This window comes from Centroberyx gerrardi, chromosome 2 (genome assembly GCF_048128805.1).
Source record: "Centroberyx gerrardi isolate f3 chromosome 2, fCenGer3.hap1.cur.20231027, whole genome shotgun sequence".
Classification (NCBI taxonomy): Eukaryota; Metazoa; Chordata; class Actinopteri; order Beryciformes; family Berycidae; genus Centroberyx; species Centroberyx gerrardi.
In genome coordinates, this window is record NC_135998.1 from 37,553,912 (window position 1) to 37,665,258 (window position 111,347).

Consider the following 111,347-nt stretch of genomic DNA (forward strand, 5'->3'; position numbering starts at 1 on the left):
TGCAAGTAACCTAAAGTTTTACTGACATCAAATGACCGCAACAACCTGTAAGGAACACAATGGACCTCTTTCACAAAACTTTCCTTAAGTTCTTCTTACTTTTGGTGTTGAGAAAAGTGCCTACGACAAACCAACATGGGATTTTTTGGTTTATCAGATGATGAATGCCAAATGTTTGTTGTCACAGTTTACAGAGCTGTAGGAAATAAGATCTGGAAATGATGAGGATATACACAAAAATCATTTGCATCGAAGAAGTCTTCCAATACTCAAAAGTAAAAAAAAAAAAAGTAAAAGTAATTCAATGATGTGGATTGTTTGTTTTTACCTGAAAATCAAGACTTATAGCTAGTAGGCTACACTACATGATAATTAGTTAGCTGTCATATACTTCCAACTTAAAACTACTTTCATATCTTTAATGACACACATTGCAACTACTGATGTTATATCTGATGGCATGGCTTCATCGATGTGAAATGTTAGTTAATGTTAGATAAATTAAGTAGTTAGCTAATTATGCAGCTAACGTTAGCTACGATTGTTGTAACCATGTTAAGGCATTCCTCCTCCCCTACCCCCCTTTTTTTCTTGTTACCTCCGCCAAGGAGGTTATGTTTTCGGGGCCATTTGTTCGTTTGTCTGTCTGTCTGTTAGCAGGATTACGACAAAACTACTGGCCCGATTTTCATGAAACTTTGTGGAAGGGTGTACCATGGGCCAAGGAAGAACCCATTAAATTTTGGAGCGGATCCGGATCCGACTCACGAACAAGCAATAATAGCACAAACCTTGGCGGAGGTCTGCGCTCTCCGAGTGCCCTTCTAGTTGTTTATGATATACATGTGGCATAGAATATTTTACTTGACACCAGAACAGCGTAGAGCTAAAAATGTTATGTATTAGCTTGCTAGCTCACATGGAATCCAATTTAGCTGGTAAGCTCACAGTGATACAGGACCATAAAACATTTGTTCATGAAAATCACATTATTGTTCTGTAACAGTCAAAAAGCCACAGATCAGTGCCCCCCCAACTGGTGTTAACTGGACATATAAAGGGCGGAGCGGCTGGTGGCCAGCCACTTAGGCACCTTAAAGGTCCCATATCATGGAAAACAGGATTTCCCTTGCCTCTTTGATTATAAAGGAGTTGGATGGTCTATCTAAACATGGTGAAAGTATCAAAACTAAATCCACACAATCCATATTAGAAAAGCGAGCCTCTAAACGAGCCGTTTGGACTTCCGTAACTTTGTGGCGTCACAAAGGTTCGCTCATTATCATTTTTGTAAGAAATAATAGACTAACAAAGTGTTTTTTTCAAAGCGGTTGAGCGGTTGTCATCGTTTATTACCGGAGAGTTTTCCCTACCTGTAGCCGCCGGGCCGCGGCGTCTCACGTTTCACTCTTGAAACGCTTAGCCAATCGGAACAGAGGGTCGTTAATATTAATTAATCAATAGCCTATTTAGGCCTATAATTTTATAACATGTTGTTAATATGTAACTACTTAAATTGATTTTGCATGAAGAATGAAGTATTCTAAGTAGAAACCTCTTCGGTATATACGCCTTCAGATGTAGATTTTTCAGATGTAGATTTTGATTGCACAGAAGAAGAAATTCAACTATGAAAAAAACATGAATGCCGAAATGTTTGTGGAAACATTCCTAGGCACGCATGTTTCATGAATGAGGCCCTGCTCCTGCCAGAATATGAACATGTCGTAAATAATATTAAAGATAATTAGTCCCATGTCATCCATAGTATTGAGAGACTCTTCATATTTTGGTGACTATATATTTTGAATTCTATATTTTAAAATACTGTAGAACCTCAGAGATATATGCATTTCAGGACCAGGGGCGTTTCATAACACTGAAAGTAATGTAATTTTGAAAGCAATGTCAAAATCGAAAATCTAAAGAAATGCAATCTGTTATTGATTAAAGTTGTTACTTACATAACTGTCGCCTTATTTTTTAGTTGACTACTCTCTTTTTCTAGCAAGCAACAATCAAAACAGCAGCAGGAGTTCCTGTTATAAGTTAACATAAAGTCATTGCAATGTATACTTTTTATCTTTCAGGAAAACACAGGTTGCACATGAAAATCTCCACTTAGCTGCTGAAGAATTCTTCAAAAATGGGGAACAAAGTACCATCAGAAAGCAACATGGGCGACAGCCTAAGCTGCTGAAGTGTGATAAAGTCCTGCCTCCATGCAAATCCTTCGACGATTTATACCAAAGTACTGTTCATGGCCGGTATGTACATGTGTTCAATGGAGGTGAATACTACAGACCAGTTGGCCACAATAATTTGTACGAGTGTGACTATTGCTTTAATAAACCAATAAGGGATCAAGAGAATATGAGGAGAGAGGAGGAGAGGAGAAAAGAAGAGGAGAGACGGAAGAGAGAGGAGGAGAGGAGAAGAGAAGAGGAGAGACAGAGGAGAGAGGAGGAGAGAAGAAGAGAAGAGGAAAGACAGAGGAGAGAGGAGGAGAGGAGAAGAGAAGAGAAGCAAAAGATGAAAGAACAGCAAAGGGCAAGAGAGGCTGAAGAGAAGAAGAGACAAGAAGAACTGAATCAAAGACTACAAGAGTCACTCCAACAAGCCAAAGAGCAGAAAGAGAAACAACTGAGCAGCGACATTTCAGAGGAATGTGAGTCCAAGCGAGACGTTCTAATAAGCCATCTGGATGAGTTTGAGGCAAACTATGAATCAGACAGTGACAGCGATGAGCTTCTAGAAATCCTCTCATCAAAATGCAGCATCCCAGTTCCAAAGCTCAGTCTCACTCAGCTGACAGCTGATCAGCTGGGGAACATCCTGTCGGCCCTGGACAAACTTCTGTTTGATGAATGGATTGGTGCTCTTCCATCCCTCAGCACTCTGCAGCACACTCAAGTGTTCATCACAGAGCTGTGTGCTCTGTCTCTGGAGATATCTGAGGGAGTTTCCCTGCAAAGCATCTCCAATCATGTGCAGTCCCTGGTGGGGTCCATCAGCCAATCAGCATGTAATGTTTGTGAGAGTTTCCTGCTGACTCAAGCCCTTTATCTGAACCTTATGAAGTTTTTCAATGACTATGGAAGCTCTGACACTGATGCTGCCGTCATAGCCAAAAACTGGGCTGAGGATGAGCTTTCCACTGAGGATCTCTTTCTGATAGAATTCCTCGGCAACCTCATACCATCACTGCAGAATACAGTTGAGAGAGCCTCTGTGTTCATTTTAAAGATGGAAATACAGTGCTTGAAGCTTCTCTTATCCACACTCACACATCTAAATAGCAAGGAAACCCACTCAGAATCCACTGAAATGCTCCTCAGACTTGTGCAAACAAACCAATGGACTCCAACAGAGGCAGTGGCTCTGCTCAAAGCGCTGTCACAGAAATACACAGAGGATGCTCCAATAACTGAAGTGCTTACGTTGGTACAAGTGTATGACATGTCACCAGAGTGGACGGATGACTCCGGACGCTCTCTCATCCAGGCTCTTGACTTTGCTGGCCCTGACAGATTCCAACAGGATTTCCAAACGTCTCTCAGAAAGCAAGATGAGAGCAGTCTAGTTGCAGCTCTAGCTGAATTAAAAATGTTCAGGAAATTGGATGATTCTGTGATTGATATGATAAAAAACATTACCACTGGCGTCCTGCAATATTCAGAAAATGCCCCAAAAGATGCACCATTTATGAAAGATTCCTTTAAATGTGTAAACTTGGATGCAGATGACATCCAGAAGTCTCTGTCTCAGCTCTGCATAGCGTTTTTTGACACAAAAGGCTGGTGGCCCACAGTGAAGCAGATGCTGCGGTGGTGTGCGTTGGTGCTGACTGAGAAGAGTGGAGCGCTAGAACTGGTTGGTGTGGAAGAGGACCCATGTGTCACAGCCATGTTTGCAGCCACACAAGTCTGCATGGGAAACCGACTGGACATTGTGCTAAGCTCTGACGTTCACTCAGAGGAGCAAACTAAGGAGTGGTCTGACTTCTACAAGCACCTTGGAATTTCTGTCATCACAAACATGAAGAAGACTAATGCATTACACAGGGATGTCTATAAAGCTGACATTGTGTATGGTACCATGGATGACTTTGTCTCTGATTACTTTCAATACGGCTTAGAGGTGATGGAAACAGGAAACCCTCAGCCGAGTCGTGGATTTATCATTGAAGAAAGAAGTCTCAGTGCTTCCCATAATCTGGAACTTTCAAGGCTCAAGGACAATGATGGCCTGGTGTTTGCAGCAGAGATCCTGCAAAGCCTCATGGGTAAATTTCACAGTGAGCATATGGAACTGAGACAGGGGTTTATTAAGGCTCTTTTTCAGGTGCTCCACACCAACATGAACAATGACAAAATCAGCATCCCAGGATTCCTGAGAAATCTGATAGAGACGAAAGGGTCAATGTGGGTCCAGAATGCATTTCTGGCAATGAGACTGAAGCAAGGACGGGAATATGTTGTAGAAAATGACAGTGTCTGTCCGGTGGACTTCAGATCCACTGGAATTGTAGAACTGAACAAGAAATGGGGTGATGGTCTGCAGCAGTTTGTTGAGATTAAACACCAAATCAAACTGAGCACAATTTCAACAGTGACAAACTACGTTTCCAACATCTCCTTTTTTGAAAAGTACCATGGGAAAATATATGGAACAACGGGGACACTTGGGAGCAAAACAGACATTCTGTTTTTGCAGGACCTATATCCAAATCTCTCTGCCTGCAAAATGCCAACATTCAACAGGAGGAAGTTATTTGAGGTCAAAGGCACTCTGAAGACTTCAGTTGAAGAGTGGAAATCTGAAATCAAACGTGTGGTTATGGCTCAAATTTCCCCAAATTCATACAGAAATGGAAGAGCAGCCCTGGTGATCTGTGAAACTATCAACGAAGCCAAAGATATCTACGAAGAGCTGAAAAGCAGCATCCCAGGTGAAATCATTCTCTACTGCCGCAGTGACAAAGACAGTTTAAGCAAAATAGAAAAGGAACTGCTTCCTGGTGATGTCATTGTTGCCACAAACCTTGCCGGGCGTGGCACAGACATAAAAGTTTCCAAAGAGGTGAACAACAATGGAGGATTATTTGTGATCCTCTCCTTCCTTTCTGAGAACACAAGAGTGGAACTCCAGGCTTTTGGCCGAACCGCACGCAAAGGTAAACCTGGATCTGCTCAGGTAATCATGTCCACCGATCATCTGCAGCAGTCCTTCAGGACCGTGTCTTCTCTGGGGGAAGCTAAGAACAGAAGGGATAGACTTGCAGCAGAAAAGATAAATCACATGACGAACGACATCGCTGAGTTGAAACTGCGGGAGGCCGACACTCTCCACAGACACCCGGGCCAATGGGAGCCTTTCATCAAGCGCAAAGAGTGGACTGAAGCTATCAGAGGAGGAGACTGGTATATGGCAGAGGGAGCTGCACCAAAAAAGATCATAAAAGAAAACAAAACGGTGCTTAAGAAAGAGGTTGGAAAAATAAAACGCTACGCAGATTGGATAAAATATAGAGTTAAAAATCCAGGAATTGGACAATTCATCAATGCAGATCACCAACCACCAGTGAGTAGTATATTGGAAGCTAGAAAATTGAACCAGAATGGCAAATTAGCTGCAGCCATGCTTGAAGTGGCAACAAACTCATCTCCTCTGGATACCAACGTGATTCCTAATGTGCACAAATATGGCCGTGAACTTCCAACTGTTTATGTGCCACAAGAGGTACATCGAGAGTTTCCCAGTACAAAATCAAAAGCGTTCCGATCAAGCTTGGCTACTGCCATAAGCAAGGATGATGTTGTGGGCACATTCAAACTGACAATCCTTGGAGCAATGGTCAGATTCAAGTTGGATAGCACCAAGAACTTCAAGGACTTTCAGAACAACCAGAAGAGTAAAACCAGGCTTACCATTTTTGAAAAAAGTTTTCAGCAACACTGTACAAAGATGGTACAGCAATGGTCCAACCTGCTTCAAGGCAAGGGTGTCATGACAACGACAGATGTTAACACCATTAATACATGGATCACAAACCAGGGCTACAAGAATCAAAATGATCCATTTAGGAACCAAGTCTCCAACATCCTATAATGAAAAGGTAACATCACATTTAAATTGATACTAAAATAAAGCACATATACAGCATTCATATATGAGTGTTTATAGTATAAAAATATTTAATAAAGGGTAGGTGGTACTTGGAATAGAGACACACGTTCATAGTGCAGCTCTATGGCAGAAGGCCCAAATTGGTGAAGCAACAACTGGCTCAGCCTCACCAGGGAGAAACAGAGGATGAGCTGATTGAAGTCATCAGTCTCATAACGCTCTGGCAGCCTCTCTTGGTTGACCGGCACCTGCAGGTTTATGAACTGAACATATGTTGACTTCTCTTTCCTCTAACAGAATAGGCAATATGTGATTGCTGCCTTATCTGCACTGTCCAAAATAGGAAAGACTTGTTATGTGAATGGGAGGAGTTCTCCTCTCCTGAGTCTGTAGGAGAGGTTTGTGATTTAGGGGGTTAATGACATAGTTCAATGAAGTAGGAAGAGGTCAAAATTATAGAATATTTATATTCACTAAAAAGGTACACATCCAATTAAGAGAACGCTCTTACATTGTATGCTTTGCATTATGATTAGCAGTTTATCCGACTGAAAACTTGTCTATTTGTGTTTTATTTACAGTGGAGTGTTGCCACCTGAGACCTGTGAAGAAGTACAATGAAGACTACAGAGATCTTCCACCTCCCTGGTCATCTAGACGCCTGTCTGGATGTGTATGAGGAGGATTGTTTTTATCTTTTGGTTTAATTCAGAATAACTTAATTTTACTATTCAGATCCAAGATCGGTGTGATGGTGATTTTCTGCTCATTGCCGATCCTCTGGTTGATGAGTGTTTTCATAACTGTCAGCTGAAATGAGAAGTGAAGTCCCTTATGACATCACACAGTGTCGATCCTACAACTTCCCCTTTGACTTCTGGTTGTCTGGTACTGACAGTCTGCAAGTCATCCACCCTCTTATCATTCTGTGGATCTAGATGAGATGATTAATGGGTTTGAACTTTAATCTAATTTAATAAGGTTAATATACAAACTTTTGGCTTCACTGATCAGATAAGGTACTGAAGTTGTTCTCTTCCCTCTGGGTGTTTTGGTCACAAGCTCCAGGTCACAACAGATGACCTGAGAGAGTATTGTTAGTCCTTTACGGGACTAAAGGGGGAAATACTGAAGGTAGTCATTGATTAATATGAAGGTAGCCACTGATTGATGTGAAGGTAGTTATTAATTATATCTCATTGATTGATATGAAGGTAGTTATTGATTAAATCCTTGTCTTAGTTTGGATATAAAGGTAATTATTGATTAAATGCTAGGTTTAAGTTTCATCTTGTTTAAGTTTTATCTTTTTGATTGTAATCATGGGGTTTGATTAAGTTTAAAATCTAAAATCACTAAATTTAAAGATCCATTTAGTCATACTGAATTACTGAGTTTGTAGTGAAGGGATCATTTCTCTATTTCTTTGATTCTCTCTTTACATGTAATAATGTTTTGTGTTGCAAAAGGACGATTACTGAGTGTTTATTGAATTTGATTGCTTGTGGATTGTATTGCCTCATTTAGGATTTTTCCCTCTTTCAGTCATTTTGAGGGTTTTTAGCCCTGCGACAGCAGGGGCTCTATGGATCACACTCTTGGTCAGTCAATCGCTCGCTCTGTTCACCACTTTATGGGTCATGTGGGTGAAAGTGCACGCAGGGAGTTAGACCGCACGCTCTCCGAGACCGAAGTTCGATTCCCAGCAGGAATGAAAATTGTTAGACTCTTAGTCTTGTTGTCCTAAATGTTCCCCACTGTGTCTTTCACTCTTCCCTTGTCAGCGGTGGGAGGAGATGTTTGGCCGGTGTGGAACTTTATGTCCTGCGACCTCCGTCTGACCTCCATCTGAGTAGGCGGGTGTTTCTTTAGCTTGATACTATCAGTCCCACTCACAGGACATGCTGGACAGGTTAGTCACATGGTATCTCCTTGTACTGCATGTTATGGGTATATTCATGATGATTATGATTATTGTTTATGATTATGGTATTGATTGATTGTTATTTTATGTATACATCTATTTACCACCTTGGTCACTTTTGTATAAATCTGATTGAATTAACATTTAATAAGAGGGGATTGTGGAATTGTATACGACTGACCAAGTTGACCAAGTTGAACTAAGTCTCACTATGTGCCTGATGTGTCTTGTCACTTGAAGGTCATATTATCTGTCATTAGGTAACTGACCACTATATAGATCACAAGTCTCTCTCAGTGCAGAGAGACTAGCCTCACTGACTCTGTTCATGTTGTTTCTTTCCAATGATGCATCATTAAACGTCTACTAATTGATCAGATCGACTCCTGTCTGTTCCTGTGCTGCGATATCAATATCACCAAACAACAACGTTAACGCTGCATAAGAGATCAATTCTGTTTTCTGGGACATTAGTTTAAACAGTTGATGGAACAACTTCAGCAATGACAACGTCAACTGAAATAAAGAAATGTTTCAAATAAAAATACCTGTGTAAACACAGACAAACATATATTTTTTGAGGAAAAATGCAAGAAAAGATGTGATTATGAAGGCATGTGCAACTTTAAAACTTAACACTTTGAGGACTAAACTGTAAAGTCTCTCTGACAAACCCATTCTGTTTGGATTTGTAAATTTGTCCTGAAGAAGTATTTCATGTCAGCAATATCTTATCATATGCCAGAACTTAAGAAGATGTCAAAATGTAAGTGGTGTGTCCTATAGCCTAAGGATAACAGGGTACGACTTTAACATACGATGCTGAAAGAACAGGGCGCTGCCGGATGTTGTAAGACGAATGCGAGTACGTCAACAGGCAGCCTATCATACATACTGCTACACATATTCATTCACACTTTATTGCATTCCCATACGAACACTATGCATCATTCCAATCTGTTAGCCAGTAACAGCAGTGAAATGAGATATAAATGGGGGCCAGGTTTTCCTGAACTCAGCCCTTTTTCCATTTAGGGTAAATTTGATCTTCTCCAGTTTTAGATGAAACATGACGTTTTCATCCATCTGGCAGAGATAAGACGGGGGGTTTAGGATCTTTCCAGTTAGACAGGATAAGATGACAAACAAGTAAAGGCTACACTACATAATAGATATTTGTTGACCAAGCAGAATTGAAGTACAGCCTGTGCTGAGACAGAGCGAGAGACACACACACACACACAGAGAGAGAGAGAGAGAGAGAGAGAGAGAGAGATGGGTAACAAATCCAGTCCTACTTGCTACAGTGTTGCTTGTTACTTGTGACTTGCTGCTCTCAGCTGCAAACAGTTGCTGTATTTCTTGTTATTACACTGGAGCAATGGTGACTTCTTTACAATATGGCCAGGTATTAATGTTCATTATGCCTTTCAACATTGGACAACACAACTTTAACATACCAAAGTTATAAAAACAGATATTAAAACTGACACAGCCAGCCTGTGTTGCTCCACAACCATTTCCTCATGCAAATCCTTTTAGCCTTCCGCTTTATTTTGTCACCGCAAACAGCTCAGCCTCCATGTCTGAACATCTGATCGTGTGAGCTGTTGGTACAGCAGCTCCCTGGGGCAAGATCATCTTAATAATATCTTAGTGAGGGATGCAATGTTATTCTCTAGAGAGAAGAAATCGGTTAAGTTTCTCCTTATGTGTGCTGTGATGAAACCCGATCTCAAAATCGGTTAGGATTTGAAAACTCCTGGAATCTGAGCTCAGCTTTAGTCACCAGCCGGGATCAGCAGGCCATCATCTGACCCGGGCACATTGGGGGTCAGAACATCAATGGGTAAGACAATTTTTGGGTCCATATTGCATGTGATTGACTAAGCACCTTTGTGAGACCGGTTAGACCGGATTGCCATGGTTTGGTTGTGTGTCCAGCTAGTTGACCCAGACCCCAGGCCTCCCGCCCCAGGTGGCGTTGTAATTAACACTGCAAATTTGGATGTTGTTTGTAAGACAGGGCACCTTTTTCAAGGCAGACCATGGAAGCAGGATTTCACCCCGCCTCGTTGATGACGTCGTGTCCCCTCCTCCTCCTGTTATTTAAAGGTCCTTCCCACTCCCAAAAGATCACTCCTTTACCAACATGTCCCTGGACTGGGTGTCCGTGGTTCTGTTTGCAGGCTGCAGCGCAGCGCTGCTGGGAAGAAGCCCGGCCTTGAATGTGTCTGAGAGATGTCTGCAGGATACCGAGGCCTTCCTCTGGGAGATCCACCAGGACAGGCCGGAGAAATATGCTGCTCTGAGTAAGTGATGACGCTTTCCTTATGCTCCTTATAGTTATATAGATCGCACTGGGAATTTAGGTTTTGGGGGGTTTAAGTTTGATATATGTTATTTTTGAATGCTTAAACAAAATGATAGGAAGTCTGTGGAGGCTCACCAAAAATGACTGTAATTCTTGAGTCATAGAATGAGATAATACACACTTATTGCGCAATCATAGTTATCCTTCCTCATTTTACACGCATTATTTTAGGCAATTCTGATTTGTGTGTGTGTGTGTGTGTTCTCAGTGTATGATGCATTTGGGAAGATAGGCAGCGATGTTGAAGACGGTAATGTCAACAGGCCCGGCTCGCTGCAGGAGTGTCAGTCAGCCCGAAGTCCCGCCTTCTCTGGACAGTACTGCCAGGTGTTCATCAAGCAGGTGAAGAAACTATTCATAAGACAAGAGATAGATAAGATGAGATTTAATGCTCCCTGTGGCGAAATTGGGCAGTAAGAGGATACAATAAGAATAGAGCAAGGGCAACATATACACAAACAACAATTTCACCAGTAGAACATATTAAGTAGAAATATATGGAGGAAAGTATGAAAAAAGTATTGATTACAGGATGGAGGGTGTGAAATAGCATTAGTAGCGTTACGACTATGAGACTAAAAAGAATGTGAAATATCCCTTACAAAAAGGCACATGTAAAAACACATGTGAAGGCAAAGCACATGTGCTTTTTGGACACGTTGGTTTTCATATGTGAACATGTGACATTTCCCATTGACATTTTCACCTGCAAATTGTCTCCTTGCAAGTGAAATGAAGTTTTCACATGTGGAACAAATATTGACATATGGCAGGTGTAAATGTGAAAAAAAATTCACATGTGGAAAAAACCCCACTTCATCTAGAAAATTAAAATTACTACTTCTATTAGAAGAAGGAAACACAGCAGACCTAGCGGCAGTTTGTAGAAACTTGCCACAACCTGAGGAACAGTGAGTGACCAATACACTTTTTATTTTATTCATTTATTTATTTTAGACAGAGACAGAGAGAAAGAGACAGAGACAGAGAGAGAGAGAGACAGACAGAGACAGAGAGAGAGAGACAGAGAGAGAGACAGAGACAGAGAAAGAGAGAGAGAGAGATACCTGCTACAGTGTTGCTTGTTCCTCTGCTCTCAGCTGCATCAACAGCCAGCAACATATTTGCAAACAGTTTCTGTATTTCTTGTTATTACACTAATCAAAAACTCCAGTCGGAGGTACCATTTTTACAGAAAAAGTGACAACATGCAAGGGCATGTGCTTGATGTTTGTTATCAATATTTCTATCATAATCAGAACATATTTGTTGATGGTGGTTGCATATTTACAGAAAAACTGTCCAGAGATACTGACTCAAATACAGATTATGTATCGTCACACGTTCCCTTTGTTAGGTTCACCTGAGCTGAATCGCCTCCCAGGTGACGCGGCTCAACATATAAAGCATGCAGACAGGTTCAGTGACACTTTGTTGAACATCTACTTTTTGTCACCTGATAGTTAGTCGAGGATCAACACCGGACCCTGGTGTCACCCTTCTTGCTCCTCCCCTCCCTCTTTGGCTGGCTTGGATTTTTTTGCGCTAAATATTACACCTTGTATGTTTTTTTTAATAACATCTCTATTTAATTTTTTCAAAGGTAGTGACACACATAATGCAATTCACCATGTACTACACAAAAAATAACTACCCTACCCTCTAGTCCCACCACCCCCAGTCCCATCCCTGTTTGGTCAAAGGTCAAAATAATCGATTAACATAATAACAGCAATGACAATAAAAGCACTTACATAAACAAAGCTGCACATAAACACAGGTATCATACATACTGCTACACATATTCATTCACACTTTCTTGCATTCCCATACGAGCACTATGCATCATTCCAATCTGTTATCCAGTAGCAGCAGTGAAATGAGATATAAATGGGGGCCAGGTTTTCCTGAACTCAGCCCTTTTTCCAATTAGGGTAAATTTGATCTTCTCCAGTTTTAGGTGAATGACATCTTTCATCCATCTGGCAGGAGATAAGACGGGGGTTTAGGTTCTTTCCAGTTTAACAGGATAAGACAGCGAGCTAGTAAACAAGTAAAGGCCACTACATTATAGATGTTTGTTGACCAAGCAGAATTGAAGTACTGCCTGTGCCCCAGCACTCGATTCACACCCTTAATTTACATATATAAACAATCTGTCACGGTACTAAATCACTTTAGGGTGCGACCACACCTAGAGTTTGTTTTCTTTGCTCCGAATCATGCCAGAAAAAGATACATTGAAAATCAAAACAAAGTTAATTCTGGTGCGCTGAAATCAGCAAATACATTGTAGATATTATACTTATTATACTGTATACTATATATACTATATATTATACTACCCTACGTGCTCATGCCCCAGTAAATGAGGTCTAACGATGCCCCTCAAGCTGACAGTGTGCTAATAACACAAACTCAAACCTTCAAGCAGATGAGCCTCCAGTGGCTTGGGCCCAGATCTCAATCCAAATGAGGATCTTTGGGATGAGGTGGAACGGGATGAGGTGGAACGGGATGAGGTGGAACGGGATGAGGTGGAACGGGATGAGGTGGAACAGGATGAGGTGGAACGGGATGAGGTGGAACGGGATGAGGTGGAACGGGATGTTCTAAAGAATTTAGGTTGTTTTGTTGGCAAAAACAGGTCCAACCCGGTTGTGAGTGTAGGAACCAAAGACACAGGGAATCACAGGTATGTTTTTAGGCGTTTTTATTTACCCAAAATATTTACAAATTAAGAGGGTAACAAAAACCAATGATAACATTCAGGAAAAAAAAAAATATATATATATATGTATATATATACAGTGATGTAAATAGGTGCACGTCCTGCGTCTCTGACGCATTAAAATCGAAAGGACGCAGTAAACTCACTATCGACGCGTCCAGGGGATGCACCCTATTTTTTCCTAAAATAGTCTCAGTCATCGTGGGAGAGACTTACTGCCCTCACTGGACCTGCATCCAACGCTACTTTCGCCGCACAGATTTCATTTCAACAAGGCTACAAACTTGGTAACTGGTAAATAAACTCACGTGGACGCTGTATTCACTCATGTCGATGATGACCCCATGATGCTTTACCGTCCAGGGGACACGCCGTGTTGAAAAAAAAAAAAATCCACCGGCCGCAATTTTCTCACCGTCTGCGCATATATCTCGCGCATATCTCCCGTTTTGTTCAGTCTCAATGAGTGACAGGAAAACGTTTTAAAATGCCACCAAAGAAAAAGATCAAACATATTGCTGGCCAACAAACTGCAGGTAGGGATGTACCCGAATCCGAATACGGTATTCGGGAAAGCACAGATAAGCTAATGCGATGGAAACAGATATTTCTTCTACCTGAAGTTGCTCGTTATTATTCGGGAAAAAACGCCATGACTGACATGTCTGTGCGTCAGCCCCTATGTTTCTTCAAATCGATTCATAACATTGTGGATGGCCACAAGATAAAAATGCCATTCTGTTTGCAACATAGGACTTTGATTTCACTAACTAGTCGTTTCATTTACTACACATTAGAGGTCTGCGACCCGACCCGAACCCGACGGGACCCGAGACCGTAACGCGCTCGGTCGTGTCTTAGCTTACATTAGCTTTGTGCTTGTTAGCTTTAGGGAAGTAGGCTAACATTACTCCTGGATAGCAGAGCGAGACGACGTCAGTACTGGGTAGACTGGCAGTAGTTGGTAGTAACCTACTCAACCTGTTGCTGTAACTCAGTCTCAGTAAAAAAACAAGGAGCGCCACCCAGTGACTTAATCTGTTACTGCAACCAAACAATGTTCCAAAAGCATAGCAGGCAGATTTGCGACTGTTACAACTGTATGTCGGGTCGGGTCGGGCTCGGTTGCTTTTTTTTTTCCATGCGTGGAAAAAAGCACAATGTTTTATGCTCCTCACTTTCTCCTGAAGCTCTGTGACACACAGGCTGCTGGGCACACACAGCCCCCCTGCGTCTCTTATATTATTTATAATTATAATAATTAATAATAAATAAATAAATAATTTATAATAATTTATAATTATAACCATATAACATCAAACACGAGTTTAACACTACAATTTGTCAAAAAACACAAATTTTATTGGGGACCCACTCAAATTACCACCTGTGGGTCCTGGAGACTCACTACACTGAAAACCTATTTACATCACTGTATATATATATGTATATACACACATATACATATACACACACACACACACACACACACACACACACACATATATATATATTATATATATATATATCAAAAAATCTAAATCTGGCCAAAACAACTGAGGTCAACTTAATTAGACCTTAATTACAGCTTAACCTTAACCAGCTTGACCTGCTATAAATGAGACATGAGGGAACATATATAGTGGCTAGCCAAACTAAAATGATACATGAGAGGAGAAAAACTAACAGACAACAAATTAGGCATTTACACATTCAACTACCTACATTAACAAACTAATATTGGTTAAACAAACAACAACCAACATCGAATAAATAAAAAAACTCTATACAATCTTACCAGGAACATAGTTACAAAATTAACAACAACTATGCCGCTTTCCTCACCCTTTAATCTATAGGGCAGCGCCCTGGGTTCTTTCACTAAATCTTAATTAAGTGATATGATACCTCTATGTTTTAAAGACTTCAATGAATTAGGCTAATTTACCCTAACCTGCCATTCTCTCTTTTCTTCATACAAAAACAACTTATAAATTACCAGGAACACAACACAAATAAGTATATTTCTTAAAAATAAAACTCTGATTTATTAATGATCAGTGTAAATAAAAGGTCAAACTGAAATAATATCTCCAGGTACAATAAATGAGCTTTACCCAAGTGTTAGATAACTAAATTAAGTGCCAGTGTATTTTGGTTCACAGGTTAACATTTACTCTTCAAGGTAAGTTGGATGATTAATGCATGTTACAATTAAGTACTCATATGCTATGGCAACTGTACAAAATAAACAATAAAATAAAATCTCTCAAATTACTGGCAATACAGGTAAGTGGGTTTCCAAAATGATGGGCAAGTATACCAACTTAACTTAGTTGCTAGGTAAGTATCAACAGGTAAGCATTAACATGTATCTCCTTTTCTAGTCTTTAACCATGTAACTCAAATCTAACCTTCCCGTTGGTGGTTTTCCTTTAAGAAACACTTTCCTTTAAGAATAAATGTAAACTCAACCTTTCACAGTAAAATGCTAATCAAGACACTTGCTTTTCAACCTTAACACATACAGTGGGCCCACACACGCACACACACACACACACGCACGCACACACACGCACAAGCTGGCAGTAATTAAATCTGAATGAATAAAAATGAATAATAAAAATGAATAATACAAAATGAATAATAAACCCCGTTGCAGGCCTGGTCGGAGCTTGGGTGCGTTACGGCCAAACTTACCCCTTCACTCTATACAGAGCCAAAAACAATGTTAATTCCGTACTCACAGTCTAGATGTAACGTTAGTTCGTAGTCCCGTTACTCACGGTCCTGAAGATCCAATGGCGGGTAACTGTCCCAATGCTGGCTGGAAATCCCACAGGAAAAACCCGGGCAGGGCAGAGAAGGATATCTGGCGTCCTCTCTTCCTTCACGGTTGAGAAGAAGAAACTACAGTCTCTTTACAAACTGCTCACTAACGAAAATCACTTAGCTTCAGCGCCGGTGTTAGCAAGTTAGCTGTTTAGCTTCGGCGCCGGTGTTAGCTAGGAGGCTACTTAGCTTCGGTGCTGGTGCTAACAAGTATTCACGCAGTAATAAGCGGCAACAAAACGGGCTCTCTGTGAGCATATCACGTTACCAACTCACTTAGACAAAATACTATTAAACACTGACAGTTTAGACTCTGCGTCTGATTGGCTCTAGCGGCTTCTGACTCTATTGTCTCAGCTCAACTCTCAGCCTCTACTCGCTCAGCCTCTCTCTCTCTCTCTCTCTCTCGGCCTCTCCTCAAACTCTAACCTGCTCTCTCTGTAAGTCCCGCCTCCACCAATAGTATTACAGGAAAAAGGTATGTGACTGTCATCTAACGAATAAAAGGCTGCATACACGAGAACACGGTAGGTTGCACACATTTTTACACGGGCAAGGCATGTGTGTCATGATGTATGTTACTACCAAACTATAACACTCTTTGGAACTTTATCAAACTAGAATAAGGGGCAATAAACAAACTTCAACAGGGCTACATATTGTTACATACCGTATTTCCTCTAATAGTCAATTAAAAGCCGGGTCTCCGATAATGGCCGGGGCCGTGGTCGACACGAACAAATAAAGGCCGGCCTCAAATACAGGCCGGGGAAAAAAACAAAGGAAACAAGACTAGGTCAAAACCTAGTATATGGCTCGGGGACACCCGGTGACGCATCGGCGTGGAGACCCCGCCGCAATCTCGGCCGGATCACCGGGAACAAATCGGCGCCCAGCTATCGGCACTGGCCGGAACCGCGCCCCCGGGAAACTCGAAGCGTCGGCAGTAAGCCCTCGGTGCACCGAAACCTCCATCCCGCCGACAGAACAGAGGGCTGTCAGGTGGACTGAGCTTGCGCATCGAAATAAACGGCGATATGATATAACTGTATAGATTCTATTCTTAGCTTCAGTTAGCTTCAGCGTACATGCAAACAACGGTGGATACCGGTAAACTCCTGGTGCCTGTTTGTAATTGTAGTTTGTAGTAACGTACAAGTGCCACAGGCCGGCGGAAGTCTCTGGAGCGTGCCGTCGTCGATTACCGTAATTATCGTAATGCATTGCAATAACAAAAAAACGGCTACCTAGCATACCCCAACAGAAGCAGATCAGAAAATCAAACTTCATACTAAAATATGAGCAAATATACTTATCAAACAGAGGGAATTAGAAATAAAGGCCTGTCTCTAATATAAGCCTGCTTACCCTCTGCAGTTGAGGTAAATAAAGGCCCGGGCCAATATTAGAGGAAATACGGTACATATATACCAAAACATATAAAATATATATGCTCCCTAAGGGCCGTTTGGGCAGAAAGAGAGAGACCTGAGCCTCCTCATTAGGAAAAGTCTACTCTGCCTTCCCTTGTACAGTGCCTCCATGTTGTCATACCAGTCCAGTTTGTTGTTGATATGCAACCCAAGGTACTTGTAATGTAAGAAAGCCCGTCAGCGACACCTAGCGTCATGAAAGAATATTACTCCCCTATGTCGGACTTTGCTGCATCAGCCGGTTACTGTGCACGCGAGGAGTGGCCATCATTCATGACAGTTCTTCCTCTTCACTTTCTATTGCTGATTGTGCGTTCATGTAATTCTTGTAATTTGTTGCAAACTGGAAATCCACTACCATCTCCTTTGTCGTACTGAGGTTGAGCTGCAGATGGCTCTCCTTTCACTGCTTGACAAAGCTCTCTGCCAGACTCCTCATTGCTTTCACGGATGCATCCCACAATAGAGGAGTCATCAGTACTTCTGGAGGTGGCATAAACCAGTTGAATCAGAAATCCAAGGTGTAGAGGGTGAACGATAAAGGGGACAGAGAAATGCCCTGTTACTCCACAGCATGTCTGACATATTGCTCTGGATATGGATGAACTGCGGCCTAAGGACGTTTCCAGCATCTAGTTGAATCCGTGCCTCAAAGAATTTAGGCTGCTCTGGTACTATCTAAGTGTATTGAATAAAGGTGGTACTGAGTGTTTCTACAGTGTAACGTGTATACTGTTACTCTTCCCTCTCTGTCATGCCAACTGCTCAATTGGTAGATTCTTCGGATTTGATAGCTGCCAACCTCATAGTGATGAGCTATTCCCAAGTGTAAGATAGCATAATTTCTTTTCCAAGTCTGTTTGTAAGGTCAGAGAAGTGATAAAAGTACCAAAAAAGTAAACAAAAAAGAGGACAATAATACATTTAAAGAGTAATTGAACCCTAGACCACTTTTGTAGATTTGCTGCCATCTAATGGTTAAAAGTGTGCTATTGCAATTGCCATCTGCTATTGGCTGATCTTTGGTGCCAGGTGATGTCACCAGCTGGTGTGCTCAGTAGAGTAGAATTGCCTGAGCTGGAACATTTCATCAGGGAAAGTACAACAATAATGCGCGTGGCATGCTCTATTCTGTATCTGCACTGTCAGTTTTCATATTTTAACCATTTATGTTCAAACAATGAAGGTATCTTTTGAAATAATGATGTTTTTACCAGGCCATGGTCACGTACTTTGTGGGCATTTGTGTGCCAGACTCCTGTGGGGAAGAGGAGGTGCAAATGCTGGTGGTGCACGGTCAGTGGATTTCAAGATCTTCTTTCATTGGATCTAACTGATCCATTACAGTATCATCTGATTAGACCAATATTTTTCCTTATACCTTTGACTTGTCTCATTGTTTCCCAGAGAGATTCCAGCTGGGTCAGACATCCCTCATTCCTTCTTTTCCTCCCAGCCTGGTCCCTCAGTCCACTCAAAGGATTCTCATGGTCCGCTGTTTGTCCAACACCACCACCGCAGACGCCGCAGCCATCATCTGCCTGTGAGTATATGATTAGATTTCAATAGTCTCGCCTTACTTCTTCACCTCCTCCTGTCCTATGTCCATGTGTAGCTGTTACTGTAGACTGGACTGGAGAAGTGACTCTTTTCAAGTGCAGGTCTTCATGTCAGAACTATTTTTCTTTAAAAATCGCTGGCCAATCCTCACCTACCCAAGACGCCTCTTTTCCCTCAGGTTTGTGTGTTGTGTAATCGTGGCGATTCCTCTCGTGGCGACCCTGTTTACAGCCATAATAAGGTGGAAGCGCCAAAGAGAGGTCAGTCCAAGAGCAGAGTCTTCTTCTTTGAACACCGGTCTGAATCTTAATGAGACCTGGATGCCCAATGGCTCCTCTAGTGGAGGGAATAAGAGCTACACTGCCCAACAGCAGAGTGAGATGGGCAAAAGCAACTCAGAAGAAGACAGTGGTAAGTACCGTTTGTGCACTGTGTGCAGTTGCAGGTATTTGATAGTCAGTCATATAGAATCAACATAACAGTACAGAATTGTATCGTCAGCCTAGAAATGTACACTGACTGGACAAAACGTTAGGGTGACCTGCTGTTTGTATGAAATAGGCTGAGCAGGTGAATCCAGGTGAAAGCTGTGGATCCTTGTTGATTTCACTGATTAAATCCACTTCAGTCATGAAGGGGAGATGGAGGTGAGGAAACGGATTACAGAGCGTTTTTAGTCCTCTTGGCAATCAAGACATTGATTGTACACAATGGGATGCAACTCAACAGCAGAAAAGAGTTCCTAATATTTTGTATACATGAACAGTATTTATGGATAATAGAATGTTATTAGTGAATATAGTGAACAACACAGGACCTAATATTGAGCCTTGGGCAACTCCTTTAGTTATGTTCAAAAACTGTGATCGTAGATCACCCAACACTACACATTGAGATGTAGTTTTGAAACCATCCACAGGTAATAGGATAAAAGCCAATTAATGAAAGACTCTAAGGGAATTGAACTTTATTGACCTTTATTTAACCCAAACAACAGAAGCATACAAAAATAAATGCATTCATGCAAAAGCACACAAAACATACGAATGCTTGCACAAACGTGTACAAATGCAACTGTAGTATTTAATATTGAGGAATTATTGTTAATGGATTAAGCACAATTAAAAGCAAGAGCAAGTTGTTTTAAGATGAGCAAGTAGAGATGTCCTAAAAATGCGAAGAGAAGTAATGGATCTAAGAGATTTAGGCAGGCTATTCCAATCAGATGGGGCTTTGAATTTAAAGGCCCAATGCCCAATTTCTTGAGAAATTTTGGTCATTTTGATCAACTGTATCAAAAGTTTCAAAGACAGATACAAAAAAAGCAGCTCAATGTTGATTACTATCCAAAGCAGTCATAATGTTGTTAACACCCACTGAAGTAGCAGAGATGTTCAGTCCTAAATCCAGATTGATGAATGCTTAAAGGAGAGCGCCAAGCACGGAAGGCCTTAAAGCAATATTCCACTTAGTTTTAACATGGGAGTTACGCGGCTCTTGACTGCCATGAAAACCAGAATATAATCTACTCACCAAGATCGGATGCAGCGGGGACGAGTTTGTAATGTTTGGATTTTTACTTCCCATTCATTTGAATGAGGCCACGAAAATATCCTGAAAACTTACATTTAACACGCTTGTGAACTAGGGCTGTCAACGAATATTCTAAATTCGATTATATAATCGAATTGTAAAAAAAAAACAGACATTCGATTGTGAAAATTAATATTCGATTGTGAAAAAAAAAAAAAAAAGCAGCACTACCGCGGCTGTCTGCCTGGGCCTGGGCCGCTGCACTGAAGGCACTGCATGACGGACAGAAGTCACACAACGTCACTTTCATTGATTGAAAATGAAATGTAGGTCAAGCTGAAACGAGCGAATAATTCAACAACAACCGTGTGGTGATGATGGCAGAGAGTTCACAACCCCTCCGAGCGATCTGAAAAGCTGTTTGGAAATACTTCGGATTTCGGTCAGACGGCAAAATTGTGGAACCTCGAGATAAAGTTGTATCAAATTGTTTATTTAAACCTTATTACCTAACCTTTATAAAAATTAGGGTTAGGGTTAGAATAACATATCAATTACGAATCATTCATTTGATCTTGCTCCGAGAGACAGCGCGTCCTCAGTTCTCACTCTAGCACCAACCAGAGAGAGAGAGAGAGAGAGAAAGAGGTCTACGGTCTTTAAATTAAGTTTTACGGTATAGGACATTATTTTATTTGTTTATTTTGTAATGTGTAGGTATGTAGATCTTTTAAAAAGACATGTTTATGTTGAAATAAATATACCTATACGAGTAGTTATGTCTCTCGTTGTATTGGTTTGCCCTCTTATGGACATAATGCGCAAAAATAGATATTCGAATGGTTCGAACCTATGTGTTTTTTTTGAAGGAATAATCGAACGTCATTTTTGGCCAATTTTGACAGCCCTATTGTGAACAGATTCAACAAGTTGTTGAATATTGTCTCATTGTCTCAACTGTTACAGAGAGCGCCAGACGCACCCCGCTGTGTTTTCTTCGAAGCTGTGGTTCCCAGTGCCTCCAGGCGTTCGCTCTTCAGACGACCAGCCAGGGCGTCCTTAGCACCTCCTCGGGAGGCAGCTTCTCTTCCCTGAACGGCATCCGCGCCCTCAGCCTGCTCTGGATCATCTGTGGTCACAGCTCAATTCTGACCGCATTGTCCATACTGGGTGTGACCGAACTACACTTGTCTTACAACTCACCAGCACAATCACCTTACTCATTCAGTCTGTCAGTCAGTTATTCATTCACTCATTTATTTTTCCCTCATACTACAATGTCTCTATTGTAGATAATTCCAATACGTGGAAGAAGACAATTGAAGGCAACCCTCTGCATGTGTTTACCAATAGTGGACCTGTTTTTGTGTCTGTAGACACCTTCCTGCTCCTAGGGTGAGACTGCAAAGACACTGAGTTTTAAACTTTGTTTGATTCATTTACAAAAAAGTCACATGTGAAACCCACATGTGAATTCAAAGAACATGTTTTCTGGACACACATTGGTTTCCATATGTACATAATTATAATTGAAGGTGAAATTTTTTTTCTTCACATCTGAGCCAATGTGTCCAGCAAACACATACACTTTCAATTCATATGTGCGTTTTCATATGAGACTTTTTGTAAGGGAATGCGAAGTAAAAACTGAGTTTTAAGTGGTCAATATTTTTTAATTCTTAAGCAGTTTGTTGAACCTGTTGTGTGTTGTAGGGGTCTCCTTAGCGCCAGGTCTCTGCTGAACTCCATCCGCAGGGCTGAGGACAAAATGAGCCCCGGTTTGGTGGCCGGCTTCTTCTTCAAGAGGTTGAAAAGGTACAGTGACATCAGTTCATCAAGTCAAACTATCAATCAATGCATCATTGAAACTCTGTCCTCAAGGTTTGGTCTAATTTAAACACCAATCCCTATACAGTACATTTCTGGACTTATTACATACAGTCAAATATAATTTCATTGGTCAGTGATGACCCTATATGAAGTGTGTTTCATGTAAATGTAAATGCTCTCTTTATCTCTTTATCTCTTTGTCTATCTTTCTTTCACCGTAGGATCCAGCCACTGCATCTGTTCATCATGTGTCTAGACATCGGCGTCTTCTCTGTGTCTCGGCAGGGACCCTACGGGCTCCTATTTGAGGACGAGGTGGGGCGTTGTAAGAAGTATTGGTGGACCAACATACTGTTGATTAACAATCTCTACAGTGTCCACGCAATGGTGAGTTGAGCCAATAATTCTACTCTACACAGGTCCTGTTCTATTTTGCCACATGAATGGCTTTGACCTCCCTTCTCTTCTCCTTTGTTCTCCTCTCTCCTACAAAAAAGTCACATGTGAAAACCCACATGTGAATTCAAAGCACATGTGCTTTTTGGACATGTTGGTTTTCATATGTGAAAATGTGAAATTTCCTGTCTCTTTGCATGTGAAATTAAGTTTTCACATGTAAAACAAATAAGGTTCAAGTTCAAGGTTCTTTATTGTCATAAGCACAAGTTCAAGTTCGTTTATTTATATAGCCCTTTATCACAAGCATGTCTAGGAGGACTTTACAGAGGATGTGTCTAGCTAGATCTAACTAAACACAATCAATGGTGAACAAAATTATATAGGACAAGCATAGAGAAAAACACAAGGTAGGCAAGAGCAGATTTTAGCAAGACAAACAATCTACCTGTTCTACAGCCTAACCTACCCGGCACCCCAGCCTTAGACCCTAATGCACACAAGGAAAAACTCCCAAGAGAAACCTTAGTAGGAAAACTTGGAAGAAACCTTGGGCGGGCGGAGTATCGTCCGCGTAACAGTGAAATTTAATACCATAACTGCGGAAAATTTCACCAAGAGGTAGCATGTAAATAGAGAATAGCAGAGGCCCCAGCACAGAGCCCTGCGGTATGCCAAAGTTAACTTTAGAGTAGTCAGATATAGTATTTTTATGTGAGACACAATGCGTTCTATCGGATAGGTTGGAAAGCGCAGAGTCACGGATGCCAACGTAGCTCACTACGCGGGTTAAGAGAATATTATCGAATGCCGCACTCAAATCAAGTAGGATAAGAACAGAAGAAGAATCGGAATCTGAGGCGAGGAGTAGGTCATTTACCACTTTTGTGAGAGCAGTCTCAGTGCTATGGAGAGACCTAAAGCCAGATTGAGAGGGTTCGAAAAGACTATTACACGAGAGGTAGTCGGTTAGTTGGGTAGAAACTATTCTTTCCAAGACTTTAGAGAGGAAGGGGAGATTGGTCTAAAGTTATTAAGAACATCAGAATCGAGGTTAGATTTTTTGAGTAGAGGTTTAATTACGGCTGATTTGAAGGACGAGGGCACAACGCCAGAGGAGAGAGAGGTGTTAATGATATTGAGTAGGGCGGGGCCTAATATTGGGAGAAGTTCCTTAACCAATTTAGCAGGAAGAGGGTCAGATAAGCTGGTTGTGGATTTAGAGGAAAGTACTAATTTAGAGAAGGTGTCTAAGGAGACAGTATACCTTTGTGTTTATACAGAAGTTTTTATCTATTCTAAATTATCTCATATTTCTGACCCTCTCTGGAGGGTCAAACTGTGGCCCGGGAGCCAGTTTGGGCCCCACAGTCTTAGAGTCTGTTGTTGATGATTGACAGGTTGAAATATCTTTCTTTAGCAACATTTGGTATTTTATTGTCTCAAATTGTGAGAGTACGGCGGTGGTCTCTATTGCACCTAATGCACGATTAGGAGAGGGATCAACGCCCTCGGTGGGTAAAGAATTGCTAATCTCATCTCTAATACAGTCAATTTTGTGATTAGAGAAATTAAGACAATACACAACAAAACAGCGAGATGCAGATAATGCTAGCTATGAAAATTCTTGAGCATAGAGCTAGCCACAACAATGTAAACAAAGTAAACAAATGCAGTATACAAACAATGCAGTAATAAAATAGCAGTGCAAAATGTTAGTGACCATCAGTAAGATGTAATAAAAATATAAAGTGACAGAGTATATTATCAGTATAAAATAAAATATATAAATAAAATATTTCCCATGTAACAACACAGGTAGCAGGTCGGGGTCGTCCGCGATGTTTGTTGTTGTCGATCTCGATGAAAAAATAGTTTCCACCATAGATCTGATGTCCAGTAAAGTCTGTCTATCATACTGAATGATAGACGTGGTTGCCCTTGGTGACACGGTTGTCCGACATAAACACTAATAATAACAAAAAATGTACAAATTGCGGAGGAGCTCTCTGTGTGGCAGCCATGTTCGACGGCGCAGGAAGTACAATAATTAATAAAAAATATTGACATATCTAATAAGTAAATGTCATGTGACGTCAGAATGCAACATGAGAAAAATTGTTCACAAGTGAAAACCAACATGTGCTTTGAATTCATGTGGGTTTTCACATGACTTTTTTGATTTGTTTCCTTTCCTCTGATGTCCTCTTTATGTCTCTCCTCTTCTCTAGGTAAAATATCAACAACAAATCAACTGTGCCTAACTCCCTTTACTGACCTATTTCTTCATATTTATTTGCCTATTTCTCCACAGTGTGTTTCTTGGACATGGTACCTGGCTCTAGACTTCCAGTGTTATGTCACCACTCCTCTGCTGGTCTGTCTTTTCAGACGGTGAGGGATCATTCAAAAGTCTAAACCAATGAGTTAGGGAGAGAAAGCAATTTTATTTGATGGAAGGGGTGCGGAGGGGCAGATTGTTCAAAAATCGGATGGTTTTATTGGTTAGAAATGTATATTTACACGTACTAGTGCAGCATGAGGTCAGTATGAAAGATACTCTGTTTTCCTGGAAGTAAAAGTAATAGGAGTTAATTTCATGGGGACTTTAAGTACATCAAACTTTCACCTTGGCCAAATGACTATGAATCATGAGTGTCATTACACACTACGTCTGCTCAAACATTATCTTGTGTAATGTCTGATCCCTGCAATCTTCTGTTTCTATCAGGAACAGAGTGCTGTCGGCAGCAGTGGCAGCAACCCTACTGCTAATAACCAGCGTGGCCAGTGCTGTTGTAACTGCCCTCCTCCAGATTCCTGTCCATCAGCCAACTATGCTGTAAGACTCAGTGTTGGTGATCTTGTACCAATGATCTTGTACCCAAAGACAGACCATGACCTCCTCAGACCCTGGGCAACAGCATCCTTTATACCCCCCTACACACACGTACGCACAGTGGTTGCATATTATTAGGGATGGGACGATCTGCTTATCTCATGATACGATTCAATACATGATACCGGGTTCACAATTCGATACAACCACAATATAATTTGTTGAAGGGGAATACATCATCCACTCTCTGGACACGATCCGTCCATTTGGCAGGCGGCAGTGAAGCGAGTCATTTGTTAGATCTGCTGTCCCTCGTTCAAGCCTTATATTATTTGGATTGTCTGTTCTGAAAAGTCGCCGCCCCTCTGTCAATTCGTACAGTTTTTACCCCGTCACTGTGAACGTCTCGCCACAGAGCCGGATCCGTGACTGTCTCTGGCCAGTCATCCTCCTCCCCAGGGTTTTTGTGGTGGACTGCCTGCTGGTTCCACAGCCGAAGGAGGTGCTACTGTTGCGCCGGCAGTGATGTTGCAGGACGAACCTCCCCGCCAGCTGTGTGTACAACTGCTGCTGCTGCTAGCCTTCTGTCGGTCAGGTCGGGAGCGGTCCTGTGGCTAACCGTAGCCTCTTCCATGCTGGTAGCATCCCATGGCTGTGCTTTAAAAAAAGCTTGAAATTGAAGGCACATTTTGAAGGATGGCTGCCTCCCTCTCGCCCTTTCCTTTCTTTAACTTGCGTTTAGTTGCTCCACTTGGAGTATGTCGATCCATAGCTAAACTATGCAAGCAAGCTAAGGCTAATAGCGGTAATTCGATCCTAGCGATCACTTGCACTCACTTGCTAGTTCATTGATTGGCAAAACCATCCTCTCCTCTCACCACAGACCAATACAAATTCTTTATTCAATGGCAAATAATCATTGTGTACTATCATTGGCTTATATCTATTCATTTTAATTTTCTTTGACTTTTTTCTGTTTTTGCTGTTTTGTCGGGCATTAATTAATATGTGTTTGTTTGTTTTGCAGAACCTCTGATGATTATTTAGTATATTACTATGATAAAATCTACACAAGATATGGGCCTTACTTGATAGGGATCATGATGGGAATATATATGACAACAAAGAAAGATCAGCTTCTAAAGCATCGGGTGAGAACTTCTGATTTCTATCACAGACATTTCTTCCAGTATTACTACACTAATTACTACTACACACTTTTATTAGAACCTTTAGTACATTATACGCACGGCGGGGGCCCACAAGAAAATCCATAAAACCTGCTGTTGGTCTATTGTAGAGGTGACCAAGTCAACTTTGCTTTGACCAAGTCAGTCTCACGTCAAGTCCCAAGTCTAAATGTAGATTACCAAGTCAAGTCCAAGTCATTAATGTCAAGTCTCAAGTCTAAATGTAGAGCAGCAAGTCAAGTCAGAACAAATCAAGAGTCCAGTATCAATTTAATATCTTAAAGAAAACTAAATATCTAGGACTTTTCAATGCAATATGGTTTTAATAGGATAAAAACTTGGTAAGAGCATCATGAGTTTGATTTCTATAATCAGTTTCAACTTCAATAAATTCAATCATTCCATACAAATTCAGAAAACAGAATTTAAATTCAGTCGTCTGCTGGAACAAATCTCATCACTTTCAATCTAAGTCATTTACACAAACACAAGATCTCAAGTCAAGACTTTAGAAACCTTTTCAAGTCATCAAAGTACAAGTCAGAGTCACCAGAACCCAAGTCAAGTCAAGTCTCAAGTCTTCTCTTCATGCATCAAGTCAGGTCTTAAGCAATTAAAATGATGACTTGAGTCCAAGTCATGTAACTCAAGTCTAAGTCATGTGACTCGAGTCCCCACCTCTGGTCTATTGTGATATTGTTAGCTCAGGACCAAACCTACTCAACATCTGGACAACCGCTAAACTGCCGTCCGTCTTGTCTGCCTCTCCTGCTCGACTGTTGCTCCAGTGGCAAGCAGCACTGGGTTGGTTCTCCTGCATGTTAGGCTTGGCTTTGGTGGTTGGATTGGCCTACGTCCTACGGGAGGTCCCGCCCCATCCGTCTGTCCCCCATGCCCTCTATCAGGGACTGCACCGATCCCTCTGGGCCCTGGCTGTAGCCTGGATCATACTGGCCTGTGAGGAGGGCTATGGAGGTGAGTCTAGAGTGAGGATGTTCCCCAATCTGAATACCATGTTTTCAGCAAAGCATGAATATTGCATTTAAACGAATATTTGTTCCTTCCAATTTTTTTTCTGTTCAGTACAGCTGGGATGTTTTGTTTCCCCATCGCTCCAGACTACTGGTCTTCACAAAATCAGACTTAGTGAAGTTTGAGTAGAGGCACAGCAGCCAAACATAAAGGCTTTTTCTCCCAGGGAAGCTTTTGATTTTATTTTTCGTCATTTTCATCACCCTTACAAAAAAGTCACGTGAAAATCCGTGTGAATTCAAAGCACATCTGCTTTTTGGACACACAAATTTCAATTCATAGGTGTAAAGTGTTTTTTTTTTTCACGTGAAACAAATAGTTTTTTTCACCTACAAAGAGACAATTCACAGGTGAAAATGTCGTTTTCACGTGGGTTTTCACGTTTGACTTTTTTGCAATGAATAATCAAATTAAACAACAAGCAGAGGTAAAATGAAATTGAGGATTTAAAAACTCGATGCAAAGATATACTATAAACTAGTCTCAGCACCTGTGTCCTGGCTCGAGGGACCGTGGGCCTTCTCGATTGCAGTCACACAATGTTCAATTGCTACAGACACCGCCCGTAAATCTTCACAGGCGTTTGTTTGGGCTTCGAGAGTTCTCCTCAAACAGCCAATGTCCTTATTTACTTGTTCCATTCTACCCAGCAACACCGAGACATCAATGTGATCAAACGAGACTAGTGGAAGTTCATCTAAATAGTGTGAGACGAACCTTGGTATATTCTCCCCGCACTCATTTAGTACCTTCAAGCACCGACCTCAAATAGAAGCTCCTTGGAAGTTTCCATCCACTCTGAGCTGAAGTTATTCGTGGCCAGCAAAGCAATTTCATCTTGACTAAATGTTCTCATCTTGACAACAAGGAAATTCATCTTCTATAATCACCTTGCCATCAATTGTTCTGTATATCTCCGGTTTGGTTAGTGAACAAACATTGCCAGCTCTACGCCATGTAGCTTCCGACACTTCCGACGCCATCTTGGCAGCCATGTAAGATTCAATTTCAATAAGTTTAAAATTGAATGAACGGAGTAAACTTCCCCAATCTCCAGCTGGTTTATCCTGCCATCCAAACATTATTTTCTGCGCACACTGCAGCATTAAGTATTAGGCTACCTTAGTTACACGAGTCTTTGGAAAATGGCCTCCTGAATCTTTTTTTTTTTTTCGGGTTGCGGATCGGTTTCGGGTCGTTGTTTTACGAGTATGAAAATGGGTCAGGCGGGTTCCGACGTGTGTCGGATCGGGCGGTCGCAGGTTGAAAAAACCTGACCCGCGCATCACTACTATAAACACTAAAAACTGGGTTCATGCAGTTCATACTCGCATGCAAGCCATGATTTTGTTTTTCTGTTTACAGTTGTTTATGGCTGTGGTTGTTTGTGGGTGTGTTTATAAAAGCCTATGCTTATGGTGACATAACATCTAGGTTGTTGTTTGTTAAAGCCCCTACATGTAAAATGTGTATGTGATTCTATCATCCTCCAATTCATTTTGATACCGACACATTTTGATACCGACACATTTTGATACCGATACACCGACACTGAGCTGGCTTTTTTTCTCCTAGGAATATAAGTGAAATACCAGTAAGGGTATCAAAATGTGTACTGAAGTTTTTAACAATTTTTTTAGGACCAGTATGGTTTATATCTGCGGTTATGTGTACTGGCATAGTTTATTTTTGTAGTCAGCTACCTGTACAGCTACTAAGCTATATAACCTAACCTATAGTATATTAGCTTCACTTGTCTGTACATAGCCGGCTGCCGACAGAGAGCGGGGCACAGTTGTGTTTGCCTTTGCATTTGGGGAAGGGAAAGAAACCATCATAGCAACTTATATCAGCGAGCAGACACCGCCGTTCCTCCTGTCCAGTGTGTGTGCGTTGTAATTGCATTGTTTATAGTCTGCATTTGCCGTCTGGTTGCCACGGTTACGTCGGTTCTGCCTTCTGCCACCTTGATCAGCCGTAATCACTACAATTAATACAACTCCACGCTCGGATTATGTTACTTGATTTGTGTTTAGTCTAGTTTGTTAGCGGTAGCATTTTGCATTAGCTGCAGCTTATAGCATCAGAATAGTAAATGTTGGATAGGCTGTTCACAACGACAGCGATCCCCCAAACATCTGTTAACCCGAATTCTCACAATAACAAACTACTGTGATTAGGAGTAATGTAGGAACTAATGCTTGAGTTACAGTTATCTGCAGCAGTACTTTGTTTACATATTCCAGTTGTATGGAGGACGGTTGCAAATGCCGCTGCGACTGTGTCTTTTTTTGGCACTACCGGTAGGAGTCGCCCAAAATCAACAATTTTCTTTAAACCTGCAATAAGCGATTTCAGACCCTGTAACCAATCCTGAAGCTAACGTGTGCTACGTGGAGATTTCCGTGAGACGTGATGATGTAAACAAACAGCAGCAGCTGTGTTGTTGTTTTCTCCTCTTTCCTAAAGCTTGTTGTCCAAGTCGGCCCGAGAAAAGGCCAATTGATAAAGCGAGCGAGTAAACGTTTTCAACTAGTAAACCTGCTACCCGTCTCTTCACTTGTCATTGTGGGTCATGTGACCTTCAGCGAGAGAAAAATCTGGCAAAGCGAGGCTGGTAGCCGGCGATATTTCTTTAGGTACGTTTATTTTAGCCGTTAGCCTTTATGAACGGTTTGTCCTCAAGGGCTTCCGTCGCCTAGTAGCTTTGCTGTGTGTTTACAAAATGTGTTGCGGTTTCTGTCGCCCTCTAGTGGTCAGAAAAAATCGCTTAGTGTAGCTTTAAATGTACTTCATTGATATGTCATTGTAAAACCACACGTTTAATGCTTTAATATCTCAACAATAGCAATGGCAATGTTTATAAGGGAAAGAAAAAAAGCGAAGAATTTGAAATTTTAACTTTTCAGTCTAAGCCACACCCACGTTTTATTGAAGCCCCGCCCACTTCCAGTTAAATATCCAGTACACTTCATTTTGTTCTACATTTCTCTCTCTCTCTCTCTCTCTCTCTCTCTCTCTCTCTCACCAGGCTTTATCAAGCGTCTGTTGTCTCTGGGTCTCTGGGTTCCTCTCTCCAACGTTAGCTATGCCTGCTATGTGGTTCACCCTGTGATACTGATCGTCTACAACGGCACACAGGAGACTCAGATCCACTACACCGACCTCAACTTTGTGAGCGCATTTCATTTGTTTCCATTTTTACCATGAATTTTGATGTGTTTTCCATGTGCGTCTGTCAGCATGACAGATGCCTCCTCTCTCCATCTCTAGATGTACCTGTTCAGCGGCCTGTTGGCTCTCACGCTGGTGGCAGGCTACGTTCTCACGGTGCTGGTGGAGAAACCCTTCCTCCTCCTAAACGGGAGCCGTGGATAGAGACAAGCCAGCACACAGTCAAGAACCTGACCGGTTACTAATACATTTCTCCCAATCTGGGCTGAAAAACCACATGTGAATTCGAAGCACATGTTGGTTTTCATATGTGAACATGTGAAATTTCCCATTGACATTTTCACCTGCAAATTGTCTCTTTGCACGTGAAATGAAAGTTGTCACATGTGAAGCAAAACACAAGCAGGTTGAAAATGTGGAGAAAAGGTTCACATGTGGAAAAGAAAACACTTATTCTAGAAATTGAAATTTTTACATCTGAAGTAAAAACTGTCAGGTGTCATCAGAATACAACGTGAGAAAAAGTGTTTCATGTGAAAACCGACATGCGTCCAGAAGGCACGTGTGCTTTGAATTCACATGTGGGTTTTCACATGTGACTAAGCACTGAACCTCCTTGTCTTTAATGAATAAAGTGGGGCCGTAGCCTGTAGTTTGGGGGCCGGTGTCATATCACCCAGTTGTCCAAGTCCAGTTGCCTGTTTGCTCTGGAAAATGAATGTCTAATCATTTCTAATAAAGCATATTTTCCTACGGGACTGTTGTCTCTTGGATGCCGTCTATGACTCCGGACCATACCTGTTTAAAGGTGGTGGCAGCAAAATGCTACTCTGCTTTATACAGTTAGCCTGAACTCTTTAGGTTTATTACAATATAATAATAATACACTTTATTTGCACAGCACCTGTCTTAAGTGTTACAAAGTGCTTCACAAAACAAATACAAAATACAGCAGTAAAACACAATAAAAACACAAAAAAGGATTAGAAAACAGAATTTAAAAAGGTAAAACATAAGGAAAAGATATAAAAGAGGATTGTACAAAAGGGTGATTAGGTCACGGACATTTTAATGACTTTCCTAATGTTCTATAATTAGTTGTAATGTTAACTGCCATTTAATCAACTCCTGTGTTTATTGGCTGAGAAATGAGTCAATCATTCCAATGACCAATAGGAATGCCCCATTTCCTACTCCACCCTATTCAGCATGTAGTCAAATTCAGCCAGTTCTTCACAAGATGCCAGCGAGTGGATCGTTCCTACCTGCTCTCCTTATCGTTAGTAGAACAAGTTCAGGGTGTTCCTTAGTTCCCCCCCCCCACACACACACACACACACACACGCACACACGTGTTCTAGTGAAGTAAAGACAGATAACAAAGCACATGGCTTTTTTTCACTAACCATTGAGCAACAACAGAGGAGTCATTTTACTGTTCTGAGCTTATCATGCAAGAACCTTCATTCTGCTAGAAACTGGTTTACTTTCTGCAGTGTTTCAGCAGGTTTCAGGCTTCCTGTATTATCAGCATATCTGCTTTTACACTCAGAATCCACTCAGAACAACCCAGCAGAGCAGAGTAATGCTTTTAATCAAATATCAACATTCAGATTTCATACGACATTTAATCCCAGATCGAGATAAGAAACTGTTCACGTGCAGAGAGGAAGAAAAGTGTGAATTTTTTTTTTTTTTTGATTATCAGATAATAAAACACAAATTTCGATACAGAGGTGATTCTTGCCAAACCTGTTGGAGCTCCTTCCCCCACATTTCACCTACAAGATACACCTTAGATTTTAAAACAAACGGATATCAAAGTTGACAGTCAGGATTACACAATACTATGAGTCTCCACAGTGCCAGCACAGGGGAAATGTCTACTATTCTGGGTATTTCTTCAAATCACAATCATCCAGGTTCGGGCTGAGATCAAGCAGCGGTGACGGGAGATTCTCCGTGAGAATTGCTCACTGGGGTTTTGTTACCATTAGGTAATTAAGACTACAGTACAGCAGTAGTAAAAAGTAGTGTGTACCTCACATTTTGCTGAATGACACCAAAAGAAATGGCTTCATTTCAGCGGGGCGTCGCAGATCAGAGATAGCCCAGATGTTGACTGATACTGACACCAAAGAGATGTTGTGCTCCTCACTCTGTTGTTTTGGGGGGTTAACGGGGTTTGTGAAAACAACCTAGATGACAAATACAAAATTATGTTTAAGTCTGAAATTCAGTCAGAAAGTCAAATTGAATCAGACACAGAGAGACTAAAAAATATTTAAGAGGTTATCATGGTCTGTTGATTTCAAAGTAGAGTATCATACCAACTGTCATCTTTAACACATTTCTATTTGCAAGTGATGCAGAGGCTGTCATTTTTAGGTGCAAAGCAACTCATGGAGCTGTAAGGTAGCTCAGTCACTCACATCCACACAGTTAGCCTGTCTGCCCCCTAGTGGCCGTTAGGAGGCAAGGCACTGAGCAGGATCCTTCACTAGGCTGCTGAGCATCTGTAACACTGTGTTAGGTGCTGAGTTAGGGGATATGATAAGTACAGTAATGATCAAAAGCCTCAAAAGACATTTTCAAAATCTGGTGCTTCATTCAACATTCAAGTTAAGCAACATCACTATAATCAACTCAACAAACAAAACAAAATGACATTGTTCAGTACAAGAATATCTTTAACAACCAAGAAGACTGTTGCAATTTGAGGATACCACTGCTCCTCTTCTCTCTCCAACTGTCATGTTTGTTTTATACGCTGGTTATTATGGGTGCTAACGCTCCGTCCTGACCGCTTTCCATCCAGGACGTTGAGGAATTTCTTTATACAGAGGCGGGGGTGGTTTGGTGCTGGTGCAGGGAAAGACACTGATGCCGATGGAAGGGAGGCGGAGACAGACGGACTCAGGTTTTTTTAATAGAACCAACCTGCAGTCTACACCAGAGTCTGGTTTTCCCTATCATTTCTATTGAAGGACTAACACCACCACAATAAAAACTGAACTCTAAAAAGAGCTGGCTGAGGAACCAGAGGAACCAGCAGCCAAAAGAACCGCAAGAACCACCAGCCACCAATAGATGACAGATTAGACAAAAAAAAAACAGTATAAAGTATAAAAAAGTATAAAAACAACAGAATAGAGAGGGAAAAAACTATTAAAAATGACAGAATAGAGGGAAAAACAACAAAAAATGACAAAAAAACAAAAACAGAGAAAATAGAACAAAAAAAACTATAAAAAGCATTTAATAGAGGAAAGAAATCCACAAGAAACAACAGAATAGAACAAAAAAAAAACTAAAAAATGACAGAAATAGTAAAAGTTTATAGAAAGGTTCTTGCTGATTGCAGGCCAGGTAGACACGAAGGAGCTGATAGGCTGTGATGGTCAGCGGACTGATTGTGGGGAGGCAGGTTTTGACCGGAGACGCTAACAGATGCTAACGCTAACAGATGCTAACGCTAACGTTAGCGCGCCACGCTGTCCTCCACCTCTGCCGGCTCCAGGTAAACGTACGGCGGCGTCAGGCCGACGTTCCGCGCTCGGATCTCGCAGCTGAGCAGCTTCAGGTCGCCGCGGAAACGAGCCGTCGCTTCGGCCGGAACGCTCTCGGTGAAGAGCCGCTCGGCCGAGCCGCCCAGCGGGACCTGATGGGTCAAAGGTCAAAGGTCAGGAGGGCAGAAGTTATCCAGGGCAACTGCCGATAAATGACACATTCTATTATATTATTTTCATATTCTACTGTATTGCAGTTATGTTGTGTTACAGTGTTACATTATATTATTTAAAATATTTTTTAGTATTTACAGTGTGAATTTAGCTTATTTTAAAAATTATTTGAAACAATTTCTGTTTTGTTTTGTACAATTGAGAATTATAGTTGTTAACATTGCATGTTCTATAAAATAATAAATATATTCTATATGCTCCATTCTAGTGTATTAATTTATATCCTATACATTACACTATAATATATTACATTATTTATATTCAAATAAAATTATTTTAAATTATTTATTACAGTATCTTTTATTAAATTGTTATTGAAAAAATATATTACATAATATTACATAATGTTATGTTTTATATACTCTATACTAGCCTATATTATCTTATATTGCATTATTTTTACTTAATATGTTTAATTGTTTTACTGAATTAGTTTGTTTTGTGGTTAATCATGTTACTGTATTAATAATTGCACTTTTGAGAATTGTAGGAAATAAAATTGTGTTCTCAAAAATAAAATAACTTTGCATCTTACACACTTTTATATTTTATATCCTCCATTATACGGTATTGAATTCTATACATACATTTTAAATTGTATGTAGAATTAACAGACGAATTATAGTAAAATACATTTACAGTCTACATACTACATGGTATTGTATTACCTTATAGATTATATTATAACATTAGCATATTGAAAGTAGTATTATTTAATTATGTTAAATTTGATTATATGAAATTATGTATTTGGCTATATTTCACTTTATAGTTGAGTAAATTAAGTCCTATTTTACAGAAGAAAACGTTTATATTCTACATGCTCCATGATACTCTATTATCTTATATTCCATACATTACATAATTGACCACCGTGGGTCGTATTGACTCGTTTGTCTGTGTGATGTAACTTGGCAGTAGGTGTCCTCCATGGATTGGCTGAGACCGTAGGGGCGGGGGGGGAGCTCCCTGCCTATTGGTCCCTGATGATCACCCTGACCATAATTCTTCTAAAGGCAACACTAAGAAAATAAATAAACTCTTTTTACCTACATGAGCCTGCTGGCCTTTGGTTTGGGGGCCGGGAGGGAAGGAGACCTATTTTTATGTTGCGCTCCTATTCCCCTAGACCGGAGCGAAGCAATAATAATATTTTAAATTATTTGTAACTATGGTAAATTGTATTACATTCAATTATGTATTATATTTCACTACTGAGAATTGTAAATTAAATAGGATGTTACCAAAACTAAAATAATTGTATATTCTCTATTACCTTACATTCCACACATCACATTTAAAAAATCAACATTTGTTTCATATTACATTACATAATTCTATCCTCTTATAATAACATTTTATGTTTTATATTCGTACATAATCGGCAGGTTTCTTGCTCAGCAGGTAGACGGTGGCGAGGCCGTGCACGGCGGCATTCACGTCGGGGAAACTGGCCAATAGGCTGCTCTCGCTGCAACGCCCCTTGGTGGCCGGGGGGGGCAACTGCATGCCGACGGGGGCGTTGGGCATCCAGCCAAAATAATCCAACTGCAGACGAAAAAGGAAAAATATATTTTTTTAAATGTGATTATGAATGTTGTGCGCTTTTATTTTGAAATGCAAACAGGAAGATGCTGTTGTTTTTCCCACGCCGCAGCCGAGGTCATCACAAGGCAAAGTCAGTCAGGCAGTCAGTCAGTCAGGCAGGCAGTCAGTCAGTCAGTCAGGTAACACTTAGTGAGATGATGCTTCGTCAGTTGGCCTCTAGAGGGCGTCTCTGACTGTGAGCTGCAGTGTTTCCATACAGAGGCACAAGATCAGAAGTTGGTCGCTATATAAATGGATCTAAATCGATCTCTGATGCGCCTGATGTGCGCATAACACTCCACAGTCAGGAACAGATCTGCAGTCAGTAACTCTTCTTCTGCCCTGCAGACTTTAACGGTAGGTGACGTCATCTTGTGGTGTTTCAGTAACGTTAGTGGAGTTAGGTCACTGAACGTGTCGCAGTGCTGCAGGCAGAGACCTGAACACGCGGGTCTGAACAGGATCTCTGCTCGTTTCACCTGTGCGTTGTTTACGGCAGCGTGCTGCGCTGTTGCTGTGAAGATCACCATGGTAACGAAGTACGCCAGCTCTGACACTGAAATGAAGGATTTTGGGAAACCTGAGAGAGAGACAATTGGATTTTTTCTTTATTTGCTTCATGTGATTTTACGTGCAAGTTTTGCAAGTATGAAAACATATTTATTTATTTATTTATTCATTTTCAAAAAACTTTTACATTTTATTTTTTCTTCATACAATTACAATTTTACTTCATTCCACTTTTATTTTGAAATCATAAAATTAAAGTATTGAAATAAGCAAAAGTACTGCAGTTGAAATACTGAAGTAAGAGTACTGTAGTTAAAGTATAGTAAAAGTTCTGCAGTAAAAGTACTGCAGTAAAAGTACTACAGTAAAACTACGGCAGCTGAAGTACTGCAGTTAAAGTACTGTAGTAAAAGTACTGCAGTTAAAGCACTGCCATTAAAGTACTGTAGTTAATGTATTGTAGTTACTGCACTGCAGTACTACGAGTTTAAAGTACTCTGACCTTTCTTTTCACCACCTAGGCGACCAAAGACAACGATCTCGTTGATCCAGCTCTGCAGCTCCGGGTCCCTGATGACATCGTCGTCGCCACGGTAATAGTAGCTGACCACGGTCTCTACATACCTGTGGGCCAATCAGAACGCAGCTCAGAAGTTTTACTTTTTTTTGTAACTTGGCACAATTGTATTTTGGTTCAATTCGTCTTTTGTCATTTTTAATAATGAACACATCATAAACTTTCGTTCCCATTTCTAGGTTTTCTGAAGCTTGTTGTCATGTTCGGTCGAAGCTCCTCCCGACCCATTCAGCAGCTTCTCCTTTTTTTAAAACTAGCTCGTCTCCTCCCTCGCTGTTTGAAAGCGGCGCTCTCCCCCTCCCATCCCTGAAAAACATTCTCGTAACGGAATCAATGAAGCGAGCGAGTAAACTTGTTAAACCAGTAAACTTGTTAAACCAGTAAACTTGTTAAACCAGTAAACTTGTTAAACCAGTAAACTTGCTACCTGCCTCTTCACTCGTCATTGTGGGACATGTGACCTTCAGCAGGAGAAAAACCTGGCAAAGCGAGACTGGTAACCGACAACATTTCTCCGCAGGAACGTTTATTCTAGCCATTAGCCTTTATGCACGGTTTGTCCAAAGGGGCTTCTGTAGCCCAGCAGTGTTGCTGTGTGTTTACAAATGTGCTGCGGTTTCTGTCGCCCTCTAGTGGTCAGAAAATCACTTAGTGCGGCTTTAAACTTCAAAATTTGAATTTTTTTTCTCAGAATTCTGACATTAAACTCAGAACTCAGAATTAAATTTTTCACGTGGCCCTAATCCTCCATACAAAGCCCAGGTTGAAAACAACCAGAATTATCAGGCATCACTGTCTACTGTATGCATATAAAAAAATGTAGGCTGCTAACATTCCCTCTTGGTTTTTATCTTCAGCTGTGTGCTGCGTTTGTGTTTGCCATTCAGTTTGGTCAGACATAGTTTTTTTTTTCACATTAAAAAATCCCTAATTTGCTCTTCTCTTCGCTCCCCATGGCGTGTTTCTTGGAGCACAGGAGAATAGTTTTGGGGGAAAAAATGCACTGGCCTGATGGTCCCACCTCTAACATGGCCATCATCCAATCATAACTCAGGATTTGGGGGTGGCACCTGGGGTGGCCAATCAGATTTCAGGGGCCACTCCCTTAGACATGCCCCTGCACGAGATAGATCTTGCTCCCAAGTTAAACTAAAAAATAAAACACATCATTTCACCTCCGGAGCGCTGTACACGCTCCTCTGAAAATTTGATAAATTTGAAAGATGCTATATTAATAAGATTTACAACAGGATTTGTCAAAATTTTGTCTATCTATCAAACTGATCAGATGACAAAAGATGTAAATCTTCTGTCTTTCTAATTTTGCTAAGGAACACCATGGCAAATCAGGCAGGAATACCTACAAGGAAAAAAAAAAGGTTTACATGAAATGAGTTCATCATTTAGAGAAAATAGTAGCTCAAGTTTTTGACTTTGTTAAAGGATAAGTTCGGCAATTTTGGACCAATATATAATTTGTCTCTTACATACCTGTAGTACTTGGACACACAGACAATATTGACTCTGGAGTCAGCTGTCTGAGCTCGGTCACTAGCTTCTTGCTGCTAATATGAGTCCAAATGGGCTCCAAATGTCAAAATATCTCCACTACAGTGCAATGCAGTCCGATGCGGCGAAAATAAGTTTGATAATGTAACGTGATTTTTGCATGCGTAAGCCATGTCTTAATTGATAGATTTTTGTTTACTATTTTATCGATATACAAAAAAAAACACAACAAAAAAAATAACACTACGGTACTACAAGGCTCCATGTTGTGACCCCAGATTTTTTGTTTTTGTTTTTGTTTTTGTGTTTTGTTCTCCTCTATGCTTTCCATTCATTACACAATTATTATTGTTATTATAATTATTATTATACATTTTCTGAATTTGTTACCACTCTTTTTGTTTTCTCCCCTTTTAATTATTTGGATATTTTTCTCTTTTTTTCTTTATTTTCTCTAGATTGATTCCCTTAGATTGCGAAAAAGAAAAGGAGTGTTTGTCACTTTAAATGTCGAGCATTTGTCATGTTGGTTACCTGCATACTTTTATTCCTGAGGCCGAAGTGTTCCTAAAATTATTTTCTGACTGCATTATTTGTCTATTAAAAATATCTGCCAAGCCACATGTTGATTTGAACTTCTTCAGGTAGCAATTAGAATGTTGTGACTAAATTATGATTTTCATTGTCCAATCGTATTGACCGGTGGATGATGCTCCACAGCCGCAGGCCGTCGTCACGGTAATAGTATCCAGGGATGGAGTCCATGCCCCGCCCCGTGATGTCATCAGGTAAGCAGAGGTCACGGTAGGTCAGCGAGGCCGACGCCCTCCGCAGGAACTCCAGCGTTCCGGGACCGCCCACCGCTGTGTACTGAATAATTAATGAGATGAATATTCGAAATAAATTAGTGTTAATTAAAAAAACAAAGTAAAAGTAAAAACTAAAAAGAATAATTGATAAAAATTTGATATTTAATGAGATGAAATGATCAGAATTAAGTTTAAATGAAAAGCTAAAAGGTAAAAATTAGAAATTATAAAATAAATGACAACATAAAAATGAAACTTAGAAAAAAGTAAAAATTAGAGTTATACTAGTTATGGAAGTTACTAAAAAATATATAGATGATATATCAGTTAACACTTTGGAACATATGCAAATTTTCAACATTTTCAATGATAATAACAAAAACAAAAGTATTTTTCTAAGATTTAAATATTTAGATGAAGCCATACTTTGGTCAACATATAAAATAAAAAATATAATATTAGCAAACATTAAACAAAATCAAACTAAAAAGTAAAATAAAAAAAATGTAAATAAATGATACAATAAAAATTACAAATTAAAGTTTGAGGTGAAAATATCATGCAAGTTATTAAAAATTGCATAAATTATATATACGTTCAAATCAACAAAAGACGATTAAAATTAGGTTAGCATAAATGAAAGTTTTATTAAAGTAAAACGTTAGTCATAGCAGGTCATAGAGGAAAACTAAAAAGAAAAGTAGGCCTATTACAAATTTCTTAAATAACAAAAATTTTCAATATTAATATTTTCTAAAATATATGTATTCATTATGCCATTAATTATTAATGAGGGATGGGCGGAGCCTCACCTTGGCAAGCGTCCCGCTGTCAGAGATCAGCAGGTTTCGAGCCAAAGTGTCGATTTCCAGAGTGAAGCGGAAATGCGGAATCAGCAGCTGGAATACACAGAAAATACTATGAAAAGTACTGTGATTACACCAAAAGTACAAATACACAAACACTCCAAAAATCAGCTATGAATGAATTACACACACAACACTATCAAGAGTACTAGAATTAAATAAAAAACACTACAAATAGTACTAGATTTAGATTTTTAAAAATATACTATTAATGCTAGAATTACACACAAAAAATGCACAACATGTACACAAAAAATACACAAAAACCCCCAAAAATACACCCATTGGCTCAACTGGTGCTATTAAGGCTAATCGCAGTGGCACAGATTCAAACCCGTTCTCCATGCTGCATGTCATCCCGTCTGTCTGCCCTGTCTCTCTACTGTAACTGTCCAATAAAGCAGAAATAATATAAAAAAAATAAATACAGCAAAATACACCAAAACCCACTCTCAGTAACATGAGTGTTACCTTGTACAGCGGGTGCACCATGGGAAAGTTCCTGAGCGTTGCCATGGCGAACAGCTCTGACATCACATGCGTGCGCAGGAAGTGAGCGTGCAGCTCATGCTCGGAGAAGTCTGCGGCACGCACAAAGGTTTTGGCCATCAGCCAATCAAATTCCAGATCCTGAGGCACAAAGACGGGGTTTCCTTCACCAGGAGTCTGCTGCAGCTAGGAGAGGAGACAAAGACGAAGGAAAGAAAGAAAGCAAGGAAGCATGTAAGTGAGAGGGTGGTGCTTCAGCTAGGAGAGGAGGCAAGAAAAGGATGGAATGAAGGAAAGAAGGAAGGAAGAAAGGGAAGAGGGAATGGAAGAAGCAAGAAAAGACAGAAGCAAAGAAGTGACATAGGAGGGGAGGAAGGAAAGAAAAGGGTAAAAAAGAAGGAAGAAGGGAAGAGCGAATGGAAGAAGGAAGAAAAGACAGAAGGAAGGAAGGAAGCAAGGAAATAAAGAAGGAAAAACCAGATGGGAAGAAGGAAGGAAGGAAAGGAAGGCAGGAAAGGAGGAAGGGAAGGGAAGGAAAGCTGTAAAGAATTGAGGAAAGGATGGCGATGGGAATTGAGGAAAGGAAGCAAGGAAAGGAAGCAAGTAAAGGAAAAGTCAGAGGTCACCTGGATGGCGATGGGAAGCGAGGAAAGGAAACTAGGAAAGGAAAGGTCAGAGGTCACCTGGATGGCGATGGGCAGCAGCAGGTTGTCGTTGTTCAGATGAAGCAGGACGAGTGGCGCTGTGATGTAATTCTGCTTCCTGTTGACTGTATTTGGCGTGAGGCCGTCCAACCGCCAATAATCCACCAGGAAGACGTTTCCCCACTGAATTATGCAAATGAGCTAATTAGTGGAATCATTCTTTTTATGTTAACAAGGTTTGAGGAATGTAATGTCATTTGAAATACAAAAAAATTAAGATTGCTTTCTAGATGAACAGCAACTGATTTGAAATATTACATGTTTAAATTGTGTGTTTAAAAAAAAATGAATTTTTCATAATCAAATATGGAATTTTCTTGCACCTGATTTGTAGTTTAAATATAAAACAATTTAACATCATTTCACTTGGTTTTATTAGTTTAATTGATATTGTTACATTTTAAATGTTGCATGTTGAAATTTGATGCAAACAATACAATTGAAATTAAAAAAATGTTTAAAAAATAATGGTTTTATTTAATAAGAATTTAAATTCAGATTTTTACCTTGGCTTGATTGTAATATGTTACAATATTTATTTTAATTGTAAATTTAAATAATTTAAATATTTATATTTACATATATATTTTAATTATTTAATTTTATTTTATTTTTATTATTTAAGTCTAACATAGCTTCATTTAATTTCATTAATTTGAAAAGGAAATTTTTTTAATGATGTAATTTGACAAATCGCGTCATGTTTGAAATACAAAAAAGTTATTTGTTGGATCTGATTTGAAATTACTCCTTTAAAAATATAATTGGAGAAAATATACAGTATATATTTTTAATTAATAGAAGAAAGATTATTATTATTATTTGAACAGTTTTGTTATAAAACTAATGAACATACATATATATATATTTCACTTGTATTATAAAATAGAATTGAAATAAAAAAGCTAAAATGAAAGTTTTTTAATTAGTAAAGATTTAAATTGTTTCATTTTATTAATTTAAATTATTTTATCTAATCTAATCTAATTTTCGAAATATTTTTTATTTTTATTTTTATTATAATTTCACTTCATTTCATTTTTAGTATTGTTTGTTACTCCTGTTATTTCCTCCTAAATTCACTTCAATGACCTCCATTTCCTGTTGCAGGCTGGCTCCGCCCCCCAGCGACGCCCGCACTGTCTCCTCGGTGATGGCCAGGTTGGGCGGGACTTCTGTGCAGCGGCGAATCAGAGTCGGGTTGGCGCCGTTCAGGAACTGCTGGCCGAAAAAACAGTCTTCCTTCCAGAGTCTCTCCACCAATCCTGAGAGAGGAGGAAGTGAGAATTATTGAAAATCTGCCACAAAATTTTGAATATTTGTTTTTTAGATAAAAAGTAAGAAAAAAAAAAACAATAGACCCTTTTCACATTTCCGGGTTCTACGCAGCAGAAGTCATCACAGATGGGAAGCACCGCAGCAGTAGCAGCGTTTATCAATGAGAATAGATTAGAGCGTGTATAGAGTGTTTTCGTCTTTACTGCAATATCTACCAGATTTTTCAACCAAAGACTTTCTTCTATTGGTGGACCAGTTTTATATCACAGAGAGAACGAAGCTTGACAAAGATACAAGCTCTTTTTTGAGAATTACATCCATACAAAGGTAAACGATCTCTTGTCTAGTTAGCTAACGTTTGTTAATAACGTTACCGGGATACGCAGGTCGAAGGTAACGTAGCTAGTAAAGTATTCTTCATTCTCTTTCAGTCATATATGTTAGCGTTATGTCATTTAACTTTAATAACATTTCTGTGCGTCTAACGTTAATACTGTTATGTACGGTGTCCAGTGTTGTAGTCTGTGTTGCAGAGCTCGGTGCTACAGATCAATGAGGAAGAAAGAAGAGCCAATCCAAAGAATTATTCGCTCCTAATGAACCTTGAGCTTATGTGGTTTTCTTCCTTATCGATCTGTAGCACCGAGCTCTGACTGCAACCTGGCTGTTTACAACACTGTACCACAGTATTAACACGCAAACATGTTATTAAAGTTAAATGGCATAACGCTAACATATATGACTGAAAGAGAATGAAGAATACTTTACTAGCTACGTTACCTTTGAACGTTAGGTAACTAGACAAGAGATCGTTTACCTTGGTATGGATGTAGGCTAATTCTCAAAAAAGAGCTTGTATCTTTGTCAAGCTTCGGCCTCTCTGTGATATAAAACTGGTCCACCAATAGAACAAAGTCTTTGGTTGAAAAATCTGGTAGATATTGCAATAAAGACGAAAAAACTCGGGGTGTGTCTATTATTCTCATTGATAAACGCCGCTACTGCTGCGTTTTTCTGACAGGAAAAATACAAAATAAAGCTTTATTATTATGGCAGCTTATTTTCTAATAAATCTGTTTATTATTAAAGAAATGTAATATTTTTACATTACATTTAATTGAATTCAACTTGGACGACGTTACTACTACTTAGTTTTTTTGTTTAAAATGTTCTTTTTTTTTCTTTTTTTATTTCATGTGTTTTTTCATATTAACAACAAGCACAGATCCTGTACAGAACCACGGTGCATGTGTTCACTTCTCTGCACTGAAGCACTGCGACACGGTTAAATTACCTAATTCCACTAACGTTACTTAAATACCACAAGATGACATCACCTACCATTAAAGTCTGCAGGGCAGCGAAGACGAGTTACTGTCTGTAGTTTCACTTTTGTTTTCACACCGGGAGACTCTGTGGATTGAGTTCAATGCTGCTGGTCTGCTGTCTGTACATCTCCAACTTGCAGACATGAGGTGATGCGCACATCAGACGCATTAGAGATCGATTTAGATCCATTTATATACACTGACCAACTTTTGATTTTGTGCCTCTGTATGGGAAACACTGTATCTCAGTCAAAAACGCCCTCTAGAGGCCATCTGATGAAACACATCATCTCACTAAGCATTACCTGACTGACTGACTGCCTGACTGCCTGACCTGAATTTGCCTCGTGATGCCCTCGGCTGTGCCGTGAGAATAAAGTTTCCTTACTGCAGGTCTGGCTCCTCCTGGACTGGAAAACCTGCCGGATTTGCTGGAAACTGGACCAGTGGTGCTCTGCAAACAGGAGGCCGTCCAGACCCAGTTCAACTAGTCTGAAGCACAGGAGAAAAAACAGTTCAACCAGCGATTAAAAAACATCAGAATAGAGTGAAAAATGACAAAAACAACTCAAAATGACCACAAAATGACATAAAAAGAGGGCAAAATGACCAAACAAGTACAAAATTACAAAGTGTCCAGAAACCAACATAGAATGACAACAATAAACAACTGAAAAAATGACAGAAAACAACAATAAAATGACAGAAGAGCCAAAAATGTCAACCAACAAAAAAATGCCAATAAACAACCAAATAATTCTAGAATACATTGATAAACTACCAAGTTCTATTGTGTTCTACTATGTGTCTATTTGGTTCTATTGTGTTTCTACAGAGTTCTACTATGTTTTTATTGAGTTGTACTGTGTTTTTACTGAGTTCTACGATGTTTTTATTGGGTTCTATTGTGTATCTACTGAGGTCTACGATGTTTTTATTGAGTTGTACTGTGTTTTTACTGAGTTCTACGATATTTCCATTGGGTTCTATTGTGTATCTACTGAGTTCTACTATGTTTACTATATCTACTATATTTAATATAATGTGTTATAATATAATGCAATTTTATGTAATGTAATGTAATATAATATAATGTAATGTATCCAATATAATGTATGAACGAATAATTTTTTTTTCTGTAACTTACGCCTCGCTGACGGTCAGGATCATGTCGGTTGCCTTGGCGACAGAGAAGCGAACCTCGGCAGGAAGTGATGTCACATCATCGGCCTTCATCGACTCCGGGAGACCGTCGTCATAGCAACTCCACCTAAAAAAGATGTTTTATGATATTCATGACTTTTAATTTGAAAGAGAAATAAAATGTAATATTCATAACTTTTATTTTTAAAGGGAATAATAAAATAAAAAAAATCATGTCAATACAAAAAATGACATTAAAAAAAATTACATTTTAAAAAGAGAAAAAACGAAAAAATAAGATTTAAAAATTCAAAGAAAAATTGAAAATTCCACAAAAGAGTAGAAAAAATAGTAAGAAAAAAGAGAAAATTAAAGAAAAGCACTAAGATAAAAAATATTAAGAAAAAATACAAAAAAATACTAAGAAAAAGTATTTTAATAAAAAGAATAATATAAAGACTAATTGTATAGTAGTATATAATAACAGTATATAATAGTACAATAATATTTAATAGTAATAAAAAATTATTAATATTAATTAATTGAAAAGACAATCTAGAAACTTATTGATATAATACCAAAAATAATAAAAACATGAATTCTTCATTTTTATTTTTTGTAAATTACCTGTATGTTTGGCGGCGGCAGGTCAGCTCGTTTATCCTTTGCTCCAATTCGATTGGTCGAACGTCGTTGAACACAAATTTAGCTTCAAACAAGAAAAAAAAACATGAAATAAATGACTGGAGAGAGGTGAGATATTTGCTGTAGGAAGAGACAGAGAGAGAGAGAGAGAGAGAGAGAGACTCTTTTTTGAATTGAATTGTGTGGGCGCAAAAGGTCAAAGGAGGGACAGGTTGCAGGCAGCAGCCCGGAAGAGAGAGTGACCTCCTGGTTCTCCTAGGCACACACCTGGCAGTGGATGGAGCTGAGGAGGACATACCTGCAGTCCTTATAAATCTCAATATTGATGATGGTCCCTTTACAGTCAGGGAGTTCGCCAGAGTGAAATCCGCTCTGAAGCAGGGAAAAAGTGCCGGGCCGGACGGCATTCCCCCAGAGGTCTTTAAGAATTGCGATCTCGACGACATCATCCTGGAGATTTGCAACCTTGCTCTGATGAAAAACAACATGCCTGATATGTGGTCTCTCTCCAACATCATCCCAGTGCCTAAATCTGGAGATCTCTCGAAACCAGACAACTACTGCGGCATCAGTCTGGCATGTATCATTGTAAAGATGTACAACCGCATGATACTAAACCGGATACGGTGCGCCATCAACCCCCACTTGAGAGAGAACCAAAATGGCTTTCGATAGGGAAGAACCACCGTAGCCCAGATCTTTGCCTTAAGGAGGATCATTGAGGAGGTGAAAAAGAACAACCTGACAGCGGTGCTGTGTTTTATCGATTTCAAAAAGGCATTTGACTTGATACACAGAGGCGTGATGATGAAGCTACTCAAGGCTTACAGTGTCCCTCCCAACCTACTCCGGGCCATAGGGGCCATGTACACGGGTACAAGAGCCAAGGTGGTAACCCCAGACGGCAACAGCGAGGAGTTTGACATCCTGGTGGGGGTGTTGCAAGGGGACACCCTTGCCCCCTTCCTCTTCATTATAGTCCTGGACTATGCACTTAGGCAAGCCATCAGTGGAGGGAGCAGGAACTCGGCCTCACTATTACACCTAGGAGGTCTAGACGACTCCCTGCTGTAGTCCTAACGGACCTAGACTATGCGGATGACATCAGTCTGCTATCTGACCGTATGGAGCAGGCACAGGAGCTCTTGACCAGAATGGAGACAGAGTGTGCCAAGGTTGGACTCAGGCTAAATGCCAAGAAAACCGAGGTTATCACCTACAACATCCTCCTGGACCATCCACCTCTAAAGACAACAGGAGGCACTGCTCTAAAAGAAGTCAATGACTTCAAATACTTGGGCTCATGGGTCAACTCGTCAGACCAAGACCTTAAAGTGAGGAAAGCACTCGCATGGAAGGCTCTGAACGGCGTGGCCAGTGTGTGGAACTCCAACCTCCCCCGACATATCAAGCTCAGCTTCTTCTCTGCGACTGTAGAGTCCGTTCTCCTGTATGGCTGTGAATGCTGGACCCTGAAGCCCACCCTGCAGAAGTCCCTGGATGGGTGCTACACCAGAATGCTGCGTGCAGTACTAAACATCGACCAGAACGAGCACGTTACCAACAAACATCTGTATGGGGGTTACCAAGGTTGAGTGAGAAGATAGCATCCAGGAGAATGAGGCTAGCCGGTTACTGCCAGAGACACCGGGAGCTCCCAGTCAGCAAACTGGTGCTGTGGGAGCCAACACACGGGCATCGATCACGAGGGCGTCCCACACCAACGTACGTGGACATACTAAAGAAAGATGCAGGGGCGGAAAGTGCTGGCGAGCTAGCCAGATGCACGGAGGATCGAGATGACTGGAAACGCCGCTGGAGGGCTCGTCCGAGGACGACCTAGAGAGAGTTCAAAGTGATACTGACTCGCCCAGAGAGAGAGGGCCTCATTTATCAATACATTTGTAAATTTGTGTTTACATTTCCAGATCTAATTTTACAAACAAAATCCCAATCATTCCTAAACTGGAAGCACTTCACTGGATCTTAATTAGCATAAATGAATATACTGGAATGTATGCAAATAATTATTTAGTAGCTGAAGTTTAGTGTACAAGAAGTGGAACAAAAACGGTTCCATATGAAACTAAAAATGATAAAATTAAATATCGCCATGATGTCATCGACTATTATTATTACAGAAGTAGTCAAATTTATGAAAATATTTCTATTATTATTACATATAAAAATATGATCAGTTTAATATATCCTATTCCGTCATTATTACCTCCGCCAAAGAGGTAATAATAAAAATTTTCGCCTGCGTCTGTGTGTTTGTCCGTCCGTCCTTCCGTTAGCAGGATATCTCAAAAAGTTGGGCACAGATTTGCACAAAACTTGGTATGAAGGTTGGTTATGGGCCAAGGGAGAACTGATTCACTTTTCATGTCGATTGGCCAAAAGGGGGCGTGGTGGTGGGCGTGGCTTGTCACCAAAAATTCAGAATTTTGAGGAGACGGAAAGATATCCTTCCCGATTTAAATGGGCAAGGTCTGGCTGTTAACAGTAAGGTTCTATGTTCTGGTTCTACGTTCTGGTTCTGTGCTCTGGTTTTGTGTTCTGGTCCTATCTTCTGGGCCTACGTTCTGGTCCTATGTTCTGGTTCTATGTTCTGATTTGCGGTTCTAGTTCTATGTTCTGGTCCTATGTTCTGGTTCTAAAGAATCGGAACCAACTCTTTGGAGCGTTTTGGCCCTTTAGTCTTTGTCATCAATGAGCTAGTCATTACAGAGATCATGGTAAGCCTTTCCAATTGCCTGTTAGTCATTTTAAACATTTTAATTTGTTTCTTTAGTATTCATCTTTCCCTATCTTTCCATATTAGAGAATAAAATCTATTCAAAAACCAGTTGAATCAATAGAAGTGAAAGATTCAAGATAAAAGACGAGTTGCCTCAGGTTTGATGAATCTCAATTTTCACATGTAAACTTAAAAAGGAATTATGAAAAAAAATCATTTGTCTGAAGCTCGATAAATGAGAGAGAGACTTGTTTTGAATTCTAGTTTAAAGTGATGCTGACTCGACCAGAGCAACATAGAGAGAGAGACTAGCTTCTGAATTCAAAAACTAGTCTCAGACAGAGAGAGAGAGAGAGTAGAAAAGGGTGAGAGACATTCACCGACCAATAGAATCCCTCAGGGCGAGTGAGGTGGAGCAGCTGAGGAATCGATAGCAGGGGAAGAGCGAAACTCCGCCCTCCGGTGTCGTCACGGCAACCTCTGAACAGAACCAGACACTGGTTGTGGTGGCCGTGGCTTCCAGACGGACCAATAGGAGAGCTCCGAGACTGGCGGGACAGCTCACCTTGTATTCTGCCTAGCAACAGAGATTTTATTACATCATTCATGACTAAATAAAAAGATAATAAAAATTGCAATAAAATGCAGTAAAATAATTCTTTAAAAAAACATACAATGTATTAGTTCTAATTGTCATTATATATGAATTATATATATGTCAATATATATCAATTAAAACATATAATAGATTATTAAAATATTAATTATCTGTCTTCTTTCCTTCCTTCATTGTTTCCTTTCCTTCCTCATGTCAGTCCTTTCTTCCTTCCTTCCTGTCTAAGAGGAAACTTACGACTTCTTCTGTGTTTTTGCAGCAGCAGCAAATGTTCTTCAAAACCCGACAAATCTGAAAAAGAAAAAGAAAAGATTAGAATTGATTCATTTATTGAAGCCCTTCATGAGCCACTTTAAAAAAAATACATATATATTTCTTTTTAAAACAATATAAATTAATAATGATCAGAAAGTATAAATTACATTAATTATGCATGTATTATTGTTATATATTTTAGAAATATAAATGATATTAGAAATTATAAATATTTTACTTTTTAAAACTGCATATAATAAAATGTACTAATTAAATATTTTCAATTACTAATTATTATCATCATATTTTTATATTATTATTATAATTTTTTTTACAGTAATCAATATCATTACGCATTTTTTTCTAGGAGGTTGTGACTCACTGAGCGCTCAGCCAATCGGACGCGCTCGCTGGCCCCTCTGCTGCCGACCAATTGGACGGTGGTTCGGTGGGCGTCACCCGACAGGAAGAAGCGTTCCTGGTGCACGACGACACGGTAGATCACCATGGCAACTATGAAACAAATAAAAACAATAAAACAAAATGTATATATTTTTTAAATGTGACAAGAAAACTTAAACATTTAAATATGTCAAAATATGTTGATTACAAATAATTACATTTTTTAAAATAATATTGATATTTTTAATCATTTATTTTTTAGAATTTCGACTGATTTAGGAAGGAAAATAAAAGTATTGGAGTCTTCCCTCGTCCCTCTCTCTCTACATTTACTACTAATGTCTCTCGCCCCCGTGTTTCTCTCTCTGTGTAGTCGAGTCTAAACTCTCTCTCTTTCTCTCTCAATGTATTCTCAAAGTCTCTCGCCCCTCTCTCTCTACAATTAATGTCTCACTTTTATTTCTCTTTCTCAGTTCAAGTCAGTATCAGACAGGCTACAACTGATGTAAAGTACACTGTCTTCTCCATGTTTCTCGTCTCTCTCTCTACATTTACAAATGTCTCTCGCTCCCATGCTTCTCTCTCTCTGGTCGAGTCAGCATTACTTTTAATTGACAAGCTGAAACTGATGTAAACTCTCTCTCTGTGAACAGACAGGCTCAAATTGATGTAAACTTGAGAACTACTAGACTTGTTTTAATAAATTTAAATGAGCTGTGACTTACCAATGAAGAACTGGGGTAATTAATAACCAGAAATGATAATCCGTCTGCTAGAAATGGTGAGAGTCTTCACTCTGACAGAAAAAATAGTCTCCTTCTGCTTCTGTCAATATTTAGTTTTCACATTTCAAGAATCTTAAACACATAAATGCTGCATGTCAATCATTCCTCAGATTAATTATTAATAGTTACAGAAGAGTGCTGATTGGTTTGAATGTTTTTACTGCTGGAGCTTGGAGTCAGAATTAGACAAAAATAATAATAAAGTAAAAAACATGTTATTTGGGCCCAGGGTTGAAAAGACCAAACTATTCCTTTAAAGAATGACCGGCTGGATCGTAGTACTGGAGTAGCGAGTGCAGCTCCTCTGCTGTAGCTGCATGCACGAGGTGAGCGTACATATCCAAACCCAGATGCATTTGAGCGGAGCTGCGTACCGACTGTGGCCCAGCAACGCTACAGAACAGCGACACCTACGGGGCACAGGAGGTACTGACTACAACACCAAAACATGTAGAAAAAGTCAAGGAGGTGAATACTCTCTGATGGCACTGTTTATCAAAATGTTTGAAAAATGGTCAATAGAATATTTAGAAATCTATCTGACCATACAAACACTTTTTTTTTTTTTTATTTAACCTTTATTTAACCAGGAGTGGAGTCTCATTGAGATTAAAAATCTCTTTTTCTTTCTAGCTTCAAACCGTCTTCCCTGGATCTAATTTTCCTCTCAACTCTTGATTCAGTTTGACAACTCTCTCATAAACTTTATTTTACATTTCACAAGTTCAAATCTCCCTCCACCAACAGCATAGATCAGTTATAAACAGTGAAACCTTGCACCAGTTGATGCGGTTTTGTATAATCAGCCTCCACCTGGTGTAAATGAGAACTGCAGGGAAAACAACTTCCAGCAGTTCACTGGAAAACATTCAAACAGCTCATGAAGTTCTTCTGCAGGACAAACAGTCTGAACCTGTTTCTAAACTGCAGTACGGTTCACCAGCCAACATTACAGGTAACTAGTCAGGCTGGTGATGCTGTTAACTAGAGGAACCGGATCTATCATAGTGAAGTAGAATCGACTCGTTGTTTTATTATCTCTAACCGTGGATTCGGTTTTATGAAGGTGGAATCAGCTGCTGTAAACTGTGAGAAGCAGCGCCACCTGCTGGCCGCAGCGCCGCAGGTCGAGACGAGCTGCAGCTTCAGACAGCGGGAGAGTTCAGGAGATTTGTTTCAGTGATTGAACCGGCTCACTCCCCAAGTACACACTGACTTCTGCCCACACTGCACCGTCCCAGTAGAAATGTAATGTGTGTTTCCTCCTTTAACCAGCAGAGGGCAGCGTTTCATTAAACAGCAGCTACAGAGCTTCAGTCCATCCTGGAGTCACACGGGACAACGAAGGTTTCTAAAATCTGAAGTGATTTTCATATAATCTTCAGATGATTCCCCCTCACTGCCAAACCAAACCCCTTCATTTGATCCCTGAAGTGTCCTTCATTTCTCATTACATAAACATGAATTATCCATTAGAAATAACAGCTTTAATAAAGTAAGGTTAGTATCATGGGTTTTTAAGGGATTTATTCATGGGCTGATTCATAATATTAAGTAATCAAGAGATTTTTCATGCCTTTTGTGCAGGTTTACAGGTTATTAATGAGTTATTAATGGAAAGTTCCTGTCTCCCTGAATTTTACATTAAATTGGAAAGTAATCAGTGAAACCTTAAGGGGAGTTTAAGGTGTTTTCCTCCATTAATAACTTAATGAGTTTACATGAATTAAGGGGTGAATTAATGTAAATGTCACGGTATTTTAAGGGATTACTGGTTCATAAAGCCTTTAAACCCCATTTTACCTTTTTTTTTAAAATCTTTCTTCACCTAACCTCATTCAAAATACAGTCAATTTTACAGTTTACTAGAAACCTTTTACAGCCCAAATAGCCTGGGGCACAAAGACAGGCAGACACACACACACACACACACACACACACACACACACACACACACACACACACACACACACACACACCCTCTATATCTATGTGCTGTCTGTGGTTTAGAGAAAGCCATCGGTGGTGTTGGACTGTGTTAACTCTGGTCAGCAGAGCCTGTCTTGTCCCGGTCTCTGGACTCTGTTGCCTGTCTCCTGTCTCAGCTGTCTGTCCCTGTAATGTCCGTCCCAGGACGTCCAGGAAACCTGCTGAACGTTTCCCTAACTTTCCTAATATCCCGCGGCTCTCCGAGGCCCGGAGTGAAAACCGTGAGACGTTCTGGCGGTGCAGAGTCCTCCAGTGATGCTGCTTTGTCATTGTAACCCAGGAAACTGAGTTCCATAAATATTTTATTTTTACTTTATTATTTTCTTTTACTAAAAGGAAAAGCAATTACTTTATTGTCTTTTAATATTTTCTTTTATTAAAACGAAAAGAAGTAAATCTGCCACTCAAATGCCTTTTACCAAAATTGTAGTTCCTTATTGGTTAGGAATAGTCAGCACTAATCCCTATTGGAGCAGAAACTCTAGATCCCGCCTCCTTCCCACAGGCTGGAGGGGAATGTGCAGAGAGAGGGAGAGAGACAAGGACGCGACTGAAAGAAGAGATTAAAAGATTAAAAAAAAAAAAAGTTTAAAAGTAGAACAAGTCGAGGCAGATGTTGTTTAAAGTGAATTATAATGCCCAGAGCACATGAATGTGAATGCTTTGATTGAATAGAAATATGTGTGTATTGTTAAATTGAATGTAAAAGGGTAAATGTCATGATTTAAACAGAGATGTAGCTTGTTTTGGAGTTAACAGTGTGTGTGACAATTTATTAATGCCGGCTTAGGTTGTAAACAATTTTCTCTCCCCCCCCCCCCCCCCATATGCCTCACAGTGGTTTGGTCCACTGCCTACCTGCCTCCCCGAACCCCCACACACACACATCAGCCCTCGGTACGAGTGTGTGTGGAGGATCTCTGGAAGTGTGTCAGTGGTGGCTGACCTCCAGTAAGAAGCTGCTTCACAAAGGTTAACTTAAAACAAAGGATGTGTCAGACATGTTTCTTTACTTCTACCACTCAACAGAATAAAACACATTCACAGTTGTAATCAGACTACATTTTGTTCCGTTACCTCGCGGTTGGATCTCGTGCGTCAGCGTGTTGGTACGGAGCCGCGTCTCCTAATGCATGTGTGTGTATGGAGGCAGGAGGTCTGTCCACAATTAAAATCCTCATAACTCACTGACTTTTCCACCGATTTTCAAGCGGTTTGGTTTGTTACAAATGCCAGACATGTATTTATGATACAGGATACTTGGTTAAATTAAAATGCGGGTTTTCATACCAAAATTATCTTTTGTAGATGGTAACAGTAATATTTCTATAATATAATATTTAAGATTAACTTACCCTATGTAATTAGGTTCTAAGTATATTCTTTTTTTCTTACTGCATGTAAAATGGCTGCCACTATGTTATTTTGTTCATAATTTTGGAAATAAATGAAGACTTAATTAATAAAAAAGACATAATTACAACAAACATTATGTTAAAATATAAGTAAGTTTCTGGCAGGCTTCATAGCGTTCTGGACTTTTACACATTGACAGCAAAACATTAGAGATCTGCTTTTTCGGGAAAACGAAATCTAATTAGGCATATATTAGCTTTAGTTCAGTTAATGGGTGTTGCATCTCACCTACTACTGTAAATAACCTGCATGCTGTGTGTGTGTGTGTGTGTGTGTGTGTGTGCGTGTGTGTGTGTGTGTGTGTGTGTGTGTGTCTATTTGTCAGCCAGCCAGGTCAGTTAAAATGGCAGAGAAAAGAAAAACAGACATCCGATCATTTTTCAGTAGAAAGACCCCAGTAATATCAAAGGCAATTTGATAAAATCTTCATAAGAAAGGAATGAAGTGCTTATGGAAATGTTTCATAATGGACCTCTATATACATTTAATACAACAGTACTTTTGGCGGCACCTTTGGTGTCCCCTTCAGGAATTGCTCTTGAGAAATTTTTCTGTTTATTGTCCCCCCCAACAGTGAAATGAAATATCCGCCCTTGTTACCAGGTATTTCCAGCCATCAGGTTAGTTACAGGTTACATAACGCTGCTATCTCCCATTTCACAGCTGGGCAAACAGGCAAATTTTTAAACCACCAACCGTATATGACCACATCACACCGCTGCCCAAAGACAAATTACACATGCACCAGATCTACGATGCAAAGTATCTCATCACTTTACTGCTTCTCCAGCCTCTGCAGGGGAAAGTGAGGCTTTGTCTGTCTTTCACCTCTGATTAAACATCTATTGTGAAATAAAGTTTGGGCAAAAATGAACATTGAGACAAGATTGTTTTACAGCCTGAAGATAAACATCTTGTTGAATGTGACTTTGTCTCCAGATTTCCACATTCAGAGTTTCATGACACTTTTGTACCTCAGCCGGTCTCAAGTGTGAAGAAAAATCTCTCTTGGAACGAGACTTTTAGTTGATAAGAAGCTACGAGTTCACGACTCTTATGGCCAAGGTGCTGATATTTACATCTGTAATTTGGGATATAATTATTTTACAGCATTTTCTTATTCCCAGATTTATTGGGACTTGTTGACAAATGCAGGCTACACTTTGTTTTCTGTGGCTGAATTCAACACATCTTGTTACAGATCCATTCATCTGTTTGTCTCATGGTGGGGAAGAAGCACCAAAGTTTGTTCACTTCAAGTACAACGTGATAACAGAAGGATTCAGCATATACTGTGAAATGATGAAATATTGATGATTTGACTGAATCTGATTCTGCTCCTCTGTTGGGTTTTAGCTTGCTGTTCTCTCTCACTTGATGAGAAGGAGAAGAGACACAATGCAAGGGTGTAGAATTGGGTAGGGACGGTAGGGACGTGTCCCTACCAATATCAAGCGACTCTGAAATGTCACTAGCAATTTTTTTGATTGACAACAAACGTTGTTTTGTCCGTTAGTGTCTAGTCAATGTTAACAGATCGCGTTCTCTACTATGAGTCCCGCTGCATAGTGCATCGGTGTCCCGTGTCGGCATAGCAACGGACGCTGTAACGAAACTTATAACAGCTGTTTTAGAATGTCATTGCGTCACCCGGACCATTTTTGCAGCCCGGATAAAAATTGACGTGACACCGCTCACGAGAAATATATTTTCTGAATTGCTAATTTGCAGAGTCAACAATAATAGTAATAATAATACTAATAACAATACTCAACTAAGCCATACATTTTCTCACTCTTCATATGGCATGCATCAATGTATTATTTTGTCAGGTGACAGAAGCAGTCCAGCAGGTAGTAGCTCAGACAGAGGAGGAGAGGCAGGTGGAGGGGCAGGTGGAGGGGCAGGTGGAGGGGCAGGTGGAGGGGCAGGAGGAGGGGCAGGTGGAGGGGCAGGTGGAGGGGCAGGAGGAGGGGCAGGTGGAGGGGCAGGTGGAGGGGCAGGTGGAGGGGCAGGAGGAGGGGCAGGTGGAGGGGCAGGTGGAGGGGCAGGAGGAGGGGCAGGTGGAGGGGCAGGTGGAGGCGCAGGTGGAGGGGCAGGTGGAGGGGCAGGAGGAGGGGCAGGTGGAGGGGCAGGTGGAGGGGCAGGAGGAGGGGCAGGTGGAGAGGCAGGTGGAGGGGCAGGTGGAGGGGCAGGAGGAGGGGCAGGTGGAGGGGCAGGAGGAGGGGCAGGTGGAGAGGCAGGTGGAGAGGCAGGAGGAGGGGCAGGTGGAGGGGCAGGTGGAGGGGCAGGAGGAGGGACAGGTGGAGGGGCAGGTGGAGGGGCAGGTGGAGGGGCAGGAGGAGGGGCAGGTGGAGGGGCAGGAGGAGGGGCAGGTGGAGGGGCAGGTGGAGGGGCAGGTGGAGGGGCAGGAGGAGGGGCAGGTGGAGGGGCAGGTGGAGAGGCAGGTGGAGGGGCAGGAGGAGGGGCAGGTGGAGAGGCAGGTGGAGGGGCAGGAGGAGGGGCAGGAGGAGGGGCAGGAGGAGGGGCAGGAGGAGGGGCAGGTGGAGAGGCAGGTGGAGGGGCAGGAGGAGGGGCAGGGTCACAGGTGAGGCCTAGGCTTGTAACAACATGATTATAAGAGTAGGCTAAATGTAGATATTCATTCTGTGTTACACTGAGGTTGTACTGGTATACTAATTGGTCTACTAAGCACTCAACCCATACATGGTTTTAATAATGTGGGCATGAATACTATGTTCTGCTGCTCTTAATCATATAAAATATACAAAATAAGTAAATATTATTAATATAAATTAAGGCTCTAGATGACATGAAATGGCGGTCAGAAGTCCATCATAAATGCAAAACGCCTCAGCTTCCAGTGGGGGTTACATCCTCTCCGGACCTCCCCCATTTGTGTCCCTACCAATGTCAAAATCAAACCTACTCCCTTGACACAATGTGAGACAGTTACAGTTTTTCACAGTTTCTTACACACATTTTCTGAAACTAAGGCTCATTTTCATAAACTCTAAACACAGAAACACAAAACTCCACAAATCTCTTGCACAGTGAAACACTTTGTGCTCAGTGAAACTCTTCTATGAATATCTTATCAGTCGGCTTCTTCCTTTTGCATTTTCAGTTACACTTACACACAGCAGCATGTTGGAAAAGATGATCATGTTATTCTAGTCAAATATAAAACACACAGAGATAAAATAGTGTCATGGCATTGTTTGGCAGCACCATGTTCACCAGTCTGCTGCTCAGGTCTCTTCCACCACGACCTGTAAAATGTACAAATACATTCAAATACTGTAAATACTACAGTAACAGAGAAAGTACTACGCAGTAAACATACATTTCTACTGACAAAATATGAAAACCCCATTTCATACGATACATGGACCATACTTGCTGTTTACAGTACTACGGTCCACTTGCAGTACTTCGTTCTATAGTACAGTAATCACTGAATACTGTTTGTACTCTGGAGTCAGTTGGCAGCTCCTGAGAAAATATTCAGATGATTGACATGACTGTTCATCCCCAGCAAGATGAATGGAAGCAGGTAGTGTTATTACTACTTTACATTACTTTACATTACATTACATTACTTTACATTACAGCACATTACTTTACATTATAAAACGGATAGTTCCGGTCCTTGATTATGATTGGCTGAGCCGCATTCAAAGCCGTTTTAAAATACTCTATAAACACACACCTGTGACCGCATCACATCAGTATTACTGCGCCAAACAATCTTTAAGCATGCTTTCCACTGTGTCTGTGTGTTGCTTGGCAACCATTCTGCTAAATGTCGCTGAAGAACTACATTGCTTGGCGGAAGAATGATTATTTGTTATCAATAAATTATTGCATTTTTTGTTGCTGTGTGTTTATTTTATGAAACCTTGCCAGGTATATATAGTAACCATTTTATAAAAGCAATAAGCCCCAAGAGGCCGTGGTTTACAGTGATTTTAGAACGGCCTCTTGGGGCTTATTGCTTTATTACATTACTTTACTTTACATTACATTACTTTACATTACATTACATCATTTAGACGCTTTTGTGCAAAGCGACATACAATAAGTGCATTTTGTCAACAGTAGTGAAACCAACTGTGCATCACAGTCTTCATCAGCTAAGACTAATCCTAATTGTTCTCCATAGATCATAAGCAGTCGTGTTATTGCTAATGATCGCTGTTGCTAGTGGATGAAGCTCCACACTGTGTTGTGTGTCTGTAATGTTTCACCACACAGAGACACCCTACATCTGGTGATCGTGTCCTGAGACGTGCAGCGTCACACTGAGCCTTTCATCGAAGCTAGATCCTGATAAAGGCAGATGCAAAAACTCTAATCTAATCTACAGTGAAACAACGGTCTGTCGGTGGGCGTGTCCTGACGGTCCAGGTGTGGATTAAAGCAGGTACATTTCTACTGAGACTCACAGACCGCCGCATCAGACCGGATCCTCACCTGCTGAGTCGACACTCCTCTCTGATCTGAACTCTACCAAGCAGACGACACAGCACAGAGACAGGTGAGGCTCCTCTGCTTTACCATCAGAGATATTTTGTTTTCATCATTATGATACTCAAAGCAAAGCAAAATAAATAAATACATTTAAATTCAATGAATCTCAACTCGATAAAATCCAAAGTAAAGAAGTGAATACTGTTAAGTGGTGCTGGAAACTAGATATTTAATTTGAGCCTGAATCTGACAGAGAGTAAAACAGTAATAATCCACAGACATTTTACAGTGTGAAACTAAAAGAGAGCAGTTTAGGGTCTAAAACACACAGAGGACATTACAGCAGTCGGGCTTTTTGGGGGATGAGACTTGTCTTTTAATTCATTTTATCAGGCACTTTGGAGGCAAAATGTCTTGAAGTTCTGTTAGCAATTATTGACCTGTGACTAAAAACCATGACCAGTGAACTGGTGTTTACATAACAAAGCAACAGAGTATTGCATTATTACTACATTGATTTACATTGATTACATTGATCACATTACTATATGCCCCAAACAATATGCTGCCCTGAAATAGAGACACTATGTGTAAGAAGTGTAATCATTTCTACATGGTGAAACCAATATGTGTAAAAATACCTTTAAATAAAAGCTGAGAATCTGCACTTTAATCTCACGTGAAACCTGTTTGGTTTCAAATCTAAAGTTGTTAAATGAAGAAAAAAATCTTCTTTGTCCCAAACATTATGGAGGGCTGTATATGTTATTATAAACCTTTTTGCTTTTTTTTTAACCATGCACTATTTATGTGATGATATTACATATTCAGGAATTATGAATCAATCTTGAGCATTCATACTGATTACTCACTCTTACAAAACTATATAACATCTTCTGTAACTCCCTCACATTCATGGAAACTGGTGATAATCACATGATTTTTGTTGTTCCAGTGCTGTCACTGGGATTTCATCTGGTCTGGTTTGATATAAATTCAGGAACAATAAAGTTATCAGGGACCTGGTTTACAACCTGATTCTATAAAATCAGTTTATCTATGAATATAAGGTGGAGTCATGAAAGCACACAACAGGAAGATGAAACACTGAAGCAAATGAAAGTTCATCTCCAGTGATGATGATGTGTTTACAGAGCGCTGCTGTGCAGAATGGCAGAAAGGTTTCAGTCTGTCTGGATGGCTCTGCTCCTCGTATCCATCACTATGATGCTTCTTCAGCCACAACAGGTTTGTTATATAATACATCATACTGTCATATAATACATCATACTGTCATATAATACATCATACTGTCATATAATATGTCATACTGTCATATAATACATCATACTGTCAAATAATATGTCATACTGTCAAATAATACATTATACTGTCAAATAATACATTATACTGCCATATAATACATCATACTGTCATATAATACATTATACTGTCAAATAATACATCATACTGTCATATAATACATTATACTGTCAAATAATACATCATACAATACATTATACTGTCATATAATACATTATACTGCTGTCAAAATATTTGTTTAATGTGCTATAGTATTTTGCATTGAGGGAATTCTGAAAATACATGAAAAAAATCAGCCAGGTACACTAATACTACTGATATCAGCCAATCGTCTGAGTTTGTCTTTTCCCTTTTACCTCAGGCTGAATGTGGGGGTGTCCTTTCCAAATTTGTTACTCAAGAAACGCCTTTTGAAAAAGACCTTAAAAAGAATTGTCAAGAATTTCTCAAAGAACAAAAGGCATCTGTGGAAAGGTAAGATCAGTTTCTGTAAATAGATTACGTGCAGCGGTCTGCTGTTACAACACCAGCCTGATGCACTGCTGACTGTCTTTACCCCTCATTCACCCCTTCAACCCTTTGAATATTTTGTACTCTGACCAAATTATAGACAGGTCCTCAAATAAATAAATTGCACAGCTATTCATTAAAATGCTATTGTTAATATCAGAAATCAACAAAAGGTTAAGTTGAACCACTGGCTCAATTTACCCCATAACCACCTTTTTGGAAAAAAAGAAAAAAGAAAAAAAAGGTCTACACACTACTTCATTGCTAACCTTTTGATAATTAATTCATGTGGTTTTAGTCCTTGGTAATAGACCAACATTTATTATATATATGTTTGAATGTAGCTAAATTGTTATTGAGAAAACAGCCATTTCTGTTTTATGACCATAAATGTACTTACCACTTGTCCTATGTGGCTGGTTCCATCGCAGCCATGTTGAAGTGGAAGTCTCTTCCTAAATGCCTGGTCACATGACACATGGTGTTTATCATTGCTAGAATACAGTGGGTGGCTCAACTTACCCATTGGCTCATCTTACCCCGCTCTCCCCTATACAAGTTTATTCAGAACTAATTATCGAACGGAAAAGGTCGCCATGAGCCCCGGTCCCAACTGACATGATATTCCCTTTTCCATAAAGGAATATTTTTCTGGCTTGTTGATCCAAATGTACATCCAAAAGTAAATGTGTCAGTTCAGGTATCTCATCACATATTACAGATGGTGTAGGGACACACTGATCCAATACTGAGCAGCGGTGTCGGGCCGATATTGGTCAAAAATACTGGATTGGAAATTAAAAACAGTGAATGTCATTTTCTGATTCGAATTCCCCAAAATAGTCATAAATATAGGTGATAGTGTGTGTGTTGACTATACTGTCACTGTATCTTTTAATGTTTTTAATTTCTGATGCACTTATGTGTGTTGCTTGTGTGCACTGCGTATATCATTTATGTTTTAACTTGTAAAGCACTTTGTGACACTCGTCTTGAAAGGTGATATACAAATAAAGTTTTACTGACTTACTATTCAAGGCAGAAGAGATTTGCACAAAAGTTTCATTACAGCACATTAATCTTGAATAAAGCGGGAGACTCCTTCAGCTAGGTAGAGATGAATATTAAAAATACATTTTTGGAAAGTGCACAGTGCTACACTGTACTGTGATGTTACACTGTGATGCTCTGTTATAGAGCTGTTAGTTACACTGTGATGGTCTGATTGTTCTTTAAATGTGCTGAAGATATAACCATACCTGCATACATTCACTCAGTTATTAATGATGTTTTGGCTTCAGTTTATGGATCATATGAGTGAAATTATTATACTGATGTGATCTAGCGTAACGGCCAGGTGTGACACCTTCTGGGAGAAGTTCAAGAGTGCCGTTGCCAGGAAGGATCCCAAAGATGTCAAACCAAAACATTACGAGGACCTGTTCAAGGCAGAGCCCATTAAAATAGACCAGGACAAGGTGAGAAACCGCCACAGTCATGTCAGACGTCACACCAGTGTTCATGTGTTCATGTGTTCATGTGTTCAGTGAGTGTATAACACAATTGCCTGTAATGCCGTCTTCCTTGTGCTCTCTTAGCTCCTGCTGTACACTGGATCTATACTGAATGTGGCGAAATTACTAGAAAGTATTACGGACACCTATGTCGATTATTTCCAGACCATATATGGTATCGTACCAAAAGGAAGGTTTTGTGGAAAGGAAAACAGCGACGGTAATATTAAAATTAATTTCAGTGTGAGCTATGTATAACATACAGGCTGCCCCTATGGCATTGATTCTTTATTCATGGTATTTTCCCATGTGATCAGAACCAGGTAACCTGTACAGGTAACATGGTAACACTGTGTGATCAGAACCAGGTAACCTGTACAGGTAACATGGTAACACTGTGTGATCAGAACCAGGTATGACTCTGATGTGCTTGCTTTCCTCTCTTCTCTCTCCTGTAGAAGTCTTTAGTGAAGATTGTGATTCAAAGATACCATCCAAAATGTACTTTGCCGCCAGCTCAGCTGCGGTGAGTGTGTTCATTAGATATTTCTGAGCTAATTAGCAGCTGGCTAGCTAACAATATGAGTGAAAGACAGCAAGGAAACATGCCAGTGAAAGATTGTCTTTGCTTTCACATGAACAGTAACAAAGGTTTGTAATTCATTCAGTGTGTTTTTTTTCTGGAACAGTTTTACTTCTCCTTAATGCACGAATTTGATCTGTCGCTCTGAGCAGCCAGCCCTGTTTCATTTGCAGCTGCAGCTTCACAGCTTCCACAAGCTCCATCTTTCTCCCTCTGGTCTGATAAAAGCATCGGCTAAAGGCCTAAATGTTCCAGTTACCCAGCAGAAAGAAAACAGCACCTACTGTACACATTTTACATGCCATCAGTAATACCATCACTGCATCTGAGTAATAAATAATAGATTTTGGCTGGAGTCAGAGTTACCACTCGCTAAAATTATTACAATCCTGCCTTGACAGAGACATTAAACTGATATTGCTGAAATAATCTGATGTTTTGTGTTTCTACTCCAGTTCGCAAAGGCAGCATCAGGTACCGTCACTGTGTTAATGGGTGGAAAGATGGGGTACAATAAAGAAAGGTAAATCAGAGTCACCTGTAATGATGTAACTCTTGAGCTGGGGTTAGAAAAGTGCAAGTGTGTGTGTGTGTGTGTGTTTGTGTGTGTGTGTGTGTGTGTGTGTGTGTGTGTGTGAGTGTGTGTGTGTAAGAAGAGATAAACAACAGTAATCCACATTGAGTCAAAATGACACATTTCTTGTGCTTGTTTCCTTTTTATTTACTCCAAGTGTTTTTGCCAAGTATGAAGTGCCCAGCTTAAAGGCCGGGACTGTCCTGCGTGTGTTAATGGTCAACGAGGAGGGGGTGTAAGTACATTAAACACAGTGTTGGAATGTTAATGAATAGAACTACAGTGAATATTTAGAGTCATTGTGCTTAATTGTGAGATTTTTAATCCTCGTCAGCTGTGTCTGCTTTTTCTTAAGCATTCTCTTCAAAACTTTATGGTTTTAGGAGTTCCTTTTAACTGCCTTGTTACATATTTCAAAACATATGCACTTACTGCAACACTTTCTATGGTTATTATTGTTTGTAAAAGCTTTACATGTTATGTTTTTCAGTTTACAAATTTGATGCTCTTGCACTTCCTGAAAGTCCCTTTGACTAAAATGTAAATGTAAACACTATATTCTGCTGTGTTATTGTGATTCATTTTCCAGTTGTCAACCTCATTATTAAATGCACATTTTCCTTAAGCAGTGAAAACAGTTGTAATCACCCATCTCTGAACGACCTGCGAAATATCATGGGACATGAGCGCTATGCGTGTAAATACATACAGAGGTAAGTTACCTTCACTACAACAGAACTCCCTGGTCACATTAATTTATTCATATACAAATAACTTAAACAGAATCAATGAAGTACTAACTATTTATACCTAAATGATTTATTCATGAATTTATTTGATTTACTCATTCTTTCATTCACTTGTTTTTGTCTTCTTTGATCTCTGTGTGTATATTATCATTAGTATTACCAATAACCAGAGCCATAACCAAAAAAATGTTAAAGTGTAATTTATTTTTATTTTATACAAATTAAATTAGCTAATTTGTATTTCTGTATGGAAATGCAACCTAAAATGTGTATTTTTCAGGACGGTCTTAGAAAATGAATCTCCTGTGGATTGGTGGAATAAAGCCAGTGAGTATATTACTGGAGTATTTTTTTAGAATCAATCATCATTTTCATTTTAATAAACTCAACAATTCAGGGAATTTGAAACACCGAATAAAAAGTGTTTTTTAAACAAAAGTCTCATATTGTGTAAGAGCTGAAACACTGTGGGGCGTTCAGGTGCCTCACAGTAAAATCATATTCTTTAACAGCTGAAACACTGCGGGGCGTTCAGGTGCCTCACAGTAAAATCATATTCTTTAACAACTGAAACACTGCGGGGCGTTCAGGTGCCTCACAGTAAAATCATATTCTTTAACAGCTGAAACACTGCGGGGCGTTCAGGTGCCTCACAGTAAAATCATATTCTTTAACAACTGAAACACTGTGGGGCGTTCAGGTGCCTCACAGTAAAATCATATTCTTTACCAGCTGAAACACTGTGGGGCGTTCAGGTGCCTCACAGTAAAATCATATTCTTTAACAACTGAAACACTGCGGGGCGTTCAGGTGCCTCACAGTAAAATCATATTCTTTAACAGCTGAAACACTGCGGGGCGTTCAGGTGCCTCACAGTAAAATCATATTCTTTAACAACTGAAACACTGTGGGGCGTTCAGGTGCCTCACAGTAAAATCATATTCTTTAACAACTGAAACACTGTGGGGCGTTCAGGTACCTCATACAGTAAACTCATATTCTTTAAGAGCTGAAACACTGTGGGGCGTTCAGGTACCTCATACAGTAAAATCATATTCTTTAAGAGCTGAAACACTGCGGGGCGTTCAGGTGCCTCACAGTAAAATCATATTCTTTAACAGCTGAAACACTGCGGGGCGTTCAGGTGCCTCACAGTAAAATCATATTCTTTAACAGCTGAAACACTGCGGGGCGTTCAGGTGCCTCTCTCACATAGTAAAATCACATGTTTGTGGTGCAGCTGTGTGTCCATTGGCTGGGAGCTTGGGCTGAAAACAGTTCAGTTTGGATGGGAAAAGTCCGGCTGGTGCATAAAATCACATCATTTGCATATTAATGAATATCCATTTCACTGGTTCATTAGATGTGTTAAAATTAGCATACTGCCCAGCATGCAGTTGGTCAAAAACACTGAGGTTTATGATTTTATGCTTCCCTCCATCCCAGTGGGTATCTGACTTGGAAAAGGTTATCAATGCCTTTATTTTTTCTTACACTTACACTACTGCAGTGCATTGTTTTCTGCTCTTCTTAGTAAATACTTATTAGCTCGACTTCAGCTTGTGCAGAACACAGCCGCTCGAATGTTAACTGGGTCAAATCGTGGTTCTCGTGTCACTCCCATTCTTGCCTCCCTTCATTGGCTTCCACTTAAATTCAGGATTTTTGTGAAATTTTATTAATAACATATAAAGCACTGCATGGTTTAGACCCAGTTCCATCCCAGTTCCTCTGCTCCTAGACGTGACCTGAGATCTTCAGGTAAACTTTCATTAGTTATCCCGAGGTCGAGGTCCTCGACAAAGGGGACCGGGCTTTTGCTGTCAGGACCCCGAGGCTTTGGAATTCCCTCCCTAAAGAAATCAGGCTTGCAGGCAGTTTATTCTCTTTTAAATCTTTGCTTAAAACACACTTGCACAGGGAAGCGTTTTTGATATGTTGAGTTTTATTTATTTTATTTTTGCACTGTGTTTTGCTGTCTTGTTGTGTAATGATATTTTGTTCTTTTATTTTGTTTTAAATTGTTTTATCTGTTTTAACTTTTACTGTTTTAACTATTAGTGTGTTCTTTGTGAAGCACTTTGTAACTTTGTTAAAATAAGTGCTATACAAATAAAGTTTATTATTATTATTATTATTATTATTATTATTATTATTATTATCATCAATACTTTTTAAACAAACACAATTACAGTGAGACACTATGTATTCAAAGTGTCACCTACTGCAACTATATCACAGATATCCAAACTGTCCCAGATATCACAGACACTGTGTGGACTGACGTAATTGTTATGATGTCATTGCAGAGTCTTAAAGTGGCCTCTCCATGTCCTGTTGGTTGAAGTGCTGGAGACTCACAGCGCCACCTGCTGTTCACTCTGCTGTCAAACTGGGAGTTATCAACAACAACATGAAATGAAAATCTGTCAACACTCAAAGAGATTTTGTTAACAGGAATACAACTTTTAAGGAAGTTATCATTTTCTGACTCTCTCTTTATGACTGAGTTTTTTACACTGGTGGCTGATTGTTGTGATTTTCTCTGTGCCTTTTAATAAAGCTTCAGCAAAGCATGTGAAGTCAGTCTTTCATTTCAGTATAATAAACACATGATCCTTCATACACATAACTATAATAAACACATGATCCTTCATACACATAACTATAATAAACACATGATCCTTCATACTCATAGCTATAATAAACACATGATCCTTCATATCAGGGGCGTCACCAGAGAAATATGTTTTAGGGGACTGAGCCATTCAAAATTCCAGACTTTTCCAGACCTAAATTTCCAGATTCCTCGGAGGACGTTAATTATATCGCACTATGGGGCTAATTCATAAAACGCAAAATCTGCACCATGGTAATTTTCCCTGGTTCATAAATTGACCACACCCGTGAATACCGTGACGGAGCCACGTTTCCGCTGTGTTATCCTCAGCTGACAGGTGACAGCCAATCAAAACCAACATGTTAATTAAGCTTCACATGTAACACCTGTCCGCCTGTGTGTCAGCGGGCAGCAGAGAGTCAGACCGGCAGGTGAACCTCTTCCTCCTCGGTCACTCCTACTGCTGTAATTTCAATGTTGGCCGTGATAAACCGAAAGTTTATGATGTCACTTACTGAAATCATAAATTGGCCGGTGGAGATCGTCACCTGATGAAGACCTATCAAAACGTTGTAAGATAAATATGTGGCAGCGCTGGCAGCAATGTGCAGCGTTCTCTTTCTTAAATACTTCAGCTCTGCTTCACTCCAGCTGCTGAACAGTTTATGGGACGTGTGTATTGTCATCTTCTCTTTTTATCATGATAAACTGAAGCGGATCAGATGGAAACTGACGTTTACAACTGCAATCAGAGCCAGTGTGCGAGTCATATTTATTAAACATTTTCACATTTCCAATGATAATTAATCCCCTAGGACGCAATGTGACTTTATCTATTGATTTTTTAATTATTTACATTCATTTTCATTAGTTAACATTCATTTCTACAATATACCGTCTGACTAGAACAGGTGGTATTGAATGAAAATGAATCTTGTCAACATGTTCTTTGACCTTCAGGAGTTTGACTGAACCTCCCTGTTTCACTGCTGCTGGTAAAGTAAAGTACCTCATCTGGGACTTTGATGCTTTGTTATGTTTGATGGAGTCATGGACACGCGACTACGAGCGGTTATTTATGATTTATTGATTTCCATCGTGGAGTTCAAAGGGAGACCAACCAGAAGTGATGGTTGGCATAGCAACTGGTAAACAATTTGTTTTTCCAATAAATGAATCTTTTTTAATACATATTTTATTATTTGACTTAATATTCAAGACATTTGTAGTGATGATCTGTAACAAATAAAATATTAGGATTATTTTTGATGAAAATATGTTTTTTGGTGAGACTAGCTCCAATTAGCAGAAACAAGACGTCTGGTTTGGCCGTTTAGCCTTCAAAATAAAAGCGCAAGATTTGAAAATGGGTAGAAATACTGTTTTAAACCAATTACTTTGTATTTAATTGTCAAATTCAATACGTGAGCACCCATATTAATGTTTGATGTCCACTTTAGCCTCCGTTCTGTATGTATCGTTAAAAATGGCACATTTTATGGCATTTTTCATTATTATTATGAGATCAAACATTAATATGGGTCGCTAACTTTAGCATCCAGTTGAGTTTTGACAGTTTGCTAACAGACTCATCTGCTCAGTTCTCACAGTGTGACAGACTTCACAGCCTTCAGGGCCTTTAGGCTGCGTTCACATTGTGGAGCTTTTTCCTCACGAAACACCATTATTTCCCATGGAAGGGCACGAATTCACCACCGGCTGCACGACGGAGCGCAGATTTTTCCACTGCAGCTGGTCGCGCAAAGAGTTGAAAATAGTTGAACTTGAGCGGATAAGATCCGTGCATCATGTGTCACTTCTCAGGAGAACAACTCAGTGCTACTTTGGTTGCCTGGCAAGAAACAACAAATTACCGCTCTGCTTCATTTCTGCCACTTTTTTCAGAGTGATGCGGGTTGCAGATTTCAAGCGGAAAAGTCGCCATTTTATTCTGTTCCTGCCAAATTACCATGGTAAACGGTGTAAGAACCATTCTATTCATTCAAGTTCTGTGAGTGAGACTTCGTTCAACTTGGTCAGTCCTATACAATTCCACAATCACCCCTAATTAACATCTTTAACACAAATATGTTAATTCAATCAGATTTATACAAAAGTGACCAAAGTGGTAAATAGATTTATGCATAAAATAACAATCAATCAATACAATGATTACAAGATCATCATTAATATACCCATAACATGCAGTACAAGGAGATACCATGTGACTAACCTGTCCAGCATGTCCTGTGAGTGAGACTGATAGTATCAACCTAAAGAAAAACCCGCCTACTCAGACGGAGGTCAGACGGAGGTCAGACGGAGGTCAGACGGAGGTCGCAGGACATAAAGTTCCACACCTCAGCACATCTCCTCCCACCGCTGACAAGGGAACAGTGGAAGACTCAGTGGGGAACTACACTAGCCATACATTTAGGACAAAAACCCTCAAGATGACTGAAGGAGGGAAAAATCCTAAATGAGACAATACACAATGATCAATAATCAATAATCCCCTTGACACCTGACATTATTACATGTAATCAAAGAAATAGAGAAATAATTCAGTATGACTAAATGGATTTTTAAAATCAGTGATTTTAGATTTTAAACTTAATCAAACAAAGTAGAAGGGTTGGAAGCATCTTACATGTCCAACATCAACGATTTATTAATCAAATCAAAGCAAATCAAACTTTATTTATAACGCACCTTTCATACAGCAGGCTGTAATACAAAGTGCCTTACACTTACGTAAAACAAACAAACAAATAAAAGAATAAAACACAATGATACAATTCAATAAGATGAGACAAAAGATCAATCAAATACAATTCATAAAACTACTACTGAACTTAAAACAACATGTACTCACCACTGGGCAGAAACCTCTCCAACAGCCTCACTCAGCTCTTAGAGTAGATAATCTCAGGAAGGGACGGACAAGCTGATGTGAATATTACAGTCAGCGGTTGGCCGGGCGCAACGATCATCACAACGATGACAGATCGGCAGTCGCTGGAAGTATAAACAATATGTCGCTGCGACCGACGATAGAATATGATCATCACCGGTGGCGACGATCATAAATCGCTGTTCTATAAACTGCTCTTAAGTGTCGAGCACCAGCAGCGTGGCTCACATGGGCTTACAAGACTACAGTACATCACACACATACATCCAACATGGCGACCCATAAACAATCAACAGACCAGGTTCTGTATCCACAGGGTTACAGAATTTACATAAAGTATTTACAGTATTTACATAACCTTAGGGGTACAAAATACTTTGTCTTCTTTTCCACGCTCTCTCTAGAGATTTTGCCCAAGTAAAAAACTCTTCTTTGAAAAACCATTTTAACATATTACCTTCACAAGACCAGAACAAATCAGGATTTTTCTCTTGCATTTTGTCAAACAAAACATTCCTCAGAAAAATTCCTCTACTAATTTCCCAGAGTCCAACAGTTTGTGTGAGGTAACCATCATTTAAGTCATTCATATTTATTTTGAAGTAAAAGGCCAATCTCACTTGGACTGTTTTCAGAGCTCCAGTTCCAAGGTTGAGTTTCACCTGTTAGTGTGCGTCCACTGAACTGTGAGTACTTAACACATATGTAAGTTAATATAGTGATATGATTTTTGCTATACCTCGTTCATAAATGTGCTAATCAGTAATTAAGAGTTGGCGCTATCTAGCCTTAGCTGCTAACGTGTGCACAAGCTCTGCAAACATTACTCTATTCAACCCCATTTTCTTGTGTTTAACCAATTAATGCTCCCTGCAAATTGATAATTGTATGGTTATCAAGCAACTACAGCAACGAAAATAGTCAATATGCCGATATGCTCTTGTAAATGTGTTCACGTGCACACTGCAGCCACGTGCACCATTTCTTGTAGCAGCCATATTTCTGATGGGGACCATGTGCCAGTTTTTGCCTTTCTTTTGGTTTAATCTGGATTTATAGTGAATTGTACGTTGTAACTGAGTTACTGCCTTACTGTTAGCTATTAGATGTGCACTATCTGATTGTCATTGTACTGGTTTGCAGTTTCTGTGTGGGTACCTGGTGCTACTGGTGAGCTTAGAGTGCCACCTAGTGGATCTATTGTGTATGGCTGTAAATTGCTTCAGGCAACATGTTAGTCAATCCATGTTAGTAGCTAATAACAAGTCCTTGTATTATGTGTTTCCTCTTCTACAGAAACCACACTCACACCCAATAAAGTTTATTAATTGGAGCTTCACGTCTATTCAGTGATTTGACCGGTCGCTCCAGCGGTGTGCGGAAAGACCCAGAACCCAAGCAGCTGACAGGAAGCCATCAGGAGCATTCTCTGTTGTTCAGCAGCAACAACATGGCAGAGACCGGTTTGACAACACTGACTCGTTTACTTGCGGGCACTCGGCCGAGTCATGTACAGGTTACTGCTGCAGAGTAGCTTAAGGGAGCTGGTCTCAGCTTTGTTAGCAAGAAAGACAAATTAAAAAAAAAGTTTAAAAGGAAACATTGATCAGAACCATTAAATACAATCTAAATATGAAATGTTGAGCAAATTTTTGGTAGTGTGACAATTGAGCCCAAACAAAGCAAAGAGAGTGAATACTTATGCAAATTTTAATTTTACTCTTTAACATACATTTCTACACATTTGCTTTCACTTTGATGGAACAGATTGCTAACTCAGACAAAAAATCCTGAATAAATGTATTTTGAAACTTCTCTAGTCTCTAGTCGACTCTTGACTATGCTGCACAAGGATATTACGTTCCTCTGGAATATATCCATAGACTCTGGGCCGGATTATCCAGATATGGCATCGGGCGAGTGCCCACCAGCCAATTTGCATTGTTGGGGGGCATCACAGCATTCAAACCACAATTATACTTTTAAAAGTTTTGTCATATTTTCTTATATATTACTGGCGGGACACACATCTGGCGGGAATGCATACACGGCCAAAATTAACCTTTTAACTATTATTATTATTTTTTTAAAAAGAATATGTATAAAGAGAAAGAATCGTGGTTGGTGTGTAGGTGCCATGAGCCTGTATAGTTTAAGTTAATGTAAATTTATGATCTTTATTGCGATAGTTATTTGCATTTACCTGCATTTATTTGCACTGTCTGCACTGCAATGTTGTATCTATGGTAATTTCTATTTTATTGTAATTTCAGATAATCATGTCCCTTTTTATTGTAATTTCATGTGATAATGTCCTATAGTAATTTCTATAGAAATTTCTGTAGTCATTTATTTGTATTTATTTTTTGTATTTTCTTCCTAATTAGTATTATTTCTATAGTAATTTCTATAGTATTTGTGTGTATTTTTTAAATATTTTTTTCATGATTACTATTTTTGTAGTACTTTATGTAGTTTTATTTTTGTAAATGTTTCACGATTAGTGTTACTTCTGTAGTAATTTCTATGGTATTTGTTATATTTTTTGTAATTTTTTCATGATTATAGGTATTTCCACAGTAATTGCTATAGTATTTTTTTGTTTTTCTGTGTAATTGTTTCATAATTGTGATCATTTATATAGTTATTTCTGTAGTAATATTTGATTGTAATTATTTTCATGATTACAGCCATTGCTGTAGTAACTTTTATAGTATTTTTTATGTCATTTTTTCATGATCACGGTTTTTTCTATAGACATTTTTTATAGCAATTTTTGATTACGGTTCTATAGTCATTTTGATTGTAATTTTATCAGAAAGGCATAAATTCTATAGGCATTTCATCTTATTTCACCTTTTTTGCAATTTCTTTGTAAATTTGTCGTAACTAGTCATTGACAAAAATAGTAATTTCTATAGTATCTTTTGTATTTCTTTAGTAATTACATTTATTTTTATAGTAACTTCTGTAGTAATTTTGTTTTTACTTTTTTTCATTATTATGATTACTTAATTTTTGGAGTACATAATTTTTCACAGTAGAATCATTTTTTTTATTCTTGTCACTCCGTCTTTTCCCTCTGTTCACTCCTCTTAGAAAAACATTTTTGCAGACAAAACCGAAGACTTTTATAAAAAATAAAAATGGTAGTACAGAGTACAGCCAGCAGGGCGGCGCAGGTGTCCAGGCTGTGGTACTGGAACCAGTTCAGATGGTGCGACTGCACCCTAAGGTGCCGTGCGCCTCCGTGACGCATCACAAACTCGATCCAAAAGACGGCGGTGTCCAGCGGTGCCACTGGCTGGTCGCGCTGCAGAGCCGACAGACGCTGTATGCTGGACTTGTAGCTGGGAAGACAACAGAAATACTGTGAAAAATTACAATAAAAAGCTACTATAGAATAAAAAAATACTTTTGGAATTACCATAGAAATAAACAAAATCACAAAAACATTATAGAAATAACTTACAATAAAAAAAACATAAAAAATAACTGTAGAAATAACTGCAATCATAAAAATTACATAAAAATAGAGAAGAAATTACTGTAATCATTTAAAAATTACAATACAATAAAACATTACTATAAAAATGACTGTAGAAATTAGTATCAAAGAATCATAATAATGAAAAAGTTACAAACAAAATTATGACATAAGTTACTATAAAAATAAATGTAATAATTTAAATAATATAAAAAATACTATAGAAATGACAAAAAATCAATCAGTCATTGGAAAAACGTAAGATTAAATCATTTGAGATGACTATAGAAATGATATGACATTCTGATAAAATTACAGTCAAAATTACTATAACCAATAGAATACCATAGATTACATTTTTAATTTGATTTCATTTGATTTAATCTTTTTGTAGAGGACATTTTTAATTTCATTTTCATTTTAATTAATTTTATTTAATTTCATAATTTTCCCATTTCCTGACATTTTTCTGACATCACTGCCCATTGTGACATCATCAACCCTCCTACTACTTACGACTGGTCGCCGATGACAGTTTTGAGGGCCTCCTCTAGGTCCTCAGACGTCATACTATTGAAGTCCAATGAGACGGCAGCGCCTCGGCTCACCATACGCAGGATGTTGTCTGGTTGGTCGGCGAAAAGCGGGATTCCGACCAATGGGACGCCGTGGTAGATGGCCTCATAAAGGCCATTGGTGCCACCATGCGTGATGAAGGCTTTGGTCTTCGGATGGCCTGAGGAAGAGGAAAAAAATGACACAAGGAGGTGGCTTTTATTGTGAAAGGGAGTGAAAATCATGGAGGCGTCTAGTAGATTTTATTGTGAAAAGGACGAAAGGGTTTGCATGGGGACAAAAGGTTTTTAAAGTAAAAAAATGATAAAGCGGTGTTTGGTGGCTTTTATTGTGAAAAGGGGGAAAAGTACAGGGAGTTTGGTGGCTGTTATTGTGAAATGATGGAAATTGTATGGAGGGAGTCCGGTGGCTTTTACTGTGAAAGGAAGGAACATGTATTGTGAAAACTTTTTTAGTTTCAAAAGTTTACTCTCCTTCAAAATAAAAGCACAAAATTAGCTCCATACAGAACTGGAAAGATTAATATTTGTATACATTAGATATATAAAAAACTATGTTAATGTGTCAAAACATCAGAAATTTTATGAAAAATAGTCAATTTAAAATCATAAATTTTTACCCAGCAAGTCGTTTTGTGGGATCCAATGATAGAGCTTTGTGTTTGGCGCCAAAGTGGCGGGCTTTTCGCCCTTGTACCTCCATATCACCTAGGAAAAAAATTAACAAAAATTATTTTAAAAAGTTTTTAAAAAGTTAAGTTAAAAACATAATTGGAATAAATATAATCAAAAGTATCAAAACTGTATTTTCAGTTTCAAAATAAAGATCGAAAATGAGCACTTCTGGATTTTAAGCGCGTAAATATATTTTTCCAATTTTTCGGCAGTCGTCAGTATTATGGTTTATCGTCTTAATCGCAATAAATTTGTAATATTGCATTATTGTGACAGAATTTGTGGAAAAAATAGGGAATCTTATTTAGAAAATTATAATTATACGCGGTTCAAAGCGACGAACATACCATTCATGTCAGAAACTTGTTTTTCCCAATTTGTCCACTAGCACATCTAAATTTTCCCGCTATTTTGAGAATGTTATCAATGCATTAAAACTCGGAAACTCAAGTTACAAAATTTACCCGGAAGTCATCGTCTGACTTGCGAAATTTCCACACTGGAAATTAATTTTTCCAAAGTATTTTAACACTTGAACACAACATGAATTCAAATTTATATTGCATCTGAACTAGGAAATCCAAGTTTAAAAAAACATTTGTGGAATTTCCATGTCGGAATCAAATTTTTCCAAATATAATTCTTATAAAAACATAAATTATTATTTTTAGAAGGTTCTAATTGTGTCAAAACTCAGAAACTCAGGTGACAAATTTTCCCCTACATCATCGTCCAACTTGCCAAATTTTCATGCTAGAAACGTAATTTTTCCAAACTTTGTTTAAAATTCATCATCAATTTAAAAATCATCATCCGACTTATGACAAATTGTTTATCCCCAACTTTTCCATGATTTTTTCTCTTTTGATTCTTCCAATTTTTCCCCCATTTTCCCCTGAACTTTGGACGGAAAAGTATGGAGGTAGTTTGGTGGCTTTTATTGTGAAAGGGAGGAAAGTGTGGAGAATTTAGTGGCTTTTATTGTTGTAAGGAGAATAAAATCATCCAACTTGCAAAAAGTTGGGTTATTTTCCCTGATTTTTTGCCGATTTTCGGGGTATTTTGGGTGGAAAATGCTGGGGAAATGGTGGAAAAATGTGAAAACGTCTGGGAGAATTTGGGGAAGAATCCGCTTCCTGAACGCAGCAGAGAAAGGCGGAGCTTTGGACCTTCTGTGGAAGACGTGCGAGGCCGGCGGCGATGACATCAGCCCGCTCCTTCGTCAGGTTCGTCACCATGGAGCCCAGCGAGAAAACTACCAGGCCGTCGTCGCCCGAACTCTGAGCGAACTCCTCCATTTCCTGAAAGAAGCATTGTTATTGTCATCATCATTATTATTATCATCAGAGCCCAGGGAAAAAAGTTTGTTATGTGATTTTTATTGTGAAAACAAGGAGAAAATATGGAGTTTTGGTGGCTTTTATTGTGAAAGTATCATCATCATCATTATTTTCATCGTTTGTTTCATCGTTATTATCATCCAACATCTTCCATAGCTCAACCAAGGTAAATAGTTTCAGCAGAGTTGCCACCACTTTTTTGCAAACACTTTCTTCTAACTGTACACTCCATGTATAAAGAACTTAATCCAACGAATTGGCTTTCTCAAGAAATGCATGGCAACTATAGATGTGGAAAATGTACACATTGTTCGAACTCCTACGATACCAAGACCTTCCATCATCCACACACGGGTGAGATATACCATAAAAGAATTTATTAACTGTATCTCTGCACATGTGATTTATATGCTTAAGTGCCCCTGTGGTTTGATGTACATTGGCCAGACTATATGCAATCTAAAGTTGAGGATAGCAGAACACAAAGCTGCTATCAGGAACGGAAAGATGGACTACGCCATCGCAAAACATTACAGAGACAAAAATCATGGTTCTGCTGCTTGCCTTAAGTTCATTGGCATCGAAAGGGTATTACCCAGTCCAAGAGGTGGCAACATGGTGATTCAACTTCTCAGACCAGAAGTGTTCTGGATTTACACACTAAAGACTATGGAACCATATGGACTCAATGAATCATTGGACCTTAATTCTTTTTCATGTTAAATGAGTTGCCTCCGGTTAACTTATATAGTTGGGAGGTCTTCAACTCTCCCTGTAGATTTGATAGTAATAATAATGTAAGTAGTAATGTAAGTAAATGATAGTGATCTTTAAATTGTACTACTAGACATTAACTTTTCGAGTGTCATTTTTCATTGTATTAACTTTACCTCTCTCCCTGTAGAGTTGGTTCTCTTTGAGAACGGTGTTCTTTAAATATGATATTCTTTAATATGATGATCTTAATATTTTTTCTACATGGTAGTATCTTTTCCAGTGAATTAACTTCAACTTTGTTCCCTTTTTTGCCTGCAGGTATGACCTTAGGGACAGATGAGACCCCTCCCCTCCGGACAGCCCTATAGAATTAGGGAAATAGTCAGGTCATAACGTGTAGCCTATTCATTTAATGCCTTTGAGTAATGGGTTTGATTAATGTGAAGCTACTCCTTCATGCTTTTGATTAATAGTATTCTAGTGTAGCCTACACCTATATCTAAATGTTTTGTTTTTTCTATTTTTGTATGTATTATATGGCTAAAAATATTATATGGTTAAAATGTTTAAAATGAGTGACGGTATGATCATGTGACGAGGATCCAAGTCATGTAATTCGAGTCTTCTTAAACACCTGTGATTGTGCAATCAATGAGCGAACCTGAGGAAGCAACTGGCGAAACGTGTTGTTCGCTTCTCAAGCCTGATCTTAAGAAAATAAAGGTGTAAGTTAACGAAGTCTAACAGTGTGCGGCTGGATAATTCCTTTATATGGACTGTCTTATTCCTGCGACCAACCTGCACCTGATCATACGTGGTTGTGCACGGGCGTCTTGGCGACTAATTTCCAATTTTATTTATTATATTACATTCAATGTTTTTATATATTTATTCTCAATATTATCTTCAAACTATATATATATTTTTTTACAATTATTTAGCCTTTCATTTTCAATATACTTGTTTTATCATATATATTATTTTCATGGCATTTCAAATGACTCAATTTTTATTTTTGGGGTGAAATACCCCTTTAAAACCATCTGAAACTACCAAAACGTACATTTTTTTAATGATTTCTTAAATATTATTATTATTATTATTATCACTATTATTAACATTTGTATTTCATTTCTGAATGTATAACTATTTTGATGAATATATGTATTCAATATGTTCCTTTTATTATTAATTAATTTGATTTAAAATTATTATTCATCACCATATTACCTTCAAAATATAAAAAAACAATACATTTTTTTCACTATCAAAAACATTTTTCACTTTAAAATGACTTTTGCCACTTATTTTTATCTTTGAAACTTTTTGTCAATTTCAAAACTATTTTTTCCACTTACAAAACGATTTTGTCATGCATTTATCAATATACAGGATATGGTAATATCCCTTGTGCCATAATCCAAGGTGAGCATTCATGTAGACCCAATTCAGAGTTTAACAGAATGATACACTACCATACCAATGAGTCCCATAGAAAACATCAGGCTACACCGTCATAAACCTACAGCACCATCAGACAGGCAGCATTCACCAGCCGCCTGCTCTAGCTTCAGGGTGAGTGAGTGTAGGCAAATCATGGAGGTTATCAAGCGGCTCCTCCTTCACCCATGTTTCCTTGAATTAGGCCCACGACACCTCAAAAAGGCTCAACAGTGTATTCCAGCGTCCCAGAAACACCCCCCTCTTTGCCCAGACTCAGCAGACCCAAATCAACAACACTACATTACAATACACACTATGTTGAATAAAAGTTGATGGAGTCAGAGGTTCGTCTTATTTCAGTATATATTGATTAAAGGGATTCTTGCAAGAGCATGAAGCTACATACACTTCTTCCAAGAGGAATTCACTGAACAAGGCATTTAAGTGTCTTTCAAGGACAGAACAGAATATGCAGACATCAAGATAAACCCCCAAAGAGACACGTTATGTTTTAACTTAGAGCGTCCATGGTCACAACGGAGCCATCCTGACAAGCAGGACCTCTGGCCTAGTAAGTTATAGCACAAGGGTTGATTTTCTACCACACACTACCATCAATATCCATTTCTATTCAGAACATTAAGTTACACACTACATCTAAACCCTACCAAGTCACACACTATGAAAGTTACATCCTACACTCGCCAAAGCAGAGAGCAGATACCGACCGACTCAGCAGTCTGCGTATCCACATTGTATCTGCTTAGGCAAAGCTAAGTCTGACCGGCTCTGCCGGCTCGTCCGGCGGCTTCTTAATGAATGCCGGGGCCGCTCAGCTGTCCGGTCGCCCTCAATGTTTATCTAAAGCTGCATCCCACTGTGCTCAGAACTCGGAGAAAAACGACTTCCGACACGGAAGAGTGCAAAGGAACGGTCGTTCAAGTCGGAGTTCCCGGTCGGAAAGTCGGACAAAATTCTTTCCGCCCCGAGTTCTCCGACATAAACACAGCTGACGTCACGGCATCAATCTGTACTTAATAAAACTTGATTTCACTTGATATTTAGTTTTTGTGTTATGAAAATGTGTTGTAACAACTTTGTAGTTTCCATTTGTAACGTAATTCAGTGACTTGTGCTTCGTTAGTAGATAGAAGTCTTTGCTGTATGAACTCGCCTGCTAACGTAACGAGCTGTCAGATAGCTGCCGTTAACGTTAACGTTAACGGGTAAAGGCTGTTGCGTCCATGTTTTCCAGAGAAGACGCACTGGAACGCATTTATATTTAGTTCCAACTCAGAACTACCGACCTCCGACTTCCTGTGGAATGCACCATGAGTCGCACGATTAATCAGAGGCCACATTTGGGCTTTAGGTATGGTTGCTGCTTAATCTGCAAACAAATTCTAGCACAAGGCTACCTCAATATTTCTACTAGACACTTAGGCGGGCTCTAAGTCATATTACCAAACAAGTGTGCAAACAAATTCTGACTCACTAATGTTCACTCATGCTACCAAGCTAATGCTAACAAGCTAATACTAGCACAAGGCTAACCCAAACATGCTACCAAGCCAATGCTAAACATGATTTTTATGGAATTTAAAAAAAAAATTGAATTTTCATTTTCGGGGTGAAATATCACTTCAAAACTTGCCTCTGGCAGCTGATTGGCCGGTTTGCAGTGCAAACCACCTACAAATTTGAAGTTGGGCAGGAATGGCCGCGGATAGTCCAAGTCCCAGAAAGTTCGGATCAGCCAGATGTCGGCTTTCCCGATGGTCTCGCAGAGGGAGGTGGGACTTCCTGTGTGGACAGGAAGTGAAGGCGTTAGTAGGATACCTTTATTTTGACAGTTCAAAAAAGGTTTGAAGACAGGACCAAACATTTTTTATACTTTAAAAATGACTTTTAAAATGACTTTTTTCATTTTCAAAAAGGTTAATTTCACTTTCCAAACATTTTTCACTTTCAAAACATTAAATTTCACTTTCAAAAACCTTTTAATTATTTTTTTTTCACTTTAACACTGACTTATTCCATTGTCAAACCTGTCTGTTTCACTTTGAACATGACAAAACGATTTTGTCATTACAACATTCTTTTTCACTTTCAAAATGTATTTGTTTCACTTTCAAAACTTTTTTTAACTTTAAAAATGACTTGACAGGTCGTTGCAAAGCATCATGGGTCGAACCCAGTGACGTTTTGCTGTTGTTTTTTTACTCAATTCTAACTTTTTTTGCACACTATTCTGACATTTTTCTTTAGTTTTGGTCGTCTTTTGTTACTCTTCTGACATTTTTCTATCTTTCCTTTACGTTTATCTTTTATTCCGATGTTTTTGTAGTTATTTTCTCTGACTATACATTTTATTTGTAAGCGCTTTACATAGTACTCAAAGACACTTTACAACAGCTAGAGGAAAAGAAAAGAAATATATAAAATCAAACAAAAAACTGATACAAAAGTGATGATAATAAATGAAAATGATAAAATAATGACAAGAGTGTGCATTTCAGTTCTGGAGAGGCAGTGGGAGTCAGATATTGTAGGCCTTTTTGAAAAGGTGGGTTTTGAGTTTATTTGTGAATGAAGGGAGTGAGTCTGAGTTTCTGGTGTGGAGGGAGGGAGTTCCAGAGGGTCGGGGCAGCGATGGCAAATGTTCTGTCCCCCAAGGGGCGGCGCTCGGTCCTGGTGATGGGGGTGACGGAGGATACTTTCAATCATATATTTTTTACTTTCAAATTTGTTTTTCCCTTTTTTCGTCTCACCTTTGATCTCGCTGTAGTATGGATCCAGCGTCAGCCTCCAGAATACCTCCGTCACCGCCGAGAACAGAATGTAGGTCACCGTGTTGACCAGCCGCTCTGTGAACGTCATGTGGTCGCTGTAAGACAGCGGCGGCGCCGGGACGAACGACGCCGGTGCTGGTGCGTGGCCGCAGTGCCGCTCTACCACCGCGCCGAAGGAAAACCGCAGAGAAACGACCAGCGGCAGGCCCAGCAGGTCGGCCAGCAGGTCGGTGCAAAGCATCATGGGGTCGCTGAGGATGGCATCGAAGCCGGCAGCCCTCAGCGACGCCATCAGCGTGGTGTTTCGCAGCATGGCATCGCACTGCACCAGCTGCAGCCCCGAGGTTCGGCCCATAAAGTCGCGCATTTTCAGGTACTTCTGGAGCAGCGAGGCGTTCTGCCATTCGTACATGGAGTAGTGGATGAAATCCTCGGTGAGGCCGTGCATCTCGGCTCGGGTGAATGGCACCTGGGAGAAGGAAAAATGTGTTCAAAACACATTTAAGAGCCGTTCCAAATTCAGTTTAAATGGATTCAAAACTCAAGTGATTCAAAACCCACTCAAAACCAATTCAAAACCCAATCATACATTAAATTTGATAACCGCTCAAAACCATTTGAAAATGCGTGCAAAAAAAAAAGAAAAGTAAATTGAATCATCATTTTTGGAGAGTCTGGTACACAGTTGCAGAAGACTTTTTCTGTCCAATGACTTTGCTTTTTCCATGGATTTGTTAAGAAGATGTGGTTTGCATCCCCTTTCTATAAACCTTGATCGCATCTCTCCTGCTTTTATTTGGAAGTCCTCTTCCTCAAGATTTTAGTGATCTTGAGATCTAGAAAATTTATGGTAGTTTGAAGTTTTCTTTTAGTGAATTCACATATTCATGGAACTGTAGAAGTTCCTGCTCAGTTGAATAAAAAAAAAGTATAATATCGTCAATATATATTTTATCGAAGAATGGATTCTTAGGGTTTAGCATGAATTCCTCGTCCAACACTGTCCTTTGAAAACCAATTGAAAATCCATGCAAAACCCATTCAAAAACACATCTAAAACTCATTAAATTCAGAACCCACTCAAAACCAATTGAAAAACACATTCAAAACATTCCAAACCCATTCAAAACACTTGCATAACATTAAATTGAACAACCACTCACACTCATTCTAAACGCATGCAAAAGAAATTACAATCAATGGAAAATCCATGCAAAACCCATTACAAACCCATTAAATTCAGAATCCACTGAAAACCAATTCAGAACATTCAAAACCCACTCAAAATCATCATATAAATCATTTAAAACACATTCATAACACATTATGTTCAAAACTCATTCAAAGAGAGAGCTAAACCAAATCCATCGTTGGAAAGGTCTCGACCTGGAGAGCAACATGTGTCAGTATGAAGATTCTACATGGCTCCTGCTTTGAAATACTGACCTTTGAACCTTGACCTCGGTGTATGTTTGAAGGTTTATAATTCAGCAGCAAAAGGGGTTACAGACATGGGACCAACTGTTATAGAGAGCTCTGGACCTCAGCTATCATGTGAGTATACTCAACAACTGGGGGCGCTGTCAAATATTGGTAAAATATGGTTAAAATTAATTTTCACCCATTTAACAATTTGATATTTAAAATCTGATTACACAAATGTGTTTACCATCCTGTTAAACTCCTCAGTGTACTCTCAATTCAGTATTTACAACTTCCAATTCTAGGAAAAACACTAATATTTTTTAAAAACTACAATTCCCTAGAGCCGCGCCATGCAGCTTGATACAAATCAGCACCACAGTTGTAGTTCTTCCGGTTTGCAAAGTAGGGTTGTAAATCTAGGGTTGTAAAAAGATACTGAATATATCAAATATCTAGTACAGCCAAACTAGTAATTACACTGCATCTAGATGATCTATGTTAAGAAAAAGTATGTTGGTTTATTTCAGATATTTTAGACAAAACAGGAGTCCACACACACGTTGGATGACGTGGCATTGCGGGCCGACTCCTGTTTTGGCTAAAATATCTGAAATAAACCAACATCTTTACTTTTTTGCTATTTTGATATTTTTGGTATTTTCAACCCTGGGCCCAAATAACATGTTTTCTGTCATGATCCCTATTAGTAGAAACCAGAACTTCTCTAGCCGCCTGCTCCGCCCGTCCGGTAACACCAGTCCCCCCCTCCCACTCTACTGCAGTAGAAACCTAGGGGCATACGCAACAGTCTTTGAAAACTATGATAAACGTTGTTTTGCAAAACAGGATGCTCACAGTTATAATCATACCGGTGTCAGTATGTTATCTTGAAAATTTTTTACAAAACCGAGCTTTCTGACAGCAGTTATTTTTGGATTCTTCTGGCTCACATGGAGCTTACACCTGCTTGGAAGGCGTCTGTGAGAAAAAATAGTTCCTATCCAAACACAATTATTGACAGAAAGCTCGGTTTTCAAAAAGGTTTCAAAGGGTTCAAAATACCAAACTATCCTTTTAATGTAGTTGTATGAGGCCTGGATTCTGCATGTGTTCAATAAAAGCTGGAATATACAAAGTTTGATTGTATTTAAATTATTCCATAAGGTCGAAGTAGGACCTCTACAACATTCAGATAACGTAGCTTGCACGTATTAATAGAATGTGTAGCCTTAAAGTAGTGTCAAAGTATGGGAGGCATACAGGCAACGTTATACGGCTGACGTGATGTAGCTGCAACGTGCGAGTGGAAGGTGACGTTAAAACGTAGTGGTGGGATACTTTCAGGCAGAGTTGCGCCGTGACGTCCGGCCGACATAACCAGAAACTTCACTTTTACATTTTTACCTCTGGGAATACGTAACTGCAACGTTAAAAGTCGCAGCGGTTACGTTCCTGGGACACGTCAGCAACGGATCTTTGTTTGTAGGGCTGACGCAGACGTCACGACTGCCCAGCCAATCAGGGCCGGTGTAGTGGAATAAATGCTTCTGAAGATACGCGAGGGAGCGTTTCCCATAGTGAGACATCGAAACGAATGCTATGAAAGAGAAACCACTCAAAAACGATGCAACAATCCATGCAAAACCAATTCAAAATCCATTCACAACTCATTCAATTCAGAACCCACCCAAAACCCATTCAAAACATTCAAAACCCATTCAAAATGCATTTCATAACACGTTAAATTCAACAACCACTCAAAACCAATTCAAAACACATGCAAACAAAATAATAATCCTTTGAAAATCCATGCTAAACCCATTCAAAAACACTTCCAAAACCCATTAAATTCTGAACCCACTCAAAACCAATTGAAAACCCATTCAAAACACACTCAAAACCCATTCAAAATATTCCAAACCCATTCCAAACACATGCGAAACCCTTTCCAAACCCCCCATTCCAAACCTGGAAAACGCGGAAGCGGAACTTCCCGGCGTAGCGGGGGTTGTTGTAGTCGACGGTCGGTGAGGCGTTGGCGACCAAAACGGTGACAGAGTGGTTCCTCGCCGCCAGCGCCTCCATGATGCTCCGCATGTTCAACCAATGGCTGTACTCGCCGGGGAAGACCAGAACATGGCCGGCGTCCACGCCGCCGCCGCTACCAGAAAGGAGACAGACAAAGAAGAAGACGAAGAGGAAGTGGAGACGAAGCGGGAAAAACGCCATGTCGCTTCTGACTTTCCCGTCTTCTCTCGATGAGCTTTTCCTCTTTTCTTCTGTTCTGTTATCTTTTCTTTTTTCCCTCTCGTTTCTCTTCTTTTCGTGCCGTTCCAAAGGGAGAAAACACACCAGGAAGTAAACTCAGGAATCTGTCCGGAGAAAGAAAAGAGGACTTTGTCTCTCCCAAGGGTACAAAGATCAGAGTTTAAGGGAGATAAAGCCTCAGTCCATGAGCTGATTGGACACTGAGAGTGTAGCCCCGCCCACCGACAAACACCCGTAAAATATAAGGGTTTAAATATTTTGTATTTGTAGGCTGAAGTTCAAGACACGGACAGAGCATTCCACAATCAATTGTAGTTCTGATTAGGGGAAACAGAGGCAGGAGTGAGAGGTCTTTCAGTGTTTTTTCCTATCTCTGGTGACCTGTGGCAACACGCAATGGAGGGTTTGAGGGTTTTACTGGGGGGAACCATATTCGATGTACCAATCAAAACACATTCAAAACACGGTCAAACCCAGTTTAAAGCTATTCAAAAGACAGGCAAACTAAATTCAAAACCCGTTCAAAACATATTCAATACCAATTCATAGTAGTCCCATGATGTCACATGCATTTCCTACTAATAGGCTATGGCGCTTTACAATACACACAGCTCATTGCTGTGTTTGTCATTTGATTGTAATCACATGTTAATTTATTACAATCACCTGTTATTTTCCAACCAAGATTCAATTTAATTCAATTTTATTGTCATTATACCAGTCCAGCTAGCTTTACAGCTCTTGGGAAAAAGCTGTTCTTCAGTCTGCTGGTCCGGGACTGTATGGTCCGGTATCTCCCACCAGATGGCAGGGGGTCAGACAGGTGCTGACTGGGGTGTGATGGGTCCCTGGTGATGCAGCGGCTCTCCTCAGACATCTCTTGTGAAAGATGTCCTGTACGGGTGGCGGCGCGGTCCCAGTGACACGCCGGGCTGTTCTCACCGCCCGCCGGAGAGCCTGGCGGTCAGCCACAGCGCTGCCGTGCCAGACTGTACCGCAGCTGGTCAGTATGCTCTCCACCGTGCATCTATAACAGTTAGTCAGGATCTGAGGTTGCAGCTTGATCTTCCTCAGCCTCCTCAGGAAGTGGAGGCGTTGGTGAGCCTTTTTGATGAGAGAGGAGATGTGGAGGGACCATGATAAGTCTTGGGTTATGTGGACTCCTAAGAATTTAAAACTCTGGACTCTCTCAACAGCAGATCCATCAGTGTAGATAGGTGTGTGGTTTGTGTCTCCTAAAATCAACTCCTTGTTTTGTTGATGTTGAGGCAGAGGTTGTTCTTGGTACACCAGCCTGCTAGGAGCTCCACTCCTCCCTGTATGCTGCCTCATTGTTATTATGAATCAAACGCACCACTGTAGTGTCGTCTGCAAATGTAATGATGGAGTTTGTGTGATGCCTGGCGACACAGTCGTGGGTAAACAGGGAGTATAACAGTGGGCTGAGGACACAGCCCTGCGGAGCTCCTGTGTTCAGGATGGAGGTGTGGTCTCCCATCCTGACAGACTGAGGTCTGCCAGAGAGGAAATCCAGGATCCAGTTGCATGTGGAGTTGAGAAGACCGAGGGCTTGTAGTTTGCCGACCAGCTTTGTAGGAATGATAGTATTAAACGCCGAGCTGAAGTCAATAAATAGCATCCTCACATACACATCTCTGTTGTCAAGGTGCAAGGTGGATAGCTGTGGAGATCGCATCTTCAGTGGAGCGGTTAGTCCGATGGAGCGGGTCTGTGGTGTCTGGACGCTGGCTTTGATGTGTGCCGTGACCGGCTTCTCGAAGCACTTCATAAAGATGGAGGTCGGTGCGACGGGGCGGTCGTCGTTCAGACGTGTGATGACGGGTGACTTTGGGACAGGAATGATTGCGGTGGTCTCGAAGCAGGTGGGTAACTCTAGCTTGTGCCAGGGACACATTGAAAATGTCAGCAAGGACCCCGGCTACCTGATGTGCGCACACTCTGAGAGCTCGGCCAGGAACGCCATCGGGTCCAGCGGCCTTGCGCGTGTCCGCCCTCCTCAGACATCCCGCCACATCGTCCCTAGACAGTCGGAGCACCTGGTCGTCGAGAGGCGCGGCGGTCCTGCGGCGTGGCTCCGAGTTGTTGTCGCTTCAAAGCGTGCATAAAATGTGTCGAGCTTATTCGGCGAGGAAGCATCAGCAGTGGGCGCACAGCTAGTTTTGCTTTTATAGTCTGTGATTGTTTGAATACCCTGCCACATGCGGCGTGGGTCGGAGTTGTTAGTGAAGTGGTCTTCCATCAGTAGTTTGTATTTGTTCTTGGCTGACTTAACGCTACACCTGATGTCGATCCTTGCCGTTCTGAGCTCATCCCTGTTGCCAGATTTGAATGCTGTGTCACGGGCGCTAATGAGGCCGCGTGTCTCACTGTTCATCCAGGGTTTCTGGTTTGGCACCTTGCTTTTTTTGGTTCCTACCTATAATACAGTAGTCCTAGAGGCGGAACTAATCTCTGTCGCTCCAGCATTCCTCACGCAATTAAAAATGAAACACCTTGCTCGCGAAGCACCAAAAGAAAAACGAAGAATGGCATAAGAGCTTAATTATCAAGCATATATGCACACATATACAGTATATACTAACATAGAAGAAAGAAGACAAGGACAAAGATGAAGCAAGCAAGATTTAGCCCCTCTTAGTAGTAAGCAGCCTACGAGGTATGTTTGAGTTTAAGTTAATTTCTACACGGTTACATATGCTATGAATGTGTTAGCTAACATATGCTACCTATTGTATAGCTGTAGGGGAATTAAGAATTGTGACTACAAGACATACATACATGCATTTCATTTATTGTCTTTTTTATTTTCTCTTTCAACCCAGTTTTCACAGGTTGGGTCGATATAGGAATAAAGCCCCGTTTTTTAACCATGACCTCGTGCATCGTGTCTATTACTGGAGGGAGCTACACTGGTCGTTCCAACGTGGGCGGGTCTGGGGGCGCTTATATCTGGGCTGCTCGGGTATAGCTTTGGGCTGACTGTTGCACCGCATGGTGTCCACGATCTCCTCTTTCAGGGCTCGCTTCAACTCTACAACCATGTTAAGCAGCTGGGCGCGAGTTTGGTCTTTCCACTGGGTGAGGGGATCAGCAGGGGGTACCGTGTAGACTTTGTGACACCGTCCATCTCCCTCATCAGCCCAGCCTTCTCTCCAACTCTTTAGCCTCCTGCAACAACTCAGAAAAAGTCTAATTTGGATTTCTACTTACCTGCCTCTGGAGCTCCTTCTTCAGAGAACCAGACTGCAGGCCGAGTATCACCCGGTCTCTCGGTGTGTGTTGTGGGTGAGCGGAGCCGCCCGGTTCGGCAGCCCCCCATTTTTGGAAGGCTTCTCTTAACCGAAGGCTGAAGTCTCCCAGTGCCTCTCCCACACCTTGTTTAATATTAAAAAAATTAATTCGGAGATCAGCAGTCGAGGCCCGCCCTCCATACAGACTTCGAAGAAAGTCAAATATTTTGTCAGCAGTATCTCTTTGTTGCCCCTCTAGCAACTGGACTTCCCTCCTGGCGTCACTCTCTATAGCATTAAATAGGAAGTCCATTTTTTGTTGTTCCGTGAATCCTTGAGGGCTTTCATCCCACTTTCCCAATCTCCATATTGCATTGCATTCTTACCATCAAATTTTGGGGCCAAAGGAACCCCCATATACCACGGCCACATCATGTTAAGGGCCTGTGTGCTAGCTGCTGCTTGGCTGTCCATATTCAACCAGGTGTGCTCAAGAACTGAGGTATCCTGCCGACAACACCAAGAAATAGAGTGTCACAAAGTAGACGCTACCTGGTTACTTGTTTGATACACACACACACACACACACACACACACACACACACACACAGCACAGTTCTGGTTTAAAAGTGTCTTTATATATCTTTAAAGGAGGCAGCAGCAATTTAACAAGTTCTTTTGCATAAACAATAATAGAGGGGCAACCTTTAAAAAAGCAGTCAGTCCACACAGTTCTTTCAAATAAGTAAAGAGTAATAAGACGAGTCTTTACGCTATCGCTGCAACAGGCAGGGACGGAGGGGGGAGGGTAAGTGTCGTCGGTGTTGTCCAGTTACCGGTGTTACACCCTAACTGGTTTCGACACTATCTGGTTACCGTACGCGTGCGTGAGAGTGTTTTACTTACTGCAGCAGATGTCGTACGCCTCTGTCAGCAGATTCACCACGACTCCACAAAGACAGCCTGTGGCAGGGATAGGCAAGCAGCCGCCTGCCAAACACACACCAGGTGAAGCTCATCAGCGGGTGTAGAGTTTGGCTGGAATGAAAACCTGCATACTCTCGGCATTCTCTCTCCCTGGTCTGAAAAAAAAAATGTTCGCTTTCATGGTGATTGGTGCAAATATATTGGTGAACTCTATTATTACAGCTTTTAAAAGCACTGATCACACTGATAAAAATAACAACAAAGTACACCTGCGGGTTTCGATCCCGCGAATACAGAAACTACTATCATCCCCAACCCGTGCTCTATCATTCTACACTACAGGTTTCATTGTAGTCACCCCAGTCAACTCACTTTACCATTGGCTGTGTAACACCGGTGATTTTCTATAGCCTATACAGAAGCTTGTTAAATTAAGGGTTAGGCTCGAAAAGCTCGGTTTTTTAAATGTTTTTCAAGATAACATACTGACACCGGTACGATTATACTGTGAGCGTCCTGTTTTGCAAAACAACGTTCATCATAGTTTTCAAAGACTGTTGCGTATGCCCCTAGGTTTCTACTGCAGTAGAGTGGGAGGGGGGGACCGGTGTTACCGGACGGGCGGAGCAGGCGGCTGGAGAAGTTCTGGTTTCTACTAATAGAGATCATGACAGAAAACATGTTATTTGGGCCCAGGGTTGAAAAGACCAAACTATTCCTTTAAAGAATGACCGGCTGGATCGTAGTACTGGAGTAGCGAGTGCAGCTCCTCTGCTGTAGCTGCATGCACGAGGTGAGCGTACATATCCAAACCCAGATGCATTTGAGCGGAGCTGCGTACCGACTGTGGCCCAGCAACGCTACAGAACAGCGACACCTACGGGGCACAGGAGGTACTGACTACAACACCAAAACATGTAGAAAAAGTCAAGGAGGTGAATACTCTCTGATGGCACTGTTTTTATCAAAATGTTTGAAAAATGGTCAATAGAATATTTAGAAATCTATCTGACCATACAAACACTTTCTAGCTTCAAACCGTCTTCCATGGATCTAATTTTCCTCTCAACTCTTGATTCAGTTTGACAACTCTCTCATAAACTTTATTTTACATTTCACAAGTTCAAATCTCCCTCCACCAACAGCATAGATCAGTTATAAACGGTGAAACCTTGCACCAGTTGATGCGGTTTTGTATCATCAGCGCCTCCACCTGGTGTAAATGAGAACTGCAGGGAAAACAACTTCCAACAGTTCACTGGAAAACATTCAAACAGCTCATGAAGTTCTTCTGCAGGACAAACAGTCTGAACCTGTTTCTAAACTGCAGTACGGTTCACCAGCCAACATTACAGGTAACTAGTCAGGCTGGTGATGCTGTTAACTAGAGGAACCGGATCTATCATAGTGAAGTAGAATCGACTCGTTGTTTTATTAACTCTAACCGTGGATTCGGTTTTATGAAGGTGGAATCAGCTGCTGTAAACTGTGAGAAGCAGCGCCACCTGCTGGCCGCAGCGCCGCAGGTCGAGACGAGCTGCAGCTTCAGACAGCGGGAGAGTTCAGGAGATTTGTTTCAGTGATTGAACCGGCTCACTCCCCAAGTACACACTGACTTCTGCCCACACTGCACCGTCCCAGTAGAAATGTAATGTGTGTTTCCTCCTTTAACCAGCAGAGGGCAGCGTTTCATTAAACAGCAGCTACAGAGCTTCAGTCCATCCTGGAGTCACACGGGACAACGAAGGTTTCTAAAATCTGAAGCGATTTTCATATAATCTTCATATGATTCCCCCTCACTGCCAAACCAAACCCCTTCATTTGATCCCTGAAGTGTCCTTCATTTCTCATTACATAAACATGAATTATCCATTAGAAATAACAGCTTTAATAAAGTAAGGTTAGTATCATGGGTTTTTAAGGGATTTATTCATGGGCTGATTCATAATATTAAGTAATCAAAGGATTTTTCATGTCTTTTGTGCAGGTTTACAGGTTATTAATGAGTTATTAATGGAAGGCTCCTGTCTCCCTGAATTTTACATTAAATTAGAAAGTAATCAGTGAAACCTTAAGGGGAGTTTAAGGTGTTTTCCTCCATTAATAACTCCCTTAACTAATTTTAAGGGGATTTTACATGAATTAAGGGGTGAATTAATGTAAATGTCAGGTTATTTTAAGGGATTACTGGTTCATAAAGCCTTTAAACCCCATTTTACCTTTTTTTTTTAAATCTTTCTTCACCTAACCTCACTCAAAATACAGTCAATTTTACAGTTTACTAGAAACCTTTTACAGCCCAAATAGCCTGTCAGTGTTGGGGCACAAAGACAGGCAGACACACACACACACACACACACACACACACACACACACACACACACACACACACACACACACACACACACACACCCCTCTATATCTATGTGCTGTCTGTGGTTTAGAGAAAGCCATCGGTGGTGTTGGACTGTGTTAACTCTGGTCAGCAGAGCCTGTCTTGTCCCGGTCTCTGGACTCTGTTGCCTGTCTCCTGTCTCAGCTGTCTGTCCCTGTAATGTCCGTCCCAGGACGTCCAGGAAACCTGCTGAACGTTTCCCTAACTTTCCTAATATCCCGCGGCTCTCCGAGGCCCGGAGTGAAAACCGTGAGACGTTCTGGCGGTGCAGAGTCCTCCAGTGATGCTGCTTTGTCATTGTAACCCAGGAAACTGAGTTCCATAAATATTTTATTTTTACTTTATTATTTTCTTTTACTAAAAGGAAAAGCAATTACTTTATTTTCTTTTCATATTTTCTTTTATTAAAACGAAAAGAAGTAAATCTGCCACTCAAATGCCTTTTACCAAAATTGTAGTTCCTTATTGGTTAGGAATAGTCAGCACTAATCCCTATTGGAGCAGAAACTCTAGATCCCGCCTCCTTCCCACAGGCTAGAGGGGAATGTGCAGAGAGAGGGAGAGAGACAAGGACGCGACTGAAAGAAGAGATTAAAAGATTAAAAAAAAGAAGTTTAAAAGTAGAACAAGTCGAGGCAGATGTTGTTTAAAGTGAATTATAATGCCCAGAGCACATGAATGTGAATGCTTTGATTGAATAGAAATATGTGTGTATTGTTAAATTGAATGGAAAAGGGTAAATGTCATGATTTAAACAGAGATGGAGCTTGTTTTGGAGTTAACAGTGTGTGTGACAATTTATTAATGCCGGCTTAGGTTGTAAACAATTTTCTCCCCCCCACAGTGGTTTGGTCCACTGCCTACCTGCCTCCCCGAACCCCCACACACACACATCAGCCCTCGGTACGAGTGTGTGTGGAGGATCTCTGGAAGTGTGTCAGTGGTGGCAGACCTCCAGTAAGAAGCTGCTTCACAAAGGTTAACTTAAAACAAAGGATGTGTCAGACATTTTTCTTTACTTCTACCACTCAACAGAATAAAACACATTCACAGTTGTAATCAGACTACATTTTGTTCCGTTACCTCGCGGTTGGATCTCGTGCGTCAGCGTGTTGGTACGGAGCCGCGTCTCCTATTGCATGTGTGTGTATGGAGGCAGGAGGTCTGTCCACAATTAAAATCCTCATAACTCACTGAATTTTCCACCGATTTTCAAGCGGTTTGGTTTGTTACAAATGCCAGACATGTATTTATGATACAGGATACTTGGTTAAATTAAAATGCGGGTTTTCATACCAAAATTATCTTTTGTAGATGGTAACAGTAATATTTCTATAATATAATATTTAAGATTAACTTACCCTATGTAATTAGGTTCTAAGTATATTCTTTTTTTCTTACTGCATGTAAAATGGCTGCCACTATGTAATTTTGTTTATAATTTTGGAAATAAATGAAGACTTAATTCTTAAAAAAGACCCTGAAGGAAGTTTCTGGCAGGCTTCATAGCGTTCTGGACTTTTACACACTGACAGCAAAACATTAGAGATCTGCTTTTTCGGGAAAACTAAATCTAATTAGGCATATATTAGCTTTAGTTCAGTTAATGGGTGTTGCATCTCACCTACTACTGTAAATAACCTGCATGCTGTGTGTGTGTGTGTGTGTGTGTGTGTGTGTGTGTGTGTGTGCGTGTGTGTGTGTGTGTGTGTGTGTGTGTGTCTATTTGTCAGCCAGCCAGGTCAGTTAAAATGGCAGAGAAAAGAAAAACAGACATCCGATCATTTTTCAGTAGAAAGACCCCAGTAATATCAAAGGCAATTTGATAAAATCTTCATAAGAAAGGAATGAAGTGCTTATGGAAATGTTTCATAATGGACCTCTATATACATTTAATACAACAGTACTTTTGGCGGCACCTTTGGTGTCCCCTTCAGGAATTGCTCTTGAGAAATTTTTCTGTTTATTGTCCCCCCCAACAGTGAAATGAAATATCCGCCCTTGTTACCAGGTATTTCCAGCCATCAGGTTAGTTACAGGTTACATAACGCTGCTATCTCCCATTTCACAGCTGGGCAAACAGGCAAATTTTTAAACCACCAACCGTATATGACCACATCACACCGCTGCCCAAAGACAAATTACACATGCACCAGATCTACGATGCAAAGTATCTCATCACTTTACTGCTTCTCCAGCCTCTGCAGGGGAAAGTGAGGCTTTGTCTGTCTTTCACCTCTGATTAAACATCTATTGTGAAATAAAGTTTGGGCAAAAATGAACATTGAGACAAGATTGTTTTACAGCCTGAAGATAAACATCTTGTTGAATGTGACTTTGTCTCCAGATTTCCACATTCAGAGTTTCATGACACTTTTGTACCTCAGCCGGTCTCAAGTGTGAAGAAAAATCTCTCTTGGAACGAGACTTTTAGTTGATAAGAAGCTACGAGTTCACGACTCTTATGGCCAAGGTGCTGATATTTACATCTGTAATTTGGGATATAATTATTTTACAGCATTTTCTTATTCCCAGATTTATCGGACTTGCTGACAAATGCAGGCTACACTTTGTTTTCTGCGGCTGAATTCAACACATCTTGTTACAGATCCATTCATCTGTTTGTCTCATGGTGGGGAAGAAGCACCAAAGTTTGTTCACTTCAAGTACAACGTGATAACAGAAGGATTCAGCATATACTGTGAAATGATGAAATATTGATGATTTGACTGAATCTGATTCTGCTCCTCTGTTGGGTTTTAGCTTGCTGTTCTCTCTCACTTGATGAGAAGGAGAAGAGACACAATGCAAGGGTGTAGAATTGGGTAGGGACGGTAGGGACGTGTCCCTACCAATATCAAGCGACTCTGAAATGTCACTAGCAATTTTTTTGATTGACAACAAACGTTGTTTTGTCCGTTAGTGTCTAGTCAATGTTAACAGATCGCGTTCTCTACTATGAGTCCCGCTGCATAGTGCATCGGTGTCCCGTGTCGGCATAGCAACGGACGCTGTAACGAAACTTATAACAGCTGTTTTAGAATGTCATTGCGTCACCCGGACCATTTTTGCAGCCCGGATAAAAATTGACGTGACACCGCTCACGAGAAATATATTTTCTGAATTGCTAATTTGCAGAGTCAACAATAATAGTAATAATAATACTAATAACAATACTCAACTAAGCCATACATTTTCTCACTCTTCATATGGCATGCATCAATGTATTATTTTGTCAGGTGACAGAAGCAGTCCAGCAGGTAGTAGCTCAGACAGAGGAGGAGAGGCAGGAGGAGGGGCAGGTGGAGGGGCAGGTGGAGGGGCAGGTGGAGGGGCAGGAGGAGGGGCAGGTGGAGGGGCAGGTGGAGAGGCAGGAGGAGGGGCAGGTGGAGAGGCAGGAGGAGGGGCAGGTGGAGAGGCAGGAGGAGGGGCAGGTGGAGGGGCAGGTGGAGAGGCAGGTGGAGGGGCAGGTGGAGGGGCAGGAGGAGGGGCAGGTGGAGGGGCAGGAGGAGAGGCAGGAGGAGGGGCAGGTGGAGAGGCAGGAGGAGGGGCAGGTGGAGAGGCAGGAGGAGGGGCAGGTGGAGAGGCAGGAGGAGGGGCAGGTGGAGGGGCAGGAGGAGGGGCAGGTGGAGAGGCAGGTGGAGGGGCAGGAGGAGGGGCAGGTGGAGGGGCAGGTGGAGGGGCAGGTGGAGAGGCAGGTGGAGAGGCAGGAGGAGGGGCAGGTGGAGGGGCAGGAGGAGGGGCAGGTGGAGAGGCAGGTGGAGGGGCAGGAGGAGGGGCAGGTGGAGGGGCAGGTGGAGGGGCAGGAGGAGGGGCAGGAGGAGGGGCAGGTGGAGAGGCAGGAGGAGGGGCAGGAGGAGGGGCAGGTGGAGAGGCAGGAGGAGGGGCAGGTGGAGGGGCAGGTGGAGGGGCAGGTGGAGGGGCAGGAGGAGGGGCAGGTGGAGGGGCAGGAGGAGGGGCAGGTGGAGGGGCAGGTGGAGGGGCAGGTGGAGGGGCAGGAGGAGGGGCAGGTGGAGGGGCAGGAGGAGGGGCAGGTGGAGGGGCAGGTGGAGGGGCAGGAGGAGGGGCAGGTGGAGAGGCAGGAGGAGGGGCAGGTGGAGGGGCAGGTGGAGGGGCAGGTGGAGGGGCAGGTGGAGGGGCAGGAGGAGGGGCAGGTGGAGGGGCAGGTGGAGGGGCAGGTGGAGGGGCAGGTGGAGGGGCAGGAGGAGGGGCAGGTGGAGGGGCAGGAGGAGGGGCAGGTGGAGGGGCAGGTGGAGGGGCAGGAGGAGGGGCAGGTGGAGGGGCAGGTGGAGGGGCAGGAGGAGGGGCAGGTGGAGGGGCAGGAGGAGGGGCAAGAGGAGGGGCAGGTGGAGGGGCAGGTGGAGGGGCAGGAGGAGGGGCAGGAGGAGGGGCAGGTGGAGGGGCAGGTGGAGGGGCAGGAGGAGGGGCAGGAGGAGGGGCAGGTGGAGGGGCAGGTGGAGGGGCAGGAGGAGGGGCAGGAGGAGGGGCAGGTGGAGGGGCAGGTGGAGGGGCAGGTGGAGGGGCAGGAGGAGGGGCAGGTGGAGGGGCAGGTGGAGGGGCAGGAGGAGGGGCAGGTGGAGGGGCAGGTGGAGGGGCAGGTGGAGGGGCAGGTGGAGGGGCAGGTGGAGGGGCAGGTGGAGGGGCAGGTGGAGGGGCAGGTGGAGGGGCAGGAGGAGGGGCAGGTGGAGAGGCAGGAGGAGGGGCAGGTGGAGGGGCAGGTGGAGGGGCAGGAGGAGGGACAGGTGGAGGGGCAGGTGGAGGGGCAGGTGGAGGGGCAGGAGGAGGGGCAGGTGGAGGGGCAGGAGGAGGGGCAGGTGGAGGGGCAGGTGGAGGGGCAGGTGGAGAGGCAGGTGGAGGGGCAGGAGGAGGGGCAGGTGGAGAGGCAGGTGGAGGGGCAGGAGGAGGGGCAGGTGGAGAGGCAGGTGGAGGGGCAGGAGGAGGGGCAGGTGGAGGGGCAGGAGGAGGGGCAGGTGGAGAGGCAGGTGGAGGGGCAGGAGGAGGGGCAGGGTCACAGGTGAGGCCTAGGCTTGTAACAACATGATTATAAGAGTAGGCTAAATGTAGATATTCATTCTGTGTTACACTGAGGTTGTACTGGTATACTAATTGGTCTACTAAGCACTCAACCCATACATGGTTTTAATAATGTGGGCATGAATACTATGTTCTGCTGCTCTTAATCATATAAAATATACAAAATAAGTAAATATTATTAATATAAATTAAGGCTCTAGATGACATGAAATGGCGGTCAGAAGTCCATCATAAATGCAAAACGCCTCAGCTTCCAGTGGGGGTTACATCCTCTCCGGACCTCCCCCATTTGTGTCCCTACCAATGTCAAAATCAAACCTACTCCCTTGACACAATGTGAGACAGTTACAGTTTTTCACAGTTTCTTACACACATTTTCTGAAACTAAGGCTCATTTTCATAAACTCTAAACACAGAAACACAAAACTCCACAAATCTCTTGCACAGTGAAACACTTTGTGCTCAGTGAAACTCTTCTATGAATATCTTATCAGTCGGCTTCTTCCTTTTGCATTTTCAGTTACACTTACACACAGCAGCATGTTGTAAAAGATGATCATGTTATTCTAGTCAAATATAAAACACACAGAGATAAAATAGTGTCATGGCATTGTTTGACAGCACCATGTTCACCAGTCTGCTGCTCAGGTCTCTTCCACCACGACCTGTAAAATGTACAAATACATTCAAATACTGTAAATACTACAGTAACAGAGAAAGTACTACGCAGTAAACATACATTTCTACTGACAAAATATGAAAACCCCATTTCATACGATACATGGACCATACTTGCTGTTTACAGTACTACGGTCCACTTGCAGTACTTCGTTCTATAGTACAGTAATCACTGAATACTGTTTGTACTCTGGAGTCAGTTGGCAGCTCCTGAGAAAATATTCAGATGATTGACATGACTGTTCATCCCCAGCAAGATGAATGGAAGCAGGTAGTGTTATTACTACTTTACATTACTTTACATTACATTACATTACTTTACATTACAGCACATTACATTACATTATAAAACGGATAGTTCCGGTCCTTGATTATGATTGGCTGAGCCGCATTCAAAGCCGTTTTAAAATACTCTATAAACACACACCTGTGACCGCATCACATCAGTATTACTGCGCCAAACAATCTTTAAGCATGCTTTCCACTGTGTCTGTGTGTTGCTTGGCAACCATTCTGCTAAATGTCGCTGAAGAACTACATTGCTTGGCGGAAGAATGATTATTTGTTATCAATAAATTATTGCATTTTTTGTTGCTGTGTGTTTATTTTATGAAACCTTGCCAGGTATATATAGTAACCATTTTATAAAAGCAATAAGCCCCAAGAGGCCGTGGTTTACAGTGATTTTAGAACGGCCTCTTGGGGCTTATTGCTTTATTACATTACATTACTTTACATTACATTACTTTACATTACATTACTTTACATTACATTACATCATTTAGACGCTTTTGTGCAAAGCGACATACAATAAGTACATTTTGTCAACAGTAGTGAAACCAACTGTGCATCACAGTCTTCATCAGCTAAGACTAATCCTAATTGTTCTCCATAGATCATAAGCAGTCGTGTTATTGCTAATGATCGCTGTTGCTAGTGGATGAAGCTCCACACTGTGTTGTGTGTCTGTAATGTTTCACCACACAGAGACACCCTACATCTGGTGATCGTGTCCTGAGACGTGCAGCGTCACACTGAGCCTTTCATCGAAGCTAGATCCTGATAAAGGCAGATGCAAAAACTCTAATCTAATCTACAGTGAAACAACGGTCTGTCGGTGGGCGTGTCCTGACGGTCCAGGTGTGGATTAAAGCAGGTACATTTCTACTGAGACTCACAGACCGCCGCATCAGACCGGATCCTCACCTGCTGAGTCGACACTCCTCTCTGATCTGAACTCTACCGAGCAGACAACACAGCACAGAGACAGGTGAGGCTCCTCTGCTTTACCATCAGAGATATTTTGTTTTCATCATTATGATACTCAAAGCAAAGCAAAATAAATAAATACATTTAAATTCAATGAATCTCAACTCGATAAAATCCAAAGTAAAGAAGTGAATACTGTTAAGTGGTGCTGGAAACTAGATATTTAATTTGAGCCTGAATCTGACAGAGAGTAAAACAGTAATAATCCACAGACATTTTACAGTGTGAAACTAAAAGAGAGCAGTTTAGGGTCTAAAACACACAGAGGACATTACAGCAGTCGGGCTTTTTGGGGGATGAGACTTGTCTCTTCATTTTATCACTTAAAACTTTGGAGGCAAAATGTCTTGAAGTTCTGTTAGCAATTATTGACCTGTGACTAAAAACCATGACCAGTGAACTGGTGTTTACATAACAAAGCAACAGAGTATTGCATTATTACTACATTGATTTACATTGATTACATTGATCACATTACTATATGCCCCAAACAATATGCTGCCCTGAAATAGAGACACTATGTGTAAGAAGTGTAATCATTTCTACATGGTGAAACCAATATGTGTAAAAATACCTTTAAATAAAAGCTGAGAATCTGCACTTTAATCTCACGTGAAACCTGTTTGGTTTCAAATCTAAAGTTGTTAAATGAAGAAAAAAATCTTCTTTGTCCCAAACATTATGGAGGGCTGTATATGTTATTATAAACCTTTTTGCTTTTTTTTGAACCATGCACTATTTATGTGATGATATTACATATTCAGGAATAATGAATCAATCTTGAGCATTCATACTGATTACTCACTCTTACAAAACTATATAACATCTTCTGTAACTCCCTCCTATAAAAGCAGTTTATCTATGAATATAAGGTGGAGTCATGAAAGCACACAACAGGAAGATGAAACACTGAAGCAAATGAAAGCTCATCTCCAGTGATGATGATGTGTTTACAGAGCTGCTGTGCAGAATGGCAGAAAGGTTTCAGTCTGTCTGGATGGCTCTGCTCCTCGTATCCATCACTATGATGCTTCTTCAGCCACAACAGGTTTGTTATATAATACATCATACTGTCAAATAATATGTCATACTGTCATATAATACATCATACTGTCAAATAATATGTCATACTGTCAAATAATACATTATACTGTCAAATAATACATTATACTGCCATATAATACATCATACTGTCATATAATACATTATACTGTCATATAATACATTATACTGTCAAATAATACATCATACTGTCATATAATACATTATACTGTCAAATAATACATCATACAATACATTATACTGTCATATAATACATTATACTGCTGTCAAAATATTTGTTTAATGTGCTATAGTATTTTGCATTGAGGGAATTCTGAAAATACATGAAAAAAATCAGCCAGGTACACTAATACTACTGATATCAGCCAATCGTCTGAGTTTGTCTTTTCCCTTTTACCTCAGGCTGAATGTGGGGGTGTCCTTTCCAAATTTGTTACTCAAGAAACGCCTTTTGAAAAAGACCTTAAAAAGAATTGTCAAGAATTTCTCAAAGAACAAAAGGCATCTGTGGAAAGGTAAGATCAGTTTCTGTAAATAGATTACGTGCAGCGGTCTGCTGTTACAACACCAGCCTGATGCACTGCTGACTGTCTTTACCCCTCATTCACCCCTTCAACCCTTTGAATATTTTGTACTCTGACCAAATTATAGACAGGTCCTCAAATAAATAAATTGCACAGCTATTCATTAAAATGCTATTGTTAATATCAGAAATCAACAAAAGGTTAAGTTGAACCACTGGCTCAATTTACCCCATAACCACCTTTTTGGAAAAAAAGAAAAAAGAAAGGTCTACACACTACTTCATTGCTAACCTTTTGATAATTAATTCATGTGGTTTTAGTCCTTGGTAATAGACCAACATTTATTATATATATGTTTGAATGTAGCTAAATTGTTATTGAGAAAACAGCCATTTCTGTTTTATGACCATAAATGTACTTACCACTTGTCCTATGTGGCTGGTTCCATCGCAGCCATGTTGAAGTGGAAGTCTCTTCCTAAATGCCTGGTCACATGACACATGGTGTTTATCATTGCTAGAATACAGTGGGTGGCTCAACTTACCCATTGGCTCATCTTACCCCGCTCTCCCCTATACAAGTTTATTCAGAACTAATTATCGAACGGAAAAGGTCGCCATGAGCCCCGGTCCCAACTGACATGATATTCCCTTTTCCATAAAGGAATATTTTTCTGGCTTGTTGATCCAAATGTACATCCAAAAGTAAATGTGTCAGTTCAGGTATCTCATCACATATTACAGATGGTGTAGGGACACACTGATCCAATACTGAGCAGCGGTGTCGGGCCGATATTGGTCAAAAATACTGGATTGGAAATTAAAAACAGTGAATGTCATTTTCTGATTCGATAGGTGATAGTGTGTGTGTTGACTATACTGTCACTGTATCTTTTAATGTTTTTAATTTCTGATGCACTTATGTGTGTTGCTTGTGTGCACTGCGTATATCATTTATGTTTTAACTTGTAAAGCACTTTGTGACACTCGTCTTGAAAGGTGATATACAAATAAAGTTTTACTGACTTACTATTCAAGGCAGAAGAGATTTGCACAAAAGTTTCATTACAGCACATTAATCTTGAATAAAGCGGGAGACTCCTTCAGCTAGGTAGAGATGAATATTAAAAATACATTTTTGGAAAGTGCACAGTGCTACACTGTACTGTGATGTTACACTGTGATGCTCTGTTATAGAGCTGTTAGTTACACTGTGATGGTCTGATTGTTCTTTAAATGTGCTGAAGATATAACCATACCTGCATACATTCACTCAGTTATTAATGATGTTTTGGCTTCAGTTTATGGATCATATGAGTGAAATTATTATACTGATGTGATCTAGCGTAACGGCCAGGTGTGACACCTTCTGGGAGAAGTTCAAGAGTGCCGTTGCCAGGAAGGATCCCAAAGATGTCAAACCAAAACATTACGAGGACCTGTTCAAGGCAGAGCCCATTAAAATAGACCAGGACAAGGTGAGAAACCGCCACAGTCATGTCAGACGTCACACCAGTGTTCATGTGTTCATGTGTTCATGTGTTCATGTGTTCAGTGAGTGTATAACACAATTGCCTGTAATGCCGTCTTCCTTGTGCTCTCTTAGCTCCTGCTGTACACTGGATCTATACTGAATGTGGCGAAATTACTAGAAAGTATTACGGACACCTATGTCGATTATTTCCAGACCATATATGGTATCGTACCAAAAGGAAGGTTTTGTGGAAAGGAAAACAGCGACGGTAATATTAAAATTAATTTCAGTGTGAGCTATGTATAACATACAGGCTGCCCCTATGGCATTGATTCTTTATTCATGGTATTTTCCCATGTGATCAGAACCAGGTAACCTGTACAGGTAACATGGTAACACTGTGTGATCAGAACCAGGTATGACTCTGATGTGCTTGCTTTCCTCTCTTCTCTCTCCTGTAGAAGTCTTTAGTGAAGATTGTGATTCAAAGATACCATCCAAAATGTACTTTGCCGCCAGCTCAGCTGCGGTGAGTGTGTTCATTAGATATTTCTGAGCTAATTAGCAGCTGGCTAGCTAACAATATGAGTGAAAGACAGCAAGGAAACATGCCAGTGAAAGATTGTCTTTGCTTTCACATGAACAGTAACAAAGGTTTGTAATTCATTCAGTGTGTTTTTTTTCTGGAACAGTTTTCCTTCTCCTTAATGCACGAATTTGATCTGTCGCTCTGAGCAGCCAGCCCTGTTTCATTTGCAGCTGCAGCTTCACAGCTTCCACAAGCTCCATCTTTCTCCCTCTGGCCTGATAAAAGCATCGGCTAAAGGCCTAAATGTTCCAGTTACCCAGCAGAAAGAAAACAGCACCTACTGTACACATTTTACATGCCATCAGCAATACCATCACTGCATCTGAGTAATAAATAATAGATTTTGGCTGGAGTCAGAGTTACCACTCGCTAAATTTATTACAATCCTGCCTTGACAGAGACATTAAACTGATATTGCTGAAATAATCTGATGTTTTGTGTTTCTACTCCAGTTCGCAAAGGCAGCATCAGGTACCGTCACTGTGTTAATGGGTGGAAAGATGGGGTACAATAAAGAAAGGTAAATCAGAGTCACCTGTAATGATGTAACTCTTGAGCTGGGGTTAGAAAAGTGCAAGTGTGTGTGTGTGTGTGTGTGTGTGTGTTTGTCTGTGTGTGTGTGTGTGTGTGTGTGTGTGTGTGAGTGTGTGTGTGTAAGAAGAGATAAACAACAGTAATCCACATTGAGTCAAAATGACACATTTCTTGTGCTTGTTTCCTTTTTATTTACTCCAAGTGTTTTTGCCAAGTATGAAGTGCCCAGCTTAAAGGCCGGGACTGTCCTGCGTGTGTTAATGGTCAACGAGGAGGGGGTGTAAGTACATTAAACACAGTGTTGGAATGTTAATGAATAGAACTACAGTGAATATTTAGAGTCATTGTGCTTAATTGTGAGATTTTTAATCCTCGTCAGCTGTGTCTGCTTTTTCTTAAGCATTCTCTTCAAAACTTTATGGTTTTAGGAGTTCCTTTTAACTGCCTTGTTACATATTTCAAAACATATGCACTTACTGCAACACTTTCTATGGTTATTATTGTTTGTAAAAGCTTTACATGTTATGTTTTTCAGTTTACAAATTTGATGCTCTTGCACTTCCTGAAAGTCCCTTTGACTAAAATGTAAATGTAAACACTATATTCTGCTGTGTTATTGTGATTCATTTTCCAGTTGTCAACCTCATTATTAAATGCACATTTTCCTTAAGCAGTGAAAACAGTTGTAATCACCCATCTCTGAACGACCTGCGAAATATCATGGGACATGAGCGCTATGCGTGTAAATACATACAGAGGTAAGTTACCTTCACTACAACAGAACTCCCTGGTCACATTAATTTATTCATATACAAATAACTTAAACAGAATCAATGAAGTACTAACTATTTATACCTAAATGATTTATTCATGAATTTATTTGATTTACTCATTCTTTCATTCACTTGTTTTTGTCTTCTTTGATCTCTGTGTGTATATTATCATTAGTATTACCAATAACCAGAGCCATAACCAAAAAAATGTTAAAGTGTAATTTATTTTTATTTTATACAAATTAAATTAGCTAATTTGTATTTCTGTATGGAAATGCAACCTAAAATGTGTATTTTTCAGGACGGTCTTAGAAAATGAATCTCCTGTGGATTGGTGGAATAAAGCCAGTGAGTATATTACTGGAGTATTTTTTTAGAATCAATCATCATTTTCATTTTAATAAACTCAACAATTCAGGGAATTTGAAACACCGAATAAAAAGTGTTTTTTAAACAAAAGTCTCATATTGTGTAAGAGCTGAAACACTGTGGGGCGTTCAGGTGCCTCACAGTAAAATCATATTCTTTAACAGCTGAAACACTGCGGGGCGTTCAGGTGCCTCACAGTAAAATCATATTCTTTAACAACTGAAACACTGCGGGGCGTTCAGGTGCCTCACAGTAAAATCATATTCTTTAACAACTGAAACACTGTGGGGCGTTCAGGTGCCTCACAGTAAAATCATATTCTTTACCAGCTGAAACACTGTGGGGCGTTCAGGTGCCTCACAGTAAAATCATATTCTTTAACAGCTGAAACACTGCGGGGCGTTCAGGTGCCTCACAGTAAAATCATATTCTTTAACAGCTGAAACACTGCGGGGCGTTCAGGTGCCTCACAGTAAAATCATATTCTTTAACAACTGAAACACTGTGGGGCGTTCAGGTGCCTCACAGTAAAATCATATTCTTTAACAACTGAAACACTGTGGGGCGTTCAGGTACCTCATACAGTAAAATCATATTCTTTAAGAGCTGAAACACTGTGGGGCGTTCAGGTACCTCATACAGTAAAATCATATTCTTTAAGAGCTGAAACACTGCGGGGCGTTCAGGTGCCTCACAGTAAAATCATATTCTTTAACAACTGAAACACTGCGGGGCGTTCAGGTGCCTCACAGTAAAATCATATTCTTTAACAGCTGAAACACTGCGGGGCGTTCAGGTGCCTCTCTCACATAGTAAAATCACATGTTTGTGGTGCAGCTGTGTGTCCATTGGCTGGGAGCTTGGGCTGAAAACAGTTCAGTTTGGATGGGAAAAGTCCGGCTGGTGCATAAAATCACATCATTTGCATATTAATGAATATCCATTTCACTGGTTCATTAGATGTGTTAAAATTAGCATACTGCCCAGCATGCAGTTGGTCAAAAACACTGAGGTTTATGATTTTATGCTTCCCTCCATCCCAGTGGGTATCTGACTTGGAAAAGGTTATCAATGCCTTTATTTTTTCTTACACTTACACTACTGCAGTGCATTGTTTTCTGCTCTTCTTAGTAAATACTTATTAGCTCGACTTCAGCTTGTGCAGAACACAGCCGCTCGAATGTTAACTGGGTCAAATCGTGGTTCTCGTGTCACTCCCATTCTTGCCTCCCTTCATTGGCTTCCACTTAAATTCAGGATTTTTGTGAAATTTTATTAATAACATATAAAGCACTGCATGGTTTAGACCCAGTTCCATCCCAGTTCCTCTGCTCCTAGACGTGACCTGAGATCTTCAGGTAAACTTTCATTAGTTATCCCGAGGTCGAGGTCCTCGACAAAGGGGACCGGGCTTTTGCTGTCAGGACCCCGAGGCTTTGGAATTCCCTCCCTAAAGAAATCAGGCTTGCAGGCAGTTTATTCTCTTTTAAATCTTTGCTTAAAACACACTTGCACAGGGAAGCGTTTTTGATATGTTGAGTTTTATTTATTTTATTTTTGCACTGTGTTTTGCTGTCTTGTTGTGTAATGATATTTTGTTCTTTTATTTTGTTTTAAATTGTTTTATCTGTTTTAACTTTTACTGTTTTAACTATTAGTGTGTTCTTTGTGAAGCACTTTGTAACTTTGTTAAAATAAGTGCTATACAAATAAAGTTTATTATTATTATTATTATTATTATTATTATTATTATTATTATCATCAATACTTTTTAAACAAACACAATTACAGTGAGACACTATGTATTCAAAGTGTCACCTACTGCAACTATATCACAGATATCCAAACTGTCCCAGATATCACAGACACTGTGTGGACTGACGTAATTGTTATGATGTCATTGCAGAGTCTTAAAGTGGCCTCTCCATGTCCTGATGGTTAAAGTGCTGGAGACTCACAGCGCCACCTGCTGTTCACTCTGCTGTCAAACTGGGAGTTATCAACAACATGACATGAAAATCTGTCAACACTCAAAGAGATTTTGTTAACAGGAATACAACTTTTAAGGAAGTTATCATTTTCTGACTCTCTCTTTATGACTGAGTTTTTTACACTGGTGGCTGATTGTTGTGATTTTCTCTGTGCCTTTTAATAAAGCTTCAGCAAAGCATGTGAAGTCAGTCTTTCATTTCAGCTGCATCACCTCATACTCATAACTATAATAAACACATGATCCTTCATACTCATAACTATAATAAACACATGATCCTTCATACACATAACTATAATAAACACATGATCCTTCATACACATAACTATAATAAACACATGATCCTTCATACTCATAACTATAATAAACACATGATCCTTCATACTCATAACTATAATAAACACATGATCCTTCATACACATAACTATAATAAACACATGATCCTTCATATCAGGGGCGTCACCAGAGAAATATGTTTTAGGGGACTGAGCCATTCAAAATTCCAGACTTTTCCAGACCTAAATTTCCAGATTCCTCGGAGGACGTTAATTATATCGCACTATGGGGCTAATTCATAAAACGCAAAATCTGCACCATGGTAATTTTCCCTGGTTCATAAATTTACCACACCCGTGAATACCGTGACGGAGCCACGTTTCCGCTGTGTTATCCTCAGCTGACAGGTGACAGCCAATCAAAACCAACATGTTAATTAAGCTTCACATGTAACACCTGTCCGCCTGTGTGTCAGCGGGCAGCAGAGAGTCAGACCGGCAGGTGAACCTCTTCCTCCTCGGTCACTCCTACTGCTGTAATTTCAATGTTGGCCGTGATAAACCGAAAGTTTATGATGTCACTTACTGAAATCATAAATTGGCCGGTGGAGATCGTCGCCTGATGAAGACCTATCAAAACGTTGTAAGATAAATATGTGGCAGCGCTGGCAGCAATGTGCAGCGTTCTCTTTCTTAAATACTTCAGCTCTGCTTCACTCCAGCTGCTGAACAGTTTATGGGACGTGTGTATTGTCATCTTCTCTTTTTATCATGATAAACTGAAGCGGATCAGATGGAAACTGACGTTTACAACTGCAATCAGAGCCAGTGTGCGAGTCATATTTATTAAACATTTTCACATTTCCAATGATAATTAATCCCCTAGGACGCAATGTGACTTTATCTATTGATTTTTTAATTATTTACATTCATTTTCATTAGTTAACATTCATTTCTACAATGTACCGTCTGACTAGAACAGGTGGTATTGAATGAAAATGAATCTTGTCAACATGTTCTTTGACCTTCAGGAGTTTGACTGAACCTCCCTGTTTCACTGCTGCTGGTAAAGTAAAGTACCTCATCTGGGACTTTGATGCTTTGTTATGTTTGATGGAGTCATGGACACGCGACTACGAGCGGTTATTTATGATTTATTGATTTCCATCGTGGAGTTCAAAGGGAGACCAACCAGAAGTGATGGTTGGCATAGCAACTGGTAAACAATTTGTTTTTCCAATAAATGAATCTTTTTTAATACATATTTTATTATTTGACTTAATATTCAAGACATTTGTAGTGATGATCTGTAACAAATAAAATATTAGGATTATTTTTGATGAAAATATGTTTTTTGGTGAGACTAGCTCCAATTAGCAGAAACAAGACGTCTGGTTTAGCCGTTTAGCCTTCAAAATAAAAGCGCAAGATTTGAAAATGGGTAGAAATACTGTTTTAAACCAATTACTTTGTATTTAATTGTCAAATTCAATACGTGAGCACCCATATTAATGTTTGATGTCCACTTTAGTCTCCGTTCTGTATGTATCGTTAAAAATGGCACATTTTATGGCATTTTTCATTATTATTATGAGATCAAACATTAATATGGGTCGCTAACTTTAGCATCCAGTTGAGTTTTGACAGTTTGCTAACAGACTCATCTGCTCAGTTCTCACAGTGTGACAGACTTCACAGCCTTCAGGGCCTTTAGGCTGCGTTCACATTGTGGAGCTTTTTCCTCACGAAACACCATTATTTCCCATGGAAGGGCACGAATTCACCACCGGCTGCACGACGGAGCGCAGATTTTTCCACTGCAGCTGGTCGCGCAAAGAGTTGAAAATAGTTGAACTTGAGCGGATAAGATCCGTGCATCATGTGTCACTTCTCAGGAGAACAACTCAGTGCTACTTTGGTTGCCTGGCAAGAAACAACAAATTACCGCTCTGCTTCGTTTCTGCCACTTTTTTCAGAGTGATGCGGGTTGCAGATTTCAAGCGGAAAAGTCGCCATTTTATGCTGTTCCTGCCAAATTACCATGGTAAACGGTGTAAGAACCATTCTATTCATTCAAGTTCTGTGAGTGAGACTTCGTTCAACTTGGTCAGTCCTATACAATTCCACAATCACCCCTAATTAACATCTTTAACACAAATATGTTAATTCAGATTTATACAAAAGTGACCAAAGTGGTAAATAGATTTATGCATAAAATAACAATCAATCAATACAATGATTACAAGATCATCATTAATATACCCATAACATGCAGTACAAGGAGATACCATGTGACTAACCTGTCCAGCATGTCCTGTGAGTGAGACTGATAGTATCAACCTAAAGAAAAACCCGCCTACTCAGACGGAGGTCAGACGGAGGTCAGACGGAGGTCAGACGGAGGTCGCAGGACATAAAGTTCCACACCGGCCAAACATCTCCTCCCACCGCTGACAAGGGAACAGTGGAAGACTCAGTGGGGAACTACACTAGCCATACATTTAGGACAAAAACCCTCAAGATGACTGAAGGGGGGAAAAATCCTAAATGAGACAATACACAATGATCAATAATCAATAATCCCCTTGACACCTGACATTATTACATGTAATCAAAGAAATAGAGAAATAATTCAGTATGACTAAATGGATTTTTAAAATCAGTGATTTTAGATTTTAAACTTAATCAAACAACAAGCAACATCAACGATTTATTAATCAAATCAAATCAAATCAAACTTTATTTATAACGCACCTTTCATACAGCAAGCTGTAATACAAAGTGCCTTACACTTATGTAAAACAAACAAACAAATAAAAGAATAAAACACAATGATACAATACAATAAGATGAGACAAAAGATTAATCAAATACAAATCATAAAACTACTGCTGTATTTAAAACAACATGTACTCACCACTGGGCAGAAACCTCTCCAACAGCCTCACTCAGCTCTTAGAGTAGATAATCTCAGGAAGGGACGGACAAGCTGATGTGAATATTACAGTCAGCGGTTGGCCGGGCGCAACGATCATCACAACGATGACAGATCTCCAGTCGCTGGAAGTATAAACAATATGTCGCTGCGACCGACGATAGAATATGATCATCACCGGTGGCGACGATCATAAATCATAAATCATAAATCATAAATCATAAATCATAAATCATAAATCGCTGTTCTATAAACTGCTCTTAAGTGTCGAGCACCAGTAGCGTGGCTCACATGGGCTTACAAGACTACAGTACATCACACACATACATCCAACATGGCGACCCATAAACAATCAACAGACCAGGTTCTGTATCCACAGGGTTACAGAATTTACATAAAGTATTTACAGTATTTACATAACCTTAGGGGTACAAAATACTTTGTCTTCTTTTCCACGCTCTCTCTAGAAATTTTGCCCAAGTAAAAACCTCTTCTTTGAAAAACCATTTTAACATATTACCTTCACAAGACCAGAACAAATCAGGATTTTTCTCTTGCATTTTGTCAAACAAAACATTCCTCAGAAAAATTCCTCTACTAATTTCCCATAGAGTCCAACAGTTTGCGTGAGGTAACCATCATTTAAGTCATTCATATTTATTTTGAAGTAAAAGGCCAATCTCACTTGGACTGTTTTCAGAGCTCCAGTTCCAAGGTTGAGTTTCACCTGTTAGTGTGCGTCCACTGACCTGTGAGTACTTAACACATATGTAAGTTAATATAGTGATATGATTTTTGCTATACCTCGTTCATAAATGTGCTAATCAGTAATTAAGAGTCGGCGCTATCTAACGTGTGCACAAGCTCTGCAAACATTACTCTATTCAACCCCATTTTCTTGTGTTTAACCAATTAATGCTCCCTGCAAATTGATAATTGTATGGTTATCAAGCAACTACAGCAACAAAAATAGTCAATATGCCGATATGCTCTTGTAAATGTGTTCACGTGCACACTGCAGCCACGTGCACCATTTCTTGTACCAGCCATATTTCTGATGGGGACCATGTGCCAGTTTTTGCCTTTTTTTTGGTTTAATCTGGATTTATAGTGAATTGTACGTTGTAACTGAGTTACTGCCTTACTGTTAGCTATTAGATGTGCACTATCTGATTGTCATTGTACTGGTTTGCAGTTTCTGTGTGGGTACCTGGTGCTACTGGTGAGCTTAGAGTGCCACCTAGTGGATCCATTGTGTATGGCTGTAAATTGCTTCAGGCAACATGTTAGTCAATCCATGTTAGTAGCTGATAACAAGTCCTTGTATTATGTGTTTCCTCTTCTACAGAAACCACACTCACACCCAATAAAGTTTATTAATTGGAGCTTCACGTCTATTCAGTGATTTGACCGGTCGCTCCAGCGGTGTGCGGAAAGACCCAGAACCCAAGCAGCTGACAGGAAGCCATCAGGAGCATTCTCTGTTGTTCAGCAGCAACAACATGGCAGAGACCGGTTTCACAACACTGACTCGTTTACTTGCGGGCACTCGGCCGAGTCATGTACAGGTTACTGCTGCAGAGTAGCTTAAGGGAGCTGGTCTCAGCTTTGTTAGCAAGAAAGACAAATTAAAAAAAAAGTTTAAAAGGAAACATTGATCAGAACCATTAAATACAATCTAAATATGAAATGTTGAGCAAATTTTTGGTAGTGTGACAATTGAGCCCAAACAAAGCAAAGAGAGTGAATACTTATGCAAATTTTAATTTTACTCTTTAACATACATTTCTACACATTTGCTTTCACTTTGATGGAACAGATAGCTAACTCAGACAAAAAATCCTGAATAAATGTATTTTGAAACTTCTCTAGTCTCTAGTCGACTCTTGACTATGCTGCACAAGGATATTACGTTCCTCTGGAATATATCCATAGACTCTGGGCCGGATTATCCAGATATGGCATCGGGCGAGTGCCCACCAGCCAATTTGCATTGTTGGGGGGCATCACAGCATTCAAACCACAATTATACTTTTAAAAGTTTTGTCATATTTTCTTATATATTACTGGCGGGACACACATCTGGCGGGAATGCATACACGGCCAAAATTAACCTTTTAACTATTATTATTATTTTTTTTTTAAAAAGAATATGTATAAAGAGAAAGAATCGTGGTTGGTGTGTAGGTGCCATGAGCCTGTATAGTTTAAGTTAATGTAAATTTATGATCTTTATTGCGATAGTTATTTGCATTTACCTGCATTTATTTGCACTGTCTGCACTGCAATGTTGTATCTATGGTAATTTCTATTTTATTGTAATTTCAGATAATCATGTCCCTTTTTATTGTAATTTCATGTGATAATGTCCTATAGTAATTTCTATAGAAATTTCTGTAGTCATTTATTTGTATTTATTTTTTGTATTTTCTTCCTAATTAGTATTATTTCTATAGTAATTTCTATAGTATTTGTGTGTATTTTTTAAATATTTTTTTCATGATTACTATTTTTGTAGTACTTTATGTAGTTTTATTTTTGTAAATGTTTCACGATTAGTGTTACTTCTGTAGTAATTTCTATGGTATTTGTTATATTTTTTGTAATTTTTTCATGATTATAGGTATTTCCACAGTAATTGCTATAGTATTTTTTTGTTTTTCTGTGTAATTGTTTCATAATTGTGATCATTTATATAGTTATTTCTGTAGTAATATTTGATTGTAATTATTTTCATGATTACAGCCATTGCTGTAGTAACTTTTATAGTATTTTTTATGTCATTTTTTCATGATCACGGTTTTTTCTATAGACATTTTTTATAGCAATTTTTGATTACGGTTCTATAGTCATTTTGATTGTAATTTTATCAGAAAGGTATAAATTCTATAGGCATTTCATCTTATTTCACCTTTTTTG

At 40.1% G+C, this 111,347-nt stretch overlaps 3 protein-coding genes and 4 long non-coding RNA genes across 7 annotated transcripts; 5 read left to right on the top strand and 2 right to left on the bottom strand.

The window, feature by feature from the left end:
• The first annotated feature begins 10,205 nt into the window (after nucleotides 1-10,205).
• On the top strand, nucleotides 10,206-31,712 carry LOC139921310 (O-acyltransferase like protein-like). Its single transcript, XM_071911505.2, has 15 exons — nucleotides 10,206-10,365; nucleotides 10,636-10,769; nucleotides 18,641-18,719; nucleotides 18,831-18,966; nucleotides 19,162-19,394; nucleotides 21,483-21,686; nucleotides 21,809-21,911; nucleotides 22,230-22,331; nucleotides 22,568-22,733; nucleotides 25,057-25,136; nucleotides 25,474-25,584; nucleotides 26,609-26,732; nucleotides 27,560-27,746; nucleotides 30,835-30,977; nucleotides 31,077-31,712. Exons 1-15 carry the CDS (start codon nucleotides 10,206-10,208, stop codon nucleotides 31,179-31,181), a joined length of 2,067 nt encoding a protein of 688 aa, XP_071767606.2. The 3' UTR covers nucleotides 31,182-31,712.
• A 2,746-nt stretch (nucleotides 31,713-34,458) lies between these two features.
• On the bottom strand, nucleotides 34,459-50,284 carry LOC144542394 (polyunsaturated fatty acid lipoxygenase ALOX15B-like). The gene is made up of 15 exons (XM_078288968.1): nucleotides 50,159-50,284; nucleotides 49,759-49,812; nucleotides 49,290-49,482; nucleotides 46,148-46,229; nucleotides 45,525-45,647; nucleotides 44,766-44,869; nucleotides 42,864-43,036; nucleotides 41,751-41,894; nucleotides 41,050-41,253; nucleotides 40,525-40,611; nucleotides 39,604-39,773; nucleotides 37,320-37,441; nucleotides 36,787-36,887; nucleotides 36,098-36,268; nucleotides 34,459-34,638 (listed from the first exon to the last, which is right to left on the bottom strand). Exons 1-15 carry the CDS (start codon nucleotides 50,282-50,284, stop codon nucleotides 34,459-34,461), a joined length of 2,034 nt encoding a protein of 677 aa, XP_078145094.1.
• An 8,544-nt stretch (nucleotides 50,285-58,828) lies between these two features.
• Nucleotides 58,829-60,573, top strand: LOC144542437 (uncharacterized). Its single transcript, XR_013507268.1, has 3 exons — nucleotides 58,829-58,908; nucleotides 59,998-60,089; nucleotides 60,526-60,573. It is a non-coding gene; the product is annotated as an uncharacterized LOC144542437 (long non-coding RNA).
• Nucleotides 60,574-62,327: 1,754 nt separating this feature from the next.
• Nucleotides 62,328-63,294, top strand: LOC144539846 (uncharacterized). The gene is made up of 3 exons (XR_013505127.1): nucleotides 62,328-62,408; nucleotides 62,647-62,714; nucleotides 63,227-63,294. It is a non-coding gene; the product is annotated as an uncharacterized LOC144539846 (long non-coding RNA).
• A 9,398-nt stretch (nucleotides 63,295-72,692) lies between these two features.
• On the bottom strand, nucleotides 72,693-80,970 carry LOC139909833 (UDP-glucuronosyltransferase 2A2-like). The gene is made up of 6 exons (XM_078285870.1): nucleotides 80,637-80,970; nucleotides 79,520-79,668; nucleotides 75,535-75,666; nucleotides 74,311-74,398; nucleotides 73,632-73,851; nucleotides 72,693-72,978 (listed from the first exon to the last, which is right to left on the bottom strand). Exons 1-6 carry the CDS (start codon nucleotides 80,968-80,970, stop codon nucleotides 72,693-72,695), a joined length of 1,209 nt encoding a protein of 402 aa, XP_078141996.1.
• Nucleotides 80,971-97,827: 16,857 nt separating this feature from the next.
• LOC144542438 (uncharacterized) lies at nucleotides 97,828-99,416 on the top strand. Its single transcript, XR_013507269.1, has 3 exons — nucleotides 97,828-97,905; nucleotides 98,861-98,952; nucleotides 99,369-99,416. It is a non-coding gene; the product is annotated as an uncharacterized LOC144542438 (long non-coding RNA).
• Nucleotides 99,417-101,150: 1,734 nt separating this feature from the next.
• Nucleotides 101,151-102,072, top strand: LOC139909832 (uncharacterized). The gene is made up of 3 exons (XR_011784534.1): nucleotides 101,151-101,231; nucleotides 101,425-101,492; nucleotides 102,005-102,072. It is a non-coding gene; the product is annotated as an uncharacterized LOC139909832 (long non-coding RNA).
• The last annotated feature ends 9,275 nt before the right edge of the window (nucleotides 102,073-111,347 follow it).

Coding starts and splice junctions, on each gene's coding strand:
- LOC139909833 (XM_078285870.1), bottom strand. CDS start 80,970: ATGCTGCGAAACACCACGCTGATGGCGTCGCTGAGGGCTGCCGGCTTC. Junction 79,669..80,636: donor ATACTACAGCGAGATCAAAG/GTGAGACGAAAA, acceptor CTGTCCACACAG/GAAGTCCCACCTCCCTCTGC. Junction 75,667..79,519: donor CGGCCAATCAGCTGCCAGAG/GCAAGTTTTGAA, acceptor TGCTTCTTTCAG/GAAATGGAGGAGTTCGCTCA.
- LOC144542394 (XM_078288968.1), bottom strand. CDS start 50,284: ATGGTGATCTACCGTGTCGTCGTGCACCAGGAACGCTTCTTCCTGTCG. Junction 40,612..41,049: donor TGGTGCACCCGCTGTACAAG/GTAACACTCATG, acceptor TGTGTATTCCAG/CTGCTGATTCCGCATTTCCG. Junction 36,888..37,319: donor CCTAGGTGGTGAAAAGAAAG/GTCAGAGTACTT, acceptor TCTCTCTCTCAG/GTTTCCCAAAATCCTTCATT.
- LOC139921310 (XM_071911505.2), top strand. CDS start 10,206: ATGTCCCTGGACTGGGTGTCCGTGGTTCTGTTTGCAGGCTGCAGCGCA. Junction 21,687..21,808: donor GACCGCATTGTCCATACTGG/GTGTGACCGAAC, acceptor TCTCTATTGTAG/ATAATTCCAATACGTGGAAG. Junction 21,912..22,229: donor GACACCTTCCTGCTCCTAGG/GTGAGACTGCAA, acceptor TGTGTGTTGTAG/GGGTCTCCTTAGCGCCAGGT.